Source organism: Strongylocentrotus purpuratus, unplaced genomic scaffold, assembly GCF_000002235.5.
Source record: "Strongylocentrotus purpuratus isolate Spur 01 unplaced genomic scaffold, Spur_5.0 spur5_scaffold_9, whole genome shotgun sequence".
NCBI classification, from domain to species: domain Eukaryota; kingdom Metazoa; phylum Echinodermata; class Echinoidea; order Camarodonta; family Strongylocentrotidae; genus Strongylocentrotus; species Strongylocentrotus purpuratus.
This window is the reverse complement of record NW_022145615.1, coordinates 9,270,965-9,415,143: the sequence shown is the minus strand read 5'-3', so window position 1 is coordinate 9,415,143 and position 144,179 is coordinate 9,270,965. Positions and strand designations below refer to the sequence as shown.

General features: G+C 38.3%; 4 protein-coding genes and 1 long non-coding RNA gene across 15 annotated transcripts in view; 2 read left to right on the top strand and 3 right to left on the bottom strand.

Annotated features, from left to right (window-relative positions):
- The window catches only part of LOC100892024 (semaphorin-2A), a 67,618-nt gene extending 17,662 nt beyond the window's left edge, over window positions 1-49,956 (bottom strand). For 2 of the 4 annotated variants that reach the window (XM_030976495.1, XM_030976497.1), the window contains exons 1-13: window positions 49,847-49,956; window positions 37,702-37,855; window positions 35,628-35,767; window positions 34,837-34,911; window positions 33,566-33,688; window positions 32,775-32,865; window positions 17,819-17,956; window positions 16,441-16,565; window positions 14,452-14,563; window positions 12,862-12,922; window positions 12,305-12,455; window positions 2,575-2,785; window positions 1,890-1,984 (exon numbers count right to left, since the gene is read on the bottom strand). In XM_030976495.1, the coding sequence (XP_030832355.1) occupies window positions 1,890-1,984; window positions 2,575-2,785; window positions 12,305-12,455; window positions 12,862-12,922; window positions 14,452-14,563; window positions 16,441-16,565; window positions 17,819-17,956; window positions 32,775-32,865; window positions 33,566-33,688; window positions 34,837-34,911; window positions 35,628-35,767; window positions 37,702-37,813 (1,434 nt within the window). In that variant the 5' untranslated portion in view covers window positions 37,814-37,855; window positions 49,847-49,956. Of the gene's footprint in view, window positions 1-1,889; window positions 1,985-2,574; window positions 2,786-12,304; window positions 12,456-12,861; window positions 12,923-14,451; window positions 14,564-16,440; window positions 16,566-17,818; window positions 17,957-32,774; window positions 32,866-33,565; window positions 33,689-34,836; window positions 34,912-35,627; window positions 35,768-37,701; window positions 37,856-49,842 lie in introns of all 4 variants that reach the window. The other 2 variants (XM_030976496.1, XM_030976498.1) reach the window with 2 other exon arrangements.
- LOC105440141 (uncharacterized protein K02A2.6-like) lies at window positions 42,211-43,056 on the top strand. The gene has a single exon (XM_011669949.2). The coding sequence runs from the start codon at window positions 42,211-42,213 to the stop codon at window positions 43,054-43,056; it is 846 nt and encodes a 281-aa protein (XP_011668251.2).
- A 12,734-nt stretch (window positions 49,957-62,690) lies between the features above and the next one.
- LOC592594 (semaphorin-2A) lies at window positions 62,691-95,722 on the bottom strand. Of its 3 annotated transcripts, none has more exons than XM_030976550.1 (17): window positions 95,611-95,722; window positions 93,942-94,110; window positions 92,191-92,327; window positions 91,104-91,187; window positions 89,636-89,755; window positions 88,831-88,912; window positions 87,509-87,655; window positions 86,161-86,285; window positions 84,400-84,511; window positions 81,786-81,846; window positions 80,510-80,660; window positions 77,943-78,153; window positions 75,669-75,769; window positions 70,599-70,707; window positions 67,542-67,865; window positions 65,853-65,947; window positions 62,691-63,547 (listed from the first exon to the last, which is right to left on the bottom strand). In XM_030976550.1, the coding sequence occupies exons 2-17, from the start codon at window positions 94,051-94,053 to the stop codon at window positions 63,488-63,490; spliced, it is 2,031 nt and encodes a 676-aa protein (XP_030832410.1). In that variant the 5' UTR covers window positions 94,054-94,110; window positions 95,611-95,722; the 3' UTR covers window positions 62,691-63,487. The 3 variants fall into 3 exon arrangements, with proteins under 3 accessions (XP_030832410.1, XP_030832408.1, XP_030832411.1); XM_030976548.1 differs by having other exon boundaries at window positions 93,942-94,095; XM_030976551.1 differs by lacking the exon at window positions 95,611-95,722 and adding an exon at window positions 95,521-95,542 and having other exon boundaries at window positions 93,942-94,095.
- Window positions 95,723-99,707: 3,985 nt separating this feature from the next.
- On the top strand, window positions 99,708-141,324 carry LOC100891208 (zinc finger protein 271). 6 transcript variants are annotated; one of them, XM_030977423.1, is made up of 9 exons: window positions 103,385-103,505; window positions 103,797-103,978; window positions 104,723-104,848; window positions 105,377-105,478; window positions 108,755-108,856; window positions 122,318-122,419; window positions 139,273-139,408; window positions 139,727-139,792; window positions 140,788-141,324. In XM_030977423.1, exons 1-7 carry the CDS (start codon window positions 103,498-103,500, stop codon window positions 139,359-139,361), a joined length of 711 nt encoding a protein of 236 aa, XP_030833283.1. In that variant the 5' UTR covers window positions 103,385-103,497; the 3' UTR covers window positions 139,362-139,408; window positions 139,727-139,792; window positions 140,788-141,324. The 6 variants fall into 6 exon arrangements, with proteins under 6 accessions (XP_030833280.1, XP_030833281.1, XP_030833282.1 ...); XM_030977421.1 differs by lacking the exons at window positions 139,273-139,408; window positions 139,727-139,792; window positions 140,788-141,324 and having other exon boundaries at window positions 103,380-103,505; window positions 122,318-124,014; XM_030977422.1 differs by lacking the exons at window positions 108,755-108,856; window positions 139,273-139,408; window positions 139,727-139,792; window positions 140,788-141,324 and having other exon boundaries at window positions 103,380-103,505; window positions 122,318-124,014.
- Window positions 116,329-117,345, bottom strand: LOC105446833. The gene is made up of 2 exons (XR_004062544.1): window positions 117,166-117,345; window positions 116,329-116,439 (listed from the first exon to the last, which is right to left on the bottom strand). It is a non-coding gene; the product is annotated as an uncharacterized LOC105446833 (long non-coding RNA).
- Window positions 141,325-144,179: the final 2,855 nt, after the last annotated feature.

Here is a 144,179-nt window from a genome sequence, read left to right as displayed (position 1 = left end):
TGACCTTTGACCTTGACCTCATGACCCAAGAATCTACTCAGTTCATTGGCTCTGCAAGATACATACATGACCTAAGTTTGGCAGGAATCCATCAATCAATTCTTGAGATAACGCGATCACGAGCTGTTTTTGCATACATAATGAGCCCTGTGACCTTTGACCTTTGACCTCGTGACCCCAAAATCTAATCAGTTCATCGGCTCTGCAAGATACATACATGACCAAAGTTTGGCAGGAATCCATCAATCGGTTCTTCAGATAATGCGATCACAAGAACGGGACGTACGGACGGACGGACGGTACGTACAGACGTACGAACAACCCAAAAACATAATGCCTCCGGCTACTTCGTAACGGAGGCATAAAAAGCCTGGACAATTGGCGTACACGCAGAGGTCGGGTGACCTGGGTAGGACTGTTGGTTTATCACCCTATGAAACGTACCCCTCTTCCTGTACAACTGAAACTTTGACGTGTAAGGCTTGATTAAAACCCAACCCTAATCTCAGGAACAATGTTACATACGGCTAACAATTCTTTCACCTGTGAAAAATACCTCTGTATCTCCATGAGAAAATGCACATCTAAGAGGTTAGACCTCATGAAATCCTCTCTTAGGTACATGGAGCTTAGCGAGATGTAGTGGAATGAAAAGACATGTCCAAAACGCAAACTGCATAATTGTAAAAGATCATATGTTCATCACACAGAGGTAAAACCATGTTTTTAGAGTATAGAGCTGGTGAATGCATATAACATCTCGATTAAGCTCAATGTTAGCTAAACTTTTATTCAGATATGTCAATAAAGAACTTTTAATTAACAAACATCACCAACTACCGTATTTGCCGGCGTATAGGCCGCAGTATTTTAGGAAGAGAAAATATCAAAAAGTCGGGGTGCGGCCTATGCGGCGAAAGAGTAAAAAATGTTTTTTTTTTTTTTTCTTCTTTCGATTTATGGCGCTATGCCTGGCAATGTCTCCCAGCTCAGTAATCAGTGTGTTGACTCACCACTCGGAAACTACAACAACACTAAAATGTGTCTGTCATCTTGGTTTGAAAGTAATCTTTCTAATAAATCTCAATATGTAGTTTATAATAATAATTCCTCAATGTTTTTTATATAACAAATGGTGTACCACAAGGTTCTATCCTAGGACCTGATATCGATTTTGATTTATCATTATCGATTTACCATTTACTATTTACTATTGTTTTTAATTCACATTAATGATCTTACACATTCTTCTAAAAAACGACATTGTTACTATTATTTGTGACAAGTTTACAAGCACAAATCAGCGCCTTTAACTGCACCTCGATGTTAAATGAAGGTCCTTCCCCGCGTGGGTTTTCGGCAACAAAACAAAAAACGATTTTTTTTTTTTTTTTTTTTTAAATGTCAAAATCGGGGGTGTGGCCTATACGGCGCTGCGGCCTTATCGCCGGCAAATACGGTATGTACAAACTTGTACAAGCTTTCAAAGCAATGTCAACCACTCTTTCTCAGTACATCTCCTTACTCTTTCAGCACCAGAAGACATCATATTCACTTCAATCTACTTTGGCTTCTTCCCTTTTCATTCCCAAATCTAGAAAACAGACTTGCTTCAAATCCTTTCAAATTGGTGCCGTACGTCTTTGGAATCAACTCCTTGCATTTCTAAGAAATAGTACTTCACTTCACTGCTTCAAAATTCATCTGAATACATACTTCTACAATTCTTCCTCATGTTTTGATTGACTAACGGAAAGCGCCTTGTATCCTCTGGAAAATGCACTACGGGTATATATATCTGATTATTATTATTTTGATCGTCGTCTTTATGCATTTTGCGTTCCAGACTTTAGACCTAACCCTCATGGGTTTTACTCTGTGTAACATACCTGTGTTTCGTCAACCGAATCTACCTCCAATTCAATCTGCCTTGTGATCAAGACCTCATTTGCATCGATGCTAGCTTCATAGATTGTATTATTATCTGAAAAGAAGATGGGGGAATCAATTTCAAATGCATTGTTCTAAAGTTTTCTACATGTCTAATTTTTGGTAATACAAAACAAATTATTAAAAAAAAGATATCTAACAAAACAATAATAAATTTGATTGGAAAATTTCTGGTTGTAATTTACATTATAAAGAAATTCAGTCATATAAAGATAGTAAAAGAAACGTACATGTAGGTGGAGGAGTCTATTAAAAACAATTACTAGTATTTTCATAGACCAATACGAACAGTGGCAAACTAGTACCGGTAGTCCCTTTTTGTTACATTTGTAGACCAGAGCCGTTAAAGACATAACAGAAGGATTGAGTGTGTATTATACAAACTCTGCATACCCATGAAGCAGTTTTATTCTAGAATAAACAAGAAGCCATTGGTTAAATTACCCCCATTGTTTTGTGTAAAACTCCACAGTAGGTAAATGAGTGACTGTGCAGGAAGGAAGAGGAAGCAACCGAAGTTTCGACCCTCATGTATTCATGTAGCGGTATTTTGTGCTACTAGGTTTCACCAAGCAACTTTTAAAACAACCAACTTGCATGGCCTGTTGCTAGCACAGAACTTACTGGTGCCGACGTAGACTAGGATGGAGTTGGATGATTCATTGAATACTGCCAGCTGTTGGCCACGGATGCCCTCAAACACAGCAAGGGCTTCATCGGTTGCGCGGCTGTAATCATTGCACATTGTGTCCAGGCCGCAATTCGGTGCATTGGTGTTCAGCAAAGTATAATCCTCCAGATAGTTATATGCATCAACATGGAATGGTGTTGAGCACTGCAGTAAGAAATATATAACCAGAACGTCAATGATGTAGCGCTCATCCGCATCTCGCAACAACAAATATCGTAAATTTTATGTGGTACACTTTTGAACTGGTCAAGAAAATAAAAATTTGATGCCCTGGAAGGGACATAATTTCATTTGTCTGTACAAGATTAAATAGACACTAAAGGAAATGGAATGAAAATTGGTTGAAAAATATATGGTTTTATGACAAGCAGGACTCGAACTTAGTAAGAGATAAATGTAAACATACTCACCTTTTATTATGATGAGAAAAGGACAGAGGTATAAATAGTCAGTAAATTGTCAACAGTCAAATATGGCAAAATAACAATTTTGTAAGGGACAAAAACAAGTTAGTGTGAGAAAATTGTTAAAATATTTAAACAAATTGAAGAATTAGGAGGTAACAAGATAGTGAAAACAATGCATGCATAATACTGATGAATTAAAATATTCTTTTTGTTTTTTCTGGAATAAATTTGCATAAATTACCATAATTAATTAATGAAGAAAAATTTCTAAATTCTGCGTAGAGGTACATGTATAGTGTTCCAAATTTAGCTCAATGATATAAAGCAAATCAAATCAAAAATTGGTCGAGAAATGAAGGAGAAGCCTTTTTTGTGATTTCGAATAAATTTGCAGAAATTAGCATAGATAATGAATTTCACGATTCTGTGTAGAATTTTTAAATCCCCCTCCTAGCCCTATCATATAAAACAATCAGAATCAAAATCGGTTGAAGAATAAAGAAGAAGCATTTTGAAAACTGTGGACGGACGGACGGACTGACGACGAACGCCACGCCATGGCATATGCTCATCGGGCCCTTCGGGCCGGATGAGCTAAAAACGATAAAACATGTATAACAATAATAATTCTTAGTAGTAGTAGTAGAACAAGTACAGAAGTTACTGTAGTAGTAATACAGTAGTAGTATCAGGAGGAGTAGTGGTAGTAGTAGCAGTATAGTAGTAGTAGCTAGTAGTAGTAGTCATGGGTGTCGATCCGTAACTGATACCTATTCATCAGGGGGGGATGATCTATTCATTCATCCCCCCCTGATGAATAGGTATTACGTAAGGATCGACACCCATGGTAGTAGTAGTAGTATTTGTAGTAGTGGTGGTGGTGGTGGTGGTGGTGGTGATAGTGGTGGTGGTGGTGGTGGGGTGGTGGTGGTGGTGGGGGTGGTGGTGGTGGTGGTGGTGGTGGTGGTGGTGGTGGTGGTGGTAGTAGTAGTAGTAGTAGTAGTAGTAGTAGTAGTAGTAGTAGTAGTAGTAGTAGTAGTAGTAGTAGTAGCAGTAGTATAAAGTAGTGGAAGCATTTAGTAGTGGTAGTATTAGTAGTAACAGCAGGAGAAATAGTATAGATGTAGCCGTCATGTAAATGTATGTTTGGCTCCCATTTTATCATCCTAATTACAGCCAACAGGTCAAAAATTAAAGGGCAAGTGCGGCCCATTTGGAAGGTGAATTGAATAAACAAAACAAAACAAAACAAAACAAGCAAAACAGTGATGGTTTCATGAAAATTGGATGAAAAAGTTATGGAATTTTTCAATTTCACATAATTTCATGAAACGGTGATACCCTGTATGTATCACACAGGCTGTATGCAAATTAGCGAGTTTATAGTGTCATCCCTCCCTTTTCGCTATATTACAGCCAACAGGTCAAAAATTAAAGGGCAAGTGCGGCCCATTTGGAAGGTGAATTGAATAAACAAAACAAAATAAGCAAAACAGTGATGGTTTCATGAAAATTGGATGAAAAAGTTATGGAATTTTTCAATTTCATATAATTTCATGAAACGGTGATATGTATCACGCAGGCTGTATGCAAATTAGCGAGTTTATAGTGTCATCCCTCCCTTTTCGCTATATTTCTTTCTACATAAAATAAACAAATATATCACTTTTTTGCTCTGGAAATGTAAAACATGACATGAATCCTTATGGAATATGTGCAATATCACCACTAACTTGTAACTTATTGTAATATAGATCCTCTCAAACCGGCGCTTTTTCAGGACTACACTCACTCAAGAAAGAAAGATGACCGAGAGTCCATTTCAGGACTCCCCAATCCTCCCTCTCTCTCACATGGTGCAACCACAATGACTGAAAAGTGATTTTAAGAAAATACATAGGAAATAGTGAGGGTATGACATAATTTTTCGCTAATTTGCATGCAGTCTGTGTGATACATATCAAATACAAATCATACAAAACTTTAAAATTCACAAACTCTCTGATATCTTATCCAATCTTGATGAAACTTCCACTTTTTTTGTTGGGTTTATTTCTCTCTTTTTATTTAATTCAACTTGCAAATGGAGACTTGCACTTTAACCCTATTTAGCCCGGGCTATTTTGAAACTGCATAGCCCGGGGGGGGGGGGGGGGGGGGGGGGCTTCTAAGGCCCCCCCCCCCCCCATATGATCTCGGCCGTGAAACGCAGATCGGCGCGAAAATTTGCATACATGTCAAGTGAAGTGTAAAAATTACTATGGTAATTTCGATTTTTTTTGAAAAATTCACTCATTTGCATATTTATGGTAATTTATGCAAATAAGGTCAAAAAATTCACATTTTTGCCCAAAAATCAGACATTATTCATATTTAAGCATTCTTTCTCACTACATATATTTGTTAGACCATTTGGAATAATAATACAACAGGGTTATTCCTTATGTTATCTATTGTTTTGATAATTTCTTATGTATTTCTTTGTTTTTTTTAACTTACATGTATGTATTTTATTGTTTTTGTTGTTTTATTTCATTTCCAACTATAATTCAACTATTTTGATCACTCGCATACGAAAGTGGTATGCGTGACAGCACCTCAAAAATGGACCCTAAATGGCATAAACAGTGTAGAAAATTGCCTTTCATAATTAAAATCTTACATATAAATATTTATTTCCTGCATAAATATCCTCAATACCTTATCTCTCTAATCCAAAACTACACTCCTGCAAGACCTCTACGCTCATCCACTTCCAATTTTCTTGTGACCCCCAAAATTACCAAAACGTGGGGGGAAAGATCATTTGCATACTCTAGTCCTAAATTATGGAATGGCCTTCCTGAAGACATCAAAAAATGTTTATCCTCTGATTCTTTCAAAACTCATCTCAAAACATTTCTTTTCAAGTCTTGATCTTTTTTCCTGTTTACACGCGCCTTGAGCACTCCACAGAGTGGATTTGGCGCGATATAAGTTACATTATTATTATTATTATTATTAAAAAATTTGTTGGCTTTTGATTGGTTGAGAGCTCGTCACATGAGAGCTCGTCACATATTTTGAATCTTTTTAGATAAAAATGGAAAAAATTTTGTTCTAAATTTTGTATTTTTCATTTTGTATTTTTTAAATAAATTGTTGATGCAGGATATAAAACAAATATACCATGCCTTCTATTCGAGGTACTGATTAAAACTATGGGCCTCGGTGACTCCAAAAGTACCATTTGCTTCGGGGCCGCGCCCCTCAGCAAATAGTACTTTTGGAGTCACCTCTTGCGCAGAGTTTTAACCAGAACCTTTCAAGACAGTATATATTTGTATAATATCAGAATACATACAGGACTTTTACTTTCATGGGCCCCTTAATCCCCACTTTCACCAAGCTAATAGTGTCATGTTAATTTTCACACTGAGGCGTAATAGATACACAGAAGTAACAGTGTTGCTCCTTTAATTTGAAGTAGCTCTACTGCTACCTTGGAGTACCTGTGCAGGTACTTCAATCAGAGTAGCTGTGTAGGAACTCCGAGGTAACAGAGGAGCCACTTTAAAGGAGCAGCACTAAAATTTCTGTGCAGGTACCATGCAGTGCCGGCCATAGTAAAATTGGTAATTCAAAGTCTTGGCGTAGAGACTAGAAAAATCAAGGGAAAAATATCTCTTTGAAGGAACTAATTTTAGAGAGACATGGGTAGTATACACGCAAATAAATGTCGGCGCTTGCATGGCCGAAAAGTGACCCTAAACGTTGAACTTGAAGTTGAAAAAAAGCCTTACCTAAACGTTGAAACTTAACGTGCAAAAAGCATCCTTTTAGTCCGGCAGCCAAATCCAGATTATTGGCCTAACCTTGTTTTATGGTCTATAGTTTTTTTTTCAATGGATTTTGATTGCTTAGACCTTCTATTTCAAGAATCCGATTGCTGACACTCTGTCAGCCTTGAGCAATTTAAGATATATGACGTCATACAAAATGGCCGCCAAAGTACATGATTTTCCTTTAAAAATGAATAATAAATATATAATAAGGATTTTTTCTTCAATTTTTGGCAGCCAAATGTCTGTATCTCTCTAGGACCATCACTAAAAATATGTTTCGTGGTGTTGCATGGCCAGAGATGACCAGCTTATTTGCATATTTTGAAATAGAGCCCTCTATAAACATATTAATTTGAATAAAATATGTGTGCCAGCCAAATGCCAATTTCTTAAATCTATGTCACGTTGAAATCATATTAAATGCTTTTTTGGGGAAACGATTGCAGTTGTGCTGCATTAATCTTTTATCGTGTTTGGTACAAATTTAGATAGGGTAGGTGTGGGGAATGGAAGACCCTTCAGCACATTTGCATAATTTACATAAACATGAACAATGTTATACATACAGACATTTTTGTATTCTCTTTAGTATTTTTTCTCTTTATTTGGTAACGAAATTGTGGTGATGATGTAACTGATTAATAAGATAACAATGATTAATGACGTCATCACCAAAGGTCTCTCATTACCTACATGTGTAGGTAATAAGGGACAGTTACAAATCAAGACATTTTAAATACAATTTGAATGAAAATGGGATTGTTATAGTTAGTTCAAACACTTTTTGAATGATATACATGCAGCCAATGAACTTACTGTAATTTTGAAACGATTTTAAAACAATGGGGCCCAAAATATTTCTGTAGTTTTTTGTTTACCGTAATAAAGGTGCTCTCAAATATGTTAAAATACTTTCAGAATAATGTTCTGGCAATATGACTTTTACATTTATCAAACTCACAGCATAGAAACAACTTCTTAAAATTAAATGCATTCAAATTAGAACGGTGACACGTACCACCAAATATCTTTCATGATAGTGCCTTTCAACATGAAATGAACAACTGGGGAGAAGTAGGCCCCCATCCTGGACCTGGTGTCCCCCATTACCTACACACATTTCTGATCAGACACCATTCATAATGTTAATTGCAACACCCATTCACAACACACAGTGGCCATAAACTTTCTGTGATGGTTGGCACATTTCATAAACTTCCTTTTAAAACTATTTTTTTAAGGGCCACCCCTAAATATCTGCATACACCACAACATTCAGTGAAAATTGTGTTTTTATATCAGAGCAAAATTTTACGATCAAAATTGCTTATCTTGGTCAATTTTGCCAATTTTCTCGTAGAGAGAACGCACTGTAGTCTTCGAAATGAATTGGATATATGCAGTAGTGTTATTGAAGGCCACATATGTCGTTATATCAATATTGGATCCAACACGGACAGACAGTGATGGGTTCAAGCTTGGTGGTCTCCAATTCCCTACACCTACCCTACATATGTCAAGAAAAAAATGGCTATGAAATAATTTATTTTTCAACAAATCGGTGAGAAGTGGTTTTACTGCACACATTATTATTCAATTAATAGGCTTTATTTAGACCAGCATTGCTCCAACGTCAGTGAATGTGGATAAAGCAGTTGACATCTATATTAGACAGATGCATGATTTTCAAAAGAAATTACCTGGTGGATTCTAAGTCACAATTTCCAAGAATGTTCAAACCGTGGCAGCCATGAAGAAGTCATTGTTGGGGTACGAAAGTCTATGAAAAGTTGATCTACTCCAGAGTAATAGGACTGCAGACAAGTTCAAGAGAGGTCAATGTCAAGGACATTTTGTCATAAGAGCTTTCACCAGTCCCAACAGCACTTTTTGATGATTCTGGAAACGAGCACTCCCATGTCAAAGACGGACTTATAGAATTTGACAAAAGTTGAGATGTCAGCCAGGCATGAGACACTGGAACAACCTTGTACAGTCATTGATGGTTGTGCTCTGCTGTGGATGAAAATCTGATGATGTTTGCTTGGTGTTTGACAGATCCGAGAGTATTTAGAGGTCATAACGGGTCGAGAGTCTTCCAACTGAGTCCCGCGTCACTGCTGCCCTCCAAGAAACTATCTCTTACTGTTCGTCGTCGTCGTCGTTGTCATATAGATCATGGCTCACCCTTGTGACCCGTTCGATGAGACCTTTTGATCGGCATCTATCTCCTGCAATCCGGTAGAGTGTCTTTAGTATTTAGAGGGTGGCTAGTGATTTCCCTAAGGTCGTCAGTCCATCTGAGCTTGAGTCTTCCTTTGTTACGTGTTTCTTCAAAGGTACCTTGAATGATAATTTGTCAAGGTTGTCTCCTGATCTTTTAGAAGATCAGCTGCTAACGTGACCAAACTATTGTAGCTTGTACTTGTCAATCCTGGTAGCAAGTGGCGGTTGATCTCCGATGATGGACATTAATTGTGTACATTGGTGTTGTAATCTCTTCATGATATCCCAAGTAGCTTCCTCCAATACCACATTTCAAAGGCAGATTGCCGAGCTTCCACCCTCCTTGACAATCATTGACCCACGAACATTATATAAACTTGTCCACTTGATCAACTTCTTCTCCATCAACCACCATGCTCTGTTGCTTTTAGTTAATTTCTACCAATCATGATCTTGGTCTTTTTCACATTGAGGTAGGGTCCAAATTATTCACTTGCATCCTTCACTCTTTTTTAAGGAGTTCTAGTAGTTCTTCTGATGTTCTTGTTATAAGTGTTGTCAGTGGCATACTGAGCAAAAACACTTAGAGGGGCAGAAAAACAATCTGCATCACCACCACTCATACATGTTACATGCAGGCCCCGCGGAACTTTTTTTTTAAAGCGGGGTGGGGGGGGGGGATTGAAGTATTTACGATCAGGAAGAGAGGAGCGCAAATTGGCGTGGTGTTCAAGGGGCACAGCCCCCGGAAGCTCAAGGTTTCAGGCATCTATTAACTGTAAGATGAACATATTTTGATACCTCATTTCACCTCGGGTCACTTTCTTTCTTTCTTTCTAGTTCTCTTTAACATACTTTATACAAAAAGTGAGAGGGGCTCGAGTCCCCTGAGCCCCGCTGTTCTGCGGACCCTGACATGTAGGCTTTTAAATAAGCATATTTTTTGCTTGACTGTGGATTTACTAAAAAGTGAGAAAAACCCAGGAAAATCATGTCATTTCAGCAACATTTGTAAATCACTGGTATCGAATATAAAAAAAAAAACAGTTTGAATTTTGTTTGGGGGTTCAACTGTCCCCAACCCCCCCCCCCCATACCCTTCCCAATTAATACGCCAGAGAGTGTTGTATTGTCGGCGTATCTTAGGTTGGTGATCGTTCGTCCACCAACAGAAACTTGACCATAAAATGCCTTTCTCATGATGAATTCAGCATAGATGTTGAAAATTTATGGTGATAGGTTGCAGCCTTGACGGACAACTTGACCAATAGTGAACCTTTCGGTGTCGCCATTCTCTGCTCTTACTGTTGCTTCTTGGTATTGGTAGAGCGACTGGATGAGTTGAATTATATGTGCTGGAAAGCCCATCTAGCTCATAATCTTCCATAGGCGTTTATGTTGTACGCAGTCAAAAGCTTTGGAAAGATAAAGCTAGGGAGAGAAGTTGTTGAAACATGTCTCTAGTGTTGCTAACTTCACTATCTTTTCATGACAACAAACTACAGTTGATCGACATCATAATTATATGCGCGAGTCTGCAGGATGGTTGGGTGCTCAGAAATACGCAAAAGCACAAGCAGGCCTTTACCGTCAAGATGAGGTTCTTGTTGAAGTGATTCCAGGCAGTGATGTCATGCCAAGGAAAGGTCTGTCCACAACATAGTTATGATGAAGCAGGCAACATCAAAGAACAGCAAGCGATTGGAATTGATGCTAATGAGAAGATGTATGTTAGGGTCCTAGTGGATGACACAGACGTCTACGTACTACTTTTGCATCATTATCTACATGACGGACTTATAAAACGCCAATTACCATGGAGACGCCCCTTCACAAATCGAACTGTTATTGATGTTCCTGTCAATGTAGACAAGTTAGGAGATATCATTCCATCAATGTTGGCAGGACATGCGTTGACGGGATGCGACACTCTTGGGGCATACTTTGGCATTGGATAGGGTACAATGCTGAAAGTGATGAAGCAGAAGATTCGACTCCCTTAGGACTGAGTTGGCAATGTTGATGCAGCATGGTCATATGTCATCACTCAACCTACTCAATACTTTGCTTCATGTTATGGACAGTCAACAACAAACTGAATGTCAGAGGCTCGTATCAACGTGTGGCTATCAAGGGTCCGAAGACTAGGAGCTCCAAATACCCCCAAACCTTGCCTCACTACCTCAAACTACTGAAGCGTTTGTAGAAAACGTTAAGAGAACTCATTTGCAAACATGCGTGTGGAAGCACGCATTACAGTCACGACCTTACTTTGCAGAATTAAGTGTTAAATGACACCCTCTTCCACATGGAATATTTTAGGGTTCCCAACACTTTAGAGAGCTTTTAAACAAATTTCAAGATTTTGAAGCAAAATAAACGGATATAGTCCTGTTTCGTAGTGGTAGTTCGTAATTTCAGGTTAATTTAAAAGAATCTAGTACCTTAGAATACAAATCTAGTTTCTTAACGCTGTCATTGAAAATGGGCATTTATCACCATATGCCACCTCATATCTATGGGACAGAGAGCATAAAATTCAACCGTGTTTTGTTCGAGTATCAAATTACAAAATAAAAATAAATGTGCAGCACAATCTTTACTCACTGTATTCAGTGCATCTGACTCATGACATATGATAATCTCATGTTAGAAATTGGTATTTGGCCATCATTTTGACCTATGCAAGTTAATGTGTCTATAGAGGGCGCCATTCCGAATTATGCAAATTTGCATATCATTTGTGATCATACAGCATTGCAATTTTTATTTAGTGATGATTCTAGAAAAAAATCAAGATATTTGACTGCCATTTAATGTAGTAAAATGCTGTTAAAACTTTTTATATCATTAATTTTGGTTAAAAAGGGGATTTTGGCGGCCATTTTGTATGACGTCACATATCTCAAATTGCTCAATGCTGACAGAGTGTCAGCAATCGAATTCTTCAAATTGATGGTCTAAGGAACTATAATCCGAAGAAAAAAAAACTATAGACCCTAAAACAAGGTATATCGAGATGGCTGCCGGACTATTTTTTCTAAAAACTTCGACAACGCCACAAGGCCAAAAATCTACCCTTTTTCTATGTTTTTTATGACGAGCATGCCTACCACTTTGGTATGCGAGTGACCCCCCCCCCCCCCCCCCCCCCGGGGTAAATTTTTCTTAAACCAAATATTTTATTCATTTCGCCTCAAGCTTACACTCCTACTGTCCTCTGTATCCTCTGCAAGTTTAGTCACACTCTGCCACAGCGTTGTTGAGGATGCCTGACCTCTGCGATTGTCTTCTTTGAACAAGACATCAATTTCGTCCATGTTGTACCGACAAATTGCAGTAGAAGATGACCCAGCACTGCAGGGATTACCAGATATTAAAGGAAAATAGGGATATGTGAATGTTCATTACATGTATGTAGTACAGTGAACATGAGAAGCGGTGTATACTGCAAGGTTTTTTAATCATCGAAATGATACAAAATTGATTTACGCTAGCTAAATGTCCTATGCACTGCATACATAAATGGGCAAATGGGACTACACATGCATCGAGAGTGACAGTTTGGTCCAAACTTTTTCAGCCATTTCTTGTTAAATTTCAAATATAAGAGCTTTTGAATGGTAATCCTTTACAGGGGACATTTCTCCTGTGATATTCTTCCAAACTAACGTATACAAGAGTGAGAAAGCTCACAAATTATCTTTCAATATTACCAGAACTCAACCTTCTCTTTATAAGCCAAACATGCCCATCTCCTTACCTGGGGGTAGTGAACAATCCATAGATGATATTTTCATCACTAGGAGATGGGACCACATCCTCTGAAAAAAGACCAAAACAAAAAACAACAATGAAACAAACATCATTTAATTACTTATTTATTTATTTAATCATTCATTTGTTTATTTATTGAAACATACACATATCCATCTATAGAGTATTTTTTTTAAATATGATCAGCAAAGCTGTTTTTCATCATGGTCCTGATTAAGGACACACAGCAAATTATAAAAATAATTCAAACAGAACAATACAGAAATTCATAGAGAAACATTACAATGCAACAACAACAAATCACAATATCATACTGAAGATATAACGGATATTAGATAAACCAAAAACATACAAAAACATACAAATCAGTCATCCATAACTTGGGACAAACCAGCAGATGAAGAAGAGAAAAAAGAGGAAGAAGAAGAAGGTCTGGAGAAGTATCAAAGAAATATCAATGGTGACAAGGGGAATTTCTCGCACCTGAAAAGAGGCACTCACCAGAGATGAAAAGGGCACGTATGAGAATGGAAAAGGGGCACTTATTGTTAAGGAAAAAAGGGACCTGTCTGATTTTGATGGTGGCAATTATTAGGGATGAAAAAGGGGCATTTATGAGAAGGAAAAGGGGCCTGTATCAAAATAACAGCAGCACTCGTCAAAAAGAAAAGGAGCACTTGCATAGCAAGGGGGCAATTTTTACCCAGGAAAAGGGGCACTTGTCGAATTAAAACGTGTACCTATCAGATTTGAATAGCAGCAATTTTCAGAGGTTCAAGGGGGCATTCATCAGATTATAAAAGGGGCATTAATCAGAGGTGAAAAGGGAAATTCATGAGAGAGTGAAGGGGATCTTATGAAAGAAGTGGGGGAGGGGGTGGACTTATCAAAAGTAAAAGGGCACTTATTAGAAGGGGAAGGAGCAGTTTTTACAAATGGAAACGGGGCACTTGTCCTATGTAAAAAAAAAAGGGGCACTTTGGGGTGTGGGGCCACAGCGCCCCCCCCCCACCCAGACTGAATGGAATGTAAACACATGCAAAGGAATACGAACATATAAACTTCAAATGCGGTATAAGTTACCGGTACCTAAACATATGACAAAGACAAGTTTTAATATGGCAATATTTCACCTCTATCTATCATCTATCTACCGAAGGTAATAACTTAATCTGATTTCATTGAAACTTCATTACCGGTATCTAGAATCCTGCTGAATATACATAAAAATGTTTGCAATCATTTTGCTCTTACGATGGAAATGAGCGATTACCCAGCATCTGATATGAACACAGAAAATGCAAAAAATGAAGGAAAAATGATAATAGCCTTGTTGAAGGCCTGAGTAGTAACACAATGCATTTCGTGTGACTCATGATGATGAAGATCATCATGATGATGATGAAGACAATGCTGGTGCTGATGCTGATGATAATGAAGATGATGAAGATGATGACATGTACATGTTTATGTTACATACATGTACAGGATATACGTTGGAGAAAAGTCTACTGGGTCATCCCACTCTTTTTTTACATTAGTCATCAGTGGGAAGAGATTTATTAAACATACTTACGGATTTCATTGAAGATGAAGGGGAAATCAGCACCAACAGAACACATCAAGCGTGTTTTAAGAAATGTAGTGAATTCATCACGTAAGGGATTTGTTACTCCTCCGGGATCATTCTATGGAAAAAAGAAGAGGAGAGCATTATCATAGCTGCCAACATCTGAAATTTTCAATTAGTAATGAGAGTGACATGGCAATTACTTGCATGCCTGGCAATTACTCGCATGACTTGTAATTACTCTCATCCACGCAAAGTGCAAAGCACTTGGGCAGGGGTCCAGGACCTGCTGCCTCTCAAACTTGCAAACCATCAAGTCAAAGTAGATCTAAGCATCACCTGGAATGAAAAATCATAACAAAATACGAAAACAACAGCAATATGATATTTAATATTCAAAATGTGTTTAGTAGAGGGGAAAGCAAGTTTCACAATCACAGCAGGCATAGGCATGTGCTGCTAAACACAGCCTGCTTCATCCCCAAAATTAAGACGTGATCATATCTCAGTCACTTTAAAATTAAGACACATCATGAAACAAATAACTGTTTAAGTCAAATGATACCTTGCTTGAAAAATATTCCTATACAATATATCCAAGAGCTGCCACAGGATTAAAGAAGAAGAAGAAGAATAATCCTGCACAACTTTTATAACGCAACATCCCCCGAGTTAGAATTTCCTGCAACTTATAACAGTACCCAAACATAGACAAAAATAACCATCTGATATGGGTAATACTTTAATAAAACTATCTATCACAATATGAAATAAAAAATGAGAGTAACCAGGCTTTTTGAAGATATGTGCTTTATTCAAATACAACAATAAAAAAAAACATTTCCTACAATTTTACGTGGGTGCATGCATTTTTAAGTTTACTGTCCTCGCATTGCTGTTTGGATGGTAAATGTTGAAGTCTGCCCCCTTAAGGGGCATATACCCTATTTGAACAACTCAAAGGGATAGTTGAGTTTTGTTGCAGAGGGTGCTACACAAAATATTTTTTGTGAGATAATGAAAAACTGAGTTTCAAATTTGAAAGAACATACAATTTAAATGACAAAATCATCTTTGTTTGATCAAAATTGGTTCAGAGATGGCTGAAATATCCATATATATATATATATAACCATTTCTAATACTTGTGGAGCACCACAAATATTCAATGATTTTGAACCAGCCGTTGAAAAACCATATAGCCAGACCTGCCAACCTCTGGAGTTCAAAAACTGTATTCTTTAATCCCAAAAGTTGTATTTTACTGACAAAAGTTGTATTCTTAAAAATACACATGGATTGTTATGCGAATCAATACCTCTTACAGTTCCTACCTACAGGAAGAAATTTTTGTATGGATCATTGGTTGAATATGCATGATTTCGTCATAACTGGTGTGTTCGATGAACCAATGAACATACCCAAATCGCCGATGTGAGATGCCTGTAGGAATACTTAACAAAACAGAATGAGCATTTTGCCATTGAAAATGCCACAGACACACACAAAATATTAATTATAAAAAAATATCATTAAAAAAAAAAAAAAAAAAACAAAAGGAAAATCGTACTGTCGTATTTGCTTCTAAAAATCGTACTAAATACGACAAAATCGTACTGGTTGGCAGGTCTGTATAGCGCCCTATACTTTTTATTCCAGCCAAGGCTTTTCATGTTAGTTACAATATGCACAACCAGCCGGCCCGTGTATTGATAGCATATGGGAGCGTCATGGCTAGAGCCACAAACCATTTAATCCACAGTCTGGTGACTTATTCAGATATACCAAGGTAAACCACTGAGGGGTTTTTACGATGATGTTAAACGTAATAAGCTTCACATTTCTGTATCTTATAAGATAGAACTAAGTGAATGCATGTAGGAGCTTTCTTGCACACCATTGCCTTTCATTTACATGTAATAAAAGCTGTGGCAGTTTACCCAAGCATATCTGAACAAGCCTTTATCCACTGGATCAATACAGGGCATCACTTACCTTGCAAACTCTAGCAACCCGGGAGTATATGATCTGTCCAATGGTCTCATATTCTATGGCTGTTTCTCGGTAGAAGAAATAGATGAATTCCCCGCGTTCTATTGATCCTACAAAGTTTGTTGGTGCTATGAAGGAAAAATTGTGATTTAATACTTTAGAAAAAACAAAAGTATTCTTTAAAAAAAGTGAATTTGCATGTAAGGTACATGTACATGTACATGTACTATTAGAGTATCCATGCAAAGGCAAAGATCAGTAAATAATGTACTATCACAGCGATCGGTCAAGAAGTGGTAGTTATAACCAAAATACAAGAGCATTTTAGGACGATTTCACTGAATGGAATTTACTCTATTTCCTAAAATTGGAAATTTTAAAAAGAACGAAAAAAAGAGAGACAACTTATATCAGAATTTGATAATTTCTGTGGTGCCGTTGCTAAGGGTATGCAACAGCAGCAAGTGTGTGTGTGTCAGCTGGGGGGGGGGGGGTGGGGGGATGGCAGCAATCTTTATTTCTATTTTTAGCCTGTAGGGCTATATTGTGGATTTGTAACATTACACATATCAGGATAATCCCCCTCCTTGTTTCTCGCTAGATGAATTTGGTTATCAAATAATTTCACTTTCAAATGCCATTTCAATATCATGGTCCAATGGAAATTTGCATTGAGACATAACACTACCTAAACATTATTCATACTCAAATTGTGCAATTATGCAATTATGTATAGAAAGAGTCAAATGTGTTTTCAACATGACCAAGGGATATACAGAGGGGCTTACAGTAATACACAACAAGTTGATGTACCGACAGAAGAGGGACCAAAGAAAATCAGAAAACTTTTGGTACAGCAATTCATTAAAAGGGGTTCTTCTTCTTCTTCTTCTTCTTCTTCTTCTTCTTCTTCTTCTTCTTCTCCTTCTCCTTCTCCTTCTCCTTCTCCTTCTCCTTCTCCTTCTCCTTCTCCTTCTCCTTCTCCTTCTTCTTCTTCTTCTTCTTCTTCTTCTTTACATGTCGACAGACTTGTTAGTCCATATAAAGACACGGAAACGAAGCACGTGGTCATTGATATTGATATTATAATAATAATATTGGATACTTTTTGATAACTACACAAATAATTTACCATTCAAGATGATAAAGGCGATCCAATATTACCCTGGCTCTAGCCAGGCTACAGATTTTGGTGCTCACAGCAATCAAGAAATTCCTTCCTCCCGGTACCCATTTAACAGCTTGGCAGAAGAAACGAGTGGCACACTGGAGGTCGAACCCACGACCTTTACCCCATCAGTCAACTGTTTATACAACTCCACTACGACATTTCTACTTTTAAATAGGATACAAAACATTTTTTTCCCTTCTGAAAACTTACCCTTTAAAATGTTTTCTTGGTTAACATCCGTTTCCGGCTCAGCTGAGGAGACATCACCTACAAAGTTAACTTTAGCTAGAACTTTCTCAACATTGCTAGAGTCTAATCCTCCAAGGAAGTAGTAGTCTGGAGAACCATCTAGAGAAAAAAAAGTTTGAAGAAATATGGTTTTATGCAGAGCTGCCAACCTTGTGCAACCAAAAAAAGGAACCATGATTGCAAAAAAAAAGGAATTTCAAGCAATAAAAAAGGAATTTCAAGCAACAAAAAAAGGAATTAATTAAAATGAAACTTACAACCACGCGCGACACACTTCAAATGCAGAAATGTCCATTCCTCATGCCATTATTTCCATATTAGGACCTATAGTTGATTTACAAGTAGGTATAGTTCTTTGTTGTTGTTTTTTGGTATTATCAGCGTTTCATTCTTTTTGAGAATATTTACGCCTTTCACTTTTTTTTGTTAACTATTGAAGTATAGTGATCAACATTTTAGGGCATTTGATTGATGCGCAAAAAAAGAATATATATATATTTTTTAAACAATTATTTCGAGAAAAAACCTACTACCGTTATTCATTGGGAGAAAAAAACAGAATAATTCCAGGAAAAACGTAATGGTTGTTGGCAGCTCTGTTTTATGTCAAATGTAATCTGTTGATTTTTATATACCATAAATGTTGAATGGAATTGGCTTGAATTGAATACATATTAAATATATTGATAATAATATATCTTGTTTAACCAGGGTAGCCTCATCAATATCAATATTTTACTGCCTGAGGGCCCTGAAATCATATTATTAAAACTGGCTTTAACCAAGAAAATGATGCAATCATGAAAAGGCACTCAAGGATTTGAGGAATTTCTTCCTACCAGCTACCGGTATCCGGGCTGGAGAGTGTCAAATTTAGATGAATGTCTTGCCAAAGGACATTAGTGCTAGCTGCAAAAGGACTCGAACTGCAAAATTTGAGGTCAAGTTCTGTGACATACATGTCGAGTATTCACTAGACCACAACACCTCTACATGTACATTAGAATAAGGAGGGCCAAAGTACGTTGAAATATATTTGTTGTTCCTAACACATTTCATAATAATTTTAGCCTTTACTGTACTGGGCTATTACGAGCTCCTCCAAACCGCTGCCAATCTCAACCATGGCATGACTGATCACCACACAATTTACATTGCACAGCGCTTGTGTTTAACTTTAGGCTTACTGCAATCTCAGGTGTCTAGAAGTGGCGAAAGTCAAATCTGGGTTTCAATTTTAAACGGCGAGTATTCACCATGTTTTATGGCAATGTGCCACATATGGTCATAGGTTCATATAATACATGTAATTGCGGTCAGTCACTTTTGAATAAAACCTAGTACTGAAGGCATTACATGTACGTCAACCTTTAATGTTAAACAAGGGAACCAATCTTGGCGGTCTAGCTTGACTACACAATTTGATATGATCATGATGAAAAATTGAGGTTGGGACATTATTTATAGGCAGGTTGGCCGATTAGCAGGCATCTAAAAATGAAATCCTCTGAATATAATCAGCATTTTGAAGTGAATATTGACGAAGAATCATCAGAAGAATTATTTACAATTATTTGTACCAAGATTGATAACTTTAATGAATAAAATTGATTTATTAATTCTCATATTAAAGATAAAGTTGAATTCTGGTCATGCGATTGCATTGTGAAAGAAACATTGTGAAAGATACATTGTGAAATCAATCAGAAAAGGTTGATCATCTAGCATATAAGTATTGGTGTGTGTACTGCAAGGTAAAAAGGTAAGCTTGCAACGAACGTGTCACGTTCACGTTTTGCGCTGTTTCGTAAAATAGGTGACTCAAATTTAGGAAGTGTAGGGCCTACAATTCGTTGTTTTCCACGATGGTAAAACACGTCTACCAAAACGTGACGTGAGTGTTTAATCAATATTATTTAAATTGCAAGCGCTTGTTACTAAGACAAGTCATGACGTCACCGTAATATGTATGATTTGTGTACAGTATGTACGTACGTACAGTATACATATCGCCTGCGCCTAGCTAGGTAGCTAGCTGACAACGCATGGCGACGATATCGACGAGGACGAGTCCGGCACATCGAACTGTGGCGATCGAGGCTAGCCAGCACTCAGCGAACCGCAGATTATCGATGATACAAAGTGAGAATGTATAAGTACAACTTTTCAGCTGTTGTGATTTCAGCTAGTATAGACTCTGTAATGACATGCAATACTATCTAAGCCAAGTAAGAATGTGTACATGTACTTTCAAAATTGTATTACAAATTCAAAAAACTTAACCTCAGGTTAAGTGTTGATGATGATGCCACAACATAGTCGAAGTTTGTTGACCTGAAATGACCTTTGACCTTGACTTTGTGACTTGAATTTTTTCCCACATGATTGGGAATACTTGATTAACCTTTAGTCCAAGTTTCATTGAATATACTTATCTTTTCAAAATGACATTAAAAATGCAAAACAGTTTCAGATGTTGATGGCAACGCCGCCGTCACCGAAAAAGTGGCGGCTTTGTCTCGCCTTTTGCTACGCAAACGAGACAAAAACTGTGCTTATTGTTCAAAATACATACGCGTATTAAGCGCCTCTCGCAAGTGAAACAGAAACAAAAGTGTTTTTTTACAGGTAATAATTAATTGATGCATTTACAAGTATTTCATTAATGTGATAATGTGGCAGGGGCGGCAATTTCTGTTCATGACCGGGGGGAGACGACATGCAAGGAAAATGTATTCCGTTGGTATCGCCAGTGGCGTAATGTGCAAAAACTTTGGGGGCAGAAAAAAATTATCTGCATGACCACCACTCTTACGTGTTACATGCAGGCCCAGCGGAACGTTTTTCAAAGTGGGGGGGGGGGGGGGGGGGGGTAAAGTATTAACGATCAGATAGAGTGTAGCATAAATTGGCGTGGGGTCTAGGGGCAAAGTTCAGTGGGGGTCAAGAGCAGAGCTCAGAGGTTTTTAGGCATTAAATTAAGGTCAGATGAGCATATTTTGATACCTCATTTGTGACACTGGCAGGCCACTATTCTTTCTTTCTTTCTATTTCTCTTTTTTCAAAAAAAAGGGGGGGGGGGGTAGGGGGAGCTCGAGCCCCCCCCCCCCCTCCCCACCCCGAGTCCCGCCGTTCCGTGGGCCCTGACATGTAGGCTTCTAAACAACCATATTTTTTTCCCCTGACTGTAAATTTGGGAATATTTCATTGTTTAACAAACGCCAAAAAAAGTATAATTTACAGAAGAGTGAGAAAAAATCAAGGAACATCATGTCATTTCAGCAATATTTGTAAATCACTAGTATCAAATTAGAAATAAGCCATGTTTGAATTTTATTTGGGGGAAGGCAACTGCCCCCCAAGCCCCCCTCCCCCTTCAGTTCACTGGGTATCACGGTGATACCAAGGAATACAGATATTTTACAATATTTACTTGTACATTTTAAAGGATATTATGCAAGGGAGCGAGAAAAGTGTGTTGCAGTCTTTAGTCAGTATTTGCTATTCATTTCATTGCACTTTTTCAAATTTTCAAAACAAATTGAGGGGGGGACATGTCTTCCCCCCCCCCCCATCCCCCCGAAATCACCGCCCCTGTAATGTGGTATTTGTATATTATAAATATAAGACAGGTTCAAGAATGTAGCCAATGGCAAACCTATATTAAAGTCACATGTTTGTGCTTTAAATTTTTCCATCGTGCCAGCTATACAATTTTTGTGCAGCGGTATACAAGTTGTGCCCAATGCAGCACTCATGATCCACGCATCTTGATGTGCTCAAAGTTCAGATGCGATGTAATTTATGCACATAATTTCTATGGCAAGGAAATTGATGGTGCGCACACTTAGACTCGCATTGTACATTTACTGTACTGTTTCACGGTGCGCACTCAGAGATGCCAACCTCTTAACACAAAAAAAACAGACTGAATATCCTAAACAAAAAATCAGATTTAGAAGAGAACTAGATGGAATTCGACTGCGCGCAGTCGAAAATGATGCCTCCGTCATAGAGCAATTTTACAAACCAAAACAGAAGAAATTTTTCTAATTCAAGTTCAATTGTAATCCATTGACAGGTTCTCAGAATATCGTGATTACAAGCAATTTCTCATATACATATATGACCCTTTGATTTTTGACCTCATGACCCTAAAATCTACTCAGTTCATTGGCTCTGCAAGATGTCCTGAGTTAAATAGTAATCCATCTGTCAGTTCCAATGAGAATGCGTTCACAAGCTATTTTTGCATACATCATGAGCCCATGACCTTTGACCTTTGACCTTATGAACCAAGAATCTACTCAGTTTATTGGCTCTGCAAGTAACATACATGACCTAATTTTGGCAGGAATCCATCAATCGGTTCTTGAGATAACGCAATCACAAGCTGTTTTTGCATACATAATGTGCGCTGTGGCCTTTGACCTTTGACCTTGTGACCCCAAAATCTAATCAGTTCATTGGCTCTGCAAGTAACATACATGACCTAAGTTTGGCAGCAATCCATCAATCGGTTCGTGAGATAACGCAATCACAAGCTGTTTTTGCATACATAATGTGCGCTGTGGCCTTTGACCTTGTGACCCCAAAATCTAATCAGTTCATTGGCTCTGCAAGTAACATACATGACCAAAGTTTGGCAGGAATCCATCAATCGGTTCTTCAGATAACGCGATCACAAGAACGGGACGTACGTACGTACGGACAACCCGAAAACATAATGCCTCCGGCTACTTCGTAACGGAGGCATAAAAATCAGATTTTCACGAAAACTCGACACTACTACTGGCGCGTTGACCTGGGCCTGTAAAATTTCAGAAAAATGTTATGTTATACTGGTAAGAACGGTCAAGTAAAATGTTTGCTCATTCATTAAAATTTAATGAGATGAAAAATCGTATATTAAGAGTTAATAACGTATTATCGTATTTCACTCTTATTATCGTACTAAATACGATTTAATCATACTGGTTGGCATCTCTGGGCACTGCATGATGTGATGTCATCCAATAAAGCAAATGGCGGCCACCATGATTGTGCGACTCTTGGCTTTTCCATCGAGTTTGTAGTCAATTTCTCAACTTTGTACCCGTATTGTAGACCTGTCTTTAAAACAAATAATACATGTTTTTAGCTTGACGTGCATTAGGCCTACAAAAAAAAAGATGTTGTATTGCCCTTCAGGTGCCAAAACATGGGTCAGTCGGTTAGTCAGAAATTTTTCTTTTCTTTTCTTCTTTTCTTCTCCCTCTTTGGGTTGATATTTCTCAGTTTAAAAAAAATTAAATTAAATTAAAAGCCATAGATTTCAAGATTTTTGGGTCGGTCGCAAGGGGCACTACAACATCTTTTTTTCAGGCCTTAGTGATATGCACTGCACTTGGTTAAGTCACAATGAGACGGATGATGAACCCCACAAGTCTTGTTCATTATCCTATTGTGAAAAACATGCGTTCAATGCATATTCACTATAAAAGCTCTTGCAAACGTGAATTATTTGTATACTATAGCAGTGGATCTGTAAAGCGCCATTCTCAAACATGTCGCAGGAAACTGGCACGGCGAAAATAAGCATTATGCGCTTATCTGCCTGTGTCCTATAACAAGCAGATAAGTGAGAACATGTGTAACCTTTATTGTGTGCAGTAGCCATTTTTTTTTATCTGCACTTGCCATTAACTTACATGCCAAAATAAACTGCCGCGTTTTTACTGTATCATATGTCAACTTAGCCTTCATTCATGGATCAACATAGAAAGGAGCAATACGATATACTTTATCTCTTCTTTTTTTTCCTTGCTGGATTTTGCTGATTTGTGCATCTTTTTTATTATAAAGAACTTGGAACTATGTTTAGAGGAGAACACTGATTACAACACGCATAGTGAGGGTGATCATGATTTCCCCAAAATTTCTTCAAATTCCTATCTTTTAATTGGACTTAATCACTTGGAGGACTTTATGAGCTTTATTAAACATTTATTGAACATTTGAAATTGGAACAATTTTCAGTGATTAACATTTGAAGGAGATTTGGACAACTTGATTACTATATACCACAGTACACCGAAGAACTGCGTAGTCCCATGTACTCCTGTCAGCATACAACTGGATCGGTCATAAAGCGATCATCCCACGGAAGGTAACTTTGATACATTGAACTCAACATCGTTTTAAACGATGGATATGTCATAACATTTAAGAGTCTACTCTATTGGAATGTATCATTTCATGTAACGAGGCATATTTCATCCGTTATGACCGGCTATATTATATTCATCTTGGTGGAAACTGAATAACTTGTTATTCTTGTATTGCTATATTATCACACATTGTTGATAGTATAGGCCTTATATATTCTTTCTTGGATCAAAAAGAACAAAAGGTTGAGACCACGATTATTCAAGCAGTGCAGGATTACCTAAAAAGCAACGCCTTTTTCAAAGCAATTGATACAGCAGTGGAAAAGGTAATCGACCGACAATTGAAAAAGTTATTTGATCGGATTGAGGGATTGGAGGAAAGTAATACTGCTACAACAGAACGACTAGAGATCAACGATGGAAGAATAATGGACTTAGAAGCCAACGTCCAGGCCAAAGAAAATGAAATCAAGCAATTGAATAGTACGATCTCCACCCAAGCAACAACTCTCAACAACCTCCAACTTTCTGTGAATGACATGGAGCAGTATTCAAGAAGAAACTGCTTAAAATTCTACGGCATTCCTGAAAACACAGATGAGAATACGGATGGTCAGATCTGCAGCCTTGTGTCCGAGCGATTAGGCGTGCAATTGTCCGCGGAGGAGATTGACAGATCTCATCGTGTCTCACCCAGGGTGCAAAGCAGCTCGTCGAAGAGCGGAGATGCAACAACTACTACTACCGCGGATGGCGCTACAATCAGACAGAAAAAGCCGAGAGCGATAATAGTGAAGTTTTGCTCCTATTGGAAGCGGTCAGCTGTTCTTCACGCTAGACGCAAACTGAAGGGGTCTGGCTTAGCTATTGATGAAGCACTAACGGCATACAACCTAGATCTTTTGTGGAAAGCCAAGCATCACGAAAAGGTAAAAAAAGCCTGGACATCAGATGGTCACGTGATAGTTCTGATTGCCGCTACGAGAGGAAAAACTACAAAAAAGGTCATACGGAACTTACATGATTTGAACAAACTACCATAATAAACCAATGGACACATGCATGCGATGATACATTCCACTACTTCGACTAGCATTTTCCCCACAATTGACTAAATTAGTCCTGATTTGCTTTTAATATTTCGTGTTGTATTCTTATTATAAGTAAATTTTGAATGTTTAATACTTGTTGTCATTAATTTTTTAGTTCATTTTTTCTTCCATTTATGAATTGTTCTTCTATTTCAACAATATTTTAAATCTCTGAACTTTGTGTAGTTTGTTTAAGTTGTAGAACTGTCTTAAGTTATTGGTTTTAATTGTGTGTGTTTTAGGCTTTGGTTTCGTAACCTTAGTTTTGTATGTTCGTTTATATTATCTGTGTCATGTACACATTTTTCTATTTTCTCTTTACTTTTTATGTCAAAATGCCAGTGAAAATGATCGGAATAAATGTGAAATATAGATGCCTATAGAACTCCAAGATATACATCAGTTATTGAGTCCAACTACAGAGGAGGATGAAGAATATGGACCAAATAGTTTTTGTTATACGTCCAAAGAATTTAATTCATGTTTAAACACTTTTAATTCTCATTCTAAAGTATATTTTACATCAAGTTACCTTCATATAAATTGTCGTAGTTTAAATAAGAATTATAGTGCAATATGTTCGCTTTTAGATGCTATTGATGTGCAATTTTCTGCAATTGGTTTTACTGAAATTTGGATTAAAGAGGCTGACCCATTCTACAATTTTAATAACTATATTTTTTTATTTAATGTAAGACAAGGTAAGAAAGGAGGTGGTGTAGGACTTTTATTAAATGAGAAATTGAATTATAAACAACGTAAGGATTTAGATGTAAATAATGAATGTTTTGAGTCAATGTTTATAGAAATTGAAAAGGTAAAGAAAAATGTTTTAATTGGTGTTATTTACCAGCCTCCAAATCAACCAGTGCAATCGTTTTTAGATATTTTAGAAGATACTTTAAATGTTGTTCATAAGGAAAATAAAGACATATATCTTATGGGCGATTTTAATATTAATTTATTTGATGTTAACTCTTGCCAATCTGTTAATGATTTTTTAGAATTATTGATGACTCATTTTTTATATCCCATGATTCATTGTCCAACCCGAATAACTGACAGGTCTTGTACTTTAATTGATAATATTTTTACGAACAATTTAGAAGAAGTTTGGTGTGGAACAATTTTAAGTGACGTAAGTGACCATTTGCCAGTATTTGTAATCAATAAAAAACAGTGCATACAAAATGAAGATAATAATTTTGTTTTACGTGATCTAAATGAGGAAAATATTGGAAAATTTATGCATGAAATATATAACTCTGATTGGACTTTATGTTCTAATGATCCAAATTATAGTTATGAATGTGTTTTAAGACAGTATGTATGTATTTTTAATAAATGTTTTCCTTTGAAAAAATGTGTAAAGAGTAAAAAATATAATAACCGATGGTTTACTAAAGAGTTACGCAAAATGTGCAAAAAAAAGTGTGAATTATATAAGAAGTACTTGAAAGATCCAATTGAATATAAAAAAGATAAATACAACAAATATAGAAATATGGTGAATGGTAAAATTTAAAAAGCTAAAATAGAATATTTTAAGGCCAAATTTAGAAATGCATCAGGAAACATACGGAAAACATGGAAATTAATCAATGAAAGTCTCGGTAAGAGTACGAGTAAGCATAATATGCCCGACTCGGTTATGTGTAATGATCAAGCTATATGTGATAAGAAAGAAATATGCTCTGTTTTTAATAATTTTTTTATTAATATAGGACCTAGCTTAACTGATAATTTAGACAACAACATAGATAATGATTTTAGTAATGATGACATTTATAATAATATTGATTTTAATTCATGTACAGCTTTTTTTAATCCCATTACCCCCACAGAAATAATCAATATTGTAAGTAAATTAAAAAATAATAAGAGTTGTGGTCATGATGATGTAAGTGTTAAATTATTGAAAAAAGTTCTTCATATTATATCATGTCCTTTAAGTGCAATATTCAATATTTCTTTATCTGCAGGTATAGTACCAGAGCAATTAAAACTTGCAAAGGTTATTCTTGTTTTTAAAAATGGCACTAAAGAAAATGTTTCTATAAACTATCAACCTATATCTATACTCCCTGTTTTCTCTAAGATTTTAGAAAGAGCTGTTTATAATCAACTTTTTATGTTTTTAAATAAGTGTAATATTATCACTGAATGTCAATATGGTTTAAGACCTGGGCACTCTACATCTAATGCAATTATGCATTTTATTTATAATGTTTTGAAAACTTTTGAAAATAATCATATCTTAATGGGCCTTTTTTTAGATTTAAGTAAAGCATTTGATACATTAGACCACACTATTTTATTGAAAAAATTATATTATTATGGTATTCGTGGAGTAACTTTAAAATGGTTTGAAAGTTATTTAGAAAATAGAACCCAATTTGTACAAATAAATAAAGATAAGTCTAATATTGAAAAACTTAGATGTGGAGTGCCTCAAGGATCCATCCTTGGACCTCTTTTATTTATTATTTATGTTAATGACATGTGCAATATTTTAAAAGTTTATTTTATTTGCTGATGACACAAGTGTTTTATGTCTTATTCTGATGTCCAGGTTTTACAAAATGTTTTTAAGCAAGAAATTTTGAAACTTTCTAATTGTTTTTTATATAATAAATTGGTTTAAATTATGATAAAACTAAGTTTATGGTTTTTACAAATAGAAATATTGATTTTAACAACATGCACTTACGAGTAAATGATCATAATTTTGAACGTGTAGATAATCTTAAGTTTTTAGGTATTATAATTAATCATAAATTGAAGTGGCATGAGCATAAAAATGTGGTGTGCAATAAAATAGCAAAAAATATTGGTATTTTATATAAAGTTCATTTTTATCCCTTAAATATTTTGGAAATGTTGTATCATACTTTAATAACACCATATTTTAATTACTGTATAGTTGCATGGGCAAATTTTAATAAAAATGATATGTTAAGGTTACTTAAGCTTCAAAAGAAAGCAATACGCATTATAACTCATTCCCAATATTATGCTCACTGTAATCCTTTATTTTGTAAACTTGGAATTTTGAATGTAATCGATATGCATAATTTTTATATTGCAGTTTTCATGTTTTAATGACAACTTGCCTACCTTTTTATCAACATTTTTTAACTTGAATTGTGATGTGCATAATTTTAATACTAGAAATGCCCTAAATTATCACCTCCCCAAGATTAGAACGACTTGTATGAAAAATTCACTATTTTTTAAAGGACCATCAATATGGAATAGTATACCTCAGGAAATAAAAAAATGCAAAACTCTCTATCTTTTTAAAATTAAATATAAACAATTTCTGTTGAACAATTATAATAATCAGTATCAATAGTATGGGCAAATTTTTGACATTTTTCCTATATACATTACTCTGATCGTGCATGATAGTAAGTTTTAATATGTTCTTTGTTTTTTTGTTCTGTTTTTTTGTTCTCGTTTTCATGTATGTAGGCTTTTATATGAGGAACTTCCCTCCTTTCTGCCTATCCCAAATGCTCTTATAAATTGCCATTGTATTTGTTATCACTTTCTTGTGTTTTTTAATATTTATAACTCCATTCTGTATTTGTATGTTTTAAATGTTTTTATGAAGAGTGTTGAATAAACTTTGAATTTGAATTGAATTGAATTGAATTTGAATCTTACTATGCTGGTGGTGTTGCATTTCATACTTTTTCGGCAACATTTTCTGAAGCCTCCTTTTCTTGTGTGGGATCCTCATATAAACTACTAGTCCCATATGCCAATTATTTTATTGGCTCAACCTCAACTACATCTTCTGTTTGTCAGACTGGCCATTATTCTGTATAACCTTGATATGCCACTCGTGCAAGCTGCATTGATTGCCACCTGAGACTCATCAACCTGGTTTTTAATCTAGGTTTCGGGGGCCATTGAAGGAGCGTTCAAGTTACGGTCCCTGTCAGATGAAAATCTGCAAAAGCTTCAACCACACTACTGAAGTTCTATTAGTAACTACCTCAACCAACACCATGGCTACCAACGACAATGATGACCAATTCTTTGCTAAGGCTCGAAGTCAAACTCACGGGTCCTTATCAGGACCGGCTCTGAGTATCATCTCATCCAACATTGAAGGTCTTACAGGCACCAAACAAGAACTCTTGGCTGACCTATGTATACAAATCAACTGTGACATTCTCTGCCTCCAGGAAACTCATCGCGGGCCTTGACGAGTTCGCACTCGCATCTCCGGAATGACCCTCATCAAAGGGGGACCACATGACCAGTACGGAAGCGTGATCTTTGTCCATAATGGGCTTACTGTGGACAAATCTTTCATAACATTGAAGTTCTTTCCATTGACCTAATGGGAATCACCATACGCTTAGTCTACAAGCCACCTCTTGAGCCTTTCGACCTGCCCAGCAGAGCTACTGACGGCAGGATGAATGTGGTCATTGGTGATTTCAACAGCCACAGCACTACCTGGGGCTATGAAAAAAATTAATGAAGATGGTGAACTTGCTGAGACGTGGGCAGATGCTAACCAGCTGTCCCTCATGCATGATGCTAAGTAGTGCTGTAAGTCAGACGCTATGTTCGTGTTCGGTTCGGTTCGGCAGAGTTTGGAAAATTTTCACCCGAACCTGGTTCAGTTCGGGGTTCGGTAATATAATAGCAAGCAGCGTTATAGCCACGGCGTTCGGCACTGGGCGGGTCGGCCGGACGGGCCCCACCAGCACGGAAGACTTCTGCCCACTCCCAATAAAAAACATTGCTTCCGACCAGCACAAATTTCGCATTAAAAAACTGCTCTAAACGTAATTATTTGTGAAGAAAAGTACTACTTACATTCGTATTTCCGTCTTGATTCGTGTTATATTTGCAAATTTAAAAGAATCATGTTTTCAATTTGTCAATAAATGATACTTTATAAAGATTTTCCGAGACGGTTGATGTCTAATGTTAGAGTCATGAAAGCTGCCATCTTGAATAGCGACTCAGGCACGTCGATAACTGTTTTTTAAAAGTGTTTATTTTTAATAGGAAAATATAAAATCCCCATTTTTCCTGAATAAATATATACCATATTATAATATATATTTATTTCATTATTTATATTGTAAATTTTGTCCGATATTGTTACAATTAAAATATTTGTTTTGTTGTTAAATCTGTTTGAGCTAAACTTGTTTTGATCAGCACCTAGCACGCACATGTATTCTTGTTAATGGCTTGCGATCGCGACGTAGCAGAGGTCAGGATTTGGGATTTAAATGGCGCCAGTAAAGTCGCGCCCACCACTGGATAGGCATAAATCACAAAGGCAGAAAATGAGAAAAGAGTAAATATAAAATGAGCAATCATGACATGAAAATTAGGTACAAAATGACAAGTTTATAAGCTTGTGAAAACGTTAATATTTTTCTGCAGAACATCCGAACCAGGCCTTTGCGTTCGGTTCGGTTCGGTTCGGTTCGGAATTAAGTGCCATGTTCGGCGAACCTCCATTCGGTTCGGCAGTTTGGCTACAGCACTAATGCTAAGCTACCTCCCTCCTTCAACAGCACAAGGTGGAGATGATGCTACAACCCTGTATCTACCAGGATTGCCAATCAGTGCGAGAAAATCTTTCTCGACCCAATCCCTCACTCCCAGCACCGACTGATAGGGCTTAAAGTTAATGCAGTCATTACTCCACGAGCAGCATCCTTCCAACCTCGTTTCAATCTGAGGAAGGCAAACTGGGAAAAGTGTGCTAAGGACCTTGACTCTTCCATACGAGGCCTACCTTCCATCCCCCAAAACTATGACACCTTTGTAGAGTTGATGAAGAAATCCTCAAGGCGTAACATCCCCGTGACTGCCGCACAAGCTACATTCAAGGATTGACGGACCACTCCAAGGTGTTGTATGAAGGCTACATTGAACACTTCAAGATGTTCCCCTTTGGTGAGGAGACACTGGAATCTGGAGAAAATCTGACCAAAGAAAGTGCTGAATCTAAAAGGAGGAAGTGGCAGGAATTCATACAATCCACTGACAAGACACATAGCAGAAGGAAAGCACAGAAAACGATCCGGATACTGGGCAACGACTATACAAAGGTGCAACCAAGATCTCAAGTCACGAGCAACCAATCCATCCAAACACCAGGAGCTTCCTCTATGCTGATTATCTCTGCATCGCCACCCAGAACCAGTCTTTCGTAAAGTCAGAGGATTCCCTCAGTGATTCTCTTGCCGGTCCCATAGTGTACTACGCGACCAAAAATCTGAGAGCTAACCCTGACAAAACTCAGATAAGTGCATTCCACCTGAAGAACAGGGATGCCAACCTTCAACTAAGGATCAGCAGGTATGGGAAAAGGCTGAAGTACACTCACAACCCAGTCTACCTAGGCATCACACTGGATAGCTCCCTTACACTGTACCTACAAGAACTACATTGTCAACACAAAGGCAAAAGTTTGAGCCCGCAATAGCATCCTCAAGAAGCTAGCCAACACCAACTGGGGGACCAATGCAAGAACAATGCGGATAACAGGCCTTGCGCTTTGCTTCTCTGCTGCGGAGTATGCATCACCAGTATGGAGTAGGTCAACCCATGCGCCCCAAGATTGACCCAGCTCTAAATTCATCTTGCAGAGCCATTATGGTTGCCTTAGGCCAACTAAAGCAGAAGACCTCTACCTGCTTTGCTGTAATGTCCCACCACACATCAGAAGGTTGGTATTGTCCCAGAAAGAAAAGGACAACCAAGAAAATAATCCACTCCACCTACTCTTCCAACAACAGCCAGTTGGCAAGCGGCTCAAATCCAGACAAAGCTTCCTGAACACTGTAGAGCCCCTTAATACCAGCCCTCACAACCAAAGGATGACCTTGTGGTCTAACCACCTCCACACCACTCCACATAAACTCTCGCTCAGCCCCAAGGAATCCCTCGCATCCGGCTCCAGCAAGATTTGGCCTTCATGGCTGAGCCTCGATCAACCGTCAAAGAACTAGTTACAGACAATGCGGAGTCCTAATGCGGAGGTGGGGTTTCGGAGACGAACAAACAGCACGTTAATGTGGCCAGTAACAGACAATGGAACACCTGCCAACCCAAGATGACCTGGAAACCGTGAACTACCATGCCAGGGCATGTGTGGAGCACTGATCTAGATTTTAACTCTAGCTCCTCTTTTCTTAGGTAATATTCAGAGAAACCACCAGCATGCGACATCTGGATTAATAGCTTCAAAATCACAGACAAAGCCGGAAAGAAACAAATCATTTATTGTAAACTAAGTTCTTACAGACTTGATGAAAAAGTTGTGCCTTCATTTATCTTGTTGAAACTTCTATAAGAATAATAATTTTGTTACAAAAGGAAGTCTCATCAGCATCAATGCTTTTCTTCATGAGGGCCCTGAAATTATTATTACCCCAGCAATTGCGAGGTACCCATTTATCTAAGGGTGGAGAGCGGAATATGTGAATAAATGTCTTCCCAAAGGACGTTAGTCCTAGGCAGGGATTTAAATCCTCAATAAGTAAATGAACCACTATACCAAGACACCTCCACACTTCTGTCACAATGATTCAATAAACATGTGACTGAAAGGCAAGAGACAAGAGCCTTTTAATAATAGATCTTCAATGTGAAAAGGAACATATGGCAGAAAAAATTGAATATACTCACCTGTTATGTTAGTGACGGTGACTGTGAAGTTCTCTGTTGGAGTCCTTGGCATAACTAGGGTCTTGTATCCAACACCGCAACTCTGCAAAGTAAGAATGACAGTCATAAAACTCATGATCAAGAATAGAGCACAATTTACAAACTACATCTTTGACATTCATGTGCATGTAAATGTGTATATGTACTTGTATCAAGGGCTTTTACTACGAGGATGAGTTTGTATTGGCTGAAATTAGCCACTTATTTCTTGTATGGTATCTTCAAGTGTGTTCTTTCAGAGAAAACCTTGACAATATGTCCATCTTGAGATAAATTTCTCAATTTCAAGGTTGCAGTTACTCAATGAGGCATAAGAAATATCAAGAAAAAAATTAAGTCTCAAAGTTGTTATTATTATCATCATCGATCATCATCAAATGCTATTTAGTGCATTACAATTATTTTAAATAGAGAAGAAAAAAAAGAATTTCAACAAAAAAACTAGAGTCATCCAAACCATGATGTTCTCCTCTCTATATCTTTCCATGGTACACGATTGAATAAACTTTGACGAGATATCAACTCAAATACCCTATTCAACATGTATGTCCCTTAGAAATCACACATGGATTACGTAACATGTCTTTTTAATGTTTGCACATTCAAAAGGCAATGTACAAGGCCACTGAAGCTAACTTTCATGTAGGTTTTTTTAAAGGTTGTTGCGATTGCGTATTGGAATGATTCAACCATCTAACATGCATTTTGATCGACTATAACACCACAAATACATGTACACTACTTATACATACTGTGCCATCATATCGACAAGTCCAACAGCGTGGATTCAAAGAGTCGTAGGTCCCACACACACGGGCTGTTGTTTCGTTCACTCCATGCGCATATGTGATGTAGTTCTTGCATAGGAAGTCCTTCTGCGCATGCAGGATGAAGGAAAATGATTGTAAGACATTTCCACCAGCAACAATTGCTCCATTAAAATTTCCCACCCTAACCGAAATATTTAACTTCAACCCTACACCCAACAGAACACCTAGCCCTACCCCTACCCTAACCCTATCCTTAAACCAATAGAAACCCAAACCCAAACTCTTTACCCATGATGAAAGCCAGGAGCAATTGTTGAAGTAGCAAAAGTCAATGTTTCTGGGGTCACTAGGAAAAAATTTACACAGCAATGTTTCACTATCATCAAAGGTTGAGCAAATTCATTCATTCAAATAATTTTTTCACCACACATTTTATTCATGAGCAAAAAGAGATTTAATTGCAAGTAATCAATTAAGTCCCTAAATTGGCAAGGCAGTGTAAAATCACTATTTTTTGTGTACGAATTGGGAACTGCTGATGGTTATTAAAGGGACACTCATGTGCATATGTCTTTAAGGTCTGATCTATAACAATTTCCATAGCCTTTTATACATACACAGGTGGGGAGCGATTTGGAATTGATTTTTCAATATACCGGTAGTTAATTGTTGTTAAATCAGTGAGGTCTGATCTGCCCTTAAAGAGCATTCTAACCTTTAGAATATGTGTATTACTATGAAAGAAGTAAAGTAAGATAAACAGAATGGTGAAAGTTTGCAATGATCACGATAGCTATGCAAATATCAAATTGGCAATTTTGTCAGTGCATTGTGTTATAAACTCTTTATTTTTGCGTTTTACAAAAATATCATCAATTAATTTTTTCTCCTAAGTGCCTTCTCTCTTCAATAGGGGACTACTCAAAATATATTATGATCTCACTATAGGTTCTCCAAAACGAGGGACAATCCTGAGTAATACGTTTTGAGAACTTGACATTATAGCCAATTTATATGTTGAAACAAATGGGTCATCCAGCAATATGTATATTAACACTGACATTACCAATTCAGCCAATTTGAAATCCCCATGCATATATACCGGTATAGAAGTACCGGTAACAAATTTTCAAAAATCACAACTTCGTTATTTGTTGTCTGATTTCACTCAAACTTTCTTCTACTCTGACTTTTCTGCTTTCTTTTAGAGTCGTTGTATCAAGGTTGTATTTTCCTTTTAATATTGTACAAACCTCTTGAGAATTAGTGATTTCACAATTGGCAAGATCCACACCATCCAGAGATAGCTGGGTTGAATTGATGTATGTCTGACAAAAGAAAAAATTGCAAGTTTAATGCACATGGAGCCAGGGGCCAGGGCCTAAGAGGGGGCCCAATTCGTGAGAACATATTTAGCGGCGAACTGACAGCCAGTGAATAAGCGGGGGGGGGGGGAAGGAGTACTCTTTTTTCTTCTTTTTTCTCCCGAAAATTAGGAAATCGCGCTGGCTTGATAATACTCGAAATTTGAAAATTCGCACCTCTCCACCCCCCCCCCCCCTTGAGGCCCAGTGGAGGGAGGCCCGTCACCAAATAAAGGTAAAATTAACGTGTTTTTACCTGTGTTTTTTTCCCAGGGGAGGGCCAGGGTCCGGGTCCCCCGGGCCCCCTCCCTAGATCCGCCACTGCATGGAACATGGTCGCAGTGGCTTCAGGGCAATCTCAACTGCCTCCATTTGGCCTATTGAAATGTGTGATTCTCACATGAACATCAATGCAATTTCCAGAGCCAACATGATCAAATATGATAATGTATGACGTGGTCAACCGCAGAGTTTCATTTTATATTGACGTAAGTGTAAATCTCTTTTGTGAAGTTCTTATTTTGAATACAATATAGCCACATGAAACCCCTTTCATTATTAAGGGGCAAAACATGTAGATCTGGTAATTGGTAGTTTTGGTACATTTCAAATCATTGAACTGGACCTACATTGTACAGTGGATACTAGAGTCATTGCAGCTGTGTTTGGGCCAAACTTACCAGATTACGATCAAGAACATACAGACATTCTGTGCTTCCAATAAGAACCCTGTCGCTGTCCACATGAAGCAGCTTAAAGACCTGCTGAAGGTTTGTGTTACACGATGACGATGTTAGCACTTCATTTACAGAAAACCCACCTGATATCACACATGAAATAAATTATACAATAATAATAATAATAATTGCTTCTTCTATAGTGCTATATCCAATTATTAACTGATTGAAGCACTATACAGAAAAGCTAAAACCAGTAACCCGCAATATATATGAAAACTTACAAAACATACAACTACAAATTTAAAACCAACTATAACGTATAAAATACATACATTTTGAGAAACTTTTTGAATGGTTCAACAGAGGTAGTGCTGTGAGTTTGCGTGTAATTTCCTATCTGTGTACACGGTTATAAAATTAACCAAAAACAAAGGCAGTATTTCAGCCACGTAAGACCAGCATCAAGCACACACACTACTGCTGAATTTTATGACTTCACAAAAATGTGATCCTCACGACAAATATTGATTTTCCGACTTCTCATTCATTCACAATGTTGCCTGCAAAAAATTATTTTTCATTTTCATTTTCGTTACCTTCCTCTGATCGTCCCCAATGCTGCAATGGTTTGCAGTATCATCACAGCACTTAAACAGAGGTACTAGCTCGTAGTTAATGTGGTAACCTCTTTCATATTACTGGGCCACTGTAGTGAAAACTTCACTCTCCTATCTTAAATTTGTTCTAGGCACTGTTATGTCAGTAGTTTAAGAAAGTTGTAGCAAGTTAGACAATGTAAACACGATATTCAAGATTTTGGATATTAAATGCAAAGTTTCAAATACAATGAGAGCATGCAATTTGTCTACCCTTTCCCCACCAAACTTTATGTAATAATTTTACATGTGTGGTTAAGCACCCCTTTTAAAACTTAATTTGGCATACCTTTACCTTTAAAATTTTCTGCATCAATGTTTGTGCTCATCTTAGTTGTGCAGGGATGCACAATACCAGGAACTCCAGGCATTGCAAGAATAACCAGCTTGCCCTGCACAGCTAGGGTGCATGAGCACAAACAATACTGCGGAACGTTGTTAAAGGTAATACAAAGTTTTGGTATGGGGTCATGAATTGGGTTCAAATGAACATATTGGAAGCATATGCGACCCTACAATATTCAGTGATCGTTGTCACGTTTGAAATCGATTCTAAAGTTATGAAATTATGAATAATAAACTCTTCATGTTATATAGCTCCCTCTCAAGGTCAAGATATTAATTAAGCTATAAACAATGTTTCTTGACTAAAATCGACCGAATAGCTATTCCCATTTGGAAATTGTAAATCACAACTACATATTCTGAAATTTTCATGGTTGCAGCTACCATTGTACGGCCGTACAGCGCTATTTGAAATTAATCAAAATTTACTGGGAGCACCGGTAAATTTTTATATTCAATTTTTCTCGAAAGCAGAACTGTTTTAGGGGATAAATTTTCTAGTGCTTATATTACATCCACAGGGGCATCCAAATATATCCAAATTGAAAAGAATCACCACCATCCAATTTTCAAAATTTCCCAAAACTTTGTATTAACTTTAAGTACCGTACACAATGGCCCGAATTCACAAAGGAGGTTTGAGCTCAGACCAAGGTTTTCGTACGTCATATGACGCGTTTTACGCATTTTTTACAAACCTGGTTTGTAAAGAACAAAAGGAGGTTTGGCGAAACAAAAGGAGGTTTGAGCTCAAACCTTGGTCTGAGCTCAAACCTTGCTTTGTGAATTCGGGCCAATAAGTGCTTGTCCTTGAAATTTTCAGTTTACATGTAAAATTTGGTAGCAGTAGTAGTAGTAGTAGTAGTAGTAGTAGTAATAGTAGTAGTCATCTTCATCATTATCCCCATTATTACTAGTTCAGTAGTGCAGTAGCAGAAGAAGTGGTGGTCAAATATTACTTTCTCATATATTATTGTTGGTTAGAAATAGATATAAAAAGTATAAGTACAGGTTGCAATTATCTGTATTTAAAAAATAAAATAAAAACAAAATAGGGAAAGTGGTAAACTTACAGCTCATTGAGGTTATTATCTTTTGAGTATGATTGGCCCTCAGATTTGCATGTACCAAGCATAGCACGGCACAGAAGCAGAGAACAGTTAGCAGCAGCCTATGGGCAGCCATGACGTCAAGAGTTCACCTCAGGTAAAATGTCAATTCTCAAATCTGCAACGGAAGATTAGGGGGAGGGGGATGTAGAAGACAGAGAAAAAAAGGATCGTTAAATTTGATAAAATACAGTCAAACATGTCATAGTGGCAACCTCTCTATAAAGGCCACCTGCCTGTCTATAGTAGTCATGCAATTTGTCTCCCTGAACAGAGAAAAGTGTGCTGTAGAATCTGTCTAAAAAGAAAGGCCATTTTTTCTGGTTCCCTCGAGTGGCCTTAAAGGGCAAGTCCACTCCGAAAATAACTTACTTTCAATAGAAGTACATGTAGAAAAATTAGACACACCCATTAAGCAAAGTTTGAGCAAAATCGGACACATAATAAAGTTATGAATGTTTAATGACATGAAAGTCTTTAAAAATCACAAGACAAATTGGCAACTCACTAATGAGTCTGTGATGTCATTGCCTCACTATCCACTAATTAAATTGTCAATCAAAAAATTATTTCCTCACACCAGCATCCAAGTTATATTGATAGTAATAGGTTTTTGTGTGGATGCACTAATAGAGTAATTTTTTCAGTTCATTCATGAAAAAAGTGAGAAAAAAACTATTTATATAAAATTCAATGATTATGAATGTACAATATACAGAAAATAGTATCAATCTTTCAAAGTTCATAAAAGATTTTTGTGAAATGTCTTGCACGCAATATGATACAAATCATATAACCTGGGCAAAGGCATGGAGAAATCAAGTTTTGGGGAACAAAAAGGAAAATTAATGGGATAAAAACATATCAAGCAATTGATAAATAGTGAGGCAATGACGTCACAAACTGATAACCAAATAGGCAATTTGTGTAGTGATTTTCTAAGTTCCATACTTAATTTTTCATTCTTTTTCAATAAGTCACAACTTCCTTATTATTTATCTGAATTTGCTTTTAAAAAATTGCTCTGTTTCTCCTGTTTTTCTGCATCTATTAAAAGCAAATTATTTTTGGAGTGGACTTAGCCTTTAATAGACAGGTTTTACTGTACTGTACATACAAACTTTGAAGAAATATCACTTATAAAAATAAACTGGTAAATACATTCACATACATGTACTCCTTCTAGATAATTGTGTTTACAATATGTAAAATCTAATGGAAATAAAGCTACATGTACCGATACATACATGTACATGTATAACCAGTTGATGTATTCACAGTGACACACAACATAAAGTATATGTATGTCACAATGTGACTGGGATTTCTTTTTTAGACAGAGAATGTAATGGACAGGTGTTAGATGAATAGATGTTGTTCGTAGCCATAACCCTAGGCACCATCAGTGAATGGACATGTGTTCGTAATGGACATGTGTTCGTAGTCGACACGCTCAGGCAACATACTCGCGTCAAGTCGTTGAGTCAACGCACGTTGCAGTCGTACACCGGTCAGGCTTAGCAAGTCATGCATCATCGCACCGGGTTACAACATACACCAGAGTATTTCGTTCCGCCTATTCAGAAACAGGAAGAGGTGGTATTTACGAACTCTAAATCGGGACTCTCTAACCCACAACAGTATACTTTTTATATAAAGACCGGGCTAGAGTCGGTGGGAGATTAACTGTATTATACCTCGAAGGATGACCTGGTCATCAGGTAATCTTTTTTCCTTTGGAAATATGGAGAATTATATTGTGATATAATTGAGTAACGATAAGTCGACATAAACAGTGATAGGATATACTCCTATCTAAGTTCATAGTGATGCTGAATCATTTTATTCTTGTCAATTATTTGCATGTTTAATTATATAGAGCCGATGGCTCTTAAATAAATTGTTTGTACACTATATTTTACTCTTGAAATTGCTTGATTTTCTTGTGATACATACTCATTTCATCAGAACCTAATTTATCGTCAGACCATAATAATTTACAGTATTTAAATCTGACATATATGTACATGCTCAATCAGGAAATGAAAAATGAAACTATGTGAAAATGAAATGAAATTTAATTTTGTTATCATCAGAGAACAAAGCATAATTCTTTGAGTAAGGGCCTACATGTATATGAACATGTTAGCATGCAGCCTAAATTAGGCTGGATGAAATAGTTAATTTCTCGTTTACAACAATTAACTTTCATGCTAATTAAATAACCATACAAAAAAAATCATGTACCTCATGTGTGTGTATATATACAGTGTACAATGTACATGTAGACAATACGTACCGGTAGTTCTGAAGGTATGTAGAGTTTCAATTAGCATAATGCACATGCACTTTAATACACTGAATACAATGTTCGTACATATGAACTAGCAAAATGATTAACAAACACACTACTGTGTACATTTGTTTCATTAACTTGTTTAAATATTTATATGTTATGAGTAATACATGATTTCATGCATGGTTAATCAGTCATGTTTTCTTTACTTTGAGAGTTTATGAGTTATGATGGGAGGAAATAACAGCATACATTTGTTGGCTAGCATGCACACATATACACACGTCTATTAATTGTCCACTGCATGAGAAATGGGAGGGAATTGTTGTCTCTACAATGTATAGTACACAGCATTCATCAGTGACAACTCCCTAGTTACAAACATGCAATGATCCACCATCACAACATGCAGTACTTGAACTTTAGCACTTGTATGTTGGGCACTCCCGTTTTTGCTAATTAGCTCAGGGTGCTTACAAGTATGTGCAACATCTATACCATATACACTACCGTATTTGCCGGCGTATAGGCCGCAGTATTTTTGGAAGAAAAAATATCAAAAAGTCGGGGTGCGGCCTATGCGGCGAAAGAGTAAAAAAAAAGATTTTTTTTTTTTTTTTTTTTTTTTTTTTTTTTTTTTTTTTTTTTTTTTTTAGTTTTGATTTATGGCGCTATGCCTGGCAATGTCTCCCAGCTCAGTAATCAGTGTTGACTCACCACTCGGAAACTACAACAACACTAAAATTTGTCTGTCATCTTGGTTTGAAAGTAATCTTTCTAATAGATCTCAATATGTAGTTTATAATAATAATTCCTCAATTTTTTTTATATAACAAATGGTGTACCACAAGGTACTATCCTAGGACCTAGTACTCTTTTGTTTTTAATTCACATTAATGATCTTACACATTCTTCTAAAAACGACATTGTTACTATTATTTTGTGACAAGTTTACAAGCACAAATCAGCGCCTTTAACTGCACCTCGATGTTAAATGAAGGTCCTTCCCCGCGTGGGTTTTCGGCAACAAAACAACAACAACAACCAAAATAAAATAAAAAAACAATTTTTTTTTTTTTTTTTTTTTTTTTTTTTTTTAAATGTCAAAATCGGGGGTGCGGCCTATACGGCGGTGCGGCCTTTACGCCGGCAAATACGGTACATCTACAAATTTAAGGACTTTTTTATTTTTGGAAGGGAGGGGGAAGGGAGGGGGAAGGGAGGGAGAAGGGAGGGGGGAGGGAGGGGGAAGGGAAGGGTTTTTTCTGCCTTTTTTTGTTCTTCTTCAAATGTTGATGTTGTTCTCAGGGTGGGTGGGGGGGAGGACGATACATGAACATGTACACTGCCCTCCTTGTAAGAATACCACAAAAGCAAGGAATACAATTTAATATGAATTCCCATGAAGAAAAAAAAATTCAACTGGTGAACTTGACTGATGCCTTTAATAACAGTTAATCTATGTGTTCTACATCTAAATTTACTTGAAGTTATTGCTTACTTCTTACATAATATCTGCAGGTACTTTTCACAAACCATGTAGCTGCACTCCATTCCTGAATAGACATGTCAGAAAGCCTGATTTTCATATTATTAAAAATCCAGACAGAAGTATATCCTTCTCTTTGAGCTCGCCAAACGCTCCCAAGTCCTGTATAATTATGCGCATGCCCGCTTGAGAAAAAAACAAGCGCGCAGATTTTCATGTGAATTACGACATCCTTTAAACGCGTTTACAAATGATTGTGCGTTTTAATATGCTTCCCAAAAAAAAACATCTTTTGGGAGAAACGCCGATCGTAAACGCACCTTATTGTGAGTTTACGATTATGATCGCCGTTTATCGGTGATTCTATGAAAATGAGAAAGGACGCAACCGTGGTGTGAACTAAACGCATATCAAAAGCCTCATTCTTGCCTGAAAAAATGAAGCATAAACACACCCTTAGTGTGAAATGCAAATGAACCTTTAAAATGGAAATTCAGTTGGTGTTGTATTATGACGAACTACATGATGCGCGCACGCATATCAATGTGACGCGGGATATTGGGCCGCGCCAATAAACCTCTTACCCAAGTAAGATGTGACTCTATAATTGTCTCGAAGATCTCACTTATTTGTATCCATAATTCACAGTGTGTTATACTCGACATTAGGCCATGTCCCATAACACAACATGGTGGCAGCGGTTCACAAGCTCCGGAATACTAGCAGTGTAGTGGTTGCCAACACACTAAGTGCATCATTCAGCTTCTTCGGAGTACCAGAGCTGATAATATCGGACAACGGACCTCAATATGCTGGCCAGCCATTTCGAGACATGTGTAAAAAATGGGGGATCGAACACACAACCTCATCACCCCGGTACCCCCGGTCCAACGGGATGGCAGAGAGGAACGTGAGGACGATAAAGGGAATCATGAAGAAGTGCAGAGAGACCGGTCAGGGCACCCAGGTTGCACTCCTCCACTACCGGGCCACTCCTTTGGGATCAAATATACCTTCACCGGCAGAACTCCTACTTGGACGGCAAATCAGGACCACTTTGCCAAGCCATCTGTCAAACCCGAGAAACACCGACGAGGTCCAAGAAAATATGCGTCAGAGGCAGGTGAGGATGAAAGAAGAACATGACAGGACGGCTGGACCCATCCTCGCACCACTCCGTGTGGACCAGAGAGTGAGGGTCTTGGATGAACGAAAATGCTGGATACCCGCCAGGGTGTCCAGGATATGTGAGGAGCGGAACTCATATGTGGTGGAGACACCAAACAGGTCCTCCTTACGGAGGAACAGGTCCCATCTCAGGGAATTGCACAAACCATCCACTAGCACCTCCATTCAGGATGAAGGAATAGTGAGCCCTGTACGAAGGCGTGTGAGCTTCGTGGAGGATGAAACACAGTCATCGGCCGATCCAAACACACCACCTACCCCACACAAGAACACACACCCAAGCGTTACATCTACCAGGTCTGGTAGAATGATCAGAAAGCCACAACGCTATCAGGACTACACCTAAACCCAAAGTATTCACAACAATCAGATCAGAAAAATGCATCAAGTGATCTTATGGAAGCAACAACAAAAATGATATAAAATGTTACTTCAATTTTTTTCGATTTTTTATTTTCACATTCTGATGAAAATAAAAATAAAAAAAAACATTTACAATACAAAGTCAATTCAAGCAAATAACATCAAACAAATAACAAACAAATAAGATCAGAAAATGCATCAAGTGATTTTATTGAAGCGATAACAAAAATGATCTAAAATGTTATAAATGTCGTAATTGAAACCGTACTTCCTGGTTTGTGTATCAATCCATAATCTGTTGATAATAAGAAATTTGCTTGTTATTCAGAACCAAACAACAGCCTAAGTATTAGGGCAATACCAAAACTCTGAACAAGATCAATGTTCTGCAAAATTATATATACATGTATTGAGTTTGAAATTTGAGTTAATCAAATAGTTTACATGCACAGGATATGCATGTGTTACAAGTTTGAACTGTTGTGTGTTCAGATCGAGTTATTGTCTAAAAAAAAAAAAAAATAGCGCAATCTACAAATACGTCATTCGTTCATTAAAAAAAGAGTATGCCTACAAGTTAGGCTCAGCCGGAAGTGATACACATATTTGAAGAAAAAGGAAAAAAAAAGGACACAGATATATATATATTTCTGTCAAACTCATTGTTCCTTTTTTTTTGTAAGGAAAAGGGGATGTTGTATTATGACGAACTACATGATGCGCGCACGCATATCATTGTGACGCGGGATATTGGGCCGCGCCAATAAACCTCTTACCCAAGTAAGATGTGACGCTATAATCGTCTCGAAGATCTCACTTATTTGTATCCATAATCTACAGTGTGTTATACTCGACATTAGGCCATGTCCCATAACACAACAGTTGGAATTCAAACACCAGTGATATCTCCGCAGATCATACAGACCCTCAACATTGATGTACAAAGCTCAAGTATTTGGAACAATTTTATTGATACAACTGCGATTCATCAATTACAGTATATTCTTGTTTGTATAATGTGCCATCTTGTCACCTTTTATTTGTCAATGTAATGAAAATCTTAAACTCAGATCTAGCCAGTAGTTCACACAACGTCACATACAGTATATATATTTTGTTGTGTTCAACACTTTCCAGGGGAAATTGAACAGCCAATTTGCCAATTTTATGCATTCACCTGTGTACCACTATTATGTTCATTTATATACATGTAGTACAGCATGTACATTTAATGCAAGCAAAATGCTGGCAGCTTGCATCATGAATACAACATGTAGTGATCAAGGTGATAAAAGCGAAGCATTGTATCATTGACATTACATGCAGTGCCAAGGTTCACTGGCGTTTGCCATAGCTGTCTCTCCTATTCATAAACAAAATAAAGCCATTGTCCCATTGTGCAGTACGTTGCTGTGCGATACATGGATAAGGTAGTGTAAAGGGGAATTCCCTTCTAATATACACTAGAGCAGCTAGGAACGTACATGCAATAGGCATTACTTTTAATATTGACACACCTTCATGACTGCATAGATAAGTACACTACATGTACTTGTACACACCCAGTCAAGTATTATGGGGAACACTTGTCTAAATAATATCCATTTCCTGAAACCTTAAACAAATATGTTGTCCAAAATAGGTTTACAAAATATAAAAGTTTGTTTGTCTTTTGTACATTTTTGGTAAATTTGTTATTGTTGCTTTTTGTAATTTGAGATGAAAGTCTTTTGATTCGCCTTCTTTCCTTATTGATACATTATTTTTTACATGTATCTTTACACAGAACTTACAAATGTACATGTAGTTATGATATCTATCAAATTTCAATCTTTATTCATATTTTAAATACCATTAATCTAGGCCAACAAGGCCACTGTGGAAAGCAGTTTTGTAACTGACAATGCTACCTTGTAAAAATAGAAATACTGTACTAATAACAACTAACATTAAAAAAAATATGTATAGTGCATGGTATTTGGAATCTGGCGATCATAAAAATGGCAGGGACATGGATCTATACCAAAAGTCTTTTCTGAAAGCAAACAAAAATTGAGAGAAACATGATGGCCAAATTTTCAAAGAAATCAGATCATAAATAATGAGAATATAATTAACGATTTTTACCAGTATTTGAAAAAAAATACTGTTTGATTTAATTTGTACATGTTCTGCTTTGCTGCTTTCTGTTAGCTTTTAAAGGGATCGTTAAACAATTTTAAAACGGAGATGCACGGCCCTACGTGTATATGGCGTTATATTGAAGCCCTACAAAATTTGCCCTTCAAAATTGATGATCAAGAAGTGCCTCAAAAAAGTAAAAACCTTTGAGCGACCGGTTTTACCATACTCTTTTTCCCCAATAGACTGTACTATTATGAAAACCGTTTGGCAAACGCAAAATTTGATTACGATTTTCAATCTTGATAATCAGACAGGCAATCGGATTGTAAAAGTCATGGGGTTCCTGACTGACCTAAAGGTTTATAATTATCATTGCAGCATGAGCTAAATCAACGATTTTGTTAAAAGATCTAAGACAAAGTTACCGGTTCCTTTTAATAGACCAATTTGACATTATATGGTTGAATTTCCTTTATTTCTCTGGGCCAAAAGTTGTTGTTTACAGAAGTAGAAAAATCATATATCAAAATAAGTACCGGTAAGTGAGAACGCAACACAAATGAGAATAAAGTTATGAATGTTTTAATAAAATCCCATTTACAATGAACTTGTAAATGTTGACGACACGGCTTATGACAGTGACCTATGACTGTGCTAAAATTGAAAGAAATAGACTATACTGAAGTGGGTGTCAAATAAATAAAGATAAAGAATAAAGAAAGAATATTCTGCCGAAATCGATACGTGATCTGCCAATGACAGACCACCTAATAATAATAATTAATAAATAAATAAATTAATTAATTAATTAATTAAAAATTGAAAAAAAAAGGATAGAAAAACATAGGAAAAAACAATAACTGCTCCTTAGTTAATTAAATGCTTCTTTGTTAGAGACCAATGATTTAAAAAAAGAGAAAAAGTACTAGTAATATTAAAGGGCAAGTCCACTCCAAAAATAAGTTACTTTCAATAGAAGCAGAAAAATCAGACAAACCAATCAAAAAAAAGTTTGAGCTAAATCGGATAACTAAGTTACACTGTATGAATTTTTAATGACATGAAAAACTTTGAAAATCACAAGACAAATTGGCAACTCACTCATGAGTCTGTGACGTCATTGCCTCCCTATCCACTAATTGTTTTCTTTACGGTATATTGATAATATCAATTTCTAATTTTCCCCATAACAATCTTATTTCCTCACACAAGTTCTACATTTATCCTATACTTTATACTAAGTACATGTACATGTGTAGGCCTACCTCATTGACCTATAGAAAGCCTTTTATGGAACTTCAGCACAATCACAGTGCCGACGATCTTCAATCTTAGCAGAAGAAGGATACAAGGGAGATAGTAATGTGTTTTTGTGTGGATGCACTAATAATATGGAGTATTTTTTTTCAGTTTAATCATGAAAATGGGAATTATGATAAACTATTCATATGTACACAATCAATGATTATGAATATACTGTACATGTATAATATTCAGAAAAGAGCATCAATTCTTCAAAGTTCATAAAAGATTTTGTGAAATGCAATGCACGCAATATGATACAAATCATATAACCTGGGCAAAGGCAGGGGGAGATCAATTTTTTGAGGATAAAACAGGAAACTAATGGGATAAAAATATTAATAAATAGTGAGGCAATGACGTCACAAACTGATAACCAAATTTGCAATTTGTGTAGAGATTTTCTAAGTTCCATAGTTGTTCATACTTTTAAAAAGATAACTTCCTTGTTAGTAAACTGATTTCTACTATCAAAAGAATGCTCTGTTTCTCTTGTTTTTCTGCATTTATTAAAAGCAATTTATTTTTGGAGTGGACTTGGCCTAGTTGAAGCTTGCTTTGGAGTTTTAACTTGTATGATCCCTATAGTAGTAATCTTACAGAACCTCTATTTATTTTAGGTAGGCCTACATGTCTTAAAAAAAGACTTATGAAAATAATAACTGAATATAGGCTTGGATTAGATTCTATTTCTAATTTTCTATACTTAACATGCTAAAACAAAGCTGAATTCTACAAAAAGAACAATGCAGAGTCTTACTTTCTTTTGTTTTAATTTGAAACATTTAATAACCTTTGGAAATAACAGAAATAGACTCAAGATCTAGTCCATATGACATTAAAGTTGTTTGTTTGCCATATACACTGTAGAGGGGAGGGTGGCTATATGAAAGTAGTTTATTTGCCAAAATTCCATTCGAGATGGGGCCCCAAAGTGTCTAACCAACCTCCTCCCCCCCCCCCCCCCCCTCAACAAAAAAATGATGGGACAGTTCCGATGCCCCTGGTTTCAGCCCGCCTCATCACCATATGATCACAAAATTTTGCAACCCGCTTATGTAATGAGGCCTGTATTTGGGGAAGGTTGACAATAGTGTTGTTACAACACTGTTGTAACATCACAGATATCTCCAATTCCGTTTAACTGCCAGTCAACGGTTTTCAGTTAAACAATTTTTTTTTTTTAAAGCAAGCCAGGTCCGTGTGAAAAAGCAGGAAGGACTTTCATTTAACGTGGTGCATTTGAAGGCACCGATTTGTGTCGTTTTGAAAAGAATGTGTAATGCAAATTAAAAACAGTAGAGGACCTAGGATAGAACCTTGTGGTACGCGTGTGTAATAGAAGAAAAATTGGATGAATTATTATTATAAATTACATATTGAGATATATTACAAAGATTACTTTCAAACCAAGATGACAGACAAATTGAAGTGTTGTTCTAGTTTCAGAGTGGTAAGTCAACACACCGATTACTGAGCTGGGAGACATTGCAAGGCATAGCGCCAGGTGACCGTGGAGAGGCATAAATCAAAACTTTAAAAAAAAAAAAAAAATTATAAAAAATAAATAAATAAAAAATAAACAGGAAGACAAAACCGTCCAATTGAAAACGGATGGGAGGTCGGATACCGGACGGTTAAACCTTTGACTACAGCTGACAAAATGTCAGTTTTATTAATTAATTCCCCATACCAGACATGTCAGACGGTTAATTTAATTATTTAAGATGCATGATCCCCAGGCGCGCCGGAAGCAGTTTGGGATTGGGGGGGGGGGGGGGACAAACATTCCAGGGGCAGTAACATAATGAGCAAAAACGTTTGGAAGGGGGGGGGGAAGAAAAAAAATTTGTATCACCACTACTCTTGCAAATTACATGCAGGCCCCGCGGAACGTTTTTCAAAGTGGAGTATTAACGATCAGGTACATGTAGAGCGTATGCTGGTGTGGGGTCCAGCTAGGGACTGAGCCTCGGCAGGGGGTCAAGGGGCTGAGCCCTCAGAAGCTCAGGGTTTTTAGGCATTAAATTACAGTCAGATAAGCATATTTAGATACCTTATTTGTGACACTGGCAGGTCACTAATTGGCGGAGAATCCAGGGAGTAGAGCCCCGGAAGCTCAGGGGTTTTACATGTAGGTATTTAATTACGGTGAGCATCCAGGGGCCTTCTTTAAGGCCATTGATGTGTTCCAGGGGGCAGAGCTCCCAGAAGCTCAGAAGTTTTAATATTGAACTACAGTCAGATGAGCATCCAGGGGCCTTCTTTAAGGCCCTTGATGGGGTCCAGGGGGCAGATCCCCCATAAGCTCTGGGGTTTTAGGCATTTATAACAGTCAGCTGCATGAGCATATTTTGATACCTACAATGCAGGTCATTTGTGACATTGGCAGCTACAAATGTAGGTCACTTATTTGTTTTCTCTCTCTTTCTTTTTTTCTCTGTACATACTTTTTCACAAAGTGAGGGACCATGACATAAAGGCTTCTAAATAAGCATATATATTTTTAGCCCGACACCTTTAGGCCTAGATCTACAGTATATTTGGGAAATTCTAATTTTCCAACAAATGCATGTATGACTTACAAAAAAATTGAGAAAAAATACCAGAAAATCATGTCATTTTAGCAACATTTGTAAATCACTGGTATCGAATAAGAAATAACCCCCCCCCCCCCCCCTGGCCCCATCAGTACTCAGCGTTCAGCTAGGGCTCATGTCTTCTCACCCCTGTAACAAAAAACAGACACGCTTCACGCTTTTCGCATTCTCACACAATATGTCCGCGATATGCGCGTATCGCTATTATAAAAACCTCCATTGATAAATATAATGGGCATATGCGCAATGTTTAAGAAATTTAATTCCTGTAGATCTAGCCCATGGGCCATGCAATTAACTCCTTTAATTTCTTTGAATGGAATTTATCTATATGATTTTATTCAGGTTTTTATTATTGTTAATGTTATGTTCTTTTGGGTTAAAAATACAAACCACCTTTACTCCTATAAATCTACTGCTTTTTCTTTCTTGGTTGAGGGGGCAACTACCCCCCCCCCCCCCCCTCGCACTTCCGCGCCTCCCTCTACCAGTGGCGTCGGAGCTGAGCCTGAGCCTAGCATCAGTTTCAGCTAGCTAGCTATTTAGGGCTACATGTAAGCATATTAGCGAGCACTTAACAAGCGGTGGAGCGCCGGGCGGCCGGGTGCACCGTTTCAGTGACAGCTAGCTCGACATTCCCGATCAGATCTCCGCGTTGAAAAACCGCAGCAGTTTGTAAAAGTAACTCTAAAGTTAATCCAATTCTAATTCTACTAAAAGTTAGTACTAACTTATTTACTTACTTACTTAAGTACTCGAGTAGAGAAAGAAGAGCGAACAAACTGACAACCGAAGAATCGGAAACTTCGGGCGATTCCAATGATGAGACAACAATACGACGACGTCATACATGTATATGCATGTAGGCTATATGCATCGAATAATTATTTGTGCGAAATTTCTTCCTGTTTATAAATGTGTATTCGCCGGTGACGGGGAGGGGGTAGAGGCAGTGGCGGATCTAGGGGCCTGCCCCCCACAAAAATCCTAACTTCCTTATTTTTAATCGGAATTTGCTCAAACTTTCACTTACTTGTTTCTCTCATTTTTCTACTCCTATTAAAACTAACTTAATTTCAGGGTGGACTTCCCCTTTAAGAGACGAGAACGGTACAACGAATCGTCTTTTCTTTCTCTAATAATTTAATAAAACGACAGAACTTCTGCGCTTCGCGGAGGAGGGAGGAGGGAACCCCCCCCCCTTAATTATAACATACTGAACGGAACGTTTTTCAAAGTGGATTATTAACGATCAGGTAGAGCGTAAAATGGCGTGGGGTCAAGGGCCTGAGCCCTGGAAGGGGGTCAATTAGGGGCTGAGCCCCCAAAAGCTCAGGGGTTTTAGGCATTACAATTATGGTCAGATAAGCATATTTAGATACCTTATTTGTGACACTGCAGTGGCGGATCCAAGGGGGGCCGAAACGGCCGCGGCGCCCCCCCCCCCCTATTGGCGGCGCAAAAAAAAGGAAGAAAAAAAGAGGAAAAAGAAGAAGAAAAAAAAAAGGAGAAGAGGAGAAAAAAAAGGAGAAGAGAAAAGAAAGGAGAAGAGAAAGGAAAAAAGAAGAGAAAAGAAAATAGAAGAGAAAAGATAAACAAAAAGCCCCCCCCCCCCCCCTCCCTCCAACTCCGGGGTCGGAGGGACCGAATTTGTGTTCCCTAAATTTCCGATAAAGAGTTACTTTTCACGAAACAAAGTCCGGCCCGCAATACACAAAAATCCGGCCCGTACTGACTTTACACACGTACCGGAGACAGAGGGGTGCTTTCAAAGAGAGGGAACATCAGGCGCGTACGCAGGATTTTTTCAAGGGGGGGGGGGGGGGGGGGGGTTAACATTTATAAATCGGGCCGAAAATTTTGCAACGACTCAGCCAGCCGCTGAATAAGCGGGGGGGGGGGGGGGGGGGGGGGGGGGGGGGGGGGGGGGGGTAAGAGGTCACTTTTTTTTTTTGGTCCAAAAAAAATCGCAACGACTCAGCCGACCGCTGAATAAGCGGGGGGGGGGGGCTAAGAGGTCAACCATGGGAATTTTTTTGTTTTTTTTGTTTTTTTTTTTTTTAATAAAAAAATAAAAAAAATAAAAAAAATCCAAAAGGGGGGGGGGGGGGTTTAGAAAAATTTAGGGGGGGTTTACTCACAAAAAATTACTAAAGGGGGGGTTTAACCCCCCAAACCCCCCCCCCCCCCTGTATACGCGTCTGGGGAATATACATGTGCGTACCCTTGATACACTGAGAGGGTGAGAGGGGGGGGGGGGGGGGAAAAGAAAAGTCGGTGAGAAAGGGGGAAAGGCAAGGAAATGGCGCTAAGTGGCAGTAACGACAAATATGGGAAAACTGTAATCGGGAGATTAGGGGACATTCCAGAAGGCTCATTGGCAAACGTTATTGAATAGAGGGGGGCCGGGCCGGCCGCATAAAATCTCGAGCCGCGGATTCAAAGTTAAACGTTAAGAACAGCCCCTGCGGTCATCACTCTTTAGTGAGAAATTGAAAAGGGCACAATATTTTGGATGTCTTTTAAATAGAAGTTATATTCTCCCGGCCCCCCCCCCCCCACTCAGAGGTCGGAATGACCGCATGCGTGTTGCCAAAATGTCCGGTAAAGGGGTACTTTTCGTGCGACAAAGTCCGGCCCGAGAATTGTAAAAAAAAGGGGTGTATTTGACTTTTCACCCGAAGATTTCTTTAAAAGGGGGGTGTTTTTTTTTTTTTCTCTCATCTCTTTGGACTCCTGAGAAATTATTCCGAATTTAGGGGGGTACATTGAGCATTTTTCCTGATTAAGGGGGGTCTCCAAGGCAGGAAAAGCCCGCAAAAAGCCAGCAAAAGGGGGTTCGGAAATGTTGGCAGTCCTCAGATAGGGGGTGCTTTCAAAAAGAGGGTACGAGCATATGCGTACCCTAAATAAACACTGAGTGGGGGGGGGGGGGCCGGGTATATACTCAACAGTCAAATTTTAAATTAACGGTAGGGCCGCTTCACAACTCTTATTTTGCCCTTCATTTGGATTCAGCTCGTATCGACTCGCTTGTGATTGTATTAGAACTCATGTTGGTAGTAATCATGGACAGGGGCGGCGATCCTGGGCCCGATATGGGGACAAGTCTCCCAGGAAATTTAGAAATATAGCTAGAAATAAATATAGCGGAAAGAACGTACATATCGGGCTTAGGAATTTTTTAGAATGCATAATTTCAGCATTCAACATTGCAAAATCTCGCTTGGTCGCTACGCCCCGGCCCCGGCCCTCGCCCGATAACACAAAATGATGACGCTCCCGGCGCGTGATTTATCCATGGTAGGTGTAATAGAGAACGGTACAACGAATCGTCTTCTTCTCCAATAATTTAATGAAATGTCAAAGCTCCGCGCATCACTCGGGGGGGGGCAACTGAATTCAGACAAGGATTGGGAGTCGAGAATGGTAAAACGAATCATCTTCTTTCTCAAATAATTTAATGAAACGTCAACGTTTCCGCGCTTCGCTCGGAAGGGGGGGGGGGCGGGAACTCAATTCAGACAAGGATTAAGAGTCGAGAACGGTAAAACGAATCGTCTTCTTTCTCTAATAATCTAATGAAACGTCAAAGCTTCCGCGCTTCGCGCAAGAATGGGGGGGGGACTTAATTCAGACAAGGATAAAGAGTCGATGACGGTGCAACGAATCATCTTCTTTCTCTAATAATTTAATGAAACGTCAAACGTTTCAGCGCTTCGCGTGGGAGGGGAAAAACTGAATTCAAAGAAGGATAATAATTTAATAAACTGTCAAAGCTTACGCGCTACGCGCGGCCAAGGGAAAACTTAATTCAGACAAGGATTAAGAGTCGATGACGGTACAACGAATCATCTTCTTTCTCTAATACTTTAATGAAACGTCAACGCCAAGTTCCGCGCTTCGCGCGGGAGGAGGGCGGGGGGACGGGAACTCAATTCAGACAATGATTAAGAGTCGAGAATGGTACAAAGAATCGTCTCCTTTCCCTTATAATTTAATGTAACGTCAAAGCTTCCGCGCTTCGCGCGGGAGGGGGCGGGAACTCAATTCAGACAAGGATTAAGAGTCGAGAACGGTACAACGAATCGTCTTCTCTCTTTAATAATTTAATGAAACGTCAAAGCCTCCGCGCTTCGCGCGTGGGAGGGGGAAAACTGAATTCAAAGAAGGATTAAGAGACGAGAATGGTAAAACGATTCGTCTTCTTCCTCTAATAATTTAATGAACCGTCAAAGCTTACGCGCATCACACGGGCAAGGGAAAACTTAATTCAGACAAGGAAGAGTCGAGAATGGTACAAAGAATCGTCCCCTTTTCCTTATAATTTAATTAAACGTCAAAGCTTCAGCGCTACGCGCGGGGGGGGGGGACGGGAACTCAATTCAGACAAGGATTAAGAGTCGAGAATGGTACAAAGAATCGTCTCCTTTTCCATATAATTTAATTAAACGTCAAAGCTTCAGCGCTACGCGCTGGAGGGGGGGGGGGGGGACGGGAACTTAATTCAGACAAGGATTAAGAGTCGAGAATGGTACAAAGAATCGTCTCCTTTCCTCATAATTTAATTAAACGTCAAAGCTTCAGCGCTACGCGCGGGGGGGGGGGGGGACGGGAACTCAATTCAGACAAGGATTAAGAGTCGAGAATGGTACAAAGAATCGTCTCCTTTTCCTTATAATTTAATTAAACGTCAAAGCTTCAGCGCTAGCGCGGGGGGGGGGGGACGGGAACTCAATTCAGACAAGGATTAAGAGTCGAGAATGGTACAAAGAATCGTCTCCTTTACCATATAATTTAATTAAACGTCAAAGCTTCAGCGCTACGCGCTGGAGGGGGGGGGGGGACGGGAACTTAATTCAGACAAGGATTAAGAGTCGAGAATGGTACAAAGAATCGTCCTTTTCCTCATAATTTAATTAAACGTCAAAGCTTCAGCGCTACGCGCGGGGGGGGGGACGGGAACTCAATTCAGACAAGGATTAAGAGTCGAGAATGGTACAAAGAATCGTCTCCTTTTCCTTATAATTTAATTAAACGTCAAAGCTTCAGCGCTAGCGCGGGGGGGGGGGGGACGGGAACTCAATTCAGACAAGGATTAAGAGTCGAGAATGGTACAAAGAATCGTCTCCTTTTCCATATAATTTAATTAAACGTCAAAGCTTCAGCGCTACGCGCTGGAGGGGGGGGGGGGGACGGGAACTTAATTCAGACAAGGATTAAGAGTCGAGAATGGTACAAAGAATCGTCTCCTTTCCTTTAAATAATTAAACGTCAAAGCTTCAGCGCTACGCGTGGGAGGGGGGGCCGGGGACGGGAACTTAATTCAGACAAGGATTAAGAGGATGACGGTACAACGAATCATCTTCTTTCTCTAATAATTTCATTAAACTATGAAAGGCCAAAGCTTCCGTGCTTCGCGCGGGAGGGGGGGGGGGTGAATTCAGTCAAGTAATAAGAGTCGAGAATGGTGCAACAAATCTTCTTTCTATAATAATTAATGAAAGGGCAAAGCTTCCGCGCTTTGCGCGGGCAGGAGGAAACTGAATACACCCAAGGATTAAGAGTCGAGTCGTCTTCTTTCTCTAATAATTTAATGAAACGTCTAAGATTCCGCGCTTCGCGCGGGAGGGAGGGGGGGGGGGGGGGGGGGGGGGGAGGGGAACTGAATTCAGACAAGGATTAAGAGTCGAGAATGGAACAACGAGTCATCTCCTTTCTCTAATAATTTCATTAAACTATGAAAGGCCAAAGTTTTCGTGCTTCGCGCGGGAGGGGGGGGGGGGGGAATTCAGTCAAATAAGAGTCGAGAATGGTACAACAAATCGTCTTCTTTCTCTAATAATTTAATGAAACGTTAAGCTTCTGCGCTTTGCGCGGGAGGGGGTAAACTGAATTCAGAGAAGGATTAAGAGTCGAGAATGGAACAACGAATCATCTTTTTCTCTAATAATTTCATTAAACTATAAAATGTCAAAGCTTCCGCGCTTTGCGCGGGAGGGGGAAAACTGAATTCAGAGAAGGATTAAGAGTCGAGAATGGTACAACAAATCGTCTTCTTTCTCTAATAATTTAATGAAACGTTAAGCTTCTGCGCTTTGCGCGGGAGGGGGTAAACTGAATTCAGAGAAGGATTAAGAGTCGAGAATGGAACAACGAATCATCTTTTTCTCTAATAATTTCATTAAACTATAAAATGTCAAAGCTTCCGCGCTTTGCGCGGGAGGGGGGAAAACTGAATTCAGAGAAGGATTAAGAGTCGAGAATGGTACAACAAATCGTCTTCTTTCTCTAATAATTAATGAAAGGTCAAAGCTTCCGCGCTTCGCGCGTCATTGGGGGGGGGGGGGGGGGGTTAGCGAGCTACCCGCATATGATTTTTTTATATCTCTTCTCGTTTTTTTTTGGTTATAAATAACACTTTCGCTATAGCCCCCCCCCCTGATGAAAATGTCAAAAATTGTAATGGTATGGTGCTTCTAATATGACCTTGAAAAAAAAACGGTCGGCGCAATTTTCATACTTCCGGCCCCCCCCCCCCCCCCCCCCCTATTGGAAAATCCTGGATCCGCGCCTGCACTGGCAGGCCATTATTTGGCGGAGAGTCCAGGGAGCAGAGCCCCCGGGAGCTCGGGGTTTTTAGGTATTTAATAATGGTCAGATTAGCATACAATAACGGTCAGATGAGCCTTAGGGCCCTTGGTGGGTCCTGGGTGGAGCCCCGAAAGCTCTGGTGTTTTAGGCATTTAATTACGGTCAGATGAGCATCCAGGGCCCCGCCTTAGGGCCCTTGGTGAGATTGCAGGGGGCAGAGCCCCCGGAAGCTCGAGGGTTTTAGGTATTTAATTACGGTCAGATGAGCATATAGGGGACCGCCTAAGGGCCCTTGGTGGGGTCCGGGGGCGGAGCCACCGTAAGCTCTGGGGTTTTTTTTAATCATGGTAAGATGAGCATATTTTGATACCTTGTTTGTGACATTGGCAGGTCACTTATTTTTTCTCTCTCTCTTTCTTTCTTTTTCTCTGTAACAAACTTTTTCAAAAAGTGAGGGTGGCACGAGCCCCCGAGCCCGGCCGTTCTGCAGACCCTAACATAAATGCTTCTAAATAAGCATATTTTTCGCCCGACTGTAAATTTGGGAATTTCTAATTTTCCAACAAACGCATAAAAAGGTGTGACTTACAAAAAATTGAAAAAATATACCGGAAAATCATGCCATTTCAATCAACATTTGTAAATCACTGGTATCGAATACCCCCCCCCCCCCCCATCAGTATGCCAGCGTTCAGGGGCTCATAAGCTTTTCAACCCTATAAAAAAAAAAAACACTTTCCCATTCTCTCACAATGTCCATGATATGCGCGTATCGCTATATTATAAAAACCCTTATTGATAAATATAGGTAGCATGTGCAATGTTTAGGAGATTTAATTCCTGTTAACTTTCCTTATCTTTGAATGGAATTTCATACGTCGTTTAATTCAGGTTTTTATTATTGTTATGTTCTTTTGGGTTAAAAATACAAACCATCTTTACTCCTTTACTGCTTTTTTTTTTTTGAGGAGAGGGGGGCAAAAATGCGTTTTGCCCCACCCCCCCCCAACTTTTTTTGGTTGTTCCCCTACCCCCTCTGCCCCCTCCCCCCACTTCCGGCGCCTATGGGTAGTGAGCACGCGAATCACTCACAGAACGCGTGTACCGTTTTCTTTCTACGTCTTCTTCCTTTCTTCTTTCTCTCTCTCTTTTTTTTTTTTTTTTTTGGGGGGCGACCGCCCCCCGCCCCCTGGCTACACGCCTGTAACCTCTCTGTCTCTCATTATCTCTCTCTCCCACTCTCTCTTCTTATGTGCACTTTTGACCTTCGCGCTTAACATTTAGCTCGTTGTTTTTAACGCTGCGACTTTGCATTAATTAATTGGCGCACTGCATCTAAGATGATGTTGATTGAATAAATCCATCAATTCCTGATGAGCGAGAATTCAATTTATACTGTGCGTCCCAAATAAAACGAAACCGAAAATTATCGATGTTTTATTATAACTTAAACACAATTATAATTGATAAATGACACATTATTTGGAAAGCTTAGATCCTCCTCTTTCATTTGATGCAACTCATAATAATGCATATATCACGCATGAGTGATTAAAATCAATTTGAAGAGAGGCAGCCGAAAAGTCGTTTGGCGGGCGGTATCTGAATTTCAAAGAGAAAATCACATTTCTAGAAAGTTGAGTTTCATATGACACCTCATTCAGGAAAAATGAACTAGGAATAACAAAGTTCTGTTTGTTTAAATTAGTGCTTGCATTTCCATAATTTGATTAAACGAATTCGTTTTTACTGGCTGCCTGCTGTATCAACAAACGAAATTTACAAAAGACTTAACTCCGTTTCGTTGACAATCAGCCGTAGACGAAAGACTTCATGCATGGCTAATTGTCAATTCTGCTTTTTGCTACGGCAGGCAGCCAGTGAAAACGAATTTGTTTGCTAAAATTATGAAAATGTAAGGGCTACTGCAAACAAACAGAACTGTGTCATTCGAATTCCTTGCTCATTTTTCCTGATTGAGGTGTCATATAAAAGGGCAGGAACTCAACTTTCTAGAAATGTGATTTCCTCTTTGAAATTCAGATACCGCCCGCCAAACGACTTTTCAGTTTCCTCTCTTCAAATTAATTTTAATCACTCACGCGTGAAATTTGCATCATAATGAGTGCATCAAATGAAAGAGGAGGATCTAAGCTTTACAAATATGTGTCATTTATTAATTATAAATGTGATTAAGTTATGATAAAACATCAATAAATCTCGGTTTCGTTTTTTCTGGGACGCACTGTATAAATATATATATATATATATATATATATATATATATACATATTATGTATATATATACATATTATGTATATATATATACATATTATGTATGTATTATGAACATGAGATAGCAAAATGTCTATATTGATGGTCATCTTGTGAGTAATAACCATTAAAGGGAAAGTCCACCCGCAAAATAAGTTTGTTTCGATAGAGGCAGAATAATAAGAAAATCAGGTGAGTGAAAGTTTGAGCAAATTCTGAATGAAAATAAGAAAGTTAAATAAGAAAGTTATGAATTATTGAAGTTGTGATCAATCAAATACAATTTGGCAACTCTGTGACTTATCATACGAGCTCTCCTTCATTTGCTTTGTGCATAATATTCCATAAAATCTTCGTTATTGAAGTCGGAATATATATTTGTTCCTTGCAGGGGGAGTATAGAAACATATTTGCAATTATTATATTTAGGGTGCATGTATGGTTGAAATTTTTCTTGAGGGAAAATGAAAAGTCGTTTGGCGGGCGGTATCTGAATTTCAAAGAGGAAATCACATTTCTAGAAAGTTGAGTTCCTGCCCTTTTATATGACACCTCAATCAGGAAAAATGAGCAAGCAATTTTTTTAGTACTGAGCAAATGGAAGTTGAGCTCGCATGATACGTCATAGAGTTGCCAATTTGTGTTTGATTGATCACAACTTCAAAAATCCTAACTTCCTTATTTTTAATCGGAATTTGCTCAAACTTTCACAGACTTGTTTCTCTCATTTTTCTACTCCTATTAAAACTAACTTAATTTCAGGGTGGACTTCCCCTTTAACAACTCTCATCGGGCTCTCATCATTAATTTCTCTTAATTTTTTTTGTTGATGTTGAATTATTGGGGGGGGGGGGTCCGTATCCCCCACCTGAATTTTTTTAATTTTTTTTTTTTTTGGGGGGGGGATATTTTATTTTATTTTATTTTTTTGGTCGGGGGGGGGGGGGGGGGCACGTGCCCCCTGTTCCCCCCCCCCCCCGGATCCGTCCCTGCTTTTTCTTGATTTTTTTTTTTTTAACCCCTTATTAAACGTGGCACCGCGCGGACCGTATCTAATCTTTAAAAACACTCTTTATACGCGTTTTCTTGGTCACGCATGCTAATTACTGTATTTGTATTTGATTGAGACCCCTGTATGGGTTACTATCCTCTTAATCAAGTATTACTTATTGTTCGCAAAATTCAAAGTTTAAAATTCATAATCTGGTACGGTAGTTGATTTTTTTCTACAAATTATTCAACCCCAATCGTGAAAACAAACCAAGAGGGAAATTAAATTGAAAATTCTATTGTAGCACTGAGAGTCGATTGCCATCACTACGCAGTCACTTCTAGCTGACAGCTCGACGGCAGACTTCCGGGTGAGACTATCTCTGAAAATTAGATACGAGTAGATCACTTCACTGTATAAATTAGTCAACCTTATTGTTTTTTATTTATTTTATTCATTTATTTATTCAGTATTCTTTAAAAACATAAAGTAGCGGCCCCATCCAGTGCCACAGGGCCTGCTTTACAAGGGGCCCTAGTATATCAAATCGATATTACAATGTATAAAGTTAAAACACAACATAAAAACAAACAGATAAATACATAAATAATATGGCAATTAAAGCATAAATGTACAACAGAGGCATGACAACTTCAAATAATACTTTGTAATATCAAATAAAATCAATTGGCTTTAGTTATTGCGCGATTAAATTGTAGACTGGTGTTGCCGTAGGCCAGGGGCGGGGGCCCAATTTGTGAGAAAATATTTAGCAGCGAAATAGCTGGCCGATAATTCGCTCCCCCCCCCCCCCCCCCCCCCTTAGATCCACCACTGCCGTAGGCGGTTTTTAGTAATGTGGATAATATTTGAACATGCATTGGTAGTGAATTAAAAAGTTTGCTTCCAGTATATATGAGAAGGAGATTTCTTATATTCAGGTCTTGGTTCCGGTAGGTATAATTGGCAAGAAAGGGTATATCGAGTACAATAAGCGACATTATGTTTAGATAATAGACTACAGAGGTATTGTGGGGTATGGTTGTGCAATAACGAAATAATGCAATTTTTTTCTTTGTTCCAAGTTTTAGGTCCAACTGATGATTAACTACTTTCAGATTTGGGTCACAAGAAAATTTAAAGCCAACACTAACAAATTAGGACCAGATTAAATCTTTAGACTTAGAGACATATACCGGTAGGCCTACATGCAGTACAATTAATGCAGTGAATTTTCTTTTCACCTTGTTCTCTTTTATAAAGCTCATATGATTTAGCCGGGAGATTAAAAACAAGAGGCAATCTTACTTTAGTCTAACGTTAAATTATAGGCTCTAACGGTTAGGGCATTATAATATCTACATTACAGGCTGTGTTGACATCTAGATTAGGCCAACTTTCAATTTGTTAGTATCTAAGTTAGATGTAGACCTCTGGCCTTTATTTTAGGAGAGGGCTAACTTTTCTATTTATAAATTATGAGCTTTCTTAATATGCCATGACATGACAAGTTCAAATTGGGCCAAGCAGATTCATGAGATAGAACTGCAAGAATGTGAATGTTTGTTCATGATTTGAAAAGAGTTATGGCCTCATTCAGTGAATCATGAGTGATTACTGGTAACTGAACGGGAGGCCGGGGCCCTGATGCCCACATGAAAGGGGCCTCCAGATTATTTGTTTAAAGGTGGATTATGATTAATCATTGACACTATAACTAAGACCAATTATCAATGGACTAGGTCTAAAATTTTTACATGACGTCTGAATCTTTTTATTTTTGTTTCATAATGATGATCTTCTTCAGTAAAATGAATGATGAAGGTGAATTCCCCAAGACAAAACCCTAGTTGTTTGGCTTCATGGTGTTCGATCTGCAACCTGACAAGCACCCCCCCCCCAATAATTAGACTACGACAATATAATTAACATATATGAATTCATTAAGCGGAGACAACCTCTCTAAAGATTAATAGCTTTTATTCAAGCTGACGGATAACTCGTGCTAGAGGTCATTGAACTCTCACTAAATTTGGAGCACCCTGATTCTATATTTAGGCCAGCTGCTAGTTACTGAGGCAGGCTGTCAAGAAAAGATTTAGAAAGGGTTTTTGGTGGTTTGCAATACTTGTTTGTAGATACGATTTACTAACCTTCCCATTGTAAAAGTCACGTTATTTTGGCAAATTTTAAAGTAAATCAAGCGACTGGTCAGGTCGAGCAGACAGATTGAGCTATCTATCTGTGGCATCCATATTGCATTAGCTCATAATGAAATGACTGAAAACTCTACTGAACAGCTGGTGTACTATGCCATCTTCCTTGCATGCAATTATTGTGATGTATACATATTTTATATATATATATTTACTAGCATGGGATATGTATTATTTTGAAAAAGAATCTAAATGTCATGTTAATCATGAATTAAACTGAGGCATACCTGAATAAATTAGTTGAAAGAATTGCATTGATTCTTCCAAAGTTAAGTAGATAAATCAAGAGGCATGCACAGTGGCGGATCCAAGGGGGGGGGGGGGACCACATCCCAGGGCAAAAAAAAAAGTAAAAACATGTTAATTTTACCTTTATTTGGAGACGGGCCCCCTCCTCTGGTGTCCAAGGGGGGGGGTGCAATTTTTTGAGGGCAAAAAAAAAAGGATTAGTGCCCACTAACCACTAATTGGGTGAATTTCCCGTATTAAAGACATTAGGAAATTTTGTCCAATATCATCGTTGTCAAGGAGAAGGGGGCAAACTATGCCTGTTTAATTGCACAGCTCAGAGGCCTGATTTTGATCATATGCTGCTCAAAATCATATAAACTAAGGTAACATTCTTGTACAAATATTGCCTAAATTTCTTTTGGATTTATCACCCGTGTGTGATGTTGCACTAAAGATATTTGATTACAAACACCAGTGAAAACATTATCAAACAATTATGTACCCCCCCCCCCCCCGTAAAAATCAATATGGACTTTATAATAGCGGCTTGTAACCTTGTTGCAGTTTCAATACAGTGAAACCTGTATAAAAAGACCATCCAAGGGAGAAACAAGAAAATGGTCTTTATAGGTAGGTGATCTTTAACAAGTATCAATGAAAATCATGTTCTAGAGATACAAGAAATGTGGTCTTCATAGACAGGTGGTCTTTCTATACAGGTGGTCACTAAAGTAGGATTGACCGCATAATGTGCTTTTTCGAGAAGTGAACTGATTCAAGTTACTATACATATACCTAATTTACAAGACAAAAAAAGTGCACAAGGCAAGGAATAAAAAAGGCTTTGCCCCTCTTGCCACAGATCATATCATTCAATCTTTCAATATAAAAATCACATATCTTACATATTGAGTAGCAATAGCACACATTTGGATCAGTTCCGTATGTAGTCTGATCAGAGCCAGAAGTACATTAGCTCTGTAGGTAATGAGTTAAAACCCTTCTTGGTCTTAAAGCTAATCTTGGGCTCTGGTATGGGAATCGTATTTTGAGAGAAAATTACTATCATTTATTCTGGATTACTTATCCTGCAGTTAATTAGTTGTTTAAACCAGTGAAATAAAAACACTTACAAAGAAATTATCGGGCGATAAAAACCACAACTCCCATTGGCACATAGTGACCTGTGTTTAGCATATGGTGTCGGGCCTACTAATACCCAGATTTCCTTTATTTTCTATGCTCATTACTCAGCCACTATACATTTTCTACCAAAATTGTTATGGCACATGTAATTTTGAACATTCAGTGTAATTTTCATTGGATTCTGTAAGAATTTATTTTATTTATTTACCAGAACTCAAGTTTATCTTTAACAGGTGATTTCTAAATGAGAGAACTTCTAATTGTATTTAATAATGATTATGCCAATGATTATGATGAATGTAAGAAAAAACAACTTTTCTTCTGGAGATAGCATGATAAGAAGAACCAATTCAGACATTCAGACCCTAATATCAAATGGCAAAATGTTAGGACACTCCACCCTAGGCATTTACCTGTATTACTTGTACAGCTAACGACTAAATATTCATACCGGTACTTCTGGTAAAATTGATATTTTTTGTGTTTTTCGTAACTCAAGAATGAAAGGTAGACTGGTTGAATAAGAGCCTTTCTTGATTACTCTTAGATGTAAACTTTACATGTCATATTCTCAAGAAACATAAATTGGGACAAATCAATAATTCACAATAAAATTTTTACATAACTTGGTATCAAAAAAGAGCATGAATAATTTAGTTGGTAACTGTACATGGGAATGCATGTACACCAGGGTTCTATCATCAAGATCAAGTGTCGGAAAGCAGGACAATTGCCCCAGCACTTTGCATACTAAACCTTTTAGTATCAGGTTTTAAAAAAAGAAAGATTAATACAGCACTAGTATACCAAGATGCATACAAAGAATTAAGTATTTGAAGAACCACTTTTCATTCACATTTCACTGCAAGAGTGATTTGTAATGAGTTGACTTGTAAACTCGCCACAGAATATTTTGACGCCTCTGCAACACAGTGCTTACAAACACCCTGGAGAACTGGCAGCTGGGCAGGTATCCTTAATTCCATCAGGGCAATTCTGTGAGAAAAACATAACAAAGCTTTCCTTATAAAATACATATGGATTGTTTAAAAGTTGACGTAAGTTTTCATTGCAACTAATTTCTGTGAATTGCACAAATTTTGAGTCACAATTATTCTATTTTGCGACTATCGCAAACTTTTGCAAAGCCGATCTGAACCAGATCGATCAATCAATCAATAATTCTTTTTATTATAATGCATTGCAGCCATTGCCTGACTTTGGCTTTTTTTGTGTACTTTGTACTGAAATATCATATATAAATCATATGGTGGTCTCCTGCGTTTTCTGTAATTTATCTTTTTTCATTGAAAAATATTTGTGTTTGTATGCATCTTATTTAATGTACTTAAAAATGTATGATTATGTATAATGAAGAAATAATAGTTACTTTATGTATATGATTATGTTCTATTTTGAAAATGCAGAAATAAAAACAAAACAAAGAATATATAGCAACCAAGAAGACATATGTGTTTATATGTTTGTTCATACTACATAAGACTTCATTTTCAAACAGCGTAAGTCAATCTAAAAAATCTGTACCGGGTATATGTACCGGTATATCACTTTTATCTTCTATGTCTAAAAAATCTTTAGATAATGCTATTACTAGTTTTGAAAATAAAACATGTATAAAGATATATGGATGCTGATTGATTGCTGGTTTCTGTGCATTCAATGGTATGACGAGCAATACATAGTACGTGTATATAATATTACATACCTACATAACATACAGGTGCGAAATTTGCAAAAGTTTGGGGGATTATAGTTTCTGCTTCAATATTAAAGATAAACTTTAGTACTGGTAATGCGATTGCATGATTGTGAAAGAAAAGGTGTGGAAAGGATCAGAAATAGTTGATCATGTAGCATGTACAGTAAGTATTGGTATGCACTGCAAGGTTCTGGAGTCATCAAAATCATAATAAATTTGACCGAGTCTTGGTAAAGTAACAAGCACTGTACACAGAAAGTTATATATGGGACAACGCACATGGTGTCGGGGCAAGTACTACCTTGATTTCCTTGTCTTTCTATGCTCATTACTCAGCCAGTATACATTTTCTTCCAAAATTGTTTGGCACATGTCATTTATTTGTAATCTTGAACATTCAGTGTAAGTTTTGTTCGATTCTGTGAGAATTAATTTTTTTTTTTTTTTTACCAGAACTGGAGTTTATCTTTAACCAAAATGTGATTCAGACCAATGCTCATTGCTGGTCAAAGCAAAATATAGTCACTTTTTGCTTTAGACTATTATTTTCATTTCCATGAGGAAGAATTGACATACATGTAGTGCAATGTAATGTGAGAAAAAAATACTTTCTGAGCACTCTTACACCTATTACCGGTACTCAAAAGGAAAATGGAATATTTGATGGGTTGCATGGAAGAGTACTTTCAAGACCAATGCACACATACATGTACATGTACCAGTCTTAATGCTTTTTATTGAAGCATGTGATTTTCAACTAGACTGATCATTTTTATAGAAAATACAAGTACCGGTAGAATGGTATTGTCTTAAAAAACCTCACAATATTTGAACATTGCCATTTGACAGTTCATTAAACTTCTTGCCAGTTTTTCTGTCACTCTAACAAAAAATTAAGAGGAAGATGGTTATTGATGACGATGATTACTAATGGTAATGGTGGATAAATGGTGGCAGTGGTGATGACGACGGAGATTATACCAATGACGGTTTTCATGATGATAATTACGATGAGATTTATGAGGATAATGATGATGTCACCAAGAATGACGATTACACCGGTAAAAATGATAATAATAATATATAATGCCAATAAATTAAAGAAATGTTAAACAAGGTGATGGCTGTGAACCTGAGAGTACGAATCACCTTAAAAAATGTTTTGAAAGTCAGAATGTATAAAGTTAACCTCAAAAAAATTTCCTACATTTTATGGGCTAAACACTTAACAGCCATAAAACCCTGTGCACAATTCCATATCGGGCTCAGGTTTCATGTAGGCTATACTCTACAATGTATGTGAGCCATTGTTGTTGTTGTTTTAGTTTTATTGGCGTGTATCATTCAATTATTAATATTTACGTACAGGAGCAGTGACTAGTCTACTTTAATACAAGTCACTTTAACATTAATTGAGAGTGTATTGAACTTCAAATTTATTGCAGTAATATTTGAAGCTCAATGAACCCTCAACATCCAGAGCAATATATTTTGAGTGATTGGTACACTTTAGAACAATGATATTTAATATGTGTTGGATAATCTAACAGGGACAAAGAAAACAAATTAATTCTTACTTACCACATGATTACCTAGCCACTGGCGGAAACTGTATCTATACTCAGCCATATCTTTGTCATACTTGTTAACTTCCTCAGGGTCCACTTCTGCTACTCCTACATGTATAAAGGGGGGAAGTAATATAATAATTAAGAAAGGTCTCCAAAATCTTGTGGCATTGTGTACTGGTAGGGAGTTCGCGATTGTAGGGCAGGAACAAAAAACAAAATACACTGTATATTTTGATATTCAGAAGAGAGATTGAAATTCTTAATAGAGTGGCAAAATGTAATGACCGAATTAATTACTGTTGACATGTACACGTCACATGCACAGATGAAAGCAACTTTTTTTTAGTCCTACAAAATGTCAGTTCTGTATATGAAAACATGTTACAGAAATTTTAAACTCCCCAAACAGCTACATCTAAATGATGGACGAATAATATACAGATTGACAAGGAGGGTGTTTATTAAATATAACATTTTTTGGACTGCAAAAGGAAGTTATATTTTCCCCAGGGGGTATATAAATTTTCAAAAAACCGTTAAGGGAAAATGTAACTCCTGTGCAGTCCAAAAATATTACATTACACATCCTACCATTCAATATCTGTTACATCAGAAAGAGTTTGTACAATGATTACATTTTGTTATATAAAATCGAGGATGATTGCGATCTTGTGCCCTCTTTGTGTCTTGAGCCCAAGCTGTCCAGCCTTCAAGTTCAAATGCATGTGGCTGAGACAATGCAAACAACAGGTACGCGCTAGTGCTTGCAGGGTTGCATGGATATGGTATGACGCAAAATATACTCATTTGTCTGGGTGGTCAATATAACATCGAAAAGTGACAAGATCAAATATGCAAATTACTATCCTCGCAATCGATATCATGTGACATGCTTTGGACCAATCTCAACTTTGTATCTGTAAGAGCTTTTTAATATTGTACATTATACAAATACACATGCTTTGAGGGGCACTGTTAAAACACTGCCCAAGGTGATCTCGAGACTGTACCCTGAACTGTGCATAGTGCGGTCTGAAGATCACCAAGAAGCTGTAGTATTAATAAGCAGGCAATATTCATTTCATTACGGCATCCACAGTGTCAAATTCCAAAAGAGATATTTTAACAAAATATGCCTGTGAAAATGTACTTATTTGAATTTCTTTGAAGAGTCAATTAAAATTTTACCTGCCAAAGAGCACTGCGTCTGTCTAACTTTGCAAAGTGCATGCAAGTAGTACTATGACAACTCAATACTAGCCAGCATTCAGTAGCAAATTTTTATGCCTGCAGTTTTGGCCAATCAGAGGCTAAGAATCTTTGTATGCGGTATATATATATATATATATATATATATATATATTACTAGTAAAAGGTAGAATGATAATAAGAGTTGCCATGAGCACCGAAAGGTGGACCTGTGCGCTTTACAAGTAGGCACTATTATTATTATTATTATTATATAAAAACTCTCCACTGGATACAGAGCACTTTGAAATACCCTCCCTGGGTAAGCCTTCGTATCTAATATATGCAAGTTGCCAGGAGTGTCAGTCTGAGTACAAGAAAGCATTTAATTTTAGTCTTCAAACTCTGTTTGAATTGTTCTACTGTTGGTGATGATTGCATTTTTGCATTTGACACATCATCTAACAACACCCTACAAATACAGTATCAAGTAAAATACAAAGAAACTAACCTGAATCGTCTTTAACAACGATTACAGTAACCTTGAGGTCACTGATGCTTTCCATGGGGCTGGAAACGGTGATAATGCCATCAATATTCTTGCTGAGGGCCTCTATCTCACAAAGGACATGTAGGAATTCCCTCTTTCCTGCCCCGGTGGACTTCAGGACTTGCTGACTGCAATCGTGATTCTCCAATCCCCCCGAGAAGGTTGCATTTATATCAGAGCCATCGGGTCCTTCGAAGAGTTTGAAGATTTGGATTTTGGCATCACTAACCATGGTAGGGAAGGTGAAATTGTCCACATTTGGTGATCGATCAAGGATCTTCAAATCTGCAGGATGAAGACAGATGCATAATGACATGAAAGAAATAGCCATCTCTCTATAGTCACTTGGTCACTGAGTGACAGCTCAAATCTATGCCTGAGGGACCAAGGTCAAACTTCCTTTGACCGAAAGTCCGATAGACAAACTTAACCCTAAAAAGACTGGAAGAGGTGGGGGCTGATTCAGGCCTCCACCCCTCTATTTTCATGATTACTTTGTAATGTTTACATATTTTACGTTGCCACTTCATGACTTTTTTCCTTAGAGTCTTGCGCATCTTTTGATACCAAATTTGCGCAAACCGGGTCAACAGTCTGGGTGTGATCGTGTGTCACTGAATTTAGTTTTTATTATATTTGTTGTTTGTTTTAATTCTTCCATATATCATACAGAGGTTTTTTTGATGCACCTTTTATCTTGCAGTTTTATACCCATCTTTTCACATGAACTGTAAGTGTAATACAGTTAATTCATGTGTACATGATTATGTCAATTGAAAATAAAAATAAGTGGAAAAAAGTGAAAATTTTTCAAACTTTCATATTTGCATAATTAACTAGTACTAATTACAATAAGTAATTACAACAATGTATGCATCATATTGATCAAATGACAAACTATACAAAAGACAAATAAATCAGGGGGGATGTTTCACAAAGACTAAGATCAATTTTAAGTTGGACTAAACTATGGAAGGCCGTTCATGCCACTGTTTGCTCTCACCATTTACTGGCATTGGTCTCTGAAGGGACGTACAAATCATGGTCACAAATCTACAGAACTTACATTTTTTGATAATTCATTATTGAAGGAAAGAATACTATCTAAAGATCATAATGGTGAAAACAAACAGTGGCATAAACTGCCTGGCATAGTTAAGTCCAACTTAAAGTCGATCTTAGTCTTTCTGAACCACTCCCCAGCACTCCAACATACAGTGTAAGGAAGTAAACATGTCTTTCACGACTTCACATGAAATTATCACCAAAAACATGTGTTCATGATAGAATATGACATCATAATTATTCATAAGTTGGATAATTATCATATCAATAACCTTATTTTTTAATCAGAGATTTTGTAAATATAATCTTAGCATGTATATCGTACCATGAACAGTTTTTTTCCCCATAAGAATCACCATATATAAAGAAAAATACTAAAAAAAAACATTTTTTGCATACCGGTTATTAATTAGCTCTAATACATGTAGCATATTCTAATTTAAAACAAATATTTTAACTATACAATATTGTGGATCTTATGGACTTCTATCACCATGGCAAATTTGAGTCGACCAGAGTTTTGGTTGCCAAGATCTTAGGGGGGGGGTGCCCTTTTAGAAACCCCCCCCCCCAGTGTTTTAAAGGTTCAAATAGCCTGTGTTTTTAGGGTTAACATCATAAGAAGAGAAAAATTTGGTTTGTTGGGCCTACTATGGGAAGAGAATGCACAGAAAACAGGATACTGACAGAGACAAATTGAGGGAAAGAGAAGTAGAGAGAGACAACGCATCAAGTACATGGATAAGTTCATTGTGCTGACTGGTAACAGAAGTAACATCACATTACAATGTACCAGAGATAGAAGTATATTGAAAGCATTGATGCAAATGTCTGGAACAGACGAGGCACCTAGCGAGCAAACATGTAAATGTGAGTTTACTGTGTGTGATGGAGAAAGAGAGAGAGAGGATATAACAAGAAAAACGCTCTTGGCGGTCTCACCTGCATTATGCAATTCGATATGATGAAAAATTGAGGTTGGGACATTATTTATATAGGCAGGGTGGCCCATAAGCAGACCCCCAAAATGAAATCCTCTGAATATAATCAGCATTTTGAAATAAATATTGACTAAGAGTCATCAGAAAAATTATTTACTATTATTTGCACCAAGATTGATAACTTTCATGAAATATGAACAAATAACAAAAGTTGATTTACAATTCTCATATTAAGTTGTGAAAACATAATCCAAGTCTACTGACAAGCCGACACTTACAAGCAGCATTGATAACCCTTATGTTCAAGTTTCATGGAATAGGAATGTTTATATTCCTTTCTTTAGAAATCCAACCATCTGATTGGTCGAAACTGGAGTCGTGATATACGCCATTCCCGTAAAGAAACGTAAAATGACATAAACGGTTAATAGTCCAAGAATGAGATCCCTCAAAATTCTGGTTACCATGAAAATAGTAAAATTTGGCTGCGATACCCATTGGTTTATGTGTTTGAACATCTGGGCCTCTCAAAGCAGTCTTTATATCTCTATAATGCTTTCAAAATTATTCTTATTCAAAAAAGTTTTTGATGTTGATGCCACAACATAGTAAAAGTTGTTGACCTGAAATGACCCTGACTTAGTGACCTGAAATTCTACTCACATGATTGGGGATACTTTTAGTGTAAGTTACATTGAATAAGAACTTATACTTTCAAAATAATATTAAAAATTCAAAAACTTAAACTCAGGTTAAGTTTTTGATGTTGACGCCGCCGCTGCTGCCGTCACCGGAAGCGGTGCCTATGTCTCGCTTTTGCTATGCAGGTGAGACAAACATTCAGGGATATGTATCAAATATTAGAAACAAAGTAATGAAACAACATAATGGAAGGCTATGTACTGCAAAAAAACTACATTGTATGAAACTGAGAAAGACCACCTGCCTATAAAGACCACTTTCCTTACCTCCCTTGGGAATTCTAGGTTTTGGTTGTATTTACTTGATTTACCTTCTCTGATATCGGGATTAAATCGAAAAGCACAATTGTCCAGAGTTCCATAGATAACCCCGTCGTTTGCCTCAAGATAACTGACTCCAAACGGCCACTTGTTTGCTATCTGTGATGATTGGAATGAAATGATAATGAAAAGCAATATTGATAATTATAATTTAAATTATTGTTTTTATTAAGTATTTGGAATCACCTCTGCCTGGTGGGGAAAAGTGGCCTGAATCACTGTAACCTTCGGGTCTCTCCTCCCGGTATAACTGATTGGGGTTGTGTAGGTGAGCCACTGCACTAGGGTTACCACCTCCTCTTAAAAGAAAATTGCAGTGGGTTCAAAACATGCAAAGGTGATGATTCTCCTCTACACTGGGCCTCCATTTAACGTCTTATCTGAGGGACAGAGCGTTTTCAACTGCAACCTAGTCTGCATCTATGAAACGGAGGGGCACGTTAACAGGCTTCAGTCGTCCACCTGGGTTGTATTCAAACCGATCTTTGGTTCCACAGGCAGACGCTTTAATACAGACTAAGCCAACTCACCTCCTCTTTACATGTATATTATACATGTACCAGTACTTGAAGGGGAAGTCTACCCTGATATTGAGTTGGTTACCTTGTTGGTTATAATAGAAGCAGAAAACTGAGAGTATCAGATAAGTGAAACTTAAAGAAAAAACTGGCTAAAAATAAGAAAGTTATGAATTTCTGAAAGTGCGATCAATCAAACAAAAACTCTGTTTCTTGCGAGGGCCCTCCCATTTGCCCTCCCATTTGCCCTCTGTATCTACATATTTAACTGAACACTTAATAGGTTAGACTTGTGAAATCCTCTCTTAGCTACATGGAGCTTAGTGAGATGTAGGAAACCCAGACGGTCAGTAGTATATAACGCCCCGCGCCTAATATCACTTCCTTTGCGGGCGCCTGCTCAGAGTACATACCAAATGTAATCAGGCGTGCCCGCAAATCTTATTGTTTTTTCACCGGCTTTTCAATTAAGACGATGTCTACACTTTCAAACACTATCAGGGATAGGTCATGGACGTGACGGACATCCCAAAGAGTGAGAAGGGGAAGAAAACCCCATCCAATGTGAAAAAGACAATCACAAAGTCCAAAAGAGACAGACCAACACTAAAACAAATCCCAAGAACGCATGTGTTAGCCCGGGGATATCAAAGCCAAAATCCCATGAGCTGATCTCTGATCGGGAGTGAGAGTGGAGTGAAAACTGTGCCTCCTCCCACGAAATCCCCCCCCCCCCACAAATATCTTCCCGAAAATTAGCACCTCGTCCCTAGGGACGATGAAAATAAAACAAGCAGCCGGCTGGGGATGGAGGTTACGGCACTTGTGAACCCCGCTGAAGACGAGGTTGTTGCCCAAAATCAATCAAGCAATTTCCCGCTAAACGTGATAACGGAGGAAGAATTATATGAGGAAACTGTCGCATTTTCTGAAAGAAATACGTAAACAGAATTGCCCAGACAACCAACCATGTCCATGGATCCCTCTACAGCGAGCGGGCTTTTTCAGACTCTTCAGGTGGCTTTTCAGTCCAGAAATCAGCCCATTGCTTGGAGTTTCACAGTACCAAAATCACGACCCACTGCACCAGCGACGGCAACCCAGCCCGACAGGCCATACATTTCTTCACATGGTGACCCGCCAGAATTCACCGGGGACTCAGCCGGGCGGTCACTCATGCTGAAACTGAGACCCTAGCTCTACCCCTCCTCGATCCTTTCGACCTGGAATAGCACGTTATGCCACCTCTATTCAGCTAGATGACGAGTCTAGCTATGAACTGAGCTACCATCGACCTACGGCCAGCTCCAGGAAATAGAAGGACTCGGCCTCTTCCTCGACATTCTGCGACATTGATTATCCTGGCACTAGCAGAAAGCGAGCTACCTCTTCTGTTCCATACAATGCCAGTGACTCTGTCTCTCTGTCGGGTGAAAGTGTTCAGGGTTTCCCCCTCCCCCCAAGGACACAGATGAGGTTAATATTAAGCTGCTTCAACCAACGGAACTGCCCCCAGCTGAAGGCACAACTAGCAGAACAGCAGCAAAATGTTCCTAAAGCAATCTTCTGTTTGGATTCTCACCTAAGTAGTGGCAAACGAGCAAAATCGTGTGCCGGCATCAAGCTTGATGCCCCCTTCATATCTTGCATTAACAGTCTGAGTGGTAGAGGGACCATACTGCAACCTGCCCCGTCCTAATACCAGAAGCTGCTATCCGAGTGGGGGACGCCAGGGCAAAAAGATCAGCATCAAGGCTTTATAAGCCCCCTCCATTCCCCAAATTTAACATGATGGAATCACAGTTACACACGGTCGACTCAGCAGCCCGGGGCTCAATGAGACTCGAGGCTTATCAAACTTATTTACCCGGTACCCAAAGTGAGGCAGGCAAACTCAATATCTCACCTGAAGATCGTAAGCTTATCTCAGACCTGCTACTGCAGATTGCGGAACCCAGGCGACGAGAATGACCATCCTTCAGAGATCACTTGTTCTTGATCATTTCCAAATAGAGAAAAATGCTGCAGCTCTCCTTCAAAAACACCCTGTGATATGTGAAGATGCTGGAATCCTTGTTCACTGCATCAAATACAGCAGACAAGACAGTGTACAAGCTATCTGCCCCCTCAAGCTCAACCTATCGACACTAGCACACCGATAAGCAACACACTCCCAGATACCGGGAACCATCCACCCAGGACCAGTCACCCTGGTTTTCAGCTGAGAGTATAAAGCTTCTCTTAAAGACCTTACGATCAAGACAGTTTTTCTCCTGTCAACAGCTTCTGGTGAACCTCCTTCCACGCACTTACCACCAGCTCAGGTCACATACGCCGGGAGAACAACAAAGTGAGGCTTCTACCCCATGCACAATTCTTAGCCGAAAACCAACGCCAATTGTCCCAGCCCTTGGAGATTGTTCTCCCCACCATACAGTCCTTTTCTTCCATTTCAGAAGATAAACTGTGGTGTCCAGTCAGAGCAGACCTGCCAACCTCTGGATGCTGACCATCTCGACCAGGAAATCCAGCATGTCACCACAGCCCTAACTACCATCAACAAATACCCAAGACATAAGAGTCCGGAAAAGTCCGGAACTCCCGCCAGCAAGCCTGCAGCCATCACCATCCCTGAATAGAGCCAACACGCAGCAACACCACCGAAACAAACTGTTGTTTTATCGGTCAAGCCTCTCATAAGATTCAACGTATCTTTCAAGCAGCAGACATCCAAGTTCAACACAGTTCCTCCAACAAACTCCATTCGATGCTCCACTCCCACAAAGACAAGCATCCAAACCACAAGAAAGCAGGAGTCTACAAAATACCACGCGAATGTGGAAAAGTCTACATCGATGAAACGGGGAGAAATCTGGAAACAAGACTCAAGGAGCACAGAACCAGCTTGAGACTCAGCGATTTGGATAAGTCCGCCATCCTCAAACACGCCTAGCAACACGAACACATCATGGAATGGGACAGTCATCTCATCTCCACAATGAAACACTGGCATACACGCAGAATCTGAGAAGCCGCCAAAATTCACCGCCACAACACCGTGCCCCAAGACTCAGGATTATACATCAACGACATCTGGAAACCCCTCATGAACAAGTACCCGGTCACTCCTCCTCCACCACCAAGCCTTCACCACCCCTGCAGACACCCGTACATCAACCACCGCCACCCGCCGAACCCTCAAAGCAGCCGCCAGCCTCACAGCTACAATGCACAGCAGACGACAGCAGACTACAACACCGCCTATGTCAGGGACACACACAGCGTCTCACCGTCAGCACACCCCACTCATGGATTCGAAACTCTCCCAAGTCCACAACCCGGAGACTCCAGCCCAGACGGACAAGCAGATTACCCATGTCCACTCCCCGATGACTCAAGCCCTCACGGTCATGTATATTTCCCCCACGTCCGCACCCTGTTGACTTAAGCTCACGCACGCCAGCTATTCTCCACTCCTGATGACAGATAGTCAACCTGTTCGAAACGTTGAGCCACTCCCGCCACCCATCCTCTCCATCCTGGAAGCCTCATATCAATGCCGTTGCAGCAAAAGCAGGAAGAACCTTGGGATTCCTAAGAAGAAACATCAGCAAATGCTCATCGCATATTAAACAACAGGCCTACATCTCCTTGGTACGCTCCCAGCTAGAATATGCCTCCGTCGTCTGAGATCCATACAGACAAAATCAGATTGACCAGCTTAAGAAAATCCAAAGAAGGGCAGTACGCTTCATATGCGGAAACTACCAACGAGATGCCAGCGTCACCAAAATGAGAGAAGATCTAGCACTCCAACCCTTAGAGGAGAGACGCAGGCAAGCCCGATTAACCATGCTTTACAAAGCCATCAACCACCTAGTCGCAGTACCAATTCCAGACTACATCCAACCAAGACTCCGTTCAACACGTCAGCAACACCGACACAGATTCATGAGACCCAGCTCCAACTCTGACAGCTACAGGCAAAGTTTCTTCCCAAGAACACTCCGGGACTGGGATGAGCTCCCTACCAACTTCATTGAACTGCCCTCTGTGGAGAAGTTCAAGGGAGCCATCAGTGCCTATCATAGGAGGAACTGTTTTTACTTGCACAACTTGTATATACGCACTATGCACTAATCAATCATGACCACTATGAGAGACACCACACCACAATATCCTCGTTTAGTTGCTGAAAAGGCTTTTGACGAGTACCAGCATAGACGTAGAACTATAAGCTAAGAAAGATGACCAACAGTCTTTTTCAAGATTACACCAACAGTCCTTTTCATGACTACACACCCTCAAGAAAGATTACCGAGAGTCCCTTTTAGGACTCCTCAGTCCTCCCTCTCTCTCTCACATAGTGCACCTGCAAGCCTACTGTATATCTACATCACCATGCAAGCCGATACTTACAAGCAGCATCTAAATGAACTATATACGTATATCCAATTATTATTATTTTAATCGTCATCATTATGCATTTTGCGTTCCAGACTTTAGACCTAACCCTCATGGGTTTCACCATGTGTAACATACCTGTGTTGCGGTAACCGAATCTATGTCAGCCTTGATTTCCATCTGCCTTGTGATCAAGACCTCAGACGCACTGATGTTTGCTCCATAGATTGTATTATTATCTGAAAAGAGGATGGGGGAATCAAGTTCAAATTCATTGTTTTAACCCTATGTTAACTAGGGGGGGGGGGGGGGTCAATTTGTACCTGTATGAAGCTATTGCTACAGCAAACAGACTAAACGCGAAAAGTATAAATGCAAACGACCGGATCAACGTTACATACCGAGCTAACTAGCTAGCACGTACACGCACAATCTCACCAAATGGATTTCAACCCCAGGGGGACCGCATGCATGTTCCAAAAATGTCCGCTAAAGGGGTACTTTTCACGCAGCAAAATCGGCTTTTAACACACAAAAATCGGCCCGTATTGACTTTACACATCGGACTGAGGGGGTTGTTTTCAGAAGGAGGGAACATGCATACGCGTACCCTAAATAAACACTGAGTGGGGGGCCAGGATTTCAACACACAAACAAAATTAAATGGTGAAAATATTGACTAATAGCACATCGGTGGCATGTATATGTCATAAATCTTAAAAGGGGAATTGATATTAATACCATAAAATAGTGGGGGAAGGTAAAGAATTGTACATATAACTATGATTTATTGGACTTTATTGGATTTATCAGCCTTCGAAACAAAATAAGCAGAAAATCTTATCTCTCTGCAAATGCTTTTCTATGGAACATCTGGGCAATAATGTCCTTTGGCAAGACATTGATCTAGTACATTTGTCACTCCCCACCCCGGTGTTAAATGGGTACCGGTAGGAAGAAATTCCTTAAAATGCTGTGAGCGTCGAGATCGACAGCCTAGCATAGCCGGGTAATGTTGGAGCGCCTTGAAGACCTTGCAAGGTCGATACGTGAGCTATATAAGAATCCAATATTATTATTAGCATTACTCTTTCCCGGGCGTGATGTCACAAATAGTGGACCAGCTCCGTGACTGATTTTATATGCATAGAGAGGAGGCTACTTTCGACATTTCAATTGAGGATATCGAGTAGTCAGAATTTGTTTGTGATATACTATGTAAATGAACAACTTATAAATAACATATGCTTGCCGTAGGTAGCAAATTAATGGACATTTATTTGCTCAGAATGTCAGCTTTAAAGTTTTCTACATGTCTGTTTTTTGGTAATACAAAACAAATTATTTTAAAAAAAGATGTACCGGTATACACAATGAATACCTTGTATCAGGGGTGATAGTGAGCACTAAAAAAAAATAGGTTTTTTGTTTTCCCCTCAACCACACCCCCCTTGAGTAAAAAAAAAAGAAGACGATTCGCGGGGAAAAAATGGCATCTAACAACCTTCCCCCCTTTCGAGTAAGAAATTGGGGGCAAAATAGGGAAGAAGAGAGAAACTAAGGAGGAAATCGGGAAAATCAGGATAACATAGGGAAGAGAAAAAAATCTGGGTATAAAAAAAAAAAAAAAAAAAAAAAAATCTGATTTTTTTTTTTTTTTTTTTTTTTAAATCGGGAAGAAAAAAAAAACGGGGAAAAAATCGGAAAAAATTTAAAAAATCGGGAAACCGATTTAAATCAGGTTTTTATCAGGCCTGTTGTATTCATCATGGGAGAGATTTGAAGGTTTCCAGAGTTCAATTCATACACAGGTTAAAACAGTTTTCAGGAAGCTAGTCAAGACCAGAAAAAAAAGTTAATTTTGCAAAGGTGCTGTGTTAATGCACAAAGCAATCCTTCTGTCAATTAGTGCCTATCCTTTTGTGTATTAATATTAATATTAATATTAAGCTTTTATATAGCGCTTAATACAAATGTCTCTAAGCGCTTAACAGATATATTATTACCCCGGTCATTGGATTCAGTGCTTGCCCACACACAATGTGTGCACGACCTCCACTCCCTGGGGAGCATTCCAGCCAGGCATTACTTGCCGCTCAAAAACTGTTTGACCAACAATGACGGTCGCATCCTACCGGGTACCCATTTAACACCTGGGTGGAGAGTAGCAAGGGCAGGTAATATCTTGCCAAAGGATATTAGTGCCGTGTCGGGATTTGCATCTCCAGTCAAGCGCCTTAAACCACTCGACCACGACACAGTATGCAAATGAGTGACTGCGCAGGGATGAAGAGGAACCAACCCAAGTGTAACTCTTATATACTCCTGTAGCAGCATTTTGTGCCACTAGGTTCGGCCAAGCAACTTTGAAAACAAAAAATTAGCATGGCCTGTTGCTAGTACAGAACTTACTGGTGCCGACGTAGACTAGGACGGAGTTGGATAGTTCACTGAACACTGTCAGCTGTTGGCCACGGATGCCCTCAAACACAGCTAGGGCTTCATTGGTTGTGCGGCTGTAATCATTGCACGTTTCTCCCAGTCCGCAATTCGGTGCGTTGGTGTTCAGCAAAGTATAATCCTCCAGATAGTTATATCCTCCAACATCGAATGGTGCTGAGCACTGCAGCAAGAAATATATTGAATAAAAATGATAATATAACAACAATAATGTTTAGTAGTAGTAGTAGTAGTAGTAGTAGTAGGAGTACAAGTAGTTGTAGTGGTTCACCTGCACATCCCAATCAGTTAATATCAGGAGGAGAAACAAATGGGTTATAGTGATTCTGTTTCCTTTTCCCCTACTAGATACAGGTGAAGCCAAATACTACACTTAGTAGTAAGTAGCAGAAGTAGTATTAGTAGTAGTATTTGTAGTAGTAGTAGTAGTAGTAGTAGTAGTAGTAGTGGTGGTAGTAGTAGTATTAGTAGTAGTAGCAGTAGTAGTAGTAGTAGTAGTAGTAGTAGTAGTAGTAGTAGTAGTAGTGGTGGTAGTAGTAGTATTAGTAGTAGTAGCAGCAGTAGTAGTAGTAGTAGTAGTATTAGTAGTGGTAGTATGAGTAGTAACAGCAGGAGCAGTAGTATACATGAAGCAATCATGTAAATGCATGTATGTCATACCATGACGCTTCAGCGCTCCCATTTTATTATCCTGGTTACAACCAATGGGCCAAATATGAAGTGCTCAATTCTCTATCTTAATGGTTAATTAAAGGGCAAGTCCGGCCCATTTGAAAGGTGAGTTGAATAAACAAAGCAAAAAGAGCAAAACAATGAAGATTTCATGAAAATCGGATGAAAATATGAAAGATATGGAACAAGTTGTATGTGAATTAGCGAGTATGAGGTCACTGCTCACTTTTTCGCTATATGTTTTGTAAATAAAATAAACAAAAATATAACTTTTCTGCTCTGAGAATGTAAAAAATGGCTTGAATCCTCATAGAATATGTGCAAAATCACCACTACTGTAACTTATTGTAATATTTAGGATAAAATGTATACAGGAGTGCTCCCCCCCCCCCCAAAAAAAAAAAAGTAGATGCAGTTGAAAATGATACCTCAGGGGTGATAGTATAGTAATAATGACTGCTATGAGAGACTGTTTTTATATGCTCAAGGGGAGGTTACATGATCATGCTAATGCCCAGAGGGGTGCCGAGGGGTGATAGCACAATCATTAAACCTCCCCGAGAGCCTATAAAAACTACTATGTCTCGAATATTAAAGCAGTCATTATAACTTTTATATACCGAAAAGGGTCATAGAATACACGTGCGATTTACCAATCCTTTCCATTGAGATTGCACGCATATACGTAAAATGCCAAAACCGGTCAATAATCTTTAGAAAAGTGCCCTAGGGCTTTTTTCAACAGACTATTGAATGGTTTTCGCATTTTACGTGAATGGCTCAAATCCCGACTCCAATTTTGACCAATCAGATGGCTGGATTTCTAAAGTGAGGTATATAATTAGCACTAAAACCCCACCCTGCCCCCCCCCCCCCCCCTTGAATGAAAGAAAAAAATATGAATCAGGGAAAAATAGATGGCATCTAACAACATTCCGCCCCCCCCCCCCCCCCCCTTTTGAGTAAAAAACTTGGGAAAAAATCAGGAAAATAAGAGAAGAACCAGAAAGAAAAGAAATCAGGTAATTATCAGGCCTGTACCTCCGCCATAGAGCGACTTTATAAACCCAAAAAGAATATATTTCTAAAATTCAAGTTTGATTGTAATCCATTTACTGGTTCTCAGAATATCGTAATTACAACTTTTGATCTTTGACCTCATGACCCCAAAATCTAATCAGTTCATTGGCTTTACAAGGTACATACATGTTCTGACTTTGCTGGCAATCTGTCCATTGGTTCTAATGATAATGCAATCACAAGCTATTTTTGCATACATAATGAGCCCTGATACCTCTGACCTTGTGACCCCAAATTCTAATCAGTTCATTGGCTCTGCAAGATACATACATGACCCAAGTTTGGCAGGAATCCATCAATTGATTTTTGAGATAACGTGATCACAAAAACGTTACTTAAAACAAAAATATAGGGAATAGTGAGGCATTGACATTAATATTTCTTGCTAATTTGCATACTGCCTGTGTGATACATGTCATTGTTTCATATAATTCCATAAGTCTCAGATTTTTCATCCTATCTTGATGAAACTTTCACCATGTTCGTTTAATAGCAATATTTTAGTCTATTTATTTTAGATTCTACTTGCAAATGGGGCGGACTTAACCGTCATTTAATCATTTTGATACTATTTCGGACATCAAGATAACCTTTCACAACAAGTACAGGCTGAAATATGAAATAAGGAGTAATAACTTTATCGGTTGTTTGGCCATTTTAATAAAACAATCACACATGATAGAAAACAGACTTTTGAATCTGAAAACTTGAAGAGGGAGTAAAGTTCTCTTTAACCAAATATATTATTCATTTCGCCTCAAGCTTACATTCCTACGGTCCCATTTATCCTCAGCAGGTTTAGGCATACTCTGCCACAGCGTTGTTGGGGATACCTGACCTCTGCGATTGTCTTGGTTGAACAAGACATCAATTTCGTCCATGTTGTACAGACAGATCGCAGTAGAAGATGACCCAGCACTGTGGGGGTATTAAAGCAGAAAGTGAAAAAACATTACAAAGTCCCATGTGCATGTTCATTACATGTATGTAGTACATAAAAGGTGGACTACTGCGAGGTTTTTGCATCACCAAAATGATAAGAAATTGATTCACTCTAGCTAATCTTACATGCACTGCACACAAAATTAGGCATATGGGACTACACAGGCAAGGGAATGACAGTTCGGTCCAAAAATGTTCAGCCATTTCTACAGTAGTTATATTTCAACTAGAAATATTGCAATCTATATCGCCGCGCGATGCGAATGTATCCCCCGGCAGTGGCAGCGATATCTGTGTTATGTTCGAAGGAGGGACAAAGATCCCCTCTCCCTCCCTGAAACTGAAACAAAAGGATGACGTAGAGATCGCCACTAGTGGCTCATACTATTGTCAAGACTAGGAGCAGCATCACCAAAACAATATGTGTGTAGATTAGAGTATAATGCATCTCTGTAGAAAATTTGAAAGAAATCTGTCAAGAAATGTGGCACTTAGAGCGCACAAAAGACAGCCACCGATATATTACCTTTGACCCTATAACAGACGGAACACGGGTGGCAGCATCACCCAAAATTATATGTGTGTAGCTTATACCAAGATTCACCTCCATACGAAATGTGACGGAAATCCGTCCAGGAATGTGGCAGTTACAGCGATGCACACAAGAATATGACGCAGCGGTGGACAGGGCGGCGTAACGCTGCTGAATCCAAAGTATCCCTCCAGCATACTGCCTTGGGACACAATTTAAGAGCTTTTGAACGGAAGTCCTTTACAGGGGACATTTCTCCCAAACTAACATATAAAGAAATGAAAAAGCTCACAAATCATCTTCCAACATTACCGGAACTTAACCTCCTATTTAAGCCGAACATGCCTACTGTAAAAGTAGAAAGATCTGCAGTACGTTAATTTTCAAGGATTTCGCGCTAAGATCTGCAAGCGCGAATTTTAGAACTCGCGAAAATATAAGCACGACTTCTTATGCATGTTTTGAATTTCGTGCAACGCGAATGTAAGAACCCACAAATGTTTGTTGGGGTCACTCAGCGCGAAAAATTAATCAAGCAAATAATAACAGCGTTTACAGTATCTCCTTACCTGGGGGTAGTGAACAATCCATAGATTATATTTGTATCACTAGGAGATTGGACCACATCCTCTGAAAAAAAAAATAATAAACAAACATTTATTCAATTATTTATTCATTTGTTTATTTATTGTAACATACATCTATACAGGATTTTTAAAAACATGTACAGCAAAGCTGTTTTTCATCATGGTCCTGATTATTAAAGAACACACATCAAATTATAAAAACAATTCAAATAGAACAAAGAAATACAGAAATTCATGGAGGAACATCATAATGCAAAACAAACAAAAACATACAGTATAAGGCACTTTAATATCCATAATTTGGAATGAAGAAGAAGGAGAAGAAGGAGAAGAAGAAGAAGAAGAAGAAGAAGAAGGAGAAGGAGAAGAAGAAGAAGAAGAAGAAGAAGAAGAAGAAGAAGAAGAAGAAGAAAAAGAAGACAAAGAAAGAAAAAGAAAAAGAAGGAGACTGAAGAGTGAGGAGAAGGAATGAAATCATTTGAAAAATAAATTTGTGTACATGTACTCAAAATCATTTATGGATGAACATACAGTACTCAAGTAATTGCTTTTGAGCCAATTAGTTACAGTATAAGCTGATATTTTCGCGTACAGGTATGTTTGCGAATGACAGGCTAAGAGAAATTGTTGTGAGTTGTTGCTTTCGCGAATGACACCTCTTAAGTACTAGTAGCTCACAGCAGAATTAATGAATGGGCATGACTTATTCACAAAATTTCTCACGCAACACATACACACACAGACTCAGTACACGTTAAAGTACACACACAAGTTTGAGCAGCCCATCACACCACCCACATACAGCAGAGCACCGTACCGGCATAGAGTGAGAAGGCTGATCAATTTTAAGACAGGGGTGCGGGTGTAATGCATGGTGATTAAAATACCAATTATTCCAATTTCGACAAGGGTTACAAAGAGTAAGAGACTATTGAAAAATGAGAACTTCACCACTTTGCTGCGGAAAGTGGAATCACAGAGTGAGTGATGCAAGTGGTGCAAATGCAACCACTGCTACACAATAAGCAGGCAAATGGCGCTGGCGATCTAGAGGTTGCAAGCACTTAATTTTATGCTGATATTTTCACACTCCTGAATGATTAGGTGGCAATATTTTGTGCGTGCTGATAAATTTGCGATAATATGCAATTCACCAAATTTTGCGAAAATAAAACACTCGCAAAAATAACAGCTTTTTATACAGTATTAGTATTTTGACAGATACAATGTATATGACAGATATATGACAGACTTCCGAGATTATTTGTCATATCAGATTTACATGAAGATCTCTTCCCTTCAAATATTGGAGGGGTTCTAGAGATTTTCCAATTATCAGGGATTGTAACTGATATTAAACTTATATTAAAAATACCAGTAAGAGATGTGTAGATAAGAGGCGCAGCTAAACATGATAACTTTGAATCGAAAGAATACAGGCATTAATGCAGGACAAAAAAATTAAAAGTAATTTCAGTACAACGTCAAGTTTAATTTGCGTGAAAGTAAATTTGTATAAATATAGTGGATGATTCCAGGCAATATCATCTTGTTTGCTATTTTGTATCATTGATTCTTTTTACCTGCATTTACACACACACACACACACACCCACAGACACACACCAAAAAAAAAATCATTTTTCATATATGACAGTCAATGCCGGCAGGGACATCTTCATCACTTTACCTCTTCCAGTTATAATATTCGGTACATTCCACATTTTTTTAGGATCATGTTTATATATTTACATTGATCTCATCAAGGTATTTATTTTTACATTTCTGAGCTTACATCTTCCAGCGGTTTAAATTTATCATACTTTCTTTTTATAAAAATCTCTCCTGAACATAAGCTCAATCTTTTGGGATGTAATCCACGGAGAGAAATGATCTTTTACTCTAGTAGTTTTAAGAGGGGCATTGTTGTGACTAATATCAAAGAAGGTAGTTTTCCATTTATTCCCTCTTTCCCTGCACTGTTGGTGTCTCATCCTGAATCAAAATACCAGAATCAAAATAATCAATATTGACATCTCCAAGAATGACTATTTTTTGTTCTAATTTGACCCTAATTCTATTAAATACATCAAGAAAGTGATTGAAATATTCTGCTTGTGCATTTGGAGGTTTATATAAATAGCAAATTATCAAACTTTCATGTTTAAGTTCAATCCATGCTGCTTCTATGGAATCATGATAACTCCTTTCACAATAAGAAAGCGTATTATGAATATAGATTCCGGCACCACATAGCTCCTGGCGCTCCAACAATATCACCCTGGTCACTGCTATTGTTTTTTGTGATGATTATCATGACGAAGATTGATCATGATGATGATCAAAATCAGGATGAAGATGACGATCATGATGATGATGAAGACAAAGATCATGATGATGGAGATGATGATCATGATGATGATGATGATGGTTGATGATGGAAAACCCTAGACTTCTACATTGATGGAAGGACGTGTATGTGTACATGTATATGTTTATGTTACGCACAGGTTATACATTGGAGAAAAGTCTACTGCGTCATCCCACTCTATATTACATTAGTCATCAGTGGGAAGAGATTTATTAAACATACTTACGGATTTCATTGAAGATAAAGGGGAAATCAGCACCAACAGAACACATCAAGCGTGTTTTAAGAAATGTAGTGAATTCACCATTGAAGGGATTTGTTGTTCCTCCTGCATCATTCTATGGAAAAAAAGAAGAGGAGAGAGGAGCATTATCATAGCTGCCAACATCTGAAATTTTCAATTAGTAATGATAGTTATATGGCAATTACTTGCATGCCTGGTAATTACTCTCATCCACGCAAGGAGCAAAGCCCTTGGGCAGGGGTCCAGGATCTGCTGCCTCTCAAACACACCTGTTAAGTGCAAAGTAAATCCGAGAACAATCAGAGTTGACAAAAGACTTAACTCCGTTTCGTTGACGATCAGCCATGCATCTAGTCTTTCTTCTTCTTTATGCATGGCTGATCATCAACAAAATGAAGTTAAGTCTCTTGTCAACTCTGTTGCTGCTACGGCAGGTAGCCAGTGAAAATGTACTTGTTTAATCAAATTATGGAAATGCAAGCATTACTTTGAACAAACAGAACTTTGTTAGTCCTGGCTCATTTTTCCCTATTGAGGCATCATATAAAAGGGCAGAAATTGAACTTTCTAGAAATGTAATATTCTCTTTGAAATTCAGATACCGCCCACCAATTCACTTTTTGGTTTCCTCTCTTAAAATTGTTTTTAATCACTCATGCATGAAATATGCATAATAATATGAGTTGCATCAAATGAAAGAGGAGGGTCTAAGCTTTACAAATATGTGTCGTTTATTAATTATAATACCGATTAAGTTGTGATAAAACATCGACAACTCTCTGTTTTGTTTTTTTCTGGGACGCACTGTATATTGATACCATGTGAGTGTCATGGCTAAAGCCAGAAACCATTTAATCCAGTCTGGTGACTTATTCAGATACACCCAGGTAAACCACCGAGGTATGTTTTAACGATGACGTTAAACGTCAGGCGCGTATCCAGGTGGGGGCGGTGGGGGCAGTCCCCCCCCCCCCCCAAAAAAAAAAGAGAGGGAGAGAGAAGACGTAAGTAAGAGGACGTAGGAAGAAAAAGTGAAAAGGAGTCGAGAACGGTACAACAAATCGTCTTCTTTCTCTGATATTTAAATGAAATGTCAAAGCTTCCACGGTCGGCGCGGGAAGGGGGAAACAGAATTCAGACAAGGACTAAGAGTCGAGAACGGTACAACAAATCGTCTTCTTTGTCTAATATTAGGGACTTTTAGATTTACACGACGAGAACGGGGACCGCCACGTGTGACATCCTTTTAAGGTAATGTGACGTCCTTCTAAGGCACTGCCGGGCACGGCCCAGTGCCTTAACACATTGTCACATGCGGCAGTCCACGCTCTCGTCGTTTAAATCTAAAAGTCCCTAATACGTCAAAGCTTCCGCGCTTCATGCAGGAGGGGAGGGGAAACTGAATTCAGACAAGGATTAAGAGTCGAGAAATGTACAACTGATCGTCTTCTTTCAAAGCTTCCGCGCTTCGCACGGAAGGGAGGAAACTCCCCCCTCCCTGCACCCACTCCCCTAGGGAGCGCACTACCGCCCCCCCCCCCCCTAAAATAAAATCCTAGCTACGCGCTTGTTAAACGTAATACGCTTCACATTTCTGTATCTTATAAGATAGAACTATAATGCATGTATGACCTTTCTTGCACACCGTTTCCATTCATTTACATGTAATAAAAGCTGCGGCAGTTTACCTCCGCATATCTGAACAAGCCTTTATCCACTAGACCAATACAGGGCATCACTTACCTTGCAAACTCTAGCGACCCGGGAATATATGATCTGCCCAATGTTCTCATACTCTATGGCTCTTTCTCGGAAGAAGAAATAGATAAATTCCCCGCGTTCCATTGATCCTACAAAGTTTGTTGGTTCTATGGAGGAAAAATTGTGATTTAATACTTTAGAAAAAACAAAAGTATTCTTTAAGAAAAGCAAATTTGCATGTAATGCCTCGGTCACAAATGCCATTACAAACTGCTATGAATGCTGTACGAACGATTGTCAGACAATGGAAATTCGGGAAGACAATGGAAAAACGGAGATTCGTACGAAATTATCGTTCGTACGAACCTTTGTGACCTAAGCTTTAGGTACATGTACAGTACTATTAAAGTATCCATGCAAAGGCAACGATCAGTAAATAGTTTGCTATCACAGCGATCGGTCAAAAAGTCGTAGGTATAACCAAAATACAAGAGCATTTTAGGACAATTTCACTGAATGGAATTTACTATTTTCCCCAAAATTGGAAATTAAACAAAAAGAACAAAGAAAAGAGAGACAACTAACATCAGAATTTGATAATTTGTGTGGTGTTGCTAAAGGTATGCTACAGCGGCAAGTGTGTGTGAGGGGGGGGGGGGGGATGGTCAGCAAACTTTATTTCCATTTCTAGCCTGTAGGGCTATATTGTGCATTCATTACCTTACAAGTACAAAATTCCATATCAGGATAATCCCCCTCCTTTCTCGTGGCATGTATTTGGTTACCAAATAATTTCACTTTCAATTGCCATTTCAATATCATGGTGCAATGGAAATTCGCATTGAGATAACATCACACTACCCAAACATTATTTGTACTCTAATTTTTCATGGATTAACATGTTAATATGTATAGAAAGAGTAAAATGTGTTTTCAACATGACCAAGGGATATACAGAGGGGCTTACAGTATTTACACAAAAAGTTGATGTACCGACAGAAGAGGGACCAAAGAAATTCAGAAAACTTAGGTACAGCAGTTCATTGATAGGGGTTGTTGATATTATAATAATAATATTGGATATTTTTTTATAAACACATATTCTATTTACCATTCAAGGCGCTCAAGGCGATCCACAATCCCCCTGGCTCTAGCCAGGCTACCGATTTCGGTGCTCTCAGCATTCAAGAAATTCCTTCCTACCAGTACCCATATAACAGCGTGGTGGAGAGTGGCAAATATAATAATATCTTGGCAAAAGAAATGAGTGGCACGCTGGAGCTCAAACCCACGACCTTCACCCCACCAGTCAAGTGTTTATACCACTCCACTACAACATTTCCACTTTTAAATAGGATACAAAACTTAGTTTTTCCTTCTGAAAACTTACCCTTTAAAATGTTTTCTTTGTTGTTGTCCGTTTCCAGCTCAGCTGAGGAGACATCACTTACGAGGTTAACCTCGACTTTAGCTAGAATTTTGTCAGGACTTGTGTATGACTCTAATCCTCCAAGGTAGTAGTAACCTTGAGAACCATCTAGAGAAGAAAAAAGTTGAACAAAGACGATTTTATGTCAGATGTAATCTTTTGATTTTTATCTACAATAAATGTTGAATTGAATTTGATTGAATTGAATACATAACATCTTGTTTAACCAGGGTAGCCTCATCGGGATTAATATTTTACTTCATGACGGCCCTGAAATCAAATAATTAAAGGGATCCAGTAACTTTGTCTCAGATTCTGAAACAAAATCCTGGATATAGCTCATGCTGCAATGGTAATTATAAACCTTTAGGGCAGTCAGGAACCCCATGACTTTTACAAGCTGATCGCCTGTCTGGTTATGAAGATATTTATGATTGGAAACTGAAACCAAATTTTGCGTTTGCTAAACAGTTTTCACAACACTAGTCTACATGTATTGGGGAATTTGAGTATGGTAAAACAGGTCACTCAAAGTTTTTTTTACTTTTTTTGAGGCACTTCTTGATCATTTTGAAGCGTCATTTTTTTGTAGGGCCTCAATATTACACCATATCTCAGACACTGATAACATGTAGGGCCATGTATCTCAGATTTAACATTGTCAAACGATGCCTTTAAAAGTATTTGGAACTATGTTTAGTATGATGGTGGTAAGCAACATTTTCTGAAGCCTTTTTTTTTTCTTGTGTGGGATGCTCATATAAACTACTAGTCCCATATGCCAATTTTTTTGTTGGATCAACCTCAATTAAATCTTCTGGTTGTCAGGCTGGCCATTATTCTGTATCACCTCGATATAAAAGGAATCCCCACCACTGCCGCTCATGCCAGCTATGTTGATTGCCACCTGAGATCCATCAACCTGGTTTTTCATCTAGATTTCAACTCTAGTTCCTCTTTTTAGGTACTATTCAGAGAAACTACCGTTATACAGCATATGGAACAATTAATATTATAATTATAATCATTACCCCAGCAATTACCAGGTACCCCATCACTCCAGGGCGGAGAGTAGAATATGTGGATAAATGCCTTGCCAAAGGACGTTGGTGCCAGGCTGGGATTTGAACCCTCAACAAAATGAACCACTATACCAAGACACTGTTACACTTTTGTCACAATGACTCAACAAAAACATAAAGTTACTGAAAGGCAAGAGGCTTTTAATAATAGATCTACAATGTGAAAAGGAACGAATGGCAAAGAAAATTGAATATTCTCACCCGTTGTTTTAGTGACAGTGACTGTGAAGTTCTGTGTTGGAGTCCTCGGCATGAATTTGGTTTTGTGATCATCATTGCAACTCTGCAAAGTAACAATGACAGTGATAAGACTCATGATTATGACTAAAACACAATTCACAAACTACACCTTTGACCTTCATGTGCATGTACAATGTAAATGTATCAAGGACTTTTACTAAAAAGAGGATGACTTATGTAATGTCCCATTAGCTGAAATTAGCCACTTATTTCTTGTATGGTATCTTCAAGCATGTTCTTGCAGAGAAAACCTTGACAATATGTCCATCTTGAGAAAATTTCTCAATTAAGTCAAAATTTCAGTTACTCAGTGAGGCATAAGAAATATCGAAAATGAAATAATGAATTCTAAAAGTTATCATTATTATTATCATCACCATCATCAAATGCTATTTAGTGAACGTATAACGTATTTTTAATAGATAAAAAGAAGAATTTTACCAAAATATCTAGAAACATCCAGACCAAGATGTTCTTCTCTCCATCTTATTCCACGGAACACAATTAAAAAGATCTTGTCGATATCAACTCAAGGGCAATTCCAATACCCTATGTATGTATGTCCCTTAGAAATCACACATGGATTACGTTACATGTCTTTTCAACGTTCGCTTATTTCAAAAGGCAATGTACAAGGCCACTAAAGTTGACTTTTATGTAGGTTCTTTTTTTAAAGTTGTTAAGATTGCGTATTTGTATGATTTAATCACCAACATGCATTTTCATCAACTATAACATTACAAAAATGTACACTACTTATACATACTGTGCCATCATATTGACAAGTCCAACAGCGAGGATTCAAAGAGCCGTAGGTCCCACACACACGGATTTTCGAGTTCACTTTATGCGCGTATGTGATGTAGTTCTTGCATCGGAAGTCCTTCTGCGCATTCGAGATAAAGGAAAATGGTTGAATGACATTTGGTCCTGTGACAATTGCTCCACGTTAAACTCCAATCCTAACCAAAATGTTTAACTTCAACCCTAGACCCAAAAATATGCCTAACCCTAACCTAAAACCCAATAGCAACCCTGACCCTAACTCTCTATACCTTTGATGAAAGCCTGGAGCAATTGCCAAAGGAGCAAAATTCTATGTTCTGTCGTCACGAGTAAAAAAAAAAAAAAAAAAAAAACATTTACAAAAGCAGTGTCTAAGCATCATCTAAAGTTTAGCAAATTCATGTAAAAATTCATTAATTCGAATGAGTTCTTGAACACATACATTATATACATGAGCAGAAAGAACAATTTAATTGTAACTAATCAATAAAATATCTGAATTGGCAATGCGGTGAAAAATCAATATTTTCGTGTACAAATTGGGAACTGCTGTTGGTTAAGGGAGACTCATGTGCATATGTCGTTGAGGTCTTACCTACATGTATAACAATTTCCAAAGCCTTTTATACATTCACAGGTCAGTGAGGTCTAATCTGCCCTTAAAGGGCATTCCAACCTTTAGAATATGTTCATAAGTATGAAAGCAGTAAAAAAAGGTAAACAGAATCGTGAAAGGTTGAAATAAATAGCATATGTCGTTGAAGTCTGACCTATAACAATTTCCATAGCCTTTTATACATTCACAGGTGGGGAGCGATTTGTAATTGATTTTTCAATATACCGGTAGTTAATTGTTGTTAAATCAGTGCGGTCTGATCTGCCCTTAAAGGGCATTCCAACCTTTGGAATATATATGTTCATTAGTATGAAAGCAGTAAAATAAGAAAAACAGAATGGTGAAAGGTTGAAATAAATCGGACCAATAATAAGAGAGTTATGAATGTTTGAAATACGTGATCACTATAGCTATGCGAATCTCAAATTGGCAAATTTGTCAGTGAATTGTGTCGTATTAAAAAATATTATCAATTTATCTTATTCTGTAAGGGAGAAGTGCCTTCTCCTATAGGGCACTATTCAAAATACATTATGGATAGCATCTCACTATATATATGGGTCCCCTAGAAAGAAGGGACAATCCGGAGTCATAAACTTTGAGAACTTGACATTTTAGTGAATTGAAACGAATGGGTCATCCAGCAATACACAACAGTGACATTACCGATTCAGTCAATTTGAAATCCCAATGTTTATAGTAGTAACAAGTTTTAAAAATTCACTACCTTGTTATTTGTTTTCCGATTTCATTCAAACTTTCTTCTACTCTGATTTGTTCTGCTTTCTTTATATCAAGGTTGGATTTTCCTTTTATTAAATATTGTACAAACCTCTTGAGAAAAAGTAGATTCACAATTTTGGAGATCATTCATTGGATTATTAGTCAGAGGAATCTGGAATGAATTGCCGTATACCTGGTAAAACAAAAATTGCAATCATTGAAGAAAAAAATATGTAGAAGTAGAAAGTACTGAATGGTTAGGACACGTAGCTTTCCATCATATGAGTAAAATATTTTGAGATAAAGTTGAGTTCTGGTCGTGCGATTGCATTTCGGAAAAAAACAGTGTGGAATCGATCAGAAAAAGTTGATCATGTAGCATTTAAGTAGTACTGCTAGGTTCTGGAGTCATCAAAATGACAAGAAATTTGGCTCAGTCTCAGTACAATAACAAGCACTGTACACAGAAAGATGTATATGGGACTTCACAAACATGTGGCATAAAAATGTGCCTCATTTTTAAGCTGTTACTTGTCATATTTAGAATATGAAGGCATTTGAAGAGCCATGCTTTTTCAGAAATATTTCTCCTCTGATGTTCTTCCACAATTGCATAACAACAATGATAACGCTCACAAATTATTTTTCACCTCTCCCCAGAACTCAACCTCCCCTTTAAGTTTATTCTAGTAGAATTACTAGGAAAGCTCTGTGTACATATCTCTCGAAAGCTGAGAATCTCTGTGGCATAACTAATACTTGATCCTTGCGACAAACTGGTGGTTTTGAAACAACAGGCATGTTGTATAAATAGTATTCTTATTCATTTCAAGTTTAATGCACATGTATGGCACATGTATGGGACATGGTCGAAGGTGCTTCAGGACATTTTCAACTGCCTTGCATTTGATTCTCACAAGCATGAAGCATTTTAAAGTAAACACCAATGCAATTTCCAGAGGCAATATAATCACATATGATAAAATATGACGTGGTCAACTGCAGAGTTTCATTTTATATTGACGTAAGTGTAAATCTCTTTTATGAAGTTCTTATTTTGAATACAATTTTGCCACACTTACATTATTAAAGGGCAAAACATGTTCTTGTAATTGGTACATTTCAAATTATTGAACTGGACCTAAATTGTACAGTGGATACTAGAGTCATTGCAGCTGTGCTTGGGCCAAACTTACCAGATTACGATCAAGAACATACAGACATTCTGTGCTTCCAATAAGAATCCTGTCGCTGTCCACATCAAGCAGCTTAAAGACCTGCTGAAGGTTTGTGTCACACGGAGAGCTTGTCACATTATTAACAGAAAATCCACCTGATATCACAAATGCAATCAATTATAAAAAATAATGATATTAATTCAAAACTGATAAAAGCTCTCTACAGAACAGCTGAAACCAATAACCAATATATGAAAACTAACAAAACATACTACAAATTTAGAATTAACTATGTACATGTATAATGTATAGAAATGCATACATTTGAGAAGCTTTTTGAAGAACAACAGAGGTACTTCCTCATAGTTCATGTAGTAATGTCAGTAGTTAACAAAAATGTAACAAGGAAGACAATGTCACATGACATTCAAGATTTTTGGTACAAAATGCAAAAGTTCCAAATACAATGATAGCATTACATGTAGTACCATGAATCTAAAATTATGATTTCATTGCAAAAATAGGAGTGAAATGAGGGGGGGGGGGGAGTTATTTCAGTGGCAGATTTAAATGGGGGGGGGGGCACAGCCAGACAATGCCCCCCCCCTCTCCTTTAAAACCCATATACCTTTAGGATGTTCTGCATCAATGTTTGTGCTATATTAACCTTAGTTGTGGAAGGATGCACAATACCAGAACTCCAGGCATTGCAAATTTATGGTTATTAAATATAAAACAAGCTTGCCCTGCACAGCTAGGGTGAGCATAAACAGCACTGCAGAATGTTGTTAAGTTCACAATAAGTGCTTGCCCTTGAAATTTTCAGTTAAAGCTACAGTCCCATATACGTCCCGGACCGTCCCGGACCATCCCGGACCCCATCCGGGGTGATCCGGGATTCGGTCCGTGTTGACACCGTGTTGGCACCGGGGTGGTCCTGGATGGTCCTGGGCGGTCCGGAGTCGACCCCGGATGTTTTTGACGGTCAAAAACTGCCGGGGTGGTCCGGGACGGTCCGGGACAATAGTTTGATCCGGGGTGATCCGTGTAGCCACCGTGCTGGGTCCGGGGTCATCCGTAGTGGCGCCGGGGCGGTCCGTGTTGATCCGTGGCAGTCCGGGAGTGAGTTATTGACCGCCCAGGACCATCCAGGACCATCCAGGACCATCCAGGACCATCCAGGACCACCCCGGTGCCAACACGGTGTCAACACGGACCGAATCCCGGATCACCCCGGATGGGTCCGGGATGGTCCGGGACGGTCCGGGACGTATATGGGACTGTAGCTTTAAAAGCATCACCATTTTTTTGAACAAAACATCCCGGACCATCCCGGATCACCCCAGACCATGGTCCGGGATGGTCCGGAGTGGTCCGTGCTCGTCCGTGCTGGTCCGGCTTTATATGGGACTGGGGCTTTACATGTCAAATGTGGTATTTATTGATTCATTTCCATGTATTGCTGCTACAAGTAACTTAATTGCACATGAATAAAATATTGATGGAAAAGACAAGTATACAATAACATTTAAAGAGATATCACAATAACAAGTAACTGTAGTAGTAGTAGTAGTAGTAGTATCATCAACATCATCACGTCCCCATCATTATTACTAGTTGAGTAGTGCAGTAGCAGAAGAAGTGGCTGTCAAATATTTCTTTATCTTTCATTAATGTTGGTAAGAAATCAAGTATAAGTTGCAAATAATCTGTATTTCAAAAAATAGAAAATAAAAAATGGAACAAAATAGAAAAAGTTGCAAACTTACAGCTCAATGGGGTTATTATCTTCTGAGTATGCTTAGCCTTCCAATTTGCATGTACCAAGCACAGTACGGCAGAGAAGCAGAGAACAGTGAGCAGCAGCCTATAGGCAGCCATGACGTCAAGAGTTCACCTCAGGTAAAATGTCAATTCTCAAATCTGCAACGGAAGATTCGGGGGAGGGGGATAGAAGACAGAAGAAAAGGGATGGTTGCATTTTGTAAATACAGTCAAACCTATCAGAGTTGCCAATTTGTGTTTGATTGATGACACTTACAAAAATTCTTAACTTTCTTCTTTTCAATCGTTTTTTGATGAAACTTCCACAGACCCGTTTCTCTCATTTTTGCTTCTGTACAAACCAACTTAATATCAGGGTGGACTTTAATGAAAAGTGTGGACTTAAACTAATGACTGATTTGCCAATCTGGCTCTGTTATGTAGTGTATTCATTAAATGTCCAAATAAAGATCATGAGTTAAAAGTTGTTTTGTTTATTACCTGTTTCGTGTCAATTTTCTTGTTATTTTTGGAGCATTTTTGGATAAACGTTGATATTAGTAAACAGTTTTTCACAGGTTTCACGGCAAATTGCTCCACAATACAAGTATGGTACATACCGATGGTGGGTTGCGGGCGGGCGCGCGTCTGTGTGAAGTTATCTACCGTAATGTCTCAGATCCTCATTACGGTATAGATGCCCGCATATGCACTTGTATTGTGCAGCGGTTTGCCGTGAAACCTGTGAAAAAGTGTAGATCTATACTCATAACCTTTTTCCGAAAAATAACAAGAAAATTGACACGAAACAGGTAATAAACATAGCGACTTTTAACTCATGATGTTTAATTGGATATTTAATTAATATTTACTTCATTTTGGGTACATTTTAGTAGGGTATCTCCACGCCAGAGTTACGGGTCAAATTTTGGATAGGTTTCTGAACAAGCGCTGTCTAGGCTACTAGAAGTACTAGAACTACTACACTTTTTGTTTTTCTTTGCATTCAATTGCCGATCTTATGTCAATAGTTTCACAATTTCACACCCAATTCCAAAGAGAATTTCATCTCTGGGTAATTTAACGTTGCTCTTTCCATTGCATTGGTGATACACTGATACCAGATTTTCGGTATCTTATACCGGTACTCTTACCAATTCTTTGAGATAGCGAACTTTGGTCACACCACCATACATACATGTAGGTCTAGTCTAGGTCTACGGTCATACCATAAACTAGCCCAAATTTTCTGTCTCTTTCGTTCGTTAGGTTGGCTTCGATCTCTTTACAGATGAGGAGCCGACCGACCCTACCCAGATCAGACTGAGGCTAACGAAATAAATAGACAGAAAATTCGGGCTAACCATGATATACCAGACCTCTGTCCCTCCCTCTCCCATTCCCCCCCCCCCCCCCCCCCCCCCCATTCTCTCTCTCTCCCTCACACTTTCTCTGTCTCTTGCTTTTGGGGTCCGCCCCAGCGCCCGGAGCCTAGTGTCATCGAAGGGCATGCAGAGCGAAGCGAGCGGCCCCGGCGGTCAGCGACAGCCACATACGGAGGATTCCCACATCGGGGATTCGTACCGATCAGATCTCTGTGTTAAAAGGAATCGTGTTAAAAACCGCAGCAGTTTTTAAAGGTAACTCCAGTTATAATTCTACTAACTAACTTACTTATACTTGAGAGTATCCCAGAAATAAGAGCAAAGAAACTGACGACAGAAGAATCCAAAACTTCGGGCGATTCCGATGATGAGACAATTCGACGACCCGGATATACACTGTAGGTCTAGTCTACGTACTAGATCTATGTATTGTATATATGTGCATTAATTTGGTACGCGTCCAATAATTATGTTAGTGCGTAATTTCCTGTCCTCATCAAGATCCTGCGGATCTAACGTTAGACATCGACAGCATTGAGCAAGCCATATAGCAGCAGCATAGGCATAGAGGCTTTTCCGTCTATTTTTTTATATTTCGTAACCACCATTTTGTGGGGGATTTTGTTTCCTTTCATAAGATGAAGAGGTATGACCCTCTAATCTATATTTCATTATTTTCATAATTTTAAGTTTTTTAAATTATGTTTGTCGCCCTCTTGAGTCCCAAAATGGAAAACTAGACAAAAGGTGGGTGTGTCTTTCAAATCAACTCCTGTCAATTTGTTCAGTTATGCGAGCTGCGAGGGAGAATATATAATGTTGAAAACCTATAACTTTATAAAGTATAATGTGAACTTAGCTTTACATCGTATTTGAGACACACTCAAAACGTCTTTTCCCCCTTGCTTTACTGCAAATGTTTCTACTATACAGGGTAACATATCTTCTCACATTACTTCTCAAATTCTACTTCACTAACATCTCATGGAACATGATAAAGGAAATGATATAATGATGATAATAATATCAAGAATACATTATAATGATCTAATTATTATTGTAATTATTGCAGTCATTCCTATTGATATTATTATCATTATCAACAACTATTATTATCCGCTTACATTGCACGCTCATCTCAACTTTTTTTAATTATTATTTTCCTCTTATATCCATCCCTCTTTCGCATTGCCTATCTTTCCAATGCTCCCACACTCCTCTCTCTCTCTCTCTCTCTCTCTCTCTCTCTCTCTCTCTCTCTCTCTCTCTCTCTATCTCTCTCTCTCTTTGTATCTCTCGACTATCATCTCTCTCTCTCTCTCTCTCTCTTTCTTTCTCTCTTTCCAAGTCTCTCCTTTAAACATAATGTCTCTCACAGTAGTTTCAACAGGAGTATACTCCTGTTGAAACTACTGTGAGAGACACACAATCTCATGTATGTAACGTTGTATTGAAATTCTATATTATTGATACCATTCTCCATTATCATCATAATTATGAGTAACTTGATCATGTGAGACACGAAATTGATGTTCATTAATGTAAAGGAAAACAAACTAATACTTTTCCAACAGGTCTAAAAACATGTACTATATAACGCACATCACCTTTCAAGTTAATTTCAATATTTATAGTACCTTACTGTATAACAGGAGCTCCTAGGGCTCAGAGACTAGTTTCTGAGCTTTATAACTTAATATTATATCATATTTATGAGATAGTATATGTCACGGACATTTCTCTTGTTATTCTGTATTTTCATTTCCATTTAGCTTGTTAACGGGAAAAATCAATATAAAAAAGTTAACAATTTAGTATGTAATAAAAATCTTTTTTCTTGTATCATCAATCGGTGTTTACACTTTATTTAAAAAAGATGCAAAGAGCAAAATATTGTAAACAAATACTCTGCAAAGTTTAAATAAAACTGACTCAAAGTATTGGGACATACGTTCATTAGATTATAATAATGTATACCATGTGACAAATAAAACAGCGAAACAAAACAAAAACTAAATAGGACAGACTACCGATGAAAAAGGACCATCTATCTATCTATCTATCAGGCTATAGTTCATCCAGACGTTGGACAAAGCCCTCCTGTCTCTAGCTGTCCTAGTCCAAGCGGCCGTTCCGATGTTAGGTCATCTCTCCATCTTCTCTTCTGTCCCATACTTCCTCATTATTTTGTACAAAACATATATTTTCTTACAGTTGGTGAGTTGAGTTACTAGTGGAAACTGTATAAATAGACCTGATATAAAGAAAATATATGTTATAACTAACACTGGCGTACTAACGGGGGGGGGGGGGGTAACATTCAAACAGGTTTATTTCTAATTCGATACCAGTGATTTACAAATGTTGCTGCAATGCCATGATTTTTCAGGGTTTTTTTCCCCTCACTTTTCCCCAAAGATTTTGCTCATTACGCCACTGATAACAATTAACAGCTGTTCTATTTTTGTCGGTCCCAATATGATGTCTATTATATCGTTTATTGGCTTCTGTCCTACTGATATAACAAATAATGTACGGTATGTAGGCCTATCTGCTATCAGTGGCGGATCCAGATCAAATCAGCCATAATTTCAAGATGGTACTTCTCTTTGAATAGATTACCCGGGGCCCATTAAAGGCATTCGTTGCCATAGGATTAATACAGGGGCAAGTATAGGCAATGAATTATTAATACTATTAAGTCAACAGCGAAATAGATTTTACCTAAAGAGACCCACGTTTGTTTTTTAAGAGCTTGATTCCCCCCTTTAAACAAATAAGGACTAAAAGTTAGTTTCGATCGTGTTTGTTTGTTTGTTTGTTCTTATTTTTTTCGGGGAGGGGCGCTTTAGGTGCTTTCTGCCTGGAAAGATACTCACCGCTTAATAAATAAATAACTATACTTAGATAGATTTAGTAATTATTATAGAACGACCTACACCATGTTTTTTAAACCTCGGCTTTCCATTATGATACCAGTTGGGCAGTAACCAGGCGCGTACGCAGGGGGGGGGGGGGGGGGTTATGTGTATGTTTATTGAGAAAAAAACCCTTATGAGTGATTCATTTGATTTTTGATTTTTGATTTTTTTTTTTTTTTTTTTTTTTGGGGGGGGGGGGGGGGGGAAACACCTAATGGACGACCTAAAAAAGATGACCTAACCCCCCCCCCCCAACGAAACGGAATGTCGAGCGGTCAATTTTTCAAATTTCGGGACCCCCCAAAAATATATATGTCCTCTCACCCCCCCCCCCCCCGTTTATTCAGCGGCTGGCTGGGTTGTTGCGAAAGTTTTGGCCCAATTTCAAATTGTTACCCCCCCCCCCCCCTTGAAAAAATCCTGCGTACACCACTGGCAGTCACATCCGAGCTTGAGACCAAATCATTAACAAATTAAATTGTTTTTGGGACAAACGAACGTCCGTCATCAAATCCCCAGTCTTTGTCTCGTACGTCTTTGTCTCGTCATTAAGTGTAATTTGTTTAATATTAAGTAATCAATTAATTAATTGATAAATGGTTACGATCGATGTTGATGATAGTGATAAGGGTATTATGTATCATCATTATTATTTATTATTATTATTGTAATCTACTTCTTTAAACATTGTCGTTCCTGTAAAGGAGATCTGTGTTTTAACAAGCTGTGCGTTTTTACAGACCACCTCTATTCCACAATTGTTAAAGTCTTTATAACTGTTTCATTGTTAATGTATTTATGCTAGTTGACGATGAACTTGTTGCTACTGTTCCTTAATGAAATGATTTTTTTGTATGCAAGTGTAAAGAAATAAATAAATCTTGAATCTTAGTAGTAGTAGTAGTAGTAGTAGTAGTAGTAGTAGTAGTAGTAGTAGTAGTACGTAGTAGTAGTACGTAGTAGTACTAGTATACTTTAGTAGTAGTAGTAGTAGTAGTAGTAGTAATAGTAGTTGAAGTAGTAATAACAGTATTATAGTTTTAAAACCATTGGCGTCGATATTCTGCATTTATGCATGGCAACTTCATAACATATTTGATAATACATATACGAAAAAGGAAATTGTTGTAGCTTTGGCATAATAACAATACAGTTTGGGGAACATGATTGTTTTCTTTAAACATGATATGAAAAGTTCGGTTGGGTTTTTTTTTCTCGAGAGACATAGCTAAACCATGGACCTATGCATAGACATAAATAATCATCCCACTCTACTCTGTCCGTTATAAAGCCCCCCCCCTTTTTTTTTTAGGAGGGGTAAAAGGAGGAGTGAGGATTTTTTTTTATTTTTATTTTTTTTAATGATATTTTATTTTCTTCCTCATAATTTCACATAAAAAGAAATTCACATAACAAGACATTTTCAAAATAAGCAATATAAAACAAGATCTTTGATATAATAGAGGAATAGAAGGAGTAGAAAAAAGGAGCGCCCTCTTGTGATGAGAAAGAGAGCGAGCTAGTTATTGTTTTACAATATTTCTGCAAATAATAATATTAATGATCCGCTGGCCAGCATGCAATGTGTAGCAAAGTTGTCGTTATTCGATAGGCCTACCAACTGAAGGTAACGAAAATTGAGTGTAGATTTATATACATGTATTTATATTGTTATAAGATTCACTCCGGTTATAGTCGATCTAGATCTATAATAACTTTCTAGGTCTCTTTCGTTAGTTCCTCTGATTTGGCACACATAGCTGCATTACTATCCTGACCACTCCACTCCAGCAAATCATAGAGAGTAAATGCTAATGCGTATTGAGCTCTAGCACTGCACTACGTGTAAATAGGCAGCATTTGAATACATGAATAGTCAATACACTCATAACACACAGATGCACACAATCATGCCGATGCGGCCGATCGGCAAGTTTGACAGTGGACTCACAATTTGAATTTTTAAGTTATTCTTTCTAACATCGGAAAGTTGAAAACATTGTATTTTACTGCTATTCAGGTGTCGTCAATCGTCACTAGATCTAGACTAAAGTACCGATTTTTAGTGAAATCAGTTGAGTTTTGTACTAAATATCTAGATCAGATCAGTGCCAGTGCCAGTGGTGCTTTTACACAGCCAGGAATAGTAATGCACCTGTGTGATCCTGGCTGTGTATTAAAAGCTGTGATTCTCGACATTTCAAACGCTTGTTCAGAAACCTATCCAAAAATTTGACTCATAACTTGGGCGTGGAGATACCCTACTAGAATCTAAGTAGACTACCAAAATGCAGTAAATATTCATTAAATGTCCAAATAATAAAGATCATGAGTTAAAAGTTGTTATGTTTTAATAGATCTAGTATTGGGTACCTGGTAGGAATTTATTCCTTGAAATGCTAGAGCGCCGTATGGCAGCCGTGCTAAAGCCTGGGTAATAATCAGGAGCGCCAGGAGGGTCAAATCTGACTGACATGAGTGCTATACAAGAACCCACTATTATTATTATTATTATAGAGGTCTACATGTATGTGACAATTTTCTTGTTATTTTTGGAGTATTGTTTGGAAAAACATTGATATCTACTTTTTTTTCACAGGTTTCACGGCGAACCACTGCACAATACAAGTGCATACCGATGGTGGGTTGCGGGCGGGCACGCGCCTGAGCTGTGTGAAGTTATCTACCGTAATGTCTCGGTCTCGGATCCTCATTACGGTGCTACAAGAATTTTTTTCACCACTTGCCCTGTCGGGCAAGTGGGTTTTCAATTTACTTGCCCAAACAATATTTCCACTTGCCCAAAACTTTAAAGCGAAAAAGGACTCGAGGTTAAAGCATTTATTATCTCGTAATGATAAGTTACAGGGCCTGACCTTTACTTTTTTTTTAGGGAGCCAGCCGGGCTCCTCAAGCACTTTTTCAGGGAGCCCAAGTTTATCACGTTTTTTTTGTGGTCATAATAATGGTCATTAACTATTAAAAAATTAGAACACACCGTCACGATACCTTTTTTTATAATCATCAGCGCCGGGACCAGGGAGGGGTGTATTATTAAGTGTAAATGTGACCATGAGGATTAACTGACTGTACTGAAGAATTAATCTTACAACTATTATGAAGCCCTTTGGCTACAGTAACAGTCTAACATTGGACTTTAGGTTTTATCAGAATGAGAATCAGATATAGTCATTGATTATATTTCTCATGCAATCGTTACCAAACAACACAGGCACTATGTTGAAAGTGTCGACGTGACTCACTGTTTTCATGAATGAAATCTTGCAAATAAAAGCTCAGTCGTAATAGCAGACGAAACGTGATTGAAATAGTCAAATACTTTTTTTTTTTTAATTAATCAAATGACGTATTACTATATGACAGCCAACCCATGGAAGGCTAAATTACTTTCAGTTTACAATAAAAACATTTTGTGAAATACATAAACTGTAAGAAAAAAACACACAACAGTTTATAGTAGTACACAAACCTTGCGAAAACATATGAAAGAAATAATAAATTCATTTATTGATTGCTGTTAAGTTAGTCCAACGACATTCAAGTCAAACTTTTTTATTCCATATTTTATTCTTTTCAGTCCCTTTGACCGTTTATACACGCCTTTTTAACGATTAGCCACGAATCTCCCTAATTCGTACATATGTTCACAAAACAACAATCAACCCCTTTTTACACACGCCTTTGAAGTTTGTAGTTCGTAAAATTATGTTCAAACAATAATCAAGTCCATCCAGGTACGCACGCTGAAGAATAAGCACTCACGATTACAAACGCACATGTGTCACAAACACGAGTCGACGTAAACATACACTCAGCTCTGGCAACACAGCGACCACGTGCGTTTGTCTTAGTGTGTACATTCTCTGAGTGCACCGACATACAATGCAGCATGTATTGCGCACTCGTTACGAGTGCGGAGATATAACGTTATCATGCATGGCATTCCTGCACTGATCTCGATGTGTTTTCTTTTGCAACTCATTATTCGCGCTGGAGTTGAGCCAAGTGTGCCTTGGAATGCCTATCGCATATTTCATGATTTTGACTGCGGAATTTGGGTTTTTAGATGGATTAAAACATGGATTAAGGTGCTGGTAAGAAACAGCATTTTTCGTGGCTGTTACTAGAAAAACTTAGGGAGCCAGCCGGGCTCCTCAAGCACTTTTTCAGGGAGCCCGGAGGGGGTTTAGGGAGCCAATGGCCACCGGGCTCCCGATGTTTTAGATAGCAAATTAATGCACATACATGTACAGTGTAACTGTACTGAATAATAACCTAATATGTCAAAGAAAATGGTCAACAAAGGATGGTTGAAGGTTTAAAAAACGCATTTTATTGATTCTCCATAAATAATCAGATTCACATGAATCTCGGCAAGGTAGAATGGTTCAACAACAACGGCTTATATTCTGGGGGTCTCGATACTATTATCAAAATGACTCGCTCGGTCGGATCTTGAGACCGCAGTAATAAATTGAAAACGAGACAAAATCATTCATCTGATTTATATGAGCAGCGAGTTTTAAATAATATGTTCACAATCATTAACAGTCATTATGAATAAATATCAAACACTTGACTTTTTGTACTTACTAGAAAATCCCTGTTGTTTATTCCATTCCGATTCGCACGTGTTCATTTCCCTAGAATAATGACGTCATATTTGGCGTGATTCAACCAATCGGCAATCAGAGAATAGCAAAGGCCTGTCGGTGCGGCCTGCAGAGCTAGAGAGAGAGCGCGAATAAGCTCGCAGCTGGTACGATCGCGCTAGCTGTCTCTAGCTAGCTCACGGCCGGCCGTGCGTGGAGGCGGAGCGGCATTCATGGCTTGAAGTGTCACTGTTGCATGCGCGCTGAGCTAGCTGAGCTGGCTAGCTGTCTGTGAAGTTTTTTCGAAATCGGAACGATCGCTTTTTTGCTTCTGGATTTTGACGACGGGTAAGAAGTTGACGGGTGAATGGTAGAGTTCTTGGACACTAGGAAATTACTGTAAAAGTATCACTTGCCCGAATCGGGCAAGTGATAATTTGATTTACTTGCCCGACGGCTCAATTTGGTTGCCCCGGGACGTCGGGCAAGCGGGTTTGTCGCGCCCTGCTTCAGGTACTTGAAAAAGTGGGGGGGGGGGGGCACCATGCCACCTCTGCCCACCGCCCCCCACCTGCTCGGCCCCTCCCCCTCCCCTTCTGGGAGGGCCGCCTCGGGACCCATGTGATCATCATCTGATGCGCTATGACTGAGTATGAATAGACCTATGAATATGTAAACTAATCGTAAATAATGTGTTCGTAATCACCCCTGGTCATTCCTGCACCCAACAGACTTTGTCAACTACCTTCCTCGGTGTTTGCTAGAGAGTAGTGGACTCTTCTTTGAACAAAGCACTTTGTTTTGAAATTTGTCGAGAATTTATTCAAAAATGTAAAAAATTGATACCTGAGTGGTAGCAGTAATTTGCTTACCTTTCAGTGTAAGGCCAACAACGCAAAAATGTTTCCAATCTTTTTTTCTTTCTGTCTTTATCTTTTAAGACTTTCTAACGGTCACAAGCATTATAGTAGCCCACAAACACTCAAGACAAAGATGTCTGAAGAAAATGAGGAGTATTACCAGGTTGTGTGCATCAAAGAAGAGGTCATAGAAGATGACTGGAGTGAAAATGACACAACCAATATGCAGCTAACAGAATCTGGATATGTATCATCAAATCAAGGTATTGAAACTGGAATTTGTCCCTTAAAGTCCCTTAAAAATCAATATGAGTACATGGGACCTTTGTTATTGCGATTGATTCAAATCAATCGCAACTGTGTACATAAACGATAGGAGTTGAGATTAATTTGAAGTTGCAATTTAAATCTAACGCAAGACGGGGCCCTGTTCATATAATATGAATTATGAAATGAACTTCTTAAGCTACTTGGAAAGGTTGATTATATAAATCCACAGGAATTTGTCAATATCATGAGGTTTTGGAATCATTACGCAAAATAAATGATTTTCCTAAAGAACATTACTTTCAAAGGCAAGGAATATGATACTATTTCAATCTTTTCTGACATTTAAGCCCATTTTCATGTGCACCTGATATGGAGGTTCCCAAGTTTAACAAAAATTAATCTGTCGAAGCCAAGAAAATACTGATAACTGCAAAAGTATTTTGTTGACAGTATAATATTTTATAGGGGTAATATGTGTATGTATATATAAAGGAGATATCACAGGTCAGGCAAGTCAATTTTTTTAATATTTTTAAATAGTGATCATGGGCATTATAAAGTCTAGGCCTGAATACAAACATAAAAAAAGCAATGTAATAAACAAAAACTAAAAAAAAACCAAAAAAAATCTAAAACATTATGACTCTGGCTTCATTTGTTACACATGTTAAGTTCCCCATTTTTTTTCTTCAGTTCTTCTTGAGAACAGCATGCAATATCTTTTATTTTCTCCTTAGATGGCAACCTGAGTGTGGAGAGCACCAATCAAAGCATAGGGACACTCCATCAAAAAGGCATCGAGACAACCCATGACAGTTCAAGAGAGACAGTGCTGAAGGGTGGTCAGAGAGACTCTTTTGATGGTAACGTGAATAGTAAAGTGTCTGAAAAGAAAATTTGTGATCATACCATACTGGAGAAAGTAATAAAGTATAATTATACTGGATACAACATACAACAATGATAATGATAATATTAATAATGATGATGATGATGATAATAATAGTAATGTTTATATCGTGCCATCTATCTAGTAAGACTATTACAAGGCACATTATGACATTAAGAAATTCCAAGGGTCAGGCTGTAAAACAATTTGACACAAGGAGAGTTGTCTGGAGACATTTAAGGAACTCGATCCCTTGAAGGCAAATTGTGTCTTCACTGACCCTGCTGTAATAAAGTATTCACTAGCAAACAGTGTCTCTCCAGGCATCTAAAATCCCACACAGATGAATAACCATTTTAATATTATATAACAACATTTTCTACATTGAACTCTGTAGCAGCTCGCATAAAAAGTCACACTCGATAACAAATGCACCTGTGCATCTATTTTCAAGGTATCGATCTTCTTAAGAAATAGCATCAAATTTGTTTTCCCTTCTCAGATGGAAATTGCAGTCTGGAGAGCACCGTTCGAAATGCAAGATTGCCCCAGCAACATTTGGGAGAGAGAGGATCAAAGGATGAACAAGGACAGTTGATTGACGGTAAAGTGAATTGTACAGTGATAGATGGAAGGGTTACTCAATTTCTTCCCAAAGCTGAGGTAGAATCCTCACCTGAACCATCTCTGAAAAAGAGTTGGTTGGATGAACAAAGGGGTGCAGGAGGAGATACATTGGCTCCTGCATATTCTGAAGATGAACTGCACAGATTGATGAGTTCAAAAGAAGAAGTGCAATGCGATGAGATACCTTGTGACATGCCAGCAAATCATCATAATGTTCATTCTTTTCCATCAGATACTTCACATCCTGTTTGTTCCAACAATGTGAGTTCCTCTACAAAACATAACCCCTTTCAGTGTTTGGATTGTGACAAATCGTTTTCGGAAATGCAAAAACTCTCGCAACATATGAGAATCCACACGGCAGAAAAGCCATTTCCATGTTCCTATTGCAACAAAAGATTTACATTCAAGAGTCAACTTATTGCCCACTTGAGAACCCACTCGGGGGAAAAGCCAAATGTGTGTTCTATATGTAATGCAGCATTCTCCACTAAGAGCTCTCTAAATAGACACAATATGAGCTCCCACGCTGGGCAAGAGCCATATGAGTGCTCATATTGCAAACAGAGATTTACGTACAAGAGTCAACATATGGAACACATGAAGAGCCACGGAGGAAAGCCACATCGGTGTTCTATATGTGACAAAGCGTTCAGCAGAATGAGCTCTCTTACAAGACATACAAGGATGCACACTGGAGAAAAGCCCTACAAGTGTTCTCAGTGCAACCACAGATTCGCAGAGAAAAGAAATCTTACATATCACATGAGAATCCATACTGGAGAACGGCCGTTCCAATGCTCGATTTGTAACAAGAGATATTTAACCAAGGAATCTTGCGATAGACATGTTAGGTCACACAATGGAGAGCTGCCGCATCACTGTTCTTTCTGTAATAAAGCATTCTCCTCAGTGGGCCATCTTGAGGCACATATAAGATCCCACACAGGTGAAAAGCCATATCCGTGCTCTTTGTGTAACATGTCTTTCTCTAGATTAAGCTCTCTCAATAGACACATGAAAACACACTCGGGAGAAAAGCCATACCATTGTTCATTTTGTAACAAGGCTTTCTACTTATCGAGCGTTCTCTCAATACATCTAAGAACGCACACGGGTGAAAAACCATTTCAATGTTCCTTTTGCGACTTAAGATTTATATCACAAGATTATTGTACAAAACACACCAGAATACACACTGGCGAAAAGCCTCACCAGTGTTCATTATGCACTATGACATTTTCCAGAGTGAGCTCTCTGACAAGACATATTGGAACACATACAGGAGAAAAACCTTATAGATGTACTTTCTGTGTCAAAGCATTCTCCTCGAGGAGAAACCTCTTGAAGCATACAAGAAACCACACAGGTAAAAAGCCATATAAGTGTCCTGATTGCAATGAGAGATTTGCAGAAGAAACATCTCTTAGACTACACATAACAACCCACACTAACAAGAAACCACACCTTTGCTCTTTATGTAACAAGGCATTTTCTAAATTGAGCAATCTAAATAGACATATGAGGAACCATACCGGTGAGAAGCCTTATGGGTGTTCTCTCTGTGATAAATCCTTCTCCATTAAGAGCCATGTCTCGGCACATATGAAAACCCATACAGGTGAAAAACCTTTTGAATGTTCTGAGTGCCACAGAAGATTTGCAATGAAGACCAATCTCACGCAGCACATGAGAAACCACACTGGTGATAAGCCGCATCGTTGTTCCTTTTGTAACATGGCCTTCTGCAGAGCAAATTTTCTAGCAAGACACATAAGAACGCATACAGGAGAAAAGCCTTTCCAGTGCTCTTATTGCAACAAAAGGTTTGCAGGAAAGAAAAATCTTAAAGATCATGTGAAGACTCACACTGGCGAACCTCCATATCAATGTTCTGTGTGTAACAATTTATTTCCTACAATGGTTGATCTCTCAAGACATTCAGGAACCCATAAAGGTGAAAAGCCGTATGAGTGTCCTTATTGTAACCAGAGATATGCAGAAAAGAGAAATCTGACAGAACACATGGGGACCCATATAGGAGCAAGTCCACATCATTGTCCGTTGTGTAAATCAACTTTCACTAGATTGAGCTCTCTGAAGAAACATGTGAGAAATCACCATGGGAAGTGCCCCTTTCAGTGTGTCTTCTGCAACAAAACATTTAACGAGAAGGATGACCTGTTGGTGCATGTAAAAATCCACACTAAAAAGGACCTTTACCATTGTTTACTTTGTAACAAACCATGGCCAACAATTAGGGGTCTTTCATTTCATATTCAATTAACCCACAAAGACAAAAGCCTTGCCAGTGTCATTTCTGAAACAAAGCATTCGCCACAAGGCATCAGCTCGCAAGAAATTCCCGAACCCACACAAGAAAACATTATTCCTGTTGCATTGTTCAGCACAACTAATCCAAAGGATCATTCCGTAAACCCATGATGACCTACCAAAGAACGACACCAAATCGGTTTACCTTTGTTGCATGGCATTGCTCAAGACCATGTGTGGATCCACTCTAGAGGAAAATGAGGATCAGTATACCAAATGCAACCTATCATTTGCAGTAAGGGGCAGTCTTATTCACTGTGGAGATTGAGCCAAACCTCAATAATGTTTGGATTGTAATAAATCTTTCCCCCACAAAGACTCTGTAGTCTAAGCGAGCTCTCTCAGAAAAGTCTTTGTGCACCATTTCAGTATTACTTTTGTTCCAAAGCATTCTCGTCTTTCTATGTATATGAGAATCCACTCTTAAGAAAATAGTTACTATTATTGTCAACGATGTTTTATGTTCATTGGATCTGATCAGTATCAAATGGAATCGTTGTGATGTTGATGTGCAAAAACAGCAAGCAATAAATGATCAATGAGTATGTATATTAATTTGTTTATCGTAACATGGAATTGTACTGACACCCTTTAAAGAAAGTTTTTGTTGTTAAGATCAGTAAAACATATTCTCTACATACCGGTAGTATTTCAAGACCTATAAAGAAAACAAATTGTACTAAAGCCACACCATCGTTTACAAAGCATGATCAAGAAGGATCTCAATCAATGCATGATAAGTTGGTAACTCACTATGGCAAAAAGCCACATGTGGAATATGACATTTTCCAGAAAGAGTTCTCTCCCAAATCATAGTATTCTAAGAGCTAATAATCAAAACCAGATCATGGGATATATTTGTTCCTACTGTAACAATATGTTTTCCATAATGAGATTTAGCAATCTCTTTTCTCCTCAGATGGAAATTGCAGTCTGGATAGCACCAAACTAAAAACGAGATTGCTCCATCAAAATTTGGGAGAGAGAGAACTGAAGGATGAACAGAGACAGTTACTTGATGGTAAAGTGAAATGTGTAGTGATAAGAAAAAGGGGTTCTGACTCCCTCCAAACAGTTGAGATACACGTAGAAGCCCCAGTTGATAAATCCAAAAGAGAAGATCTATTGAATGGTAGTAGTTGCTCCTGCAGCGCTTGCAATCGTGAGACTCGTTTTGTAGAAACTGCAGAAAGAAATACATGTACATCAGATCCTGCAAGTTTTGAAGATGAGGGTGGATGGATTACTATAGAAAAAGAGAAGGAATTTGATGATGAATTGTGTGAAAAATCAAATATTCAGTATAACAAACAGTCTCCTCAGTCATCTGTACATGCTTTGAATGCTGATCACAACAATCATAGGGGCTCTTGCTCAGAAGAAAAGCTTATTCAATGTTTGGATCGTGACGAAAAACCTTACAAATGTTCCTTTTGTGGTAAGGCGTTCTCTATAATGAGCAATCTTACACAACATTCAAGATTCCACACAGGTGTGAAGCCTTTTGAGTGCTCCTACTGCGACGGGAGATTTACAGAGAAGAAAAATCTTATAAAGCATATGAAAATACACACTGGGGAGAATAAGCCATACGAGTGCTCCATCTGTAACAAGACATTTTCCCGTTATGGCTCCCTCACCAGCCATAAAAGAACCCACATGGGAGAATAGCCATATGCTTTTCTCTTGGCAACAAAGTATTCCCATAATAATTCACATAATCATTCACATCTCAAGATATAGAATCCACACTGTAAAAAAGCCATCAAAGGGTGATTCCATGCAGCTATGTCACATATATGGGACAATGACATTGTCCAATATTTATTTCATCTAAAACCAAAGGAACCATTAGTGAATTGTCATATAAAGAGATTTTCATTTAAAAAAAAAACATATAGATAGATACCATGCTGTATGGGACACATTGAAAAAATTGCCCATTACACGAGCAGAGAACACACTGGAGAAAATTCACAGTGTAACAAAACATTCTACTTAAGTGCTGTCCTGTTGGTGCAACTAAAACTCACAATGAAGGGAAATCTCTAATGTTTGGATTTTTAACAAAACTTGTCCAACATTATGGGGTTTATTAATTCAAACTTGAACCTACACAGGATAATAGCCTCATATCAGTTTCTTCTGTGTTTTAGTTTTTTTTAAAACTTATTTATTATTCTCTTATATGAGTTGACTTTCATTACAGAATATATACATGTACATTGCAAAATATTCATCTGTACCATTTACAAAAGAAATTATTGTTCTTAAAATCAATCATTTACAACTTTATTGTCAACAACACACACATACACATAATGGAGAGAAACCACTTCAGTGTTCTAAATCTGATAACTTACTGGATATTTACAGAAAGGAGATGGCTGACAGAAAACCTACCGGTAAACAAAACAGCAAATAGATAAAATGAGGCCTCTCTGAAAAAGAAAAAAAAAGGTAGAGAAAGAAAAAAAAAAAACCCTGATGGGTTCACATTGTGGCACAATCATTCATTCCTTGCACACAAGAACATACCCTTAGGAGAGCCCACAAAGAATAAAAGCCACTCCACTACCTGTTTTATGCTTTTGTTTGACTCTACATAATAGGCAATAAAGTCTGTTTAAAGTTTACAACTTCAACTGGTTAGTGCTTTATTCTAGTAATCTTCATTCTGGTTGTCAAGTCAGTACATAACACAAGAGGGCGCACTGCCACTCTAAACCATATATAACATCCTTCCTTCTTTAAGAAGTTAATACCTGTATATTAGTTTGTCGGCCTGAAATGCATGTATGAATGCCCATGTCAGTACACATAAATCTAATTATAAATCCTCTGGAAATATCTGTGTTTATAGAAATAGTATCATAATAAATCAACTTCAGCATGGATGCATAATTACACTTGAGTGGTTTTGTTGTTCTTTTGAGACAATACATATGAGCTTAAATTCTGTTTTCTCTCGATTAGTCCTTTGGAACACTGGCTTAGATTATGTATCATCTTCATCAAATTTCAAATAGATCCAAAATCAAATACTTTTGTTTTGATTTGTCTAAACAACATCAACCAATCAATATAAACAACATACTAACTTTCTTTCTTGTTAATTAACAGGTGACTTTCCTGTATAAACAATTAACTTTCTCTTAATGAAACAAATATATAGTTGTCTGTCTACATCTATATAAAGTAGTTACACATAATGTTTATTTAATGATAAACAACAAAATCTTTCATGTGAGCTGGTGGATGGCGAGCTCTGGTACTACGGCGAGCTGGTCTTGGTGGTTCTTGAGTCTCTTCAGCGAGCTGGGGTTCGCGAATATCATTATTTGCTTCGCGACGAGGAGACTTCGCTACGTGATCTGGTGAATTTGTGTCGTTACGCTTCGCTTCGGATGTTGATGGCTCTGGTTGTTCGCGAGTTACGCTAGTAGGCGTGGAGAATATATCTGACTGGTCACTGAATGTGCTACTACATGTGCGCAAGTGCTTCCTGTTTCGTCGAACTATATTGCCATTCTCTGACCTGACTAGATATGATCTGGAATCAACTTGTTTCTCTACTCTCGCTTTGTGCCATCGCTTACTCTGTGCGTTAGACTGCGGCTGAACACGAACAATATCTCCGCGTTTCAATGGTGGTAGCTCTTTCGTGCTCTTATCGTAGTACTGCTTTTGCTTCTTCTGCTTTTCCGCTTTCTTTGCGACAACTCTATTTTGTGTGCGTGGAATCAGAAGCTTGGACGCGGTTGGTACAAGAGTGCGAGTGCGACGACCATACAGGCGTTGAGCTGGCGAGCTATCAAGTCCTGCTGTGGGTGTGTTACGCCAATTTAGAAGAGCTAGCTGAAAATCTTCTTGAGCTTCAGTTGTCTTACGTAAGAGACCCTTCGCAATCTTGACGGCACTCTCCGCTTTCCCATTGCTCTTGGGATAATATGGGGAACTCGTGATGTGCTCAATCTCATACTCCTGCATGAAGGTCGCGAAATCTTGAGAGTTAAATGGGGGACCATTGTCCGACATAATGGTTTCTGGGATACCGTGACATGCGAAAATGCTCTTTAGTCGCCTGACGACTGCTCTGGTATCTTTCTTGTGTGGCAGAGGGAGAACTTCGAAGTAGTCTGAAAAATAGTCCACAACACAAACATAGTTCATGTTGTTCAACTCGAATAAGTCTATACCGAGTTTCTGCCACGGACGTTTCGGCAAGTCATGATTGATCAGAGGTTCACTTCTTTGCTTCGGAGCAAAGGTTGCACAGACTTCACAGTGTGAGAGATAGTCTGTAAGATCGCTTGTCATCCCTGGCCAAAATACACATTCTCTGGCCCTTGCGAGTGTGGCCTGTATTCCTGTGTGTGCGCTATGAAGTCGCTGTTTCACACGAGGTCTCACTTTGACAGGAATTACACAACGCTGTCCGCGGAAGATTATACCCTCATCATACGTTAGTTCATCACGGATGTCAAAGTATGGAGAAGTCCCAGGTGGCAGACGAGACTTGTCTTCGGGCCACCCCTCAAGGATCAGTCCCTTTACCGCTTGTAGGCTTTCAACCTGTTGCGTTTCAATCCTGATGAGCGCTAACGTCTTCTGCGACACCGCTATGTCCTCAAGCATGTGAATGCTTTCAACTTCTTTCTCTGTCGGCGATTGCTCGGAGTTCGGTAAGTATGCTCGCGACAGGGTGTCTGCTAGGTACATCTCTCTACCCGGCTTGTAGAAGATCTCTACATTGTACTGTTGCATTCGCAATAGTAATCTTTGCAGTCTCTTTGGTGTAGAAGCCAACGGCTTACGCGTTATTGTCACTAGCGGTTTGTGGTCTGTCCAAAGGATCACCTTTCTACCGTACACGTACTGATGGTTTCTTTCAAGTCCGAAAACTTGCGCAAGAAGTTCCTTCTCGATCTGAGAATATCTAGTTTCGGCCTCAGTCAACGCTCTACTTGAGTATGTCACCGGTTGGTCATTCCGAGTCAACACGAAACCCAGGCCCTTTTGTGAGGCATCACCTTGACCCTCTACCGGCAACTGCTGATCAAAGTATCGGAGAACCGGTGCTTCTGTAACAAGTCCTTTGATCGCGATGAACGCTCTAGACTGTTCTTCTCCCCAGTTCCAGGGAGTGTCCTTGTGGGTCAACCTACGTAACGGTTCGCTGAGCCCCGACAATGATGGCAAGAACCATTCCCACAAATCGCTGGATTCCAGGTATATCTACTGGCTGTGGCATGTCAACGAGAGCTGCGACTTTGCTAGGATCGGGCCGAACACCTTCCTTGGTCAGTCGGTGACCAATGAACTGCACCTCCTTACATTTGTACTCAAGCTTGCTAGAATTCAGCTTGATGTCTCGCTCGCGACATCGGCGAAGGAAACTAGTCATGTTACGATCATGGTCTATGCAGGCCTCTGCATGTGTCTCACCCTGTCCAGTTATGAGAATGTCATCTGCTATGACGAATACTCCTGGTAGGCCTTCAAGGCACTGATCTAGGCGCTTCTGGAAGAGCTCAGGCGAAGGTGATAGACCAAAGGGTAAGCGAAGAAACCTATATCTACCCCAAGGTGTCTGAAATGTTGTAAGCTTGGATGATTCTGCGTCCAACTTACACTGTAGAAAACCTTCCTTCAAGTCGGCCTTGCTGAAAACTTTCACATTCGCTAACTGTGGTAGGACATCATCAATCGTTGACAATGGGTAATGCTCACGCTTCAACGACCTATTAAGATGTTGCGGATCGATGCATACTCTCAATTTACCACTTGGTTTCCTAGCTACTACAAGACTAGATACCCAATCACTAGGATCTTCTACCTTCTCAATCACCTGCAGCTTTTCAAGCCTACACAACTCTTCTTTCAAATCTTCTTTAATTGAAAGAGGGACCCTTCTAGGGGGCATCACTACTGGCTTTGCCTCAGCCTCTAAGGTCAAATGAACTACTCCTGGCATGTTACCCAACCCTGTAAATACATCCTTGTATGGGATCAGAATATCATCATTAGCTACTGCATGAACAACTTCAATGTTTTCATACTGTACTTTGATCAACTTCATCTGCTGGCCTGTACTAGCTCCCAACAGTGGTCTTGTGACTTCGCCCTTCACAACAACAAATGGAACTAAGTACCTCTTGTTATTCTTTACATTCCTAAGATGCAACTTGCATTTCCCTGCAACTGGTACTGTTCCTTGACCATACACAATCAGAACCTGATTTGTACTAGTTAACTCTGTCCCAGATGGAACATCTTCTAGATGGATAACATTACATGTCGCTCCACAATCAACCTGCATACCAATCTCGTCTTCGTCATTGATTCTAAACTTTGCAATGATCTTTTTCTGATAATTTGGACTCTTACTATCAGCAGATACCTGAAATGCTTCATCTGTGCCTATCAGAGAAACATATACACACTCTTGTTCAGAATCTTCATCCTCTTCAATTGTCTCTACTCTGTGAGCCTTGTTCTTATTCTGTCTACATTTCACCGCGAAATGATTTTCTCTTTTGCACAGCTTACACTTTTGGCCATAAGCTGGGCATTTTGATTTGTCTTTTTCATGCTGCTTACCACAGAAACCACAATTAATCAATTTAGGAGCTAGCTTCTTGCCCTTACCTCCACTATGCTTCCAAACCTTTGGTTTATGGGACACTGCATAGGCAGATACTGGTTCCTGCATGGCTTTGCTCTGAGCTTTGGACGACTCCATAGCTCTGCAGATATCCAAACAACTAGACAGAGTAAGATTCGGCTCTTGCAAAAGACGTTTTCTTGTATTATCGTCTCTAATCCCTAGAACGATTCGATCTCTGATGAGGTCATCAGTTAGAGTACCAAACTCACAAGTACTTGCAAGAGACCTTAACCTCACATAATAATTCTCAACTGACTCATCAGTATTCTGAACACACTTTATTGAACTGATATCTTTCAAAAGTAATGTTTGTTTGCCCGACACAATATTCAGACCAGAGTTTTCTTATGCATTTATAACTCTTTCTTTCCTCCTCATTTCTGAAAGGGAGGCCTTGTTGAATCTCCAATGCATCAGTTCCTAGTGCCGTTATGAAATGTGCAACACGAATTTTATTACTTTCGTGTTCTAACCCAGTTATGACCTCATAACTGTCCCACATCTGGGTGAAAATACCCCAGTTTTTCTTCATATCCCCTTTTACCGAAAGAGGTCTTGGGAGTGGCACATTTGTTCTACTTGTACTGCCCGGCCTATTTCTGGTCCTAACACTATCATTATCAGTATTGTTATCACTCAAGACCTGACCCTGGTTAGTCCCAGTTTCATTTACTCCTTCTGACTCTTCACTTCCTCTCTGGGGAGGATCTTGTACTGCCTCAGTGTTAGACATGGTTATCTCTACCGCCTATACAATTACACTTACAGTAACAAATCAGCAAATTCTAATACGGAGTAAACTATACTGCTAAACCCACTGAATGAACCAGACTGATTGGACTTATCGAGTATTAATTCTGATATTAATGCACTCTTTCCATAATTCCACACCATTTCATTCCAAACAATGCACACGTAAAACAACCAAAATAACTAAACATCGTTATTATTATTGATAGTTCACATTACATCGACTGACGAGTCAAGTCTATTGCGACAATGTTCATAAGTCATATTCACCGCTGCTCAACGACGTCGCGTTTATGGATGCTATGCTACGAACCATTCGCTAATCTGTCCACTGTATGACGACTTCGCGTGTACTCGGTTGCTGCAAACTTGCTCGGAACGTGAACAGTTCGACTCTGTAAATTATTCTTCCTGGCTGTACGCCGATTTCAGGAATGAGTCCATGGTCACTACACTTCTGACACCATGTTTTATGCTTTTGTTTGACTCTACATAATAGGCAATAAAGTCTGTTTAAAGTTTACAACTTCAACTGGTTAGTGCTTTATTCTAGTAATCTTCATTCTGGTTGTCAAGTCAGTACATAACACAAGAGGGCGCACTGCCACTCTAAACCATATATAACACTACCGGTATTTCTTTTTAATCAAAATATTCTCTACACTAAGTTACCTTTCTTGCAATACGAGCTTTGAATCCTGGGAACATTTTATTTAGTACTGGCAGTCTATACTTAACAAGCATTTTTATGCCAACGCTACAAAGTAGCGGGAGGCATTATGTTTTCTGGTTGTCCGCCATCGACCTGCACATCTCGTTCTCGTGATCGCTTTATCACAAAAACCAATTGATGGATTACCCCCAAACTTGGGTCATGTATGTGTCTTGCAGAGCCAATGAATCGATTAGATTTTGGGGTCACAAGGTCAAAGGTCACAGGGCTTATTATGTATGCAAAAATAGCACATGAACGCGTTATCTCAATTAGAACCAAGTGATGGATTACCACCAAACTTGGGTTGTGCCTGCCCGGACTACGACGACAAACAAACGAAAGCTCGCACGTGTTCTCATACTGGGTAAACAATAGTCAAAACAGCTTTATTGAATCTAGTCTCTTCATCATGGTCAAAGCTGACTCTTTGGCTTGCTGATTCACTTTGTTCCTTAGATTCCCGTAAAAACTATAAACAAACAAACAAATGAACAAAATCCAACATAAGTATATCATCATATCAAAGCATGTTACAGTGCAACTGCATTATAACGAGGCACTTGGGACGAGAGAAGATACATTGTTATAGGTAAAGTCTGCCACATCAGTGCCTTTAATAATAAGGTTCCACTGTATTATGAGTCTAAACATTATACTAAGGTGAATAACAATTAACTTCAATTTAAAGTAATTGGACTTAAATTATCATAATAGCAATACTGTCCAGTATTTGATACACTAAGTGTTGTGAAAATTAGAAATAAACTCTAAACTGATATCCTACAAATAAGGAATATTTGTAAACGTATTTAACTGTATACAATGGGTGTCGAAAACAGCTTAAATAGACAATGTAATTGCAAAAATGTTATGTGAGCAATAAATGTAATGTCAACCATCTTATATCAAGTTTTGGCGTATTTGAGTGCTTATTTCCTCAGGACTGAGGTTTGAGTTTAATCTAGTTGAGTTATCATTACACAATAAATTCGATACTGATTAAGAGTTTCTGTATATTTCCATACAAACAAATATTCATAATTATAGTACTACACAAAGACCTGCACACTATGCATACAATGCATCAATCTGATACACGAGCTATTGAAGTTCTACAGTAGAATAACACTGATTGCTGTATGCATACTGAGCGAGTTCTCTTGAAATTAAACCTAAAAGTTCTATTTATGCTTACCACTGTGCCACTTGTTACCAAAGTCTCAGGCAGGCATAAATAATATGCCGATTAACGATGCAATTCCTTTTCCATCGCCATAACGTGCCCCAGTTTTGGGCCAAAAATTACAATCTTCGCAGACGATAAAATTATGGAATGCCAAATAGACAATTACAACCGCACGGTGTATGAAGTGCCTTTACATGGGTCATGTATGTATCTTGCAGATCCAGTGAACGTTGATTAGATTTTGGGGTCACAAGGTCAAATGTCGCAGGGCTCTGTTAGTCTGTCTTGGTTTGTAAAATCGCTGTATGGCGGAGGCATCATTCTCAACTGTGTGCAGTCGAACATACATCTAGTTTAAAACATTTTTTCTCACATGCAGGCATATGAGAAATCATGCAAGGGAAAAACATGAGTAGTTTTATTGTCACGAATCAGTTCCACACATTTCTGTTTAAAGATGAAGTTGAGTTCTGGTCATGCGATTGCATTGTGAAAGAAACGGTGTGGAACCGACCAGAAAAGGTTGATCATCTAGCATATAAGAATTTGTGTGTATTGCAAGGTTCTGGAATCATCAAAATGATAAGAAATGTGGCCAAGTCTTGGTAAAGTTACAAACACTTGCACAGAAAGATGTATATGGGACTACAGGAACACGTGGCGTAAAAAGCCGGCCCCCGATTTTTACGATGTTACATGCATATTTAGAATATGAAGGCATTTGAAGAGCCATGCTTTTTAGGGAACATGTCTTAACTGATGTTCTTCCACACTTGCATAATAAGAATGAGTAATGCTCACAAATTATTTTTCACCTCTTCCCAGAACTCAACCTTCTCTTTAAATGTGTAGTTATATTCACCATTTTGACTGGACTATATGTATACGACAAAGCCTAGCAAAATGCGGTACCATGATTGCGAGGCTTTGGTTCAATCAACGGCTGTTTGGATTACATAGCCTATTTGTACATGTAGTAGTAAAAGTCCATGCTTTGTTGTACCATTACCGCTCACATCTAAGATTTCAGTTTATCTAAGCTGTATCAAGCTGAAAGCCCTATAAGAGCTGTAAGAAATGATTGTTCATTCTTTCAACTTTTAAGAGCTCAATATGACATTGGTCATGCCGTTGCTTTGATATTATGAACTGTAATTTACTTGTAAATGTATTCTTTGGTTTTCATGATTTAATATGACATCTTTCTCATCAAATTATGAATGTGACATGGAATAAGGTACCTTTAAGTTCTGTTAAGATGTTTAAGCAATAAACCATATAAACAAAAGAAACAAACTAAGAGGAAGAAAGAGGATTCTGAGCAAAATTCTGGAAATAAGCAGAATGCTCTTAGAATTCTGTTTGTTATAACTCATTCCCCCCCCCCCCCCCAGGCGCGGATCCAGGGGGGGGGGGGCCGAGCGGGCCTTGGCCCCCCCCCCCCCCCCCCCCCCCCGCAAAAAAAAAAAAAAAAAAAAAAAAGAGAGAGAAGAAAGGAAAAGAAGGGAAAGGGAAAGAGGAGAGAAAGGGAAAGAAAAAAGAGGAAGAAAAAAGAAAAGGGGAAAGAAGGAGATCGGGGGGGGGGGGGGGGCCGAAAGAGCCTTGCCTCCCAGGCTGTTGACCCCCCCCCCCCCCCAATCAAAAAAATAAGAGAGAAGGAAGGAAAGGGAAAGAAAAAAGGAAAAGAGGAGATACTGGCGTACGGATAGGGGGGGGGGGGGGGCTTGGGGGAAATCAAATTCAAACGTGGTTTCTTTCTAATTCCACAACGGTGGATTACAAATAATGCTGAAATTATTTAATTTCCGAGATTTTTCCTCACTTTTTAGTAAATTATACGTTTGTATGTGTTTGTTGGAAAATGACAAATTCCTAAATTTACAGCCAGGCAAGAAATATGATTCTTGATATTCCTACATGTCAGGGCCCGAGGTACGGCAGGGATCGGGAGCCTCGAGCTCCCTCCCCCCTACTTTTTTTGAAAAAGTATATTAAAGAGAAATAAAATAGAATGAGAGCAAGAAAGAGAGAATAGTTAACTGCCCGTGTTAAAAAATAATGAGGCATCAAAATATGCTCATCTGAACTGGATTAAATGCCTAAAACCCCTAATCTTCCGGGGGCTCTGCCCCCATGGACTCCACCTATAGGGCCCTACGGGGGCCCATAGATGCTTATCTGACGGTAATTTAATGCCTAAAACCCCTGATTTTGGGGGGCTCTGCCCCCTGTACCCCACGCCAATAGTGTCCTGCCAGTGTCACAAAATAATAAGGTAACAAAAAAAAATGCTTATCTGACCGTAAGTTATTGCCTTAAACCCCTGAGCTTGCGGGGTCGGACAAGGTATCAAAATGTGTTTATCGGCACGTAGCCAGGGGGGGGGGGGGCGTAGGAAGAAAAAGGAGCAGACAAAGGATATCTTTGAAATTCAGAATCAAGAACGGTACAGCAAACCGTCTTCTTTCTCTCTTAATCTTATGAAACGTCAAAGCTTTAGCGCTTTGAGCGCGGGAGGGGGGGGGGGGAACCTGAATTCAAACGAGGATTCAGAGGCGAGAACTATAATACGAATCTTTAATGATTTAATGAAACAAAAGCTTCCGCGCTTTGCGCGGGATAGAGGGGGAACTAAATTCCGACGTGGATTATTTTCGAGAACGGTACAATGAATCGTCTTCTTTCTCTAATGATTTAATGAAAATTAAAAGCTTCCGCGGGAGGGGGGGGGGGGGACCTGAATTCAGACAAGGAATAAGAGTCGAGAACGGTACAACGAATCGTCATCTTTCTTTAATATTTTGATGAAACGTCAAAGCTTCCGCGCTTCGCGAAATAGGGAGGGGGAATCTCGCCCCTCCCTGCACCGACCCCCCCCCCCCCGCATTACGTCACTGTTGGTCACCATTACGTACCAATATTTGGCTCGCAAAATTTCAAATTTGGGCCCCCCCCCCTAAGAAATCCTGGATCCGCGCCTGCCCCCCCCCCTCTCCAAATAAAAAGATTGCCTCTGTGCCATTCCTAAATAATTATGTTTTAACACTGATGAATTATTCAATCAATTCAGTTTACCACGTCATGTGACTGTAGGCAAGATCGTCAAAATATTCTTTTCCACATGTTCACACTGTACATGCAATAGTCTGCTGGTACCGGTATTTCTTTTTCATAGTTGTGCATTTCTAATTAGAAAAAAAAAAAATAATCTGTCAATGATTTTCCCCCCTTCTGAATGAGGCACAAACTTGTGTTAGTGAATAAAAATATAGAATAAATATCCTTTGGAAGGTTACGATATGGAAGAACAGTAGATGCCAATTTGACGGAATGTTAATGGAATTTCTTTTAATCTTTGTTAAACTATTGTTTAAAAAATATTAGTTAAGAGTTATTAATTCCAATCTGTGAAGTTGTGTAAAATGTTATACAATTCTATCAGTAAAAATTTCAAACTGTTCTGGACTGTTCTTTACAGCAGAATTACAAGTAGGGTAGGTGCAGGGGATTGGAGACCACCAAGCTTGAACCCATCACTGTATGTCCGTGTTGGCTCCAATATTGATATAGCGCGATTTGTGGCATTACATATATCCAATTCATTTTGAAGACTACAATGTGCTCTTTCTCCGAGAAAATTGGCAAAATTGACCAAGGTAACCAATTTTGATCGTAAAATTTTGCTCTGATATAAAAACACAATTTTCACTGAATGTTGTGGTGTATGCAGATATTTAGGGGTGGCTCTTAAAAAGCTGTTTTAAAATGAGGTTTATGAAGTGTGCCAACCATCACAGAAAACTTAATATGGCCATTGTATGTTGTGAATGGGTGTTGCACAGCACATTGTGAATGGTGTCTGATCATGAATGTGTGCAGGCAATGGGGGACATCAGGTCCAAGATTAATTATTATTATTATTATTCATTTATTGGTATATAATGATCGACCAGCAGAACAAGGCTAAAAGGGTCAATTTACAAAGGTACAGTGATGTATATTATATACATGTACAATAGTATTACGAAACATAGTAAATAAATCTGTAACATAATAACAACACAGCAGAATTATATTGCGTTCGTTTATGTACATTAAGTGAAAGGATGTACGAGCAGAAGATATACAAGAGCAGGGGAAGGTATATGGCTCATGAAAGTGAGAGTGATAAAGCGAATGGAGTAGAGAGAGAGAGAGGGGATGTGAGAAAAGGGGAGGTACAAAGAGAGAAAGGAAGAGAGAGAGAGATACAGAGCAGGAAATGGAATGATCATAATTAAATAAACATATTATTCCTAATTACATGTAATACATTAATGAAAATTAAGAGAGTCAGATTTTCGGCGAGACAACAATAATCATCTTACAAGTACATGCTAGAAGAGAGAAAAGGGAAGGTTAAAAGAAAAAAAGTAGGAGAGAAGTTTGAAGAGAGAGAGAGAGATGGGGGTCGTTTGTTGTGAATGTCGAGTATGCCGAGGACGGTCAATGACCCTATGCTGTTTGGTTCATTGTCCATGTCCAGAAATATTTTGGGCCACATTGTTTTAAAAATTGTTTCAAAATTACAGTAAGTTCATTGGCTGCATATCTCTCTTTCAAAAAGTGTTTAAACTAACCATAACAATCCCATTTTCATTCAAATTGTATTTAAAATGTCTTGATTTGTAACTCCCTTATTACCTGCATATGTAGGTAATGAGAGACCTTTGGTGCTGACGTCATTGATCATCTTATTAATCAGTTACATCATGCAATAAATAATCAATGAGTATACATGTATATTAATTTGTTTATCGTAACATGGAATTCTACTGACACCCTTTGATAAAAGTTTTAATTTATGGTTAAGATCAGTAAAACATGTTCTCTACATACCGGTAGTATTTCAAGACCCATGAAGAAAACAAATTGTACTAAAGCCACACCCTTAATTGTTTACAAAGCATGATCAAGAAGGATCTCAATCAATGCATGATAAGTTGGTAACCCACTATGGCAAAAAGCCACATGTGGAATATGGCATTTTCCAGAACGAGTTCTCTCCCAAATCATAGTATTCTAAGAGCTAATAATCTAAACCAGATCATGGGATATATTTGTTCCTACTGTAACAATATGTTTTCCATAATGAGATTTAGCAATTTCTTTTTCTCCTCAGATGGAAATTGCAGTCTGGATAGCACCAATCCAAATACGAGATTGCTCCATCAACATTTGGGAGAGAGAGAACTGAAGGATGAACAGAGACAATTACTTGATGGTAAAGTGACATGTGTAGTGATAAGAAAAAGGGGTTCTGATTTCCTCCAAACAGTTGAGATAGTAGCCCCAGTTGATACATCCAAGAGAGACGATCTGTTGAATGGTAGTAGTTGCTCCAGCAGCGCTTGCAATCGTGAGACTCATTTTATAGAAACAACAGCTGCAGAAAGTGATACATCAGATCCTACAAGTTCTGAAGATGAGGCCGGATGGATTAATATAGAAAAAGAGAAGGAATTTGATGATGAATTGTGTGAAAAATCAAATATTCAGATTAACACACAGTCTCCTCGGTCATCTGTTCATGCTTTGAATGCTGATCACAACGATCATAGGGGCTCTTGCTCAGAAGAAAAGCTTCCTCAATGTTTGGATCATGACAAAATGTTTTCTACCACGGGGAAAGTCTCTGGATATGAGAGGAGGCCCTCAACTGAAAAGCAGTATCAGTGTTTGTACTGCATTAAAAGATTTACGTATAAGAGTCGACAAGTGGAACATATGAGAATTCACACTGGTGAAAAGCCCTTTCAGTGTTCCTTTTGTGACATGGTATTCTCTAGAGTGGGCTCTCTAAGAAAGCATAATAAAAGCACCCATGGAGGGAAAATGCCTTACCAGTGCTCTGTATGCAAGAGAGGCATGCTAACGATGGAGTCTTTTTCGAGACATATGGAAACACACACCTTTCGGTGCTCTAATTGCAGTAAAAGATTCACAAAAAGGTCTCATTACGAAGAGCACATGTGCGTCCAAAGCGAGGAAAGGCCCTATCAGTGTTCTTTGTGCAACAAAACTTTCTCTACCAGTAGACAGTGTTTAAAACATATAAGAGCCCATGCTGATGGAAAGCCGTATCAGTGCCCTCATTGCCCCAGGAGATACGCAGAAGAATCAACTCTGGTAGGGCATGTCAGCAGAGCTCACTCTGCAGGAAAGACCTATCAGTGCCCTCTGTGTAACAAATCATTCTCCAGAATGAGTAATCTAAAACTACATGCAAGATCCCACACGGGGGAAAAACCTTACAAATGTTCTGTTTGTGGTAAGGCGTTCTCTAGAATGAGCAATCTTACACGACATACAAGATTCCACACTGGTGCGAAGCCTTTTGAGTGTTCCTACTGCAACGGGAGATTTACAGAGAAGAGAAATCTTATACAGCATATGAGAATACACACTGGGGAGAAGCCATTCGAGTGCTCCATTTGTAACGTGACATTTTCCCGTAATGGTTCCCTCACCAGACATAAAAGGACCCACAAGGGAGAATAGCCATATGCTTTTTTTTTTGGCGACAAAGTATTCCTATAATAATTCATCTCTCAAGATATAGAATCCACATTGTAAAAAAGGCATCAAAGGGTGATTCCGTGCACTGTGTCACATAATCGAAAATATGGGACAATGACATTGTCCAATATTTACTGTCAAACCTGTCTATAGCGACCGCCAAAGGGAAACACAAAAAGTGGCCTTTGTAGACAGGTGGTCTTTGTAGACAGGTGGTTACTAAAGCAGGTTAGACTGTATTTCATTTAAAACCAAAGGAACCATTAGTCAATTGTCATTTAAAGAGATTTTCATTTTAGATAAAAATAAATAGATAAATATCATGTTGTATGGGACACAATGTAAAAAATTGCCCATTACACGAGCAGAGAGCACACTGGAGAAAATCTACATGTGTGTTTCACAGTGTAACAAAGCATTCCTACTTAAGTGCTGTCCTGTTGGTGCAACTAAAACTCACAATGAAGGGAAATCTCTTCCAACATTATGGGGTTTAGTAATTCAAACTTGAACCCACAAAGGATAATAGCCTCATATCTGTTCCCTCTGTGTCGTAGTTTTTGTCTCGCCTGCGTAGCAAAAAGCGAGACATAGGCGCCGGCGTCAACATCAAAAACTTAACCTAAGGTTAAGTTTTGGAATTTGTAGTATAATTTTGAAAGTATAAGTTCTTATTCAATGAAACTTGGACTAAAGGGTTAACAAGTATCCTCAATCATGTGAGTAAAATTTCAGGTCACAAAGTCAAGGTCAAAGGGCATTTCAGGTCTGCAAACTTGGACTTTGTTGTGTCATCAACATCAAAAATTAAGCAAAGGTTAAGATTTTGAATTGTTAGAATAATTTCAAAAATGTTTGTTAAAATTCCATGAAACTTGTAAACGAGGGTTATCAAGTATCACAAATTATGTGACACAAATTCCAGGTCACAGAGTCAAGGTCAAAGGTCATTTGAGGTCAGTAGACTTGGATTTTGTTTTCACAACTTGATATGAGAATTGATAAATCAATTTTTGATATTTGTTCATATGCCATTAAAGTTATTAATCTTGGTGCAAATTATAGTAAATAAATCTTCTGATGATTCTTAGTCAAGAATTTCATTTTGGGGGGCCAGTTAATGGAATTTATTTTAATCTTTGTTCAACTTTTGTTAGGATTAAACAATATTTTAGAAAATATTAGCTAGTTATTAATTCCAATAAAATCTGTAAAATGTTGTAAAATGTTATACAATGATATCAGTAAAAGTTTCAAACTGTTCTTGACTGTTCTTTACAGCAGAATTTGAAGTACATATATTTTATTAAGGAAAAAAGAAAGAAAAAATGTAACCGGCGATTTTACTTGTGTGTTTGCCGAATTAGGAACATTAAACAGGTAAGAAAACCAATGCTTTATCACTCATAAAGAAATCATAGATTACAATGTACATTAAATTGTTGTATGGAATGTTGATATTTATTACATTTGTAACAGTGTATTTACATGTTGTGTACCTTAGTTTCTAAGTGGATTACTGCCAATTGAGGATTCAATTCTGTATTACTTCTGATTAAATGACCCATCTTGATAATTACTAGAATACATGTGTATGTAAAAAATTCATATGCTAGTTTCATATTCATAGATACCGGTACCATACTTTGTTATGGCATATATAGGTACAGTTGAACCATATTCACTAAAGGTTGGGTACTTCACGTTTTACTTATCTAAGGCTCTGTATAAGCTTGGCTTGTTAGAACTCTTGTGAGATATGTGCCGCGGGATTCCATATCCTTAAACTGCTTGCGTACAGAGCAACAAGACAACTCTGTAATAGTGCCGCGTGTTTGTGCCATCAACCTGGATCGACCGGGATCGACCAAATCAATTGATTCATAATATATTTTCCCCGTGACATGAGAGTAATATTAATCGCTTCATTCTTTTAATTAAATGTAGACCTAATGTTAATTATTATTGTGTAAAGTGGGGGCACATATTTTTTCCCACTTGAGCTCCGGATCCCCAGTATGAACTCATTTGCATACAGCCAATCAGAGCTCAGAAATTTTAACTTATTGCTAAGTAACAGTTTTTCACAGCAATTTTATAAGCTGATATTTGTAGATCTGTAATAATTTGCTCAAGGTAGAGATGCTAGAGAAATGAATCATTTGCAAGCCTATGCCTAAGTACGCACACCATGCATGCTGATAGGCAAGGCGCTGTGTGTACGTGTGTGAAGCCCAGAGCTTCGCACCGTTTTGAATTTCGCATCTTTACCACACGTAAAGCTTGTTATTGACACGATGAGCTCTGATTGGCTGTACGCAAATGAGTTCATACTGGGGGTCCGGAGCTCAAGTGGGAGAAAAATTACGCCCCCAGGGCAACGTGTCTGACACGGCCGGTTGTAGCAACTACTCCTCCGAAGATCAAGATACATTAATCTGATCTAAGGAGACACGAACGAACGAACGAACTTCACGTTGTTGGTTACACATGCCCTGATATTTACGAAAGGTAATGTTAGCTGGATGTAAATGAGCATAAGTTTTTCAAAGATGGTCTTTGAGATATCAATAATATTTTTACCTGTACATTTCTGAAAACATGCCCATGAAACTAGGCAATGGCGAAGCGTCGATCGTTGGTCTTTTAGCAAACTCTTGTGATTCTTTTTCTCGTATTAAAAAGTGTCTTGTTGAGATCCTCTTTTTTCGTAAATTTTCTGAAGATTTTTTCAGAAAGTGTTCAGTAAACTGGACCCGACGCTTCGATGTTAAGATGCAGTTTTTTTTTTTTATAGACGCTACACCTAACCCTTCAGGAGGAATTGCACTATTGCAGCTTGGTTATTTACGAAAGCTAATAGGGACTTTTAGATTAAGTGGACGAGAACACGACGAACGCGTACTGATCATGCGAGTCAACGTACTCAACTGCCCATGTTGACTACAATAGACCATTTACGCAATGTAACCAAATTTAATGCACAAGTCTTTGTGAAGTGCCTCAATACAAATTATTTCATTCACCTGATAAGAATAATTGTAATTAAATAGTTAGAATGCAAACTGCATATATCAAGTGTTGCTTGGTAGGTCAAGCCATAATGTTTGTCTAACCTGGCAACAACTAATGTATGCAGTTTGGAATATGTCTTTTGAAATACTATTATTCTTACCAGGTGAATGAAATAATTTGTATTGAGGCACTTCACAAAGACTTATGCTTTAAATTTGGTTACATGACGAAAATGGCCTATTAGAAATCTTTTATATAGCACAAAATATACAGTTCCTCATTCTACCCTCAACAATTGCTGTGGTAGACAAAAGATCCCATCCCTTCACTGCTATAATGTAAAAATGTGTAGAACAGGTGAATATGCATGTGACACCTGCTCTACACATTTTTACATTATAGCGGGAAAGAGATGTTCCTTTGTCTATCTGAGGAACTGTATATTTTATGCGCACGCGGCATATACTAGTACCGTACTAGATTTAGGAAAATCAAGGTTGACGCATTCTCGATCGCCGACTGAGACGACGTGACGCATGCGCAGTGCCTTAAAATGACGTCACACGTTGCAGTCAAAGCTATCGACGTGCAAATCTAAAAGTCCCTAGTGTTGCCCTAAAGGCCCGGTCTCACCGCCAGAACTTTGCTGGAGCGTTCCTTGAAAGGTAGGGAGAGGGGGGCGAATTTCGATAACGCTCGTCACCGCGCACAAAATGGGAAACAAATCGAAAACACGGGCGTTGCCTTAGCGGTGCACCGCTGAAGCCGGCGTTGCTTTAGCGTTGGTTTAACGGTAGCGAGCGTTGGTCCCGCTCCAACACCTCCATACCAACGCCAAACCAAAGTTCATCACCGCAATGGATCGCTCCTTCAACGCCCGACACCGTTCCAGCAATCCCGTGTCCGCTCGTAAAACGCTTTCAACCGCTCCACCAAAGTTTGTGCAACGTTTAATCACCGCCCGGGCAAAGCTGGCGAAGCAGCGGTGCTCCAGCGTTCAAGATTTCTGCGTTGGCCTAGCGGACCAAAGCGTCCATGAACTTGCGTCTAGCGGTGCTAAACTTTGACTGGGCGTTGTTGGAGCGGTGGTGAACTTTGCCGGAGCGGAAAATTGCCCGCTCCTCACCGCTCCCAATATTTTGTGCAGCTCAAAACTTTCGGAGCGGTAGGAGGGACCATCAGCGGTGGCCGAGCGTATACGGCGTTGCCTTAACGGGGGCCAACTTCTGTTAAACGGTGGTGAACGGTTACGAGCGGTGATGAATTTTTTTCTCCGCTCCAGGAACGCCCCAGCAAAGTTCTGGCGGTGAGACCGGGCCTTTAGACGGTAAGATCGGATTGAACGAAGTAAGCCCTGGTGATTATGGCAAATCCAAATTTACTCCCAATGAAATAACGGACAAACAAGTTTTTTTTTTCCTTCTATCTTTTTGTCAGAGGTACAAGTGTTTATATGTCTTTGCAATATTGAAATTCACTATTCTTTCTGTTCAGAATGCAATGGTTCATGAAAAAGTGTCTTTTTATTATCAATAAACTCTATCTCAGTTATAGATTCCTGTACTGGTATTCAATTATATATTATTCTTGTTGTAAGTAGATGTTGATTGCACAGTGGTATGTTGCTATGTTTACAATAAACAAACTGATGTTGTCATCTTGTGTTTGCTAATTGCTCATGCTTGGGCCGTCATTCAGCATCTGCCCAAGGCGCTGACCCGTGGGGGGGGGGGTGGTGTGCCGAGCGTGCCTTGCCCCCCCTTCCCCCACCTGGCCAAAAAAAAAGAGAAAAAAAAAGAGAACGGCAAAAAGAAAATTGTGACCGGAAATGTACCTTTTTTTAATCAAGGGGAGGGGGGGGGGGCGGTGTTGATTTAAAAAAAACGGTCATTATGCCACCCCCCCCCCCCCCCCCCTATTGAGCGAAATTTCGACCGGCATGATTTCCAGGGGCAAAAAGGAAAAAGAAAAATTAGTGCTCACTAATCTAGTGCAGACTAATTGTTACAGGATTACAAGCGCAGGATTACGGAGAAAAAAAATGTTTTGACACATTGGCCTAGGAATTTTTCCATAGTTATCAAAAAAGATCTGAATTTAATGTACTACATGCATCGTATTTACCCTATGACAAATCATGTACATGTGTACACTCTGTCCGAAGAGTTATGAAATATGGGGTGTCTATGGTGCTTCATTTTTATGACATGACTAATTATGAATATGTCTATGCATGAAATCATGTAGGCCCTAGTATTTAAATCATGTAAATTTAAAGCATTATTAATTTTTGCTCAACTTCATTTATTTTTCTTGAAATTTTAAGATATGTTTGACTTACAATCTTAAACACACTGATAAGAAGTTAAGCCATTATAAACGGTTTCCCTTGCTTAAGTAGGTCACTGCTAACGTTTAGATTTCACAGATAGGACATGATTCCTGCAAAGTTCTACTTAATGTCATGTTGGCTGCAAAAGGGATATACGGAATTCCCCATATTGATTTCCGTTATTGTCCATCACAGTCTTCTCCACTTCTTTCCGTTGCTTTCTTTTGTTGATCATTTCTGAATGTTCCACTATGAAGTTTGTCCGGTCTTCCATTGTTGATTCGTTTGTATAAAGACGCATACATGAAGGCTATATCGTTTATATCTTTGGCAATAAAGGCAATGATTTTACAATAAACATGCAAGTGTTGTGGACGTTAAAGTTGTTTAAAATTTGTGACATTTATTTGACATTTATATGTGCAGAATGCTTATTATTGTAAGCTTCATAATTACGAAAGGAAATGTTATAGACAATCAAAAGTATCACAAAGGCTTTTACAAAAGTCAAACCGGAGGCACATTCCTTAGCCTATGCATATCTCCTTTTGAGTTTTGAAATGCGCGAATATTACCTTTGTGACATTTTAGGCCCATGTAATCCGAACATTAACTCTATAGGCACTACACTCCAAGAAACTGCCCTTTGGTTGAATTTTTGAAAGTCTTTGTTACCAATACAAGAATATGACATGTACAGGGAAAACGTGTGGATCTCACAACCCTAAATGGAATAGGCAAGGAGTACGTGGTTTGAACTTTTAATTTATACTCTACCCTGACACACTTCCCTTCCAATTTGTTTTTTTCGTTTTTTTTCTTCAATACTAAACATGGTTAATTTCATTGAACAATCCCAGAAATCTTACGACATTATCAATGCAATGAAATGGGAAGAAATGTTAAATAGTACAGAACAAATATGACTGGAAAGTCATATGGTCATTTAATTTACAAGCTATGAAAGAAAACAAAATATCAGAATTCAATTTTAAGTTATTACACAACTTATTACCAATTAGGTGTAATTTATTCAAATGGAAATTGTGTAACAATCCCTTATGTTATGATCAGTTACACGACAATCTCCATTTATTTGTAAAATGCAAGCACACAAGATTGTTTTGGTTACAATGTGGTGAAATAATTCGAAAACTTTACAATGTTAATTTTTCTTTTGACAAGTTCGTTTTAATTGTAGGTTATAATTTGAAAAACAAAATATTTAAAAGTTTAAATTTCCTTATAATATATGCAAAAAAAGCAGTTTATTTAACATTTATGCAAGCAGAAAATCGCAAACTCATGTTTCATGAAGTCTCTATTCTTTGTATTTTCAAAAGATTAATTTACAACCGATTAAAGATCGAAAGGAACTGTAAAACAAAAAATCTATGCATTTTTGAAAATACTGTTATTCAAGAAAACGAAACATGTTTTATTTAAACTATGTTAAGATTCTACAATGTTATTTCAATTGATTGTGTATGACTGTTTGATTTGTTCAAAAGCATATAATTATTAATAAATTCATTTTACAAAAAAAAAATTAAAAAATCAATGCGCTGACGCAGGCCTACAATTAAGGTAACAACTTGGCAACACAAGTTTGATATTATATAATAATGATAATGTATGATAATAATACTAATAATAACAACACAATTATAACCAAGTATTTATATTGCGCATTTTCCATATACAATGTTCGAACGCACTTTACGATTAGATGTATGGCATGAACATAGAGGCGAGTATGAGATTAAAACGCCCCGTTTTGGGCAGCAAAGCATAGGACGAATCATTTCACCAGATATAAAATACGGGACTCGGCCACTTCATGAAGTGGCACCAAAAATATCTGCTCGGCAACATGGGAAAATGCCTCGTTGATAACGGCTAGTACGACATTTTGTTCGTATATCCATAATATCACTTTTGCCACATTTTTTATTTTATAGCAGACATAATACCTTCCCCCCCCCCCCCCCCCCCCAATTAACCTGGTCATACTTTGATAATTATGCTGAATGGGTGGATATGGTGCTTCTACATTTAAACAACGATATACTATTAAACTGAAAACGAATTAATAACACGAATTTGAGAAATTACATACATATACAGATTATATAGAGCCGCGATTGCAGCATATATGGATTATTAGGGCAATCACAACCTTCATGACATCCAAGATAAATTTGCTAAACTTGTTAGCTATGATAATGACATCATAAATCATTCCTTCTCGTGGGAGCACATCAGTCGCTGATCTAGACGGAGATGGCTAGCTCAAAATGACTGCCAGTCTTCAAGCCACATTCTCACCGACTTAATTAAGTCTTCAAATCACATGGAATACATTGGATGCAGCTTCCTTTGGAGAATAAAGTGCCCAGTGGTGTGATAATCGCACTTGGGAGAGATGCGTCGGATACGGCACGTACAAGTACTGTTGCGTGTAGTTGCGAGTGATAGGAGGAAGCATGATACATGTGTGTTATATCGAGACTGTCCCTTTAATTGCAGGGATGACATCAAACTGATTTCATTACAATGTCTTCCTTCTCCATCCGTCCTCTGTGAATTGCAGCGCGAACAGGTTCTGCAGATTAATACGGGAGTCGGTTCTTGATCGAGAACCTGGAAACGACCTGGTTGAAATGGGCGTGTCCGGACATCGATGGTCCACGTAGTGTTGCTGACCCCTTGGCGGTTTTGCGGGATTGGATCGTGGACTTCTGTTATGCTTGAACCCGTTTCTGATGGATTTTATATTTGCAGATCGGCTGGGAAGCAGGTCGGTCACCATGGTACGAATCTCGCTGTAGAAGAAGATATACAGCATAGGCTTGACGCAGCTGTACGCGTAGACAAAGCAGGTGACGGTGAAGAATGATTCTGCAGATTTCCTTGAGACTAGCGTTTCGGTGTAAATATCCCTGTATAAAGGTACGATAAAATACGGAGCACATAACCCGCTTCCTGTGATGACAAGTGCAATGATCAAGTTCACCAATTCTTTGGTTTTCTTGATGCTTTCTGCCGAGGTAGGTCTCCAGAGTTTGCCACTCGAGTTGATGAAGATACCAATGACGCAGCATATCGTCGTCATCAGCGGCAACCCCATGGCGAACACCAAGCCATAGATTGGGAAGGAGATAGGAAAGTGATCTGGCCATGACACGGTACAGATATTGCCATCAAGTGCGGTTGAACGGACGCGAGTGAACACCCACACTGGTAGAGTCAATGCAATGGCCACTGCCCAGATCCCCAGGATGCATCCCCAACCCTTCTCGTGTTTCGCTTCTGTTGATAACGGTGCGGATCAGCGACGGCAAAGCACGTGTCGATCCCTACAAAGCAAAGACTGTAAAAAGACACTATTAAGTTGGTGAAATCCAGAGGGCGCATTACCGAACACAGGGCTTGCCCGAATGTCCAAGTCTCATCCGCGAACTCTGCCGCGAAGATTGGACAGACGAAAAAGAGGAGAGCGAGATCGCAGGCTGTTACGTTTTGTATCACCCAGTGGAGGAAGCATGGCGCGGTATTCGCCCTGTTTTTGACGGACAGAAGGCCGAGGATGATGAAGATGTTCCCGACGACACCGATGAGGATCACGAGTCCGACAACGCATGGTGCGACGAATCGGACGGCGTCACTACTCTGAACGATTACAGTCGGCCTGTTGTTTGGAAATGAATTGGAAATGTTTGAAAACAACAGCGACATGATGATCTTGGTAATTATGGAGCAAAATGATTAACTCTCACACTTTTCAAGAGAGAATGATAAATAGTCGGTGCTAATTTCTCCGTCGGTTTCGTCCCCTCTTATAGTCCACGTTTCTAGCCACGATTATTATGTCACCAATGCACAAATAAAATCGTCACACTGAAATAAGTTGGTATAGATTGAAAATAAAATACAATACATCAGAATCAACTCAGAGTCATCCGTGTAAGTGAAAGCTCCACAATATTGTACAAGCCCCTTTGGTGTCCTCGATCGAAGTCCTGTTCTGATTTTATTGTAGGATTCAAAAGATTCCCCTCTTGAAATAATTCGTCTTTGAGATGTCTCTCCTATCTTCATACGCCTAATGATCGTCGCGTGAATGTTTTAACCTTTGCTATGTCTTTGTCGAATACTATTTACACCCCAACTCGAGTTCTCTTGTCTTCTCTGTCTAACAATCACTTCATCACGTCAGAGATGACGAGATCAGAAACAGTTAAATATGGTCGTGAGAGGCTTTTTATCACAGTATAACCTCTCCATGTGCAGTAATGCGAAATAGGTCCTAACGTTCCAACGTCATTCTGAAAACTGAATTTCAAAGTGAATTAACGCTATCACGGATTGCAGGTCTGACAGATGCCCGTATATTTTAATGCAAAAATATCGACTAAACTAATTACCCCTTCTGTTTTTTGCGGGGAAAATCGATTGTGTTAAAAGATCACTTTCATTTATATGTACATGTGTGTTTCCCAGAGATTATGACACTACACACTCACTAACTTGTTAAATAATTAACGCTTGGATGTGCAGTTATATACTCTATGCACATTCGAATATAATTTGTGTTGGACTTAGGAATAAAAATAGATAAACATAGATACTAATTGAAACAGAACGACACGCTTATTTAGTACTCTAATAAGGCTCTACGGTGAGGCAATATTCTCGCACACATGTGTATGGGGCTAATCGATTTTTAAGGCTGATTCGTCTGGCAATGAGTGTATGATTACATAACAATATCGAAATCTCTCTATTCCCTCTCTAATGACTCATACAATTCTCATTAGCTCTCCTCCCTCTCCTGTTTCTTCATAATTTCTTCCTTCCTTCCTCTTTCTTTTTCTCCTTCTCCCTCTCCGCACCCCCAAAAAGCTCTCTCTCTCTTTTTTTGTTCTTTTTTTTTTGTTCGAGGTACATTGAGATTTGGGTGTCCAAATTTCCCAGTCCCATTCATGTTAAACAATAAAAATAAATAAAAAGCAGCAACAACAACAAAAACAACGTTCGTATTGGGGCATTGCACGCTGTGTCCCACACTTTTCAAAAACACTAAGTTACGGATGATCTTATGTCCTATATAATTTTAAAGTATAGTATAGCAGTGTAATAGCCGGACGTAATCGGCTCGTGCCCCCTTTTCCCTATTGAAAAAAAGAAGAGACGTACTCAATTTCATTATAGAAGTACAAAGATGTGCCCCAATTACCCTCCTAAATCCTATCTACACTAGTTTAGCCAGGATATAATAAACCTTCCTGCATGGTCACTGACATATGGTTATCTCATCAAATCAGCTCTCAATTACTAACATAAGAAAAGTGAACCATGGTGGACCAACGGGCACCGATTAGGCATTGTTTGCTATATAGAGGGCGCAAGTAGCTATAAGTAGGGCAGTAGGGCTTTAATATGTTCTTTTTCTTTTCATTTAACCTTTCTTTTTCGCTTGCCAAGGAAATAATTTAGACAAAATCTTTATGACAATGTTTTGTCGTTTTGTTGTGGCAGATTTACGTATGATGTGCCCCGCCTGCGAATTTTTTTTCCGTACTCGAGAGAGCAAAAATCCCATGTGCGCATGCGCGTGGACTTGTGATTTCTCTGCTACTTCCCATACGAAATGTACATGTATTCGCATGTACTGTGCACGATTCGCGTTCTACGAGTAAACGATGGCATAGTAGTCTTCAAACACAGACTCTGGTTTGCCAGTTTGACAAATCAATATGCGTATGTGTCGCGATGTGCTTATTCAAGTCTGTGTAGTTGTATGATTCAGACCCAGTAGTGCATATGGAAATACATTGCAACTTGTATAGAATGGTATAGTAGTCTGCAAGCACAGACGCTAATCTGACAGTTTGACAACATACTAGTAGTGTGCTGAGAAGTACTTTATTCAAGTCGCCAACTTGTATAGAATGGTATAGTAGTCTGCAAGCACAGACGCTAATCTGACAGTTTGACAACATACTAGTAGTGTGCTGAGAAGTACTTTATTCAAGTCTGCGTAGATGTATGATTCAGACCCTACTGGTGCGTGCGTTAGAAATGCATCTCAATGTGTAGAGTGTAGTATAGTAGTCTGCAAGGACATAATAATATATTGTGTATTGATGAGTAGTGATTTTATGCAAGTTTGTGTAGTTTAATGATTCCAGACCCCATGGTAGGCCTATGTATTGTGCCACTGCTCTCTCACACTCTTTCTCTCTCTCTCTCTCTCTCCATCTCTCCATATCTCTCTCTCTTTCTCTCTCTCTAACACTATTTTGTCAAACTGTCAGATTAGCGTCTGTGCTTGCAGACTACTATGCCACTCTGCAAGTTGAGATGCCTTTCCAATACACGCACCAGTAGGGTCTGAATCATAAAACTACACATATTTGAATATAAAGCACTACTCAAGACACTATGTTGTCAAACTGTCCGATTAGCGTCTGTGCTTGCAGACTACTATACCATGCTATTCAATTTGGGATGCATTTCTGTAAGCACTAAAATGTCTGAATCATACAACTACTCAGACTTGAATACTAGTACTATTGCTACGCACGATATATGCGTAATTGTTTTGTCAAACTGGCAAATCAGAGTCTGTGTTTGAAGACTACTATGCCATCGTTTACTCGTAGAACGCGAATCGTGCACAGTACATGCGAATACATGTACATTTCGTATGGGAAGTAGCAGAGAAATCACAAGTCCACGCGCATGCGCACATGGGGTATTTGCCCTCTCGAGTACGGAAAAAAAATTCGCGCCCCGCCTAGTATTTCCTTTTCATATTGTTTCCCCTTAAATTTCCCTGTCCCCCTCCCCTCTTATTCGCTGCTCTGGATTGTGTGTAGGTGTGGGGGGGGGGGGGGGGGGATGCGTGTCCCCTCTGTTACTACGCTATTGTATGTAGTTAAAGAATGATTGGATGGTACTAATGTAAATTACATAATGGCTCAGCTTTTATGAACCATGATCAGTGGACGTTCCATAGTTCGTTAATGTGCTTTCAAATAGCGCCATCTTTTGATACAAAAAGTAATATGTTTCGAATCGGCGAAGAAAGCAATTTACCAAAAACATATTGCAAAATAATCTATTCCACCGCAGTGATCTTAAGAATAATGCTTTAATCAACATACTGATATATGAATTCGCTATTGTCTAATTACAACAAATAAAAATCATATTGTCCCTCTCAATGTGCATTTAAGTACCATTTTATAGGGCTTTATAGTGCTTAAAGGGATTGGGTATCTTTGTCTCAGATTCTTAAAATAATTTTGGATTTGGCTCATGCCGCAATCATAATTATAAACCTTTAGGTCAGTCAGGAATCCCATGACGTTTTCAAGCCGATCGCCCGTCTGATTATCAAGATATTTATGATTGGAATTCGAAATGTCAAAAACCGGGGGGGGGGGGGGGGGGGGGGGGGGGGGGGGGGGGGGTAAGAGGACACTTTTTTTTTTGGTCTCGAAATTTCAAAATTTGACATTTTGTTCCGTTGGGGGGGGGGGGGGGGGTAAGGTCACCTTTTTTAGGTCAGCCATTGGCATAATTTAAAGGGAGGAAATTGAACAATATGAACATTTCAGATACCTACTACATGTTCATTCGTGATGGGTACAAAATAATGCAGGGTATATTAAAATGTGAAATAATGATTTTAGAGCAATAATACATGAATTCTTAAACGTTGATTGATTCGTTCAAATTTATATGAATGTTGCGACTTTTCAGTTACGAACAGAAGGCTTCGATATCTACTCAATCTATCAAACAATACGACATCTAGCTGTACTTAATGCACAGACAAAGACAAAAATAGGGAAAAGCCAGGCCAGAATGATAAAATTGAAGATGATTAAAAGTTTGGTTAAAAAATAATCAAACAATATGTTCTGAGGTCATATTTATTACAATTTTCAATTATGCGGTGACTTGTTGGTTACGAGCAGATGATAATGGCAGGCTGTGATATTCTATAAGACTAGAAGCTATCTAGAAAGTACTTCAACAGAAAGCTGGATAGAGACACTTCCTCACATCAAGCTACGAAAAAGTATATCATCATCTCACAGAATTCTGCTCGAATACCGCATCGAAATCAGGTAGGCTCTACAGCCCTTACGTTATGCCTGTTGCACATGAGACGTCTTTCTGATTGCGTTAGTTTGTAATTGTATTGATAATGATATCGACTATTTAAGAGCGCTAAAACAAAAAGTAGTAACAGAATGTGAAGAGAGAAACTTAAAACTAATAAATAGGTAGATCATACTTTATTACTGAGGAAAGAAGTATATTTTAAGGGATCTTTTAAAAGTGGTAAGCAGGTTAATTCTCTGAGGGAAAGGGGGATGTTTTCGAAGCAGCCGCTGTAAAACGTTTTCCGATTTAGTTGACGGTCTGGATTTGGGAATAATTAGTGTAAATTCAGTTGTAGAGCGTAGGTCTGCATTTCTTCGCCTCTTGTGCAGCGGGCTTTTAGTGCACATTAACAGGAGCTTTGCTTTGGCAACTCTGATGGGTGAGATGGCCCAGTGATCTCGTTAGACGGGAGATCCCGGGTTCGTAACACTAAAGGGCGCTAGGTGTCCTTTGTGGTAAGGCATTAATCCTCATTACTCATACTGACTTATTACACTGACTCATTACTCACACTGACTTACATCTACCTTCCTAAAGTTGTCATCAGTGAAACAAAAATTGGCAACACTGTAACGTATCTTGCGACCCCCTCTCCAATTTAGTCCGTACAGAAAATTTCATGAACTTTTATTTTCTCAGTTATTGATGACAGAATAGTTGGTTTCATACATTTCTGGATGTATAAAACATATTTGCAATATTTATATTTAGGGTGAATGTATGATGGAACATTTTTTGATGGAATTTATAAGCTTTTAAAGTCTTTTAGTACAGGGCAAATGGATGATGACCTCACAACATAATGTCACAGAGTTGCCAATTTGCACGGTGTTTGATTGATTGTATCTTCAAAAACTCATAACTTTCTTATTTTTAATCGGTTTTTGTTCAAACTTTCACTGACTTGTTCCTCTTATTCTTCTGTTTTCATAAAAACCAACTCAATATCGGGGTGGACTTCCCCTTTCAGCAAATTGGGTAAAATGTTACAAAGAGGAGGTTAAAAAAAGCATACATGTTTGTTGGGGAATACTTTATACCAACACTAGGTAATGTATGTATACCCAATTTCGGGTATATTTTACCAAACAATCATGCTCAAATTGTAATGGCTCATACCCAAACCTGATTTTGAAACAGTTAGTTTTTTTAAAGTAATTAAAGATTTGGGAAGGTAAGTTTAAAGATAATCTTGAGTTCTGGTAAATATAGAAAGTAAATTCTCAAAGAATCCAATGAAACTTACACAGAATGTTAAATATTACAAATAAATGACATGTGCAAAATCATTTTGGTAGAAAAAGTATAGTGGCTGAGAAATGAGTATAATAAATAAAGAAATCTGCTGCAGGATAACAATCCAGAATAAATCGTAGCAATTTTCTTTCAAAAGACGATTACCAGAGCTCACTGAGATGAGCTTTACGTAAGTATGAGTAATGTTTAAAAGGTAGTATGTCAAGCACTGTTGTCAGATCATTCATTCAATTCAATTTCTTAATATTTCCCGCGCCTTGATAGCATTTTAAAGACATTACATTCTCCTACTGCTATTCTTTGAAAACGAAAATATGCGTTGAATCGTTATCATCGTATTCTCAAGGAGGGTGGGGGTAAAGCCATTAAGTGCATGCACTGACAGCAGTGCAGAAAGGGGCGGGAACATCGTCTTTCAACAGGGCATTCAAAACATTATCAGTTGTTTGGTTTCAGAAAGCGGAGAATATGATTGAATGTAGACATTATGAAGCCTCCCGCCTTGCATTCATCACAGTAAACCGCAATTCCCGTATTTTATGGCAGCCTGTCGTCTCGAAGCCCGTTATTTTTGGCGCAATTTGTTCCTTCAGTTTCCGTTATAACTTAATATTGTTCGATTTCGGCTTTCTGTTCATTCTTGATGAGTGGTAAAAGGAAAGTTTCAGTACGTCGCTATTTTATGCTGACATTCTTAATTGTGTTGCAATGTCACCGTAGCTTTGACCAAATGATCAAAATGTATCACATGTTTATTCTATTTTCCTTAGACTTTGAAAATGGTGTCAAAAACCATGATTGCTCTCTACTTTCTGGTTGCCTTGGCTGTGGCAGCAAGTGTTTCAGTCCAGGAAGATGACATCGACAATTCCAATGCGTTGAGTGTCGAGGAGAACCTGATCACCAGTAAGCAATTTATTTCTAATGTCATTAACCAACTAAGCCAATACAATTATAAAACAACCAACCTAAAGCAATTCCAATAGTCGTATGCTTGTGCGGTCACCTATTGAAATGTGCCAACATGGCAATGATGTTTTGACATAATCAGACCAGATTTGTAGAAAGTTTGCACTTTTAGAGAGATAATTTTGATCACTTCTTATCCTGGCCGATGATATTTCGTGATAATTTTAGTTACCAACCAAGTTTGGTTTGATTTGATTTGATTTATTGATTTATTATTGTTTCGATCATTTCCTGTCTTTTATTTTTGTATTGCAGTAGAGGAGGAGATGTGTACTGGACCGTTGACTGAACATCAATTAATGATGTGTCAGGGTAGCGGAGGTATGAACAATATTTCCAAATCTAATCTAATTTTCTATGAATGATAATAATCCACCTCTCAAATTTTCAACTCGACACCTTTATCACATAGTCATGAAAATGGGAAAAGTCAAGGAAGACAAACTTGAAAAATCGCCTTTCTTTTGCTGTAATCTATACCACCTTCGTTACCAGCCTCAAAATGATCAATGCCATTTTTAACGTAATGATTAAGTTAATAATAGCAATACTTTTAACGCTGATATATGACTCGTGGATGTGCAGTACAGACATAACAATTGTATTGATAATATTTACGGTAGTCATGAACACCGGCATTGTAACTAAAATAAGACTACAAATTAAGGAGTACTCGACAAGCATGACACAAGAAGGCTTTTAAGTGCGCATAATTTCGGTCCAAAAGACTTTTTATATAAATTTGTTTTTATTAACATTATGAAGGGCATGTTTATTTACTTCAAGTCAGGCTCGAACAACCATCGTTGTCATTTGTCATTTAATACGATGATTAAACAACTAAGCACGACATGGTAACTTCCTCTGTTTCAGGATCGCTTTTTCGTATAGAGGGCACGGAGTCATTTCTAATAACCTAAAATTACTTATAATTGGGAGAATTATCCAATCCATATTTCTCCATATGTATCTTCATAATTTTTAAAGGGTTGGGTAAAATTTTACTCATAAGAGGGGAAGAAAGTAACCATGCATGTTTGTTGGGAAAGAATTTACCAAACACTGGGTAATGTTTAACCAAGGTTGGGTACATTTCATCCAACAAACCTGAATCTTCCCATTTTGACCTCTCATGTTCAAAATTGTACCAACTCTACACTGCTTTAAGAATGCAGATATACACCTCTTCATTATCCCGCTAGCAGAATCACACCATATCATATAACATTACTGTTTCTGAAATGCAATCGGTGCATGCAAATTGTAAGGATACAGCAAAAAAGTACCTTCAATTTTTTCCCTTTTCTTTATTTCAGTTAATGGGAAATAAGCGCGTCGAGAAGTTCCAGAAGCATACTAGCTGGATCGTTTCCATGTGCCTGTGGTCAGACGTCTTCTCTGTTTGTTGAGACTTTTGTCAAATTGATGCGAGAAAAAAAAAATCATCGGTGATCAGTCATCACTTACCTTAATCCTAACGCCAACGAATTCATAACCTTGCCTCTAAATATAAAAAAAAATCAATAAATATATATAATTCATTTGAAATCTCGTTTCAAAAGTAAAGTATCAATATGCCTACATGTATAGCCCACTATAGTTTCGTGTTGACAACAGGTTAGTAAATTCACTGGAAATTTGATTGTTTGGTATAATGCATTGAAGAGTACAATCTTGTACATGTGCCTCACATGTTAAGAAAACGTGCAAAGGAAACCATTGAGGTGAATACTTTAATAGAAATAAATGATCTAAACAGTATGTTCCGATTGTAAATTGTCAAATTTTTAATCAGCTGCTTCATTCTCTGACACATTGTGCACAAAAGGGTCTCATTAAATAGAATGACGTAATAATTCCTCCTCAAGTAATTTATTTTTGTTCATCATCGTGAGAGGGGTAACTATGAAAAAAAAGAAGGCAGAGAGAGAGAAAAAAAAGAGAAAGGGAGAGAGAGAGAGAGAGAGAGAGAAAGAGAGATGGGGAGAGATAGACAGGGAGCAGGCATATCAGAGAGATAGAGAGAGAGATTGTGGAAATCTTATATAGAAGAGGATACGAGAGAGAGAGAGAGAGAGAGGGGGGGGGGGGGGAGAATATACATGGAACAGGCATATAAATAGAGAGAGCTAGAGATTGAAGCAAGCCTGTATAGAGGATACGAGAGAGAGAGGGAGAGAGAGAGAGAGAAACAGATGAGGCAGGGAGATCTATATAATTATGTTCAGTTAAATACAAACATCTTCAGAAACTATATAGTAATACCCGCTTATTAGTCTATCTCATTACGTTCTGTTGATGATGATGATAATGGTTTCTTTGATCTGTTGATTCACAGACGTCATCATCCAAAAATATCAAACATGAAACTGGTGATATTGTGAAATAAGCAGACATGATTAAACAAAATTATAAAAATTGTGAGAGGGAGAGAGATAGAGAGAGAGATAGAGGAAGTGAAAGAGAGAGAGACAGAGAGACAGAAAGAGGGTGGAGAGGGAGAGGACTACATCATACCTGTACACGTCAAATGCTAGTTGCGTCTTGGATATAGACCAGATGAATACAATTTTTTCTTTAAAATTTGAGATGTTTCTTTTGAGAACCATGCAGCATCTCTTTCAAACAACATACTTTCAAAATGCATACAATATACGAAATCGCTTGATAATTGATAGAACCTTTGTTTTAAGTCAATTTAGATTATTCTTGATTGCATCTACATGGCAGTTTACAAAGGATGAAATATATCTCTTACATGTACATCACCTTTGAATATTACCATTACATAGTTTCTTATATCTTAACCGAATTTAAACGTATCTATATATCATTATTACACGTACCATCTTCCGCCTACAGTAACTGAAATTTAAAACTTATATCATTATATTTGGCATTGATTTGCAGATGTTGAAGTTAAATAAAGAAATAATACAATACAGAAAGAAAGTAAAATAGTTTCGTGGTCGAAAGCATATCCGGAAATGCGTTGAACATTTGAAAGCAATATGATTTTTGTAATACAATGACATACATGTGTGTATGTGTTTGTGTGTGTGTTGGTGTGTTTGTGTGTGCGTGTGTGATTTGTTTCGATGTGTCTTGTTGTGTGTAAGGTATATATTTGTGTTTTGGAGTAGGGGGTCGGGGAGTGTGTGAGACAAGCTAAAGGGGGGGGGGACGAAACATCTCTCGTCTTATTTAAGGATGGAAGGTGGTATAGTCAATATGCACGTATAAGAAGAGCGATTCAATCACTCGGGAATATGTTAGTACTTGCAGATATGAATGTAGAACATAGGGGATATATGAAATTTAGATCCACAGCGTTTGAATTTAACGATATAAAATTGATTGAAGACATGATTTCAGTTAGACAGTTGACAGTTAAAAGAATATATCAAGAGTTAATTAAAACAAAAATTGAAAAATCTAGAGCGGAATAATTTTGGCGTAATACTTTGGAAGTTGAATATTATATACCTGTATGGTCGGATGTTTGGTTATTTAAGTTAAAAAGTATAAAAGACAGCTTACTAATTAATTTCAATTTCAAATTCATGTATAATATTTTAGCAATACCATATAATTTGTTTAAATGGAAAGTTAATGCCAATGATAAATGTTATTATTGTAATCAGACAGGTGATTGTATGCACATGTTCTTTTTTTGTAACGAATTCAGTATGTTTTGGAATGAAGTTGAAAGGACTATAAAGAAATATTTCATGTCTAATTTTAATTTCAAACCATGTCATCTATTGATTGGTATTGATTTTAATTCAAAGAAGGAAAAAGATGTTGATATTATTTTGAATTATGCACTTTTAACTATTTACAAAAGTTTTGTTGGAAAAGAATCTAACAAGAAAACAACTAAAAAGAGACTTCTTCATATCTTTATTTACCTATTAATTTATCGTTTACAAATAAAAGAAAATATTAGAAAACCATGTATATCCCTCCAGAAATGGAGGCAAACGCTAAAAATGTGAATATGTTTATATTATTATGAAGACAAAAATAAAGAAGACCTAAAATGGTTATTTTACAAAAACAAAAACAAAAACAAAAAACAAAAAAAATCCCTCGTCTCATTTTATTCAATTTTTTGAATAGTATTTACTATATATATATATATATATATATATATATATATATATATATATATATATATATATATATATATGTTAGTGTGTAAAACACCCCGTTTCATTCGAGTACTTTGTTTTCACTGAAGCCACCGGAAGAAGAGCAATTGGCTTATCATGAAGAACTGACATCAAACTGCAACAAAATGATTTGTATAAATGGGAATAAGCAGAAAGGCTGCCATCTAATTTTCCCGTCTGAACGGGTTCTCTTCTTTACGTATGACGGCCTAGTACATTGTATAATGCTTTACCTAGTAAGATGCATGTGCTTGCTTGCATTGAGGTCATTTCAGGACTTACATATTGATGAGCTGTTTGAAATTAACTAGGAGGTATGCGCGTATTGGGGAATTTGGCTTGCTGCTCTACTTAAAAAAAAAAAACTTCCCATGACATGTCATGAGTGTTTAGTGTGCATTATATGGGACGTACAGTGATAGATGGAAAGCTATTTCAGTATATTCGAAATGAATTTTAGGTAACTCCTTTTCCTCCCACATCATCAACATTCATTTATCTCATTTCATCTACATTATTAAATGAAATGCATT

Coding starts and splice junctions, on each gene's coding strand:
- LOC105440141 (XM_011669949.2), top strand. CDS start 42,211: ATGGTGGCAGCGGTTCACAAGCTCCGGAATACTAGCAGTGTAGTGGTT.
- LOC592594 (XM_030976550.1), bottom strand. CDS start 94,053: ATGGCTGCCTATAGGCTGCTGCTCACTGTTCTCTGCTTCTCTGCCGTA. Junction 81,847..84,399: donor CTTTATCTTCAATGAAATCC/GTAAGTATGTTT, acceptor TTTTTTTTTCAG/AGGATGTGGTCCAATCTCCT. Junction 63,548..65,852: donor AGTGGCTAGGTAATCATGTG/GTAAGTAAGAAT, acceptor TTTTTCTCACAG/AATTGCCCTGATGGAATTAA.
- LOC100891208 (XM_030977419.1), top strand. Junction 103,979..104,722: donor ATATGTATCATCAAATCAAG/GTATTGAAACTG, acceptor TTTTCTCCTTAG/ATGGCAACCTGAGTGTGGAG. Junction 104,849..105,376: donor TCAGAGAGACTCTTTTGATG/GTAACGTGAATA, acceptor TTCCCTTCTCAG/ATGGAAATTGCAGTCTGGAG.